At 40.3% G+C, this 144,179-nt stretch overlaps 1 protein-coding gene across 1 annotated transcript; it reads right to left on the reverse strand.

Annotated features, from left to right (window-relative positions):
* Window positions 1-17,670: 17,670 nt before the first annotated feature.
* RYBP (RING1 and YY1 binding protein) lies at window positions 17,671-81,366 on the reverse strand. The gene is made up of 5 exons (XM_014056050.2): window positions 80,763-81,366; window positions 79,484-79,609; window positions 29,884-30,060; window positions 29,132-29,227; window positions 17,671-21,736 (listed from the first exon to the last, which is right to left on the reverse strand). Exons 1-5 carry the CDS (start codon window positions 80,792-80,794, stop codon window positions 21,484-21,486), a joined length of 684 nt encoding a protein of 227 aa, XP_013911525.2. The 5' UTR covers window positions 80,795-81,366; the 3' UTR covers window positions 17,671-21,483.
* Window positions 81,367-144,179: the final 62,813 nt, after the last annotated feature.

The following is a 144,179-nucleotide window of genomic DNA, read 5'->3' on the forward strand; positions in this document are numbered from 1 at the left end:
CCAAGTTAGTACAAAGAAAACACTATTCTTTTTCACTTACTATAGTGATGGATTCCTGATCCATCTGGGGACTCTGAATGGATGGACATGGCCCTGTCTGTACTAAGCATCTTTTGGTTCTTAAGAATCACTTTTAACTCTAGTAAAAGACAAGGTAGGACAATACTTTTTCTTTAGACAGGGACAGGATTTTCATTTTCTTCTTTTCTGTGGGGTAGAAATTTTGAGGTTTACTTTGATTTTATAAAATATAGCAAATCTACTTTTGAGCTTATGCTTTATTTATTTTTTTACAATTGTAGGAGCTATAGGGGGCAGAAAAGCAATAGTTGGATCTTTCCTTCCTTCTTTCCTTCCTTCCTTATTTCCTTCCTTATTTCCTTCCTTATTTCCTTCCTTCCTTCCTTCCTTCCTTCCTTCCTTCCTTCCTTCCTTCCTTCCTTCCTTCCTTCCTTCCCAATTCCCTATCTTCTACCAAGTTTATACAACCCATCCTGCCTAATTGACTGTGGCTGGTTTACAATAAAACATAAAAAGTAGTATAGAAACACATACTACAATACCATGCTATCACTATTTCAAAATCATCATTTATAAACCTCTTAATTTGGTGCATTGCGCAAGCCAACATGAAACAAATTACATTATTGTTTAGCAAGATTTGTAAGCCTAAAGAATGTATTTTGGAGGAATTTCACCATAATCACATAGTTAAATAGTTGCCTCATTAAAAGATGACATCCCTACGTGTGGAAAAAAAACCTAGTATACATTACAAAAATAGTTCTGGATTTACCTTCTTCTAATGGACATTTTTGTTTTCTGAGTAATTTTTTTTTTAATCCAGTAGAGTACCTAATCCTAGATCCATAAATTGAATCAGGATAGCCCTTAGAAGCTCTACGCTTTTGTTATTCTGAATGTGTACGGGTGCCCTCGTGTTATGATCAAAGCCAATTGTCTTGGGTCTCATAGTCTGCCTTTGTCTGAAAAACATCCAGATGATTTGGTTTCTCAACCATCTATTCTAGTAATCTAGTTTATTCTTATTAAGTTATTCATCATATATTTTGGCAGAGCTCTCGGGCTCTTGCTGATGCCTGATTGCTTCACATTATATAATAGGTTTTGTTCATCTTCTTACATCCACATGCAATTTTCAAGCAATGAGAAATTCCATGGGCTACATGACTAGGTTTAATTTGCTTCCACTGACACACAGGAGACTTATGCTGCCTTATTTATACATAAGCAGAGCAGGGAGAAATAAATAATGATGCTTTCCCCCACCTTTATCTCTGTTTATAATCATTCCTCTCATAAAAAAATAAGCTCTTGCTCTTTTCGTTGTCAATTAGTTGACTTTCTTCTTTAGGCTAAAAAAAGAAAAGGAACTGCCCTCAGAAAACTCTGATGGATCATTCAATCAAAAAATGTAAGAAATATTCCCATTTCCATTTAAGTATCTCCTACAATAAAACATCTATCAAAAGCTGTGGACTAGTAGCCATACAACAGTTTACTTCTTCTTCTCCATCATCATCATCATCATCATCATCATCATCATCATCATCATCATGGAGCAGCAGAATAGTACTATATGTAAAATAGAATACATAGATCTGAACTGCGCACAAGTGGACAATGGATAATGTAGATGGACAGGATCAGAGAAGTTACTGGATAATGAGCAGCATATAAATTTAACATATAAACACATACCCATATAAAATAATATAATTGCTTGATGTCTATGTAGATTCTCAGCCATCCAGGTTATAGTTGTCCTAAAGGGATAAGACCTGCTTTGGGTTGAGAACTGCTTATTTAGAGGAGCCTACAGTTAGCCTACATAAAAGTGGCTAACAGCATTTTCTTAAATTCAATTTTTTAAAAAGAAAAATCCCATAGCAAGAACAACACAATGAATATGCTTCTTGCAGCCTAGCCTTTCTATACAAATAGCTAGAGAACGGAACTCCCACAAGCAATAACAACTGGATTCAATGGATATATAGGTGGATTTACCTCAATACACCCCATTAATAAAGTAACAACTCAGATATATTGTTCTGATTCTTGGATTAATTCTTCTTCTAATCCATGCACACAGTGCAAACTTTTGTGCCTGGCAAAGAGCCTAAAAAAATATACCAAACAATATACGTTGAACAGACAAGAACCACAACTCTATATAACAACTCTAACTTTCCCATGGGAAGGTTTTAAAAGCAGCAATAAATCTTTTTATTAGAAGGTGGCAATCTTTTTCTTACTCCAAAATTGTCCTCAACGAGAATGTGTTCAACTGACTTATCTTCTCTCCCATCCACTCTCCCCTTGTCTACTGCCAGTCTGCATTGGGATTAGAGTTTAAAGCAGTATGGATGCAATGTTGAATTTTATTTGGAGCTGAAAAAAATATGAAATCTTTATGTTGGCCTCAAAACATCAAGCTGGATGTTGCAGACTTGAAATATATATGCTCTAGCTTGATATCCAATCCTGATTAATTTAATTTCATTCATGTATTCCAGGGATGTCAAACTCAAGGCTCGCGGGCTGGCTTGCGAGGTGCTTAGATCTCGCCTTCAGGGCTGCCCTGGAAACAGCGGCCCATGGTGACTCTGCCAGCAAAAACAGAGCTCAGAGGGGCTACCCTCCTGAACTCCAGTTTTGCTGGCAGAGGGTTGCAGAAGACTGTTGCAGCTGAAAACAGAGCTTGGGAGCCCATTTTTGCTTTCAGAGTGCTCAGGCCAAAACAGATGCCCCTGATAAGAGTGACATCAAGATGGCCATGCCCACCCTGGCCATGCCCATGCCCATTCCGGCCCCCCAAGGTCAAACATAATCCTGATGCAGCCCCCAATGAAATCAAGTTTGACATCCCTGATGTATACCTAGAAGCAGAGGTGGTATTCAGCAGGTTCTGACCAGTTCTGGAGAACTGAAATTTTGAGTAGCTCAGAGAACCAGTAAATACCACCTCTGACTGGCCCTGCCCCCATCTATTCTCTGCCTCCCGAGTCCAAGATGATAGGGAGGAAATGGGGATTTTGCACTAACCTTCCCTTGGAGTGGGGAGGGAATGGAGATTTTACAGTATCCTTCCCCTCCACGCCCACCAAGCCATGCCACGCCCACCCCACAGAGCTGGTAATAAATTTTTTTGAATCCCACCATTGCCTAGAAGTATTAGCTAGAATTAAAGAGAGCAATATCAGACACATAAGTTCATGTTTAATTCTGCTCTGCTCTTTAAAATACAGGATTGTTTCAAATTTTAGTGAAAAAGTAAAAATCTACAGTCCAGTTTGAGATTAAGTGCAGTTATATCAGTGCATGTAGTCAAAATCAACAGGCTTAGTTAAGCTATATAATAAAGCAAATAGTAATTGAAATGTTGTCTTCTAAAATTGGAAGGTCTGAACCTGAAGCACCTGAAGAACAAAATGAATTTTCAGGGAACTTCCAAACATGCTTTTATTATTATTGTTGTTGTTGTTGCAGCAGAGTTTCAGGATGGACCCACCCAGTGAAAGGACAGGACCAGATACTTGAGGAAAGTGGGTTGATGAAAAATATTGCAACAAGGAGATGATACAGATACAGTTCTTAGGTTGTGTCAAGGAGCTGTAATATAATTCATTAAACTCTCCTGTCCATATAAAATATAAAGTTTCAAATATCTATAAATACTCTTAGCTTGACTAATAGTCATCAGTCGTGCTATTTGGGAATTTTGGAAGTTATAGACCAACACATCTACAGCAGGGGTAGGTTACGGCAGTCACTACTGATGGTTCGCTCATAGATGTGCCACGCATGTGTGCACTTGAGGTGTGCTGTGCGCCCATGCATAGTGCAATAAAAATCGCTCTGCGCATGCGCAGAAGCAGAAAACAAGATGGCAGTGCCACCAGGAGAACCAGTTCAGGGGCGTGGCAGGCCTGGGTCACTGCTAGTTCCAGCAATCCAGGCCACCAAACCACTACCGGTTCGGCCAAACCGGTGGGAACCGGTGGGAACCCACCTCTGATCTACAGGGAAGGATTTAATAAAAGTGGAACCACTCACGGCACTGCTTCTCTCATCAGCATATCCAAGCATATCATAGAATCATAGGGTAGGAAGAGATCTTGAAAGGCGAACTCCCTGCCAAAGGCAGGACTCCTCAAACCATCTAATACAAATGGTTGTCCAATCTTTTCTTGAGAACCTCCAGCAATGGAGCACCCACAACTCTAGGAAGCAATCTGTTCCACTGCTTAATAGTTCTCATTGTCAGGAAATGTCTCCATATTTCTAGGTATTGGATCTCCCTCAGACAAGCTTCCCCCTGTTGCTTCTTGACCTAGCCTCAAATGTTGGCAATTAAATACACCGCCTCTTTTTTTGTGGCAAACTTCAAGCATCTCCCCTCAATCTTAAGCTGAACACAACTTATTTCTTTAGCCTTCAGGTCCCATATCATTTTTGAATTGCACTCTTTTATTGTTGCAGTATATTTTTGGGATTGTGATAACCAGAACTGGATGCAGTGTTCCAAATATGGCTTCACTGGTATGATAGAACCTCTTATCACTTCTTTTGATATTGACACTATCCATCCATTGATGCAGGCCAGGAGTGTATTGTCTTTTTTTGGCAGCTGCAGCACATTGCTGATTCATACTTACAGTAAGTACTCAGCCAGGACACCTACTGTACATCCCTCTCATAGGCTGTACTGCCTATCCTGTACCTGTGCATTTGGTTTTTCCTGCCTACCTACAGGACTTTACTTTGTATTTCGCATCCCTCCTGTAGGTGATTGATGAAGCTATTGAAGAGCAGACAGAACCTTAAGAAACCCCACTACATATTTCCCTACACATAGACGTAGATATAGTTCATTAATTAAAGACCATACTCTGAGTGTGAAAATATATGTGATGGTGTCACTGTGTATCGCACATTGTTCTATTTTACCAAGAAGGTGGCCTGGTCTATCAAATGTCTTACTGAAATCTAAGTATACTATATACATAGCTTTTTCTTGATCCAGGGAATTAGTCATTTTATCAGAGAAATTTGTTTGGGATAACCTCATTTTGGTTTTTAGTAATAACTTGTTTATTTCTAGGTGGTCACAAGCCCACTGCTTGATTATTTCTTCCAGTATTTCCCAGTATTGATGTGTAGCTAATTGGTCTGTAGTTTCCTGGATCCACTCCCCCCGGCTCTTTTTTTTTTTTTTAAAGATCAGAATCACATGAATTCTTTTCTAGTCCAGTTCTTTGGCAGTTCCCCTTTGCTCCAAGACTTCTCAAAGATTTCATTCACTAATTGGTGGTTGTTTTCAGAACCACCTTTTAAAGGTAACAAACCATTTACTTGACATTTCTTTTTTAGTAGTTTTTTTAAAAATGCTGTATTTATTAAGTATTATCCACCTATTTTGCTAGGAGAGAAGGCTGTTCCTTGGTTCTCCTGAATCCCAGAAAGTTCAGAATCATTCACAGGCAAAAGGCTAAAAAAAATGTCGATGGTAGTGACGTTGCATAAAAAGTAATCATACAGAGTAGTGCAATCCTGCGTGTACCAGCTCACGGAAATAAATCCCCTTGAGTTCAGCAGGGCTTGTTCCCAAACAAGGAGATGGAAAATCACAGTCAAAATCGATTGCTCTGCTGAAAAGGTTGGAAGGAGCAGCTGGCTGTTGACTGTGAAATGTTGAGCTGTGGTCCACCCCTAGGGACAATATTTCCCACTATCGCACAACTGTGCATTTTCCTGTTCATACTAGTTGAAAAATTACATGATTTACAGGAGCTACGCAGGTAACATCAAAGTTACATGACTGCTGCATTCTTCTTCTTTGCCCTGGAGTTTTACAATCAAACAAAAATGTAGTGAATTTCTTAACAAGAAATAACATTCTAACTTCAGTGGCTGATAGCTTTTGACAATAATTCAGAAGTAATAGTTTCAGCCTTCCTTAAAAAAAAACCTAGAAGCATCACACTTCTCTGCTGTTTGTTTAAGAAGCTGCTTCCGTCATGAAACTGAAAAGTTACTCCAACTTTACTATCTTCCTAAATCCATGGCGTTTTTATTTAGACTTAAATGAAGAAAAGAGGACCGACAGGGTTAATAAATGATTGATATCCAAAGCATATTTAAGCATACATTTTCCTACTAGCCATTTTCAATGAAACTCTGGAACATCCATGAGACGATACAAAGAACTGAATGAATATAATGAATGATTATAGTGAAAAGTGCAAACCTAAAAAAGCAACTATTTTGAATAATTGCTCCTTTAAATGGCTATAAGCTGTTACACTTCTTTCATGTGGGTTCCTCTGAACTATTATGATGCTTACTTCTTCATATCTGAAGCATTTCTCTCATCTCTTGATATAGATTTTAATTCCACAAACTTTCCTGTTTCTAAAATTGAGTCAATCTTACTAATTAGGGCTGCTTAATACTTTCTTAACGCTATTGGCTCTGCAGCACAGAAATGTGTATTACGCAGGGAGTGTCTACGGAGGTTCTCATTCATTCACTCTTCTCATTGATGTGTATTACGCAGGGAATTTCACAGTACTTAAGTGAAATCTGTCAGCATTACATGCTTCAGATACTTCCAAGTCACCAGCTTACTCAAAGGCCAAGAAGCAGTGATGAGAATTTTCTGTTCTAAAGAGCAATGTTGAACAGACAGTTTTATTAAATCTCAGGAGAGCTTCATTTCAAACAGGCAACAGGAATGGCCTTCGAAATCCAAATGGGATGTAGCAATATTTGCCATTTCTAAATCAGTGCTTCCCAAATTTGGGTAAAATACCCCAAATTGGATAAAAGTGTCCCCCCCCCCTTTGGATAACAACACAGGAATCCATTAGTCGCTTTGCAGGATAAACGATTGAGCTTTTGTCAAGCAGTCAGAGCAAAATGCCACTAGAAGAAAAGTCAGACTATTTGAAGCCCTTCTGGTTAACAACTCACAATGATAATCCTGTGGTATCTGGGAAGCCAAGATGCGATTATTGCCGTTTCCAGCCATCTAAATGCATGAAATAGGATTTTTCTAACCTTCATAAAGAGCACAAAATAAAAAAACAAAACAAAACAAAAATGGTTTGGGGGTAACAAAGGAAAAAGTTTTGGAATCACTTTAAAGGAGTCAGGCCCAATGGCTCAATGGTTAAAAGCGCTGAACTTGTCAGCTGGAAAGCTGACAGCCTGGGTTCGATACCAGAACATCTTATGGCCAGGTGAGCTTCCATTTCTTGCCCCAGCTCTTGCCTATCTAGCAGTTCAAAAGCATGCAAGTGCAAGTAGATAAACAGGTACCACTTTGGTGGAAGGCAACGGTGTTCCATGCGCCTTGGTGTATACTCCTGCTGGCCACATGAACACAGAAGTGTCTTCAGACAATGCTGGTTATTTGGCTAAGAAATGGAGATGAGCACCTTCCCCTAGAGTTGGATACAACTGCACAGGGGAAAAACCTTTACCTTTATCTGCTTTAAAGAAAAAGATGGTCCAAGAGACTTGGGATGTTTTTAGGATATAAAATCAGTTAAGTTCAATTTTATTTCTGCCCCCAAAGTATTTAATTTTAATTTACTTTCAGCTCTAGGTGCCATTAGAAATGGAGGATATGATAATAATAATAATAATAATCACTTGAACTTCAGTATTTCCTTAAAATTTCAAATTTATACAGTACATATATTTTTCAATTCACTTAATGATAATAAGGTTGGGATTGTCTACTCCTGCTCTTCAGTTTCAGGTGTTTTTCAGCAACGAAATGTTTAGACTCCCTTTTCTTGATATCTTGGTAAAAATGACTCGTAATGTGGATAACATCACCAACCTACATTTCTTAAATATTTTTCTTTTGTCTCTGCTTAGAAATACAATATCTTTTTTTTTTTAAGAACAACAATCTGATGAGGTAGGTTGGGTCAAGGGATCATTATTGGCTCAGCGCCACTACCAGTTCACCCGATCTGGGCCAAATCGGCAGCAAACCACCTCTGATGTGGGTATATGCATAATTTTGTATTTATTTATTTATTTGTTTGTTTTGTCATGCTTATGTAGTGTAGGATGGTGACCCTTTGAGAACTGTATGCAATGGAATTTAATTTTAATGAATCCGATTAGTGTACATTCAAAGTGGCAATAAAGTCATTCTAAGTTCTAATTATCTGTCTATATCAGAGGGGAGTCCTCCATTTTCAAATCAACAGCTCTACCCTTATAAAAATGATGTCTTGCATATCTGAAGGAAACCACCAACTGGGACAGGTAAGGACCTTTTCTCCATAGACATCAGAAGAATATAAAATTGTGAACAATTCATGAATGAGCAATCCCACTAGGCACGAGAAATCCTTCAAGACAAGGAACCCAAGACAATCCAACACCAAGCCCGAGATTACCTGGCTTGCTCAAGAAGCAGAATGGTTATGTAGATAGTACATACATGTAGATAGTACATTTACAGTTTACACATAAGACCCTGGTTCCAAATGCAACAGCAAGAATTTAAAAATGGCAGATTTCCAAATGATCAATAAAATAAAATTCCTACAACTAATAATTCATCTCCTGCTCTCCAATCCTCGGCTACTGTAACATGAAGGAGCCAGGTGAAGCATGGGATAGTGGTGGTGGACAATATACAGTTCTTTTCTGTTAGTCAGGTCAGCATTTTCATCCAAGATTCAATCCTAGATAATAGATTTTTTGTCAACAACCAGACTAACAGTGAAAAATGGGACCTTACAGTTGAAGGACCACTATCGGTGTCTGGTAAGAACATAACCAGCACCCTGCTGGATCAGATCCTGATCCATCTAGTCCAGTAGTCTACTCTCACAATGGCCATCCCACTTCACAAGGAAGCCCACTAAATTCCCAGTAGATGATTTACAAGGTAGTCCCACTGCGTCAAGGCTAATAGTTTCTTTGGCTCTATAGATGCAATTTGAGAGGACAGTTATAGGCCCATTGTCCTTTCCGTGTAATGGCTGGATGTCACTGTTCCACCATATTTCCCCTGTCCATTATTTCTTCAATATACTGTCAACTCGGAAGTGGACCTGGCTGGGGCCATTTTGGAGGCTTCAGGCCACAATGCAGAGAGGATAGAGGGGAAACATACTTAGATGGGGGGGGGGAGGGTTGTAGTCAAAACAAAATAGTTTCTTGTGGGAACCAAGGAAATTCCAAAAGATAGATGGAGGAACGAGGGGTGAAGTAACGAGGCAATCAGCCAGCACCTTGACTGGACAATGTGACTGATTGTTTGGAGAAAGGGGGAAACTTTCACTTTTAATCAAGTGAAAACTGTGGGAACTTTCAGAATAGGCTTTCAACAACTTGTGCCAATATGATATCTTCAATAAAACTGTTATTTGAGGAACCTCGGACTTCTGCTTTCTATGGGGCTGATACTTGGAACGTTGACATATATTCTGCTAGTCTGACCAAGCATTTATTAAAAATGACAAACTAAAACAAATAAAAAAGAATAGAAAGTGCAGGAGAAAAATAGAAATAAAAAAGTCAAGAAAATAAAATTAAGAAATGATCCCCACCCATCATATATAAACAATTTTACCAACTTATCACTTGCTTGTAAAATACATCACATGGTCTCTTCTGCCCATATCTCATTTCTTATCTTATAAACAAATCCTTAAAGCTTCTGTGTTCAATCCTAATCAGCAAAAGTCCATTGAGGGTTATCAGAGACAATAACAGATCTATTTTAACCTTGATAAATAAACCAACTTTATATTCATAACTTTTAACAATCTTGATCCTTAGTCTCTTCAAATAGTGTCCCAGAAATTAATTTATTTTCATTTTTTTCTTTGTCCCATCTCACAAAGTTCTTCAAAACTTAACTAGCCTGTTTTGTAAATCTAATATAGGGATGTTATCCATGTGACTCTTTTGGTTTGCTATTTGTATATCCATTTTAATTATTAAGATATCAGCCGGTTTCATTTGTCTGCCCAGGACAGCATCTTTTCCCTCTTGTATCCTTCTTGTAGCCTGTTGTTTTAAAATCCACTTTCGGATCAGTCAGTCTTGTTCAGTAAAACCTGTTCCTCTTCCATAACATCTTTTAAACACAATTGATCTATAGTGACAGAGCCTCTTAAAAATAAATTCTGGCTCCATTGTTCAAAAATATTCAATATGTCCAATGTTAAAATATTTTGCTCCATTCTGCACTACTAAGTTAAATTTAAGTGTTCTTTTCTTTGAAATAAAATCTTTAGTTCCCTCTTGTTCTCTTTAGAGTTCAACCTTCAGTCCGACCCTATTATATTGTATATATTTTAAAAGAAAGTTTATAGTTTATAGTTTATAGTTTATAGTTTATTAACATTTATAGGCCGCCCTTTTCCCTGAGGGGACTCAGGGCGGCTCACATAAAATCAGGAAGGGGAATACAAACAATGACGTAGACACATATAAGTAAAAATAATAAGCAACATTCATTCATCATTCGGGAGGGGCGGCTATCTTTGTCCCCAGGCCTGACGGGCTAGCCAGATCTTAAGGGCTGTGCGGAAGGCCTGGACGGTGGTGAGAGTACGAATCTCCACGGGGAGCTCGTTCCAAAGGGTCGGAGCTACTACTGAAAAGGCCCTCCTCCTTGTAGTTGCCAGCCGGCACTGGCTGGCCGATGGAATTCTATAGAAGATAGAATTCTATGAGATCTAATTGGTCGCAGGGAGGTAATTGGCAGAAGGCGGTCTCTCAAGTACGCAGATCCACTACCATGCAGGGCTTTATGGGTGACTAGAAAGCATTTTTCCATGAGAATTCTTAGAATTAATTCCAAAATTTCAAATCAATCTACAACCTTAATCTGCTTGTAACTTTCCAAAATCAAAGTTCTAATAACCCTTTTCATTTTTATTCTAAAACAAAACAAAACAAAATTAAGTCTTAAGCTTGTATTTAAAATTTTCTCTAATGGTTGAAGGTGCTGTAAAGTTTTACACGTGGTGCTGTAAAAGGTATGCATCCAAAGGTTCTTAACAGCTGAAAAGCAGTTAACAAGCAATTTCCCAAACTGATTAGAAAAAGGAAGCATGCAAACCCTGTGTCTTTTTGAAGGTGCTGCTCAGAGTTTGAGAAAAAAGATGGTTATTTTGTCATCTCTCAGAGCTCTAAGCCCACCAGTTACTGCTTTTTGATGGTTTCTTTATGAGGATAAATTGCAGAGTGCACTTGTGGGCTCTCTCAAGCCTCCTCCTTACTCATAGAGGAAATATGAAGAGCCAGTCTGTTTGCCAGCTCTTCATTCCACCAGTCATTCACTCTACTTTCAGTGAATCTGTCTTCAGTTTGACATTTGTTTTCTCTATAAGAAGAAAGAGGAGGAGGAGGAGGAGGAGAAGGAGGTGGAGAAGAAGAAAATGATATTAGGGGCTTTTCAGAAATTCATTCATTTTGAATGGCAACCTAAGATGTTCTTCCAATCATATATTGAGATCCTCTGTCAGGAACTCATTATCAAAGTCCTTATTTTGGAAGGGAGAAGGTTTCCATGAGTTTTCCATGAAGATGACACAGCATACTTCCCCACTCTCTTTTTAGGCCAGCTGATGATCTTCATCTCACCTTCCATTCACAGAGTCCATGTTGAATTTATATAAGTATATGCTATCTGGCTGTTGGATTATGCTTATATAGCATAAGCCCAAATGGACTAATTTTATATCATGTAAGGGGGTAGTCTAAATGATTGTATCTTGAATTTTCCATACAAAATGCAAAGAAATTAGGGAAGAGAGGAAGAAACTGTAAAGTTTTTATTATTTGGTTTCGACTTGCAGAATTGCCATACAAGAATTGCCAATAATCTTGGTGGCCAAGAATTCTGGCAGTTGCAGTTTTCACACATCTAGATGGCCCAAATTGATGAAAAATGCTCCAAGAAGTGTAATTCTCTCTGTATAATTAAGTAATCTATTCTGCTGAAAATAAAATTAAATACCAAAGTTATTAGCAACAAATATTAACTTCCTAAAAGAATGTTAATGCATTCCAGCCTTGAGATATATAATCATATTTTACACTTTACGTAAGACAGAAATAATATTCTACTTTGATGCTGTATTAAATGCAACTGTACTAATATCAATTAAGAAAAAGAGGAAATTGCAAAATGAAAGAAAAGAAAAAAGCCAAAAAATATATATAAATGACTTCACCTTCCCTTCAGACAAGGGAAACTTCAGTAACTTAACACTATTAAAAGTAAAAATAAATCCCATCTCATCTCTTGCAATAAACATATTGCAAAAATTCATCATTCAGTTTTAATCAGCACAAATTCATTACTAGAAATAATAACATACATTGCAGGTCTAACCTGGGTTGTTCATTGGGGCTAGAGGTTTAGTTAAACCTCTGGTCCCAATGACTAACCCAGACTGAATCCTGCAACATTATCCTGGTACATGTATATTTGCCTTTATTTGTGAGTAACATATGTATTTTAATTTTAAATAATTTTGTATTAAAATTTACCACTTTCTTTGAAAAATAAATCAAAGGAAATCTTTCCCATGTGTAAACAAATCTTCAGTCCTGGTTTAAAAAAAATGTTAATACCTATAAGATCCCACAATAGTTGTATTTTAACCTTGGTTGAATAAATCGATTTCATATTCCTTCCCTTTACTTTTACAGAACTTAATCTTTAATCTAGTCAAAAATGTCCCACAAGTTGGTTTCTTAATATTTTCTTTTTACTTTCTCTAAAGACAGCTTCAGTTGTTTAACACATCCCTTTTGTAAATCCAAGATAAGAAAACTTTCCAAGTCACTCTTGTGATTTATTATTTGTATGTCCTCTTTAGTTATGAATGCATCATCCGGTGTTAGCTGTAAATCCATTGTGGCATTTTTTTCAATGTCACTTTGGTAGTCTAGCATTTTAAAATCCATTTTAAAATCCACACCACCTTTTTTTCTGTCACTCTTGTAGTCTGGCATGTTTCCAAAATCCATTTTTAAATCCACATGTGCTTCAGTCTCTATTTTATCCAGTAAAATCTGTTCCTCTTCTATAGTCACTTTTTAAATACATTCTTATGATATCAGAGATTCTTGAAAGTAATTTTTGAGTACATTGTTCCCAAACAGCCTTAAGTTCCACTGTAGCCAAATATTGCCCCATTATGTTCACAGGTGTCTTCTCCTTTAATTGTAATCCTTGGTTGTCTTTGGTTCCCCCCTCTAGTCAACCTTCAAAGCACCTTTTTATCCTATGTTTATTTTTCAATCAATAAAACTTTTCCAAGGGAAAATTTCTTTTAATTTCAAAATATTCATATATGCTTTTATAAAATTTTAAACAACCCACAGTAATTATTCTTTCAATTTCACTTCTTAGCTTTCCAAAATCAACATTCTATTCTCCTTTTTTAATTTCCAAAGATAAAGCTCTCTCTTTTTTATCATTAAAGCTTATGTGAAACTTTTTTCATCCAGGGTACAAGGAAACTGTCCAAGTGAGGTATCATTTGCTTTTCAGGAGGTTCTCAACATCCAAAGATTCAAAAACAAGCAATTCCTAAGTGAAGCGGATGAAGCAGTGCCCAAATAAAGGCCCTAAACCACCAATTGGGATGAAATTCCTCTGTATCCAGAGCTGTCAAACCAGTTGGGAAATTTATGATTCCTTCACGAGTAGCGTCTGTATTGAGCAAACCTTTGGGTAATCTTGGTCGTTTCCTTGATCTGGAGAGGAGTCCATCCATTCACTGGCTTTTTTTCCCACCACAATCATCAGCTCTGGAAAAGAGCCATCTTCAGTTTGTCATTCCTTCTCTGGAAGACCCATTTCATAATTTTTTATGATCAGCATTATGAGTTTGCTGCTCTTTTTAATCAAGGATTCTCTTGTTGCCCTATAAGGAACCACCACACAGGAATAGCAACTGGCACATAGACTTATATACCGCTTCATAGTGCTTTACAGCCCTCTCTAAACAGTTTACAGAGTTAACATATTGCCCCCAATAATCTGGCTCATCATTTTACCGACCTCATAAGGATGGAAGACTGTGTCAACTTGAACCGGGAAGATTCAAACTGCCGAAATGCTGGCAGTCAGCAATCAGCAGAATTAGCCTGCAATAATTCTAATTCTAATTCTAGTATGTAACATACTATTCATTCAGGGTTAAAACCTATAACACTTGTATGACTCTCATTAATTACTTTACCATTTTTTCTTTACTAGTGGTTGCTGAAGGGAAAATTTATATTCAGTAGTCTCTGATAAAATATATTTTGTATCATTTATTAAATGGCACTTTAGATATACACAACTTATGTTTTCCTCCCCCATACGTGCTTCACCTTGATTTTTTTTATGCACTTTTTCACACTAGCCTCAGTGAATAGTGAATATTTTAAAGTTTTAAAAATACATTTCCATTCCTTAGTCACTCTTTCCACTTACACCTGAGTTACTTACACTTCAGATTCATCTTTTTTTTCTACACTTATTTAATTTCAACTTAGCTTTGTTCACTAATTTATCTGAAAACACAGCTAGTCAATTTGACTTTGTCAGCTCTATTCATATTTTATAATTCATCTGCCAGACATCATTATAAACTTTTAAATTGGGCATTTATTTCTTTACTAGATTTGTGTGCTACCCATCTCATCTAAATTATTTGCAAGCTTCCTCTCTCTAAAATTTATATCTGAGAAAACTAGCAACAGGGCTAAAACAGCCTCCCATTATATATCAAGTTCCTATGCATTAAAAAGTATTCAGCAAATTTGAAGGTATTGAACTGTGAGCACCCCCCCCCCAAAAGCACAACTCTGCTTAATGTGATCATTGAAAATCTGTTTTCTTTAAAAAAAAAACACACAAATATGTCATCATTTGTCAATCATTAAGACATTGAAGTACAATAAAAAAAAAAGTTTTGTTTAAAAAAAAAAACATAATGAAAATCTGGTGGGTTTTGCTTCAGCTCACACTGTACCCAGATTTCTTGCTTCATCAAATAACACCCGTTTATAAATATAGTTGACACTGATATTAATGTAAACTATGGATTGTGAAAGAGCAATCAAGCATTGCATGGTGTAAAAATATTGATTTGGAAAATATTGTTCTTGGGAAGGGGAGGGAAGCTACATAGAAGAGCAAATCTGTAGCTCAGGATTGGACTGTGGAGTTCTTGGTGCTCTTGGAGCTTGGTTGTTTGCTGGCAGAATTATGACGACACCTTCAGTGCTCTCGCTAGAAAGGGGTGGATTTGTTTATATATGGTGGCTTGCCCCGTCAGTGTTGGTGGGCGTATTGTTTTTTTCCTTGGTAGTTCCTTGATTAGGCTGTTGTTTACTACTAGTCTGGTGTAAATTGTGGTATTAAACCATGCTTACCTGAGCGCTGAATGCTTGCAAGGAGATGTTCTGGCCTTTTTTCTTTCTAGCTTTTTTATTGTATATTTTGAATATAGATTCAAAAGATACAATAAAAAAGCTAGAAAGAAAAGGTGTTTCATGATGGTTGATATACCTGTGTGCCAAGCTTCCAGGATTTCCCTAGCATTTTTTGATTGAGCTTGGTCTAGGATGCTCACATTTCTCAGTTAAAATTATGATTAAATCTGTCCATGTGTTATGAAGTTACATAACACATGGACAGTGCATAAATGCACTGCAGTAACTCAAGAAACAAACCGCCTATACAATGTCAACAAAATGAATACCTGCACAACTTTATATATTTTTAAAAAAAGTATGACAAGTCAACCACTGTAGCATAATCAACAAATGTTATAAAAAACAACATTGGAACCCCAAGAGTGGTGCTCACTGTTGCAGGCGGCTAACTGGATAAGAGGATCTCATTCCCACACTATTTCCTTGGTTCTAGTTTTTATATAGGTTTTAAAATTTTAATTGGTTTTATATTTTATTCTTTTTACTCTTTGTAAGCCACCCAGAGTTACCTTATCAAAGAGATGGATGGCATATCAATTTGATAAATAAAAGTTCCATCCATCAAAAACATCTCAGAAACAACCAATAGACAATTACAACCACACAGCATCATGGTAGTACATAAACCATACATAGTATTGGCTCAATAGATAAACCAGCTAAAAACCTCTAGAATATCTTAAGTAAACCAAAGTGAGAAGACCCAATGGGAACACTTTAATTTTGGAACACATACGCAGACCTAACCATAATTTCAACTAGGAAACTATAAGCATCATAGACTAAGCAAAAAAAAAAACAACCTAGGAAATTCTTGAAAGCTTGGAACTGAGACAAATCAGCTATCAATAGGCAAATAGGGATAAACCTCCTTTACCCATCATTTAAGAGTCTTTCATACACACAAAAAGAGAAACTAAAACAAACCCCAAAACAACCAGATTGCCTCCTCTCCAGTCATCAACACCAAGATAAATAGGGATCAACACCAGATTTAACAAGCAGTAAACAATATTCTAATCGAGGAAAAACCAACTCAACCAAGCAGTAAACAACAGCAGCCTAATCAAGAAACCAGCGAGGAAGCAACACCGCCACCAACCTCAGGGCAAGATACTATATATAAGCCGAAAGCAAATCCCACTCCTTTCTGCCATTAAAGATGTCAGGTAACAAAATTTCAGCAAGCAAACAACCAAGCTCAAAATTACATAAATTTCCACAAATTACTTTAATAGCTGAAAACTGTCATGTACATTAGAACAATTCAGCAGAAACAAACTTCAGATCCCCAATGATGTTTCTGCATGACAAACTCATTGTTTAATGATTTATACTTTATACAATTCTGCCCCTGTAAAGAGAGTAATTCCCCCGAGAGTTCAAAGTCTGAATTGGCAGTTTTGACAGGATATACAGGAGAAACAATGGTCAAATCAATCTAGACCAAGGGTGTCAAACTTGTGGTGTCACATTGCCTTCATGTGACATATCATGATGTTTTCCCCCTTGGCGGAGCTGGGGTGGATGTGGCCTGTGTGTGGCGCATCTGGCCCGTAGGCCGCCAGCTTAACACCCCTGATCCAGATTGTCTGTAGCTTCATTCTTAGAGTCTCAACTGTTTGAACTAACTAGATACATTGTTTCAAAGAACAAAAATTTAAATTTATCAGTTTTTCCCACATATATTTAAACAATTGAACATGTAAGTGCCTCATGACTTTTTCATTCTAGGTACAGGGTTTCACAAATCTTTTACCATAATGATTTTTTTCTATACAACTTGAGGAGAATATCCACTTCAATAGAAACTTGTGGCTATTAATAATCTGCTAGAACATTAGATTCAACAAGGAACATGTTTGGTTAATACATGTCCCAATATATTAGTATTAGTAAAAGATATTATTTTGCTGGAAAGAATGAAAAAGTACACATTTCCAAGCTTGGCACTTCATGGATATGATCAAGTGCAAGAAAAAAAAAGTGTTAATATAAATGGCTTATCTGGATCATCAGTACCCTAAAACATGCATACTGTTCATATATAAATGTCATGTTAAACATGTAAAATAAAATTAAAAGTTTACCTAGAAATATACTAGCACAGCAAACTGACTTGGCCCTTTCCTCAACATCAAAGACTAGAAAATCAGATTTAATTAAATGTTACTATTTTATTTGTGAAAAAACTACAAGCAGAATTCATAAATAGACATTTCTATTTAAAGCAAGAAAATGATAAAGTGGCTTCTAATAACAGTCGTGCACATGCCGGTAACAGGAATATATTAACATCTTTTATTTGCTAGACAAAGAGCAGTGTCCAATATAAATTTCCCGAAAACATTTAAGACCTGTGAATTTTTCTGACCAGTTCACAAAATCACCATTGACACTTTTAGCATGAAGATTAAAAACAAACCTAACAGGACTGTCAGCTCTAAAGACTTTACAGAGCAGAAAACTTCCAAAGCGTTATACAAGCTGTCTTTCTGGGCAAATGAAAAATATAGCTCGTATAATACATTAACATAAAAATTCACAAGATAAAATTATGTTTTGACATACTTAAACAAGCATTCTCTATTTGTCTCCAAACAAACAAAGCTAAAGAAATAATGTAACCATCTTTACACAGTAAATTAAGGTTACAAGTCATACACAAGAACAGAACTGCTTGCGCATTAAAAACTGTTCAGCTCCATTGTCGTATTGTAAATGTTGGCTCTCAAATCATTTTTTTTCAGTTACATACAAGCAAAGGTTATATAGTCAGCAAGTAATAACTTCAATAATTTATGGTAACAGTTTTTAAAAAGTAGACTGGAAATGGTACTGGTAAGGCAGATGTATTTCTATGAATATAGCCACTGCCCAGTTTTAAAATAGAAACTGATTTTGAAGAAGCAAAATGCTTTCAATTAAAACTGCCCATCTTAAACATTTTTGCTTTTCATTGTTCTCTTTGCATGACATATTTAAAGTATTCAAACAGAGGAAGTCAAGCAACCTGTTGTGTGTATGGATGTGTATGGGTGTGCATGTGTGTATGTAAAAATTTAACTTTGAAAATGTAACACTGTGCTTTTTCCTTACCTGCTTTCTGTGCCACTGGCTACAAAGCGTTTCTGGCCCTTCTTATACACTAATATTTTAAAGCATGCTCTCCAACTACTGAATAGTTAAATGAAATGAAGGAAGTTAAGATAATCCAATTTTTAAATCTCATGCTTTTTTTTTTAAAAAAAAGGTGTTTTCTTGGTTACAACACAATGGTAAAAAATGTGGCCCAAGAAAATTTGAATGCTTAGCTGACAATTTCAGCCAAATGCAGTTTCAATCACTCCACTTGTGCCAAAGATGGATTTGCATACTTTATTCTAACAAGATAATATAGCACAGAGGCACACATAGGGGAAAAAAGGAAAAAGAAAACCCAAAGAGGATTTCACTGAATTGGTAAGCCAATGAGCAGCTCATTATGGTTAAAGCTTTTATTCCCTAACCTAAGGGACAGGTTTCATAAGGAAGAACCCATTAACCCCTGCTGCTTACCCACTGGAATGACAGCCTATGAGAAGCCACCTTGGAAATGAATGGAGCAGCAATGATTGGAGGGTGGTATCTGCTGTAACTGGTTTTCTTAAACACGCACACTGCTCTCCCCCCACTTCAACCAAGGCCGTATTCTAGCAAGCCACAGAGGGAAGCACACCATTTGTATATACTGGTGAACTTCCAGCAGACATGCTCAGAGATTGGGTCTTTGCTGGGAAGGAGCTAAATGCAATCAAGCCTAATTAATTTAGATGTAAGTTTCTTTTTAAAAAAATCTGTGCAAATCACACATATCTGGGACTAAGTTGAAAACATCTCTAAAAATTATTATTTTTCTCCAAAAATAAATTATGGCTGACCAATTTACCCTCCCTGAGATCCTTTAAAGGAATAGTCAAACTTGTAAAAGGAATGTTTACCAATGTTAAAATGTGGATTGATGTGGACTATTAAAAACTACGATAATATTGTATTATCAGAGCTTAAGAAACATCTGTTTTTCCTTTGGTTCTTTTTTATTTTTCAATAAATACTTTAAAAATAAGTTTTCAAAAAAAAAAGGATATAAGAACAACTGAATGAGAAACTCATCAAAATAGATGCAGCTGCAAAGGCACTGCTCTGCTACTCTACCTCTTTGAGCAGAATTACTTTATTCAGTTAAGCATAGGTTAAAATTTTCAGACTGATATAAAATAAGTTTGTGTTTGTGGCTTTAAACTGATAAAACATAACCATTTCATGCCTCTCTAGAACAGAAATAATTTATATTATTCAAACAAGAAATGAGTACAGTAATTGTCTAGCACCAAGTTCTGCTGAGTGGCCCTTGAGAAAACCTACATGGAAATCATTGTGACAAAACTAAAAAATGGTTACTGAAAGTATAGCAAAGCACTCTGGGTCACCTAAAAAGCACACAATAAGAGTTTGAAGATTTTTTTTTAAGTGTTCCATCTTCTTTCTAGTGTTTTAAGCAGAAAAACATACCAGCTAGATAAAACTGCAATAGAGTTTGGATCTGTAAGTAAACAATCTCAGAATAGTTTTCGAAACAAAAATTGAAGTTATTTGCCATTCTGATGCTCCCTTATTAGTACAAAAATGTCTTTACAACTTTTGCTCTCAGACCAAGTTATGGTAGAGAGACATGTCTAAGCACTGATAATCCTAAGGAAATGGAATTAAATGAATTAAATTACTAACAATAAAGCAGAGTCACATATAGAAGATTTGAACTGAAAACAATTCATGTGACAATAGATCTCGGTTCATGTTATTATAAGGGGAGCACTTATTTATTAAGGCCTTGGACTGCCTTCTATTATAAAAGCTGTCTGACATTTCCCCACTGATATTCAAAAATCTTTTCCCATCACCAATATAAATCTGGATAATAAGAGAATGAGATTTGTTATTCAAAATAGGCAGTGTTAATGTGCAGTCATCAGGGACATTAATACTAAGCATTTTGAAATTGGAGTTGTTCATTGTTTTTAAAATTGGTACACAGGTAGGAAAGGGCTAGAAATTTATTGTTTTCCGATACTTTAACTGGAAATGCAATGACTTGGAGCACCTTTTGGATTTCAAAAAGAACAGAAAATAAGAAAATAGATATCTATTTTTGTCCAGTACTCTTCAGCCAAAGCACAAGAGAAAAACCAGGTCCTGTTTCTGTTAGAACCTCTGGGAACACTTTGTTGATCTAAGACTGGTTCCGGTTGGGTTTCAGCACTTGCCAAACGGCACTCGCTGTCCCAGATCTTAAATTGCTTAGCTTCACAGTGTTTCAAGCACCAGCGTTTCCATGTATTGGTTTCAAATAACCCTATATATACTTTATTTATATATATATTTATATATTTATATATATATAATTTATATCAAAACTGATAGTACACAGTATAACTGGAAGAGGGAGATTTGAACTCAAAAAATATGCTGAACAAACAAGAGAGAATGAAGTTTGTGAATACAATAAATAAAAAGCCTTCTATAAGCCCGCCCTTACCCATACATCACATTCCCTCACCCAAAACAAAAATAAAATTGGTGGTAAGATTCATGGAAAAACTGTGCACAGCAGATTTATAAAAAAGTAGAGTCAGGAGCACATCCAACTATAAATGATTGTTAGGAAAATCATATAAAACAATGGAATACATAAACATCAGAAAGTAATTCTCAGGGTGCGAAATTCCTTGGTAGCCAGATGCCCACAGTGAGACCAAAGCGTCCAGGTGTCATCAATTAAGGGAAGGATATCCAAAAAGCATGTTGAAGCACAAGGAGAAAAGGAAGAGGAGGTGGCACTGGCAGCTTTCTCAGGTTGTCCTGGTGGACAGGTGGAATATTTGAATTTCATACCCTGATTTCATAAGTTTCCCACAATTCCATGTGCAATTCTTAGAAAGATTCATCGTTGACTGCCGATATGTCGCCCTTTGGCGTAGAAGAGCGGGATGAGCCCTTGTCTGTGCTCTCGGAGCCCGAACTACTCTGATTTTGCTGTTCAGATCCAGCACTGGAGGTCACTGTGGATGAAGATGTGGAGGAAGAACGAGTCTTTTCTTTAAAGTCTGTGATAATTACTGTGACATTCCCTACTGTGACTGCCAGCTGCTGAGCGGTACTTCTGTCCACATTTTTCAGTCTGGGTCTACAACAACAACAACAATAAAAGAGTAGTAATAGCAGCAGCAACAATGATAACAACAGAAGCAACTTGGAATATAAATAATAGATGAGCCTTCTGCTAAGATACTTTTATTCAGCTTACACATAAGAATTCTAAAAACTGCAGATGTTCTACATTAAAAAAGGAAAAGGAACAAACACTGTTTATCCCTCCCAGTCCCTGCAACATCTGATCTTTTGCTGTCTTTAAACGCTTAGTCTAAAAAGTCTATAATAGCAGCATTTTCAAATCCCAATGGGTAAATGTACTTTGGGAATCAATTTTTGAGCTCTGGAGTCGTAGGAAATTATTCTCTGTTGCATTCAGCCAGAAGTATAGTAATATGCTAAAGATACAAAGGTATCAAGGAAACTTTTGAGAGTCCCTTTTGGAATACAAAAATTCTGTGCTTGAAATCCTTCAGCCTCTTAAGCCCCTGAAAGTGCAATTTTGTAGAACAAAAAAAGCATCTGCACATGGCAATGTAAAGGGTCAGGTTCTAAATTGTTGCAAATGTATGAATGCCAGTAAAATTTGGCATCATTCCCAACTGCTGGAATGCATAGGAGAAAAACCCCACATGACCTTCTAAAAATGGCTTATAAGTCTCTTTTCTGAATGCACTGCTGAATACAAGCTACGAAATACAAATATTGCCCAACAGAACTGCACAATTTTTAAAAAAGGCATTAGAATAGTGCAATCTTAGATTTGTGCTGTGATGTAAAGCAATTAAACCGATTAATAAAGCATTGGCTCACATTCACATATGGAAAAACATTCAGTTCACAACTTTACAAAGTGATATTGTTCATTATTTGGGAAATTAAACAAACTCTCCATTATCATGTCAGAAAGGGGAAAAAAACAAGGAAGATTTTGAGCAAACATGAATGGCTCCTTTTAACAAACAAAATAAGAGACAGTAAAGGCTTATTTCAGAAACAAAGCTTTAAAAATTAAAATGCTCAAAGCAACTATTATTTATTCAGATAGTTGCAAAAGTATTTTACAGAGTTGACAGAGTGAGATACAACTCATGATCCACTTGAGCTAGCAAAAGGTCAAGCTCAATATTCTTTTGCCAGGAAGCAAGGAATGTGGACATTAGTTCTCATTATCCACATTAATGAAGTAACATCTGAAATAATTTGGTGGCAGTGATCAGATGAACTTTGATTTTTCTGTTAGTTTATAACATAACAAATGGGATGAATGGAAAACTTAGAAGAAAGGTTGTTTTTCTATACCGAGTCCACCGCATGTTAGTTGCATAGGCCAATCACAATTTTCTTATTTTTTTTCAGAGAAAATGTTACTGTACTTAGAAATGTTCAAAGGTTACAAGTTAAACAAGTAAACAAATGTTTAGAAGAAACTGGCAACCAGTTGAACAATTAATTTATATAATTATATAATAAATTGTTGAGTGTATTTTGATATACACTTTATATGCTGCTGTCATCATATATGCATGGTAAAATTTCAAATTACGGTTCAAAAAACTTTGTGCAGGGTCTATTGAGTATTAGTCCAATACAGCCAGAATTAATGAAGCAACAAAGGTAAATCTAGGGAGCACACAGAACCATGAGGCATTTATTTCAGGGCAAGCTTAACCCAACCCATGGCAAAACATTCACCAATGATTTAATGAAATCTGAGAATTCTCTATGCTGCTGAAAGAGCAAAGATAATCAAAGAAATCAAAGTCCTACAGTGCCTCTCTTGACAGGTTAAACAGGCTGTTTCATTGTTAAAAATCAGCCTTCAATCTATATTCTGTCATATAACCTGAATCTCACCAGAAAGAAAAATGCTTGAAAACAAAGTGTGATTCAGAGGCCAATGTGAACTAATGCAGTTCCATTCTTATAGCAAAATCAGAGACCCAAACACAAATTCATAATAGTCAATTGCAATATTAATGCACAAGGGGATATTATAATTTAGATATATTACTAAGACAATATAGGGAGGTATTCACCACTTAAGCAGAGGCTTATTAACATGATGTTTAATGAGTCTATGCCTTTCTGAAGCCACTGAATAAACCCCCTCCTGTTAAGTGCCTATTCCAACCTATTTGCAAAGATCAAGAGCACCTCCAAGGCACTGTGATAAACTGTCTAGGAGGATGAAGCAATAATCTAGTAGCATAATTCAGGGGAAAACAAGAATTATGAAACTGGGATAATACTCATAAGTATAAATAAAACTAACTCAACAGGAATGGGCCAAACAAAAGCAGACTAGAAGTGACATTACGTATGAAAGAAATGCACACATATACTGAGAGCCAGAAATTGGAGCATAAGGTTCCTGACAAAAGCATTTGGGTAAGAACCGTAGGAAGGGGAAACAAAAGATATTATTATGATGGTGTGCTACAGACTATCAAGGAAGAACATGGGCAAACCTGGGCAAGTTACAGAATCTCAAAAGGAGACATACAATAATAACGGGAAATTTCAACTACCAAATAATCTGTTAGAAAAACAACTGTGCCAACAAGAGGAAGATCTTGAAATTACTCTTTATCTTGCTGACTGTTTTCCTAGTCCTGTTTTTAATCCTAGATTCTCTACTCATATTTGTAATCAATAGGGAAGAGCTGGTTGAAGAGATAAAAGCAGTTTGAGAAGAAGTCATGGCAACATCTTAAGGTTTAAGATACTATAGAAAGAGAAATTGGGAGATAGCTGTTTGTGCACCATAGATTTCAGACAGTGGATCTTAACCACTACACTGAATTAGCTTTGATTTGAGTTGATCAAACTAATGTAAATTAAATCAGCCCAGATCTGCTAAAAGTCAAGTGGTACATAATTTATTAAATTAAATTATGTACAAAACCCACAGAATCACTGGATTAAGAGCCATGGTGGTACAGTGGCTGTGGCTTCCCAATCTGTTATCTTTGCTCTGCTATAGAATGGAGCTACGGAGCCACTGGCTGCAATTGCAGGGATCGCCAGGCAGCCATTAAATCTGAGCCGCAACTGACAGCGGCTTGAAAATGGTGGGCATAATTGAAGCGTGGAAAACCGCCGTGTCTGCTGCTGAGGCAGCAAAAAGACCTCCATAGCCTTCAAGGAGTGCCAACAAACTCTATTTTTCCAAGCTACTCCGTGTAGAAAGGAGCTTCGAAGTCACTTGCCTCAATTGCTGGAATCATTGGTAGCCTTTGAAGCCACGCCACAACTGACAGCGGCTTTAAATAGTAGTGCAATTGAAGCGTTCTGCTGAGGCAGTAAAAATAACACCTTAGCAGGCTCCAATGAGCACAAAAACACCTCCGCGGCTCCAACAATTTACTCCAATTTCTCTACACCTATCTAGTACTAATCCAGAGAAAAACCTAAATTACACTATCAAAACATTGATAACTCAAAGCCCTGAGCTCAAGTCTACGTCCTGCGAGCTGAGACTGAATTGAAAGACTGAGGACCGTTATCAGGGAGGTGTGTCTTCAGACTTTCAATTCAGTCAACGAGTTAACAGGCTAGAATAACCCATCCTGGACTCTCCCGTCAACACCATGGGGAATGCAGTATTTCAGGCTAATTCTGCCGACTGCCAGCAGTTCAATTCTCACTGGCTCAAGGTTGAGTCAGCTTTCCATTCTTCCAAGGTCAGTAAAATGAGGATCCAGACTGTTAAGAGTGCATATGCTGACTTTGTAAACCGCTTAGAGAGGGGTGTAAAGCACTGTGAAGAATTATATAAGTCTAAGTTCTATAAAGTGCTGCTATTAATTGGATGCAACTGATGATTTGATTCAAAGGGTTAAGTCTCCCAAATCCCATCTTGCTCTACTGAGCCTAAGTAAATATTATTAGATGGTTCTTCCCAAATTATTCACTTAGCTCTCAAACAAAACATTTCAAATTAACCAATTCCTTCATACTGTGGAATGAACAAAGTTTCATTTTTAATAATTCTAGCAGTAACACTAGAGCAGACTACAAATTGACAGGACAATCTAAAAATATCTCAAGCCTATCTATGTATTTGTGTTGTCATGATCTTTAACTGGGCAAAATTGTACATCATAGGGCAACAATTTTTGAACCAAAGCAGTTCAAATGGGCTAACTTACAAAATGATCCAAAACGTGGGACCAATGACTGCTAGGGAATTAAATTTGGAAAACTTATGGCTGCTTCAATGCTACTGGCTCATACTGCACCCAGTGGCAGGTGAAAGCTCACTGATGTCCTAAGCACTGACAAATCTTGGTGCCCCCATCCTTTGTACATACTGTACAAATCTTGTTTTTTTTTTCTTTCTCAACTTTGTGGTGCCCTAAGGACGTACTTAGTCTGCTTAATAGTTAATACACCACTGACTGCACTTGTGGTCACCTGATCTTCATTTGCAACATTCTGGGATAGTTTTCCAGCCACTCTTGCACTTTCTCATTCCCTTCCCTAAACAGCAGAAGCCATTTAGCTGCCTGCTGGAATGGAATGGAATCTACTCCCTATCAGATTCCCACAAGGAAATACAAGGGAAACCTGGCAGGAAGTCAGAGATCTTTCCTGCTGCCATTGCTTTTTTGGCCATTCTATTCCTCTGTTTAGGTAAGGAAGTCTCTCTGAAAGAATTCCCCAACAAGAGCCAGGTTGGCTAGTAACTTTTAAAGGTAACAAAATGGCAGCAAAGAAAACAATTCTGCTTGTATTGTCCTAAACCTTGCTTGCCTATTTCTCTTATTTCAACGACGATTTTTTGCCAAAACATTTATGGATTTTGTATTCTCAAATCTTCTATCATCCATCTTTGTTTTCAGAGTCGTTACAACAGACAGTTTCAATCTAGTTGTGATGCTTCAGAAAATCCAAATAGCTGTATCTTATTTGTTTTGATTTTGAGAAATTTAGACCTGATGGAAATGCTGGCTGAAGAAAGTCTGCTTTCATTTTATGGGAGAGATAGAATTTCAAGCCAGGGCTTGAATAGTTCAGTATCAGCCTCTAAACTGTCTAGGTAGTTTAGCAGCAATCCTTAAGGCAACAGGGAGAGCTAAAGAAGGGGTGCATTTACTGCAGGCTTAAGTAGATAGAATATCTAAAAATTGTGTCAAAAAGGCAGAAAAAATGACAGAGAAAGAATGCAAAGACTATTCCACCTCTCCTTAAATCGAATAAAGATTTGCAGTACTTGATGAGTTGCACAGAACTGAATTAAAAGATTATAAACAAAAGGAACATCCAGTCCTGCATAATGCTAAAATATTTTCATTCTATATAATGAAATTGTACAATTGTTAGCGCAGGGGTTTCCCTGAAAGGCAAACTGCAATGGCAGTTCCTCCTGAAGAAATTAGGTACTGGAAATTTAGTTTATCAACTGAAATAAGCCTTTAAATTACGTAAGATGTTACCATTTTGGTCGGCTACTATATACTTGTTTCATAATGAATTTAGATATTTAAATGACACTAATAGCTGTATTATACAAAATCTTTGTAACACGTATTTTGTAACTTCTCTTCCAAATTAAATTATGATACAATTGCCTTTATTTTCTTTCTCTATTTTCCAAATAAGAACAAATAAGAAAATGATTGCACTATTCTTTTTTGTAGTAAGCAAATGTTATATATATATATATATATATATATATATATATATATGTTATATTATATATTATATAATATAACATATATATATATATATTATATAAATATATTATATATATATTTATAAATATAAATATAAATATATAAATATATATATTATATATATTATATATAAAAATTATATAATATTATATTATATATATATGTTATATTTGTGCTGATAAATAAATTTATCAGCACAAATATAACAAATGTAACAAAAAGGCAACAGTAAAAAATATTGGGTTTCTGTCTGGATGGTCTCTTGTGACGAGCCGAAGGATAGAGAATGGAAGTGTGACCTTCCTCCCATATTTGGGCATAGCAGGGGTTGTGACTTTAAATATATATATATATATATATATATATATATACACACATATACATATACATATGTGTGTATGTGTGTATGTGTGTATGTATGTGTGTGTGTGTGTATATATATATATATATATATATATATATATATATATATATATATATATATATATATATATATATATATATATATATATATATATATATATATACACATACATACACATACACACATATACACATATACATACATATATATATTTACATACATACATCCATACACACATACACACACACACACACACACACACATATATATATATATATACACACACATATATACATATATATATCAACTTACAATTGAAAGAAAAATTTCTGTTGTTAAGCGAGAAATTTGTTAAGTAATTTTTCTTCACCTTTCTTGCCACAGTTGTTAAAGTGAATATTGCAATTGTTAATAACACGGTTGTTAAGTGAATTTGGCTTCCCTATTGACTTTGTTTGTCAGAAATTCACAAAAGGTGATCACATGACGCAGTGCAACCATCATAAATAAGTCAGTTGCCAAGTATTTGAATTTTGATCATGTGACTATGGGGATGCTGCAATGGTTGTAAGTGTGAAAAACAGTCGCAAGTCACTTTTTTCAGTGCTGTTGTAACTTTGAACAACACTACATGAACTGCTGTAAATTGCGGACTACCTGTATTACAGTGAATAATGGATTTTGTTTCCTTATCAAGGATGTAATACTAGAATAAGAGTCTTTAGCCACCTCAGCCTACAGTGGATTAGCTCCTACTCTAAGTTACTAAAGAAGGAATGGAATTAAACAAATATATGAACTTTATTTACATACCATGTTTATACATAGGCATTCAACCCAAACTTTAAAAAATGGGACTACCTTTTCTCATTATGCTAAGAAACCAATAATATCCAATGGGATATGTATCAAAGAACTCATCAAAATTTATAGGATGGCTGATCTTGTAATAACAAAGTCATTATTAATCTGGCTAGCAATCTCTAAATCCCAGGAACTACAAATTAGGTATTAATTAGACTTTGATGTGGATCAACAATGTAGACTTGGACAGGTTATCCACATAATGCTCTAAAAGATAATCTGGTTTATTGCAATTGAAAGGTCAGGTCATCCCTGATGATTATGCAATAGTTACAAAATGCTCACTTACGATTTAGCACAAGTTAATATTTCACATTTTAATTTATTATATATTCTAAGTGTGAAATGAAATAGAATGAAACAGAAACACTTCAAATAAGATTTGAAGCATTATCACAAATATTATCACAAGCCTCAAAATGGTAAATTAAAGGATGGTTTGCAGGGGAAAAAAACTAAATAAAAGTTCCTGTACTTCCATAACCTTATAATCGAGCAATTCTTTATATTAAAAAGTTACCTTGAGGTGTGATTTGAGTCACTGGTCTTTGTTGTATTTCCAGATTGTATACTGTTTACTTCACTAGGAGGATCTTTCACAATATCTGACTTTGGCCTGAAAAAGAAAAGTTAACAATACATTATAAATATACTGGTATTCTGGGAATATCATTCCTGAAACTGGGATAATTGGTAACCTAAAGGTAAACCTTCTTTTGTGTGTGTGTGTGTGTGTGTGTGTGTGTGTGTGTATCTACGTATATACATACATACACAGACAACTACATCTACATACATACATATGCATATATACATACATATATGTGTGTGTATACACACATACATAAAAAGATACATCTTTATATAATTAATGCAGGTTTTATGCATTATTCATCTATGAAATCAATGAGAGTAGATCAATAAAGTCATGTGGAGAAGAAAATAAAATAAATTCATTCTAATGTTTTTAACAAGAATTGTATTTCTTTCTATTATGGGGAAATTTAACATGCCATGTAACTGTAAAATGAGGGCAGCATCCAGGAAAAAATCATGTAACTTGAATTAAGTGGTAGAGTTGACAAAGGGAAGGAGATAATTACTGTGGGATCACAATTTAGAAACCATTGCAAATTAGGATTAAGAATTCTTCAAAAAATATCAAGCTGTCTGGAATTTCAAGACTGGGAAAACAGATATGCAAATGCATAAGAGTTACAGATACAAATTAGTTTGTCAGCACAACTTTTAATGGGTGATCCAGAAACATACTTAGTCTTCTTGTTGGTATTCTTCTTTATAACACTTTGACTAACTTCTTTTTCTTTGTCTGTTTTTTTCTCTTCTTGCTTTTCCACCTTTTCTTTCTTCTCCTTTTTAGGAGGTGGTGGTGTAGCATATTGCTGAGCAACTTGTTGTGCTACAAGCTGAGAATTTATCCTAGGTTTCCTATAAGATGGGAGGAAATAAAAAAGGAATATTCATTGTCGGTGGCTTTATTAAAACAAATGGGCAACTGGTGAAAAAAATATCAATAAAAGAAGTGTTTTATCAAAGTAAGCAATGCTTAATTTTAATTAGCAAAAATATAATGTCTAAAATTTTTAAACACTACATTCACCAAAATATTGAACATCTCTCATATTTAAAATAGAATTCTAGCCCATGCTTGTTTTGAAGAACACTCATACATTTCTCAAAAATATATGAATGTAATAATTTCATTTGAAATATGGAGATATGAAGATGTACTCTGTGGGCTAATGCATACTCTGTATACCATGATGTTTTCAAAGTTATTTCATTATTTCTTTACATGGAGACAGCTATTTTGTTGAACAACCAAGAATAGAGTTAGTAATGTCTCATTTAACTATAATCAATCAGAATAAATCCTTCTTCCTTAGTCTGTCAATCAGAGCAAAGTTAAGACAAACAATACATTCAGAGTGTCATAATTAGAAGTCATGTCTCTACCACTCTCCAACTGGTACTGATACTGAACGCCACTTTCTGTAATTTTCTATAATTGTTATAACAATAATGACACTTAAAGCTGAGAGCAACTAGAAAACTACAATTTGGAAAGGCTTTTTTAGAATTTCTGCAAACAAAAGACATAAAATTGGCCAGTCATCATCACTATAAGAAGTAAGCTGCTATGTGGCAGCTAGTAACCTATAATCCAAGAGTAAGAAAACGAAATTCATAAAGTCTTTGATTCAGGTCATGGTTTCTTTCTTGTCTACATTCTGATCACCAGATTTTTAAGGATATAACAGAACTGGAAATGTTATGAAGTGTTCTACTAAAATGACTGGGCTCAAAAATCTTTCTTTCATGAAAATACTGTTTGGAACTTTTTAGTTTGTGAAAATATTTGACAGCAGATATTACTGAGGTATATACAATCACACATGACTTCTTGGAGACTGGTAGTGAAGGAGAACTTGCCAAATCATGTAACAGCTTGTTCCCCTGGTTGGCAGTTTGTACAGACAGGACGGTCCTCCTGATATCAACCCAGAAGTTCCTTCCTTTAGTTTTAACCCAATCTATTACCCTCTGGAACAATAGGGAATAAGTTAATTTCTTCTCCTCTGTGACAGCTCTTCAGATATTTTAAGAGTATCAACTTTCTCTTCTGTGAGCTAAAAATACTAGAACTTTTCATCATTCCTCAAAGGGCTGGGTTTCAAACCTTTCACTATCTAATGTTTTCAGCTCCACTAGATATACCAGACCATGAAATCAACCCTACAGGATGTCTACAGCAACTTTTATTTGAGATTGGCTATAACAGAGTCTTGCAAGTTTAATTTTTCTATACTTTCAGCATTTTCTTTTTATAATTCAATGAATTAGATAAATATCTGTCTGAACTGCTTTCAAATATTACCTGGAAATTCTGGACTAAAAGTAGCCCCATTGCCTTGCCAACAGTCAGCTTATCTCTGCAACATTATCCTTCTTAGCGTCTACATTAGTACTGCTCTGAATTTGCTCCAATGTTATTGTCCTTTTTGAATGTGGTGACCACAATTGAACACACTACTTCAAACAGAATCTAACCAGAACAGGATAGAATGGAACAATTACTTCCTGTGATCTGGACCTTATACCTCTGTTGCCATTATCTTGTTGCATCCCAAAATAATATTTGCCCTTTAACAACTGCATTAGACTACTTACTTGTTTAATTTGTGGTTTACAAGGGCACCCATATACTTTTCATAAAGATTAAGGTTCCCCTGTCTAGTTGTATCTGACTTGGGGGAGAGGGGCATGGTGCTCATCTCCCGTTTCTTAGCCAAGGGAAACAGCATTGTCTAAAGACATTTCCATGGTCATGTGGCCAGCATGACTATACACTAAGGCACACAGAACTCATGTTTACTGTCAAACCAGAATATATCTTGTAGAAGAGCTAGCTGATTGCTAACAGAAATCCCGATTCATATTCAAAACAATTCCTTACCCAGGCAGGTTTTTGTAAAATGAAGCAAAGATTTGTTAACCAACTACAGATAGTCTTCAACTTACAACCAATCACTTACTGAACATTTGAAGTTATGACAGGACAACATGGAGGAGAACTTACAACCTGGAAGCAAACTTCTAATGATCATTGCCTAAGATATGATCACACTTTGAGCACTCAGCAACCAGGCCACATTTATGGCCATTTGTAGCACCTCGTAGCCATATGAACATGTTTTATGATGGTTTTCTTAAAAATCTGCATTTGCTTCCAGTTTTTGGCAAAACTGCATCATAGCAAACTATCAGTTCGTTTAATGAGTGCCACAAAAAGGTCATAAAACTGAGTTAGACATATGACCAATCCACTTTATGACCATGAGGGAGAGACTCCATTACAGTGGGAACTCAAAGGCTATTTATAACTGTACAGACAGATATTTGCAATTATTAACTGGGGGATAAAAATCAATCAATATTCAAAATATTTTCTTTACATTTTCTACCTGTCATATAAACTGTACTGCAATAGTCATTTCAAGGATAAAAGTTTTAAGAGTAAAAAGTTAGAAACAGCAGATGCCTGGAGGATCTGTTTCATGGAGAAGATGTCTTTCAAGCGAAAGTACTTTTCCTAAGGGATTGAAACCAATGTGGGGAACAGATACAATCTACTTCAGAAGCCTGATATAAATCACTGTAGTATAATCTTTGCTTTTACTTTCAAACTACTTCATAGCAGTGTCCACAGCAACCTCATTGTTGTGAGGTTAACTACAACAAATAATTAATTGCAATAAAGAACTATGTATGTGAGAGCAGTAATTCAAAAACTCAGGATTAATTGATGGGCTATATATTAACTTCCCAAGCACAGCCCAGGTGTTGTCCACTCCACATTGATGTTATGCTGATGGCACCTGACTAATCATAAATTTAAATAAATATAGTTATTGCTTTAAATTGAATTCCTAACTGAGCAGAGGAAGTGGCACTTTTCACTTTTTAAGGTACTTACTTTGTTTAAATTCTTACTTTGCCTTAAATTGATAAGAGTATTGTTGAGAAAACACCTAGTCCACATTTGTTCTCTTCTGATGCTTCCAAATACCTTCTTCAATCTATTGCCTATTCCACGTTTCATTTAATTTCCCTCAATTAAATGGGCTCTCTATCCCATTATTTTAGAACAATTAGGATCTTTGTCTTGAATGAAATCACATTGGTAGGACAAAGTAACAACTTTGTTTTCCTTCACAAAACCCTAACCCTAACCCTAACTGCAAACTGTTTCATATGCTGAGCAAATAAACATTTTGTGCTTTTATGCTACTCGTCAATTATTACCAAAGACTTCATACTTCAAATCAATAAAATACAGATGTCTTCAACAGAACTTCACAATTTGTGCAATTATAGGCTAAGAATTAGATATATATTTTGCAGTGTTGTATTTATATTCAAAATATCAGTCACAATTTTTACTGAATGAATGCAATTAAGAATGCTATCTGAATTAAAAGAAAGAAAATGTACGTTATAATATCATAAGCATAAACAGAAATTTGAAACAGAAAAAATGAAAACATCTTTATATTTCTGTGTTTTTAAAAATATAGAACACTTTTTAATACATAATTAAACCATGGGGACTTTGGTTGTTGCATAACTTCATTGCCCAATTAGGTAACATCAGTGCTAGAAGGAAGTTGGGGTTTGCTCAGACAAACAATCAAACAGCAAACAACTTAATGAAAGAACAGGTACAGGTGCATCTAAAGTAGTGGCATCAAAATGGATTGTGCAACTAGGCAATAAGCCCATCCCTTTTAACACATCACATACATTGCACACATATGAAACGAGTGGTTTGCTTGGTCATGCATGCTATTCTATAGCTTGTGTTTTTCACTGTAGGTGCCCTGATAAAGTGACAAGTGCGTGAGATGGTCTTTAGAAGTCTATATGTTACCCATTTTAAATTTCCAACAAAGAAAAAATGACTACAAACTCTTTTTAAATATTCTCTTACATGCCCAATAAATGTGGGGGGGACGGGACTTTTAGTTGAGTAAGTTTCATCTTCATAAAAAAATCATACAATGTAGGCATCTGCAGAATGTTATATGAATACCTAGAGGGATATGAATGCATGTTATACATAAAAGGGATAGGGGGCACGTATCATGATGCTGCTATTATGCTATTTAATGTGAGATATTGTAATTTTTTAATTCACAGGTTTTGCAAATAACTAATATATATCTTAACAAATATAAGCCACTTAAGAGTCAAATCACCTGTAGGTGACACGGGCAGCTTATAAGTTTAGTAAATAAATAATACTTTGCTTTATTAAAAATACACTATAGTTGGAAAAATTCAAATCTCATTTTAAAACTAAAATAATTTAGGCACCTGGACCAAATTGTAAAACCAAGATATATTTTAATGAATACACTGCCATGTTGCAATTTATGCAATCTAAATTCCTCTTATAATAACTAAATGCTTGGCAATTAGACTGATCTAATATTTTAATATGTCAATCTGCCTTTGACTACAATCAATCAGAAAGGTTTACTGAAATTTTCAAATACGAATTATCCCAAGGTGTAACTCATATGAATAATAAATGAAATTATACTTTCATCCTAATAGCTCCAAATATCATATGCAGCCTTTTATGAAGTAAATTCAAGAGAACTACTAGTAAAAATGAAACCAAGCCCCTACCATTATGTCTTAAGCAGTAATTCTTCTCCTAGTGATTTATTACTTGATTTCTTGTGTTCAATAGAGAATTGAAGTCAAAATACATGTTAGTGATAAAACTGAAAGTCAGAAAGTTACCCACCACATCTTATGATGAACAGAATTTGGAAGAAAGCCTAAAGTGTAGTTTTTCACATTTTTTAAAAAATAGCGAGCTGCTAAAGACTGGACTACTGTAATGCGCTCTACATGGGGCAGCCTTTGAAGAGCATTCGGAGACTGCAGCTTGTCCAGAATGCAGCCACGCGAGCGATTGTGGGTGCACCTCATTACACCCACGTCACACCTATCCTCTGCGAGCTGCACTGGCTGCCTATTGGACTCCGGATGCGCTTCAAGGTCCTAGTCATTACTTTTAAAGCCCTACATGGTATCGGACCTGGGTACTTGAGAGACCGCCTTCTGCCAATTAACTCCTCAGGACCGATTAGATCCCACAGATTAGGCCTCCTCCGGATTCCATCAACTAGCCAGTGTCATTTGTCGATCCCCCCGGGGGAGGGCCTTCTCTGTGGCTGCTCCGGCCCTCTGGAACGATCTCCCCGTGGAGATCCGGACCCTCGCCACCCTTCAGGCTTTCCGCAAAGCCGTTAAAACATGGCTGTTCCGGCAGGCCTGATGAGTTCCCAGCCCCACTCGAATTGTTGCGGCTGTTGATGAGTTTTTAATCTGTTTGTATTTGTCTGTCTTTTCGTTTTTTGTATTTCCCCTTTCCCCTATTTAGTTTGTTAGCCGCCCTGAGTCCCCTCGGGGAATAGGGCACCATACAAGTTCAATAAAAGCTAAAGCTAAAGCTAAAAATAACTTACAGATATTAGCATATGAATCCTTTAAGTCAATGCATCAAGCTGGAAATGATATTCATTTTAATATTTACTTTTCCCCGTAAAGCTAATAGGATTTTTAAATATCAGTTTATGTTAATTTTTATCTAAAAAAGTTGATATATTTCCACCCCAAAATAAAGAAAGTTTCCTTGGTGTCATTTTTCCAACTTATTTAAATTTTTACTACTACTATTACAGTCATGTTGGGAGCTTCTATTTAGCTCTTATAAAAGTTCTACATAATTCCGGTGTAAATCATCATATGTTTGTTTGTTTGTTTGTTTGTTTATTAGTATTTATAGGCTGCCCTTTTCCCTGAGGGGACTCAGGGCGGCTTACATAAAATAAGGAAGGGAGGGTACAGACAATAGACACAAACAATACATAGAAGTAAAATAGTAAGCAACATTCATTCATCATTCGGGTGCGGACAGATTATGCATGCTTGTAAGTTCCTTAACATTTTTGTTCCAAAATCATTTTTTCTGAAATTATTTCTGTACATGATATTAGAATACTTTCTGGAATTGCTCGGTTTCAAGCTTAAAAATTCAACTTAAAAGGTAAGAATTATAAGAGTTACAGGATTGTGTATTCATGATCTTACAGGTGCTGGAGTTTTGTTAAAAAAAATCTTTAGCCAAAGAATTCCCATTTATAAATTAGAATATGGTACCTACAGTTTCTTCAACATTGTGACCCTGTATTCTAAGAGGCTCTGAAGGACCTAGAGTGGCCAGGAAGAAAGTTTGAAGCAGGAAGGAGGGGTGGGTGGGTTCAGGGATAGTAGCATCTTGTCTTATTTATTATTTCTCTAAATTAACTCCCATGGCTATGGGTTAAGTGGTGAATAGCTGTTTCCAAGCCGTCTGGCTTCTCTCCATGAATTCACAGCTGCTTTAATACAGCCAATCTTGCATGTGCACAGCAGGCTCTGACAGCAGCCTGCCAAGCTTCTTCCCTCTGCTCCCTCAGCATTCATCACAGTCATCACAACACAGGCAACCCTACCCAAACTACCACCGACACAAACACTGCCAGTTCTCTGCAACAGTACAGGAAGTGACTGTTTGAGATCTAGGGCAGTATAAGCATAAGAAACAAGAAAGAAAAAAAAAACCCATAATATTGCCATCTAGAACAAGACGTAACAAGATGATATCTGTTAAAGAAGGCACTTCTCTTACTTAACTTTTTGTTCCTCAAATTCATTATTCTGAGGAACAGTACCTTGAATGTCTTTCTCATAGAAATGCTTACTGATGGAGGAGTTGTCAGAAGCTTCAAGTCAGTCTTGACAATTAGTATCTGCCTAGACTAGTGCTTGCAGTTTTCTTGGCAAGATTTTCAGTGTTTTGCCACTGCTTTTTTCCTGGAGTAACTGGCCCAAAGTCACCCAGCTCGATTTGAACCTAAGGCAGATGTTTTCCACTTTTTAAAGCTTGTGCCTTAAATCACTATACCAAACTCAATAAATAAATAATGCAAACATAAGAGAACCCTATACAAGTAACTTTTGAAGGTCTATATTAAGAAGGCAGTAAGGGATTATGGTTCAATTGGTACATACTCTTAAATTGAACTGCCATAAAAATATTTTATTTCATTGTTGCCAAAGGTCAGGTGAGGAGGGAAAAGAATGGCCCAGAATGCATATATATATATACATATACATATACATACACATACACATACACATACACATATATATATATATATATATATATATATATATATAGGCCAGTCTTAGCCTTTATTAGCCTAACTATTTAAGCAAAAACCATAACTTGGACAAAATCTTCATGAATCCATATCCTAAACTGCCTTCCTTTTATAATTTATCCCTTTTAAAACATATATCTGATCATGTCATCTAAACAACTAACTAGTCAGATTCATTCTTCATTTTTATAAGAAAGATTTAAGGTTCAAACTGATTGCTTTAAGCTTAATGTTATATTCAGAGTCAGTCTTGTCACATATACTTTAAAAGTGTGCTGGTTGCTACCCACCCCCAAACATTTCCATGTATACATTTGAACTTTTTCCACCAGGCTCATATTGCCATTTCTATTCTTACACACCTGGCACTAATGCCCATTTTCTCCAAGTGCTATCTCGAAGTATCCAGGAAATGGTTATTTTCCTGGTTAAGAGAATGTCCTATTTTAAATTGATGGTTCATCCACACCGGGCAAAATATGACATCTATTTTATCTTTTAGTAAAGTAGCTTGCTTAATGACCCTAATTTTAGTTTGCTTAACAATCCTAATTGACACTGGAATTTCTGTCATTAAGCAAAGTAATTGTCAGGCAATTACTCAACATGACCTCACTGTTTAGGGCAATTTTGGTAGTCCTGGGTGCCATTAGCTAGGATCAACCATCCTTAGTCAAGGACCCTATACTTCTTTAACGCCTCCAGCTATCTGCCCTAGTACATAAAGCCATTTAAATGCCCTTCCAACATCAGCCATGGAGGGCAACCATAAAAATTCTACCTGTTCCTCTTTATGGTCAACTCTTTATGACTACTTAATCTCTCCCTTATATTCCTGTTATTAAGAATGATTTCTGAATGCTCAAAGTTATTTTATTTAAAATGTTTACACTCTGCTAAAAGTCCATCTATCTCTCTAAATATAGCAAAGTTTTGTTCTACTGTTTGTAAATTATGGCAAGGCCTAACAAATTGATATCCAAATAAATGCTTGTGCTTCAGACATTGGATTTTTTTTTTACTTTTTTCTATTACATGTTTTTTTAAGCATTCTGGGCATGAATGTCCAGGTTCAAATTATCCTTCTTTGGACACATTATATGAAGACCTAGGTCTCTGATAAAGCCTCTAATGCTGGGAAAAGTGGAAGGAAAAAGAAGACAATGACCAGTAGCAATGTGGATGGATTCAGTTGAAAGTCTCACTGAAACTCCAGGTTAAGGGTAGATTGTAATAGATAAAATATTTATCTAAGTGATCACTAAGAGCTGAAAACAACTGGCTAGCATATAAATTAATCAATCATTTAAATATAGCTCTACTTCAAGTTTATGTTTTAACTACCTCATTATGCAGACAATAAAATCAAACAATAAAAATGAAGAAAGTATTAGACTGATAAAATTGTTTGGCTTAATGAAGTTCTCCTAACATTTTGTACATTTCTTCGTAAGTGCTTTACTCACAACAAATTGAATTTTTTTTCTTATGACGATGAGCCAGGAGACTTTCATGTTGAAAGATTTCTAGTGAAAACCCTCTATTAATATATGTAACTTGTCCCTACCTATCTGTGGTGGGTTTCAAATTTTTTTACAGTGACTGGCTGGGAGTGGCTTGGTGGTCGTGTGACTGGGTGGGCATGGCCAACTTATAAAATGTGGTGAAACTCACTTAACAACACTCTTTCTTAGCAACCAAAATTTTGGGCTCAATTGTGATCCTAAGTTTTCTTTCTTTTCTTTCTTTCTCTCCCTCTTTCTTTCTTCCTTCTTTCTCTTTCTTTCTCTCCCCCCCCCCGACACACACACTCCCCTTCCAGTTGGTGAAAAATTGTGTTTTGCCAGCTGGGAGACTGGCAAATAAGCCTCACTATCCATTTAAAACTAACTCTTATCACCCTACACACATTTAACTGGAGTGAGTGGGGTGGGGGGTGATTTTCATGGGGGCAGAAGGGGGAATTGGCACTGAAGGCTTCACTCCAAGATGCCCCCGTCTTCCTACCTATAGCCATAGGCATTGAAAGCCTGAAAATGCCCCCCCCCCCCGTTTTCATGAGGGCAAGTGGCTCCACAAATTGCATCGGGGATTCGAGCCAGTGGGCAGCGATGACTGGAAAGGAGAGACATTTCGGGGCTCCTGCTCTGCTCAGCTCCCAGGAGGGCTTAGGCGGTGGTGGCAGTCCTGGGGAGTGAAGTCATTGTGGTCATTGTCTCCCCTGAGCTGCCCGCTGAGCCTCTGAGGCACCTGTCGCTTGCAGCAGGAGGAGGAGGGGCGGCATAAAGCAGCACTGGGAACTGGGAAAGAAAGCCGCGCTTGGAACCTGCCAAAAACCGCCGCTCGAAAACCATAGCTTTCTTTCCCAGTTACTCAGAGGCTTTGGTTTAAGGTGGCGCTGATTTATGCTGCCCCTCCTCCTCCTGCTGCACTATATTTTTTTTCTTCCAGAACGGCAGGGGGGGAAAAAAAACCTCACCTCCGAACTCCAACACTGTAGCTCTGCCAGAAGAGGGGGGAGAGACGGTGGACTCCTGCTTGCCAGCAGGGATTACTGGGTCTTGACTGCCTCGTGCAAGTACTGTAGGTGTGTTGTTACACACACGCACACACACACCATTTCCCTCATGTCTCCCATTGACAGCGACCAAAGAAAAGAAAGCACGGGGGCTTCTTCCAACAGTCGAGGAAGGAAGAGGAGCAGACAGAGGCTTCAGCTGTTGGAAGAAGCCCCTGCGCTTCTCTTTGACAACCGCTTCGCTTGCAGTGGGGTGGGGAGAAATCAGGGGAAGAGAAGGAAGCAGTGAGGGAAGGCTTTTTCAGAGGAACCCATGCCAGAGCAGCGTTGAAGCCCGATCCAACATGGGCTCATCTGAATAAGTCCTCCCCCCCCCCGTTTCTTTCTTTTTGAGAAGCAGTTTGCAAAGTCCCAGTTTTGCAAGCCGCTTGTCAAAGAGAATAAAGCGGCGGGGGAGGGCTTCTTCAGATGAGCCCAGGCCAGAGCAGCATTGAAGTCCGATCCAGCCTGGGCTTGTCTGAAGAAGTAACCCCCCGCTTCCTTCTCTTTGAGAAGCACCCCATTTTGCAAACCACTTGTCAAAGAGAAGGAAGCACAGGCTTCTTCCAATCGCCAAGTCCTCCGCTCCGGCAAGTGGGTGGGCAGGGATGCATGGTACGGACAGGCAGGGAGAGAGAGGGGGGGAGAGAGACAAGTGGGGGGGGGAGCGAGCAGGGGCAGACCAGGGGAGAGACTGTTATTGGTACGGGGCCTCCAGCTCAGTCCACAAACATACGCTTGATTTCTGCTAACAGTAGGGGCGGACCAGTGTAGACCGGTAAAAACCCACCACTACCTATTCAGAAAACATGGGATATCCTAAGCTCTTTATATGCTAAAACCTTTAAACATTTCTAACAAAAGACTTAACAGTATTGTATCTTCTTAAAGAGAATGTTGAAAGTATAAGAAATCATTGTTCCTGGCTCCACCTGGAAATTTATTTTTTCAGGCCCAATCTACTATCTCCACTATTGTCCACTATCTCCACAATGTCCACTATTCTTCTGAAATATGTTAATTCTCCCAAACACTTTTCTTCTTTTTAGTGTCATTTTTTCAGAAACTCTGTAGAATGAACTTATGTTTCCTTGGCATAAATATCCATTATTTTACCTGCGTGTTGCTATATTGTAGTTGGAAAGAAAATAGGAGAAGACGCCGATATTCCTCTTTTTCTTCCATCATCCATTTCTTGGTCTGCTTTCAAATTTTTAAAAGTCATGGTTTCTTTCCTCATCTTTAAAAAGCCAAAGTAAAGCAGACTGAAGCTGAATCTTTGTTTACTTCTTTTTAAAAAAGGGATGTAATAATTAAATTCTTGTGTACCCTGTTTCCCTGAAAATAAGACCTCCCCAGATAATAAGCACAATCAGGCTTTTGAGCGCATGCAGTAAAATAAGCCTCCCCCAAAATATTGCAACACAGCAGCAACAATGAGGTGACCACATTCACCACCTCCTGCACCTCAAAAATAATAAGGCCTCCCTGAAAATAAGGCCAAGTGTTTATTTCAGGGGTCAAAAGAAAATAAGACCCTGTCTTAATTTTGAGGATATACAGTGGTTATTTTTCAGTAAAATATTTGAATAAACTGATAATTTGGTAAAATTAATAGTTTCTAGATAAAGAAAAAAGATATGTTTCCTACATAAACATAGCTGGATCAATCACAGTCATTCATCTTACATATGATTGAAAATAAAGAAGCAACCCCCAGTGTAGTTTTGAATTTCTCCCTTGCCATCTTCAACCACTGTACTGTAAACAAATTTAGAAATGTGCAATTTAAGCATCTGACATAATTTTATGGAACTAACAATGAAACATTTAAGGAAAAATGTTGATCACAAAATGTTATTGGCTGGTCAAAAAGAAACTTCTGTCCTATAACATCAAGTGAAGCTCTTCCTGCTGATATAAAGCCAAAACTAAGTCACTGGGGAAAAGGGGGAAATGGATGCATGTCAGGCCAGCTGAAAGGTGTGCCACAATATAATGCATTCAAAAATCTGATTTGTGTATACTTGTAATCACATGCATGTAACAGATGATACAATAGAATAAATGGGAGTATAGCTCTTGAATATTATAAGAATAGTGTCTGGATGCTGCTCTGGAGCTTTTCAAGTAAAGTAAGCAGGAAAGAGGAAAATGAGAAAAAATCAAGAAAAAGAAAAGTTAGAAAATCCCACACACATTCACTAAGAGTAAGGAGATGGGTTGAAATTATTTATTTATAATAATAATTATTTATTTATTCCATTGCCGCTTTATTTTAAAGTATATTACTAAGAAATAAATAAAATGGTGCAACATATACATGGAATAAATTTGATCAGTTTTTGTTCAAAAATGAATATAATGATATACAACATTCATCTCCCTTCAGCTTTAGAAACACATTGGATTAAATAAAACTTTGAAAGTCCTTTCAAAATTGAATTCATTAACTGTTGCTAGTTTTATAGAGCTATAATGATAAAATTGTGTTTTATTGTTTAAAGCCATTCAACTAAATTTGTATTTAGTTAAATGGCTTTACTCTCTATGTAAATCTATAGGTTGTGTGTATCAAACTGATTTAATCATTACATACTATATCGACTACATTCCACTACTGACCAGTAGCAATAGTGTTTTATTGATTAGTTATAAGCCCATGTCATAATACAAGAGGTTAACAAAACCACCCACAAGACAATAACTCAAAGCAAATATTCAGCTTACACAGTATATTCTTATCACATGAGTAAACACCCTCCCCCCTAAAATCTTGGAAATTTTAGTAATAAAATTGTTTTTTAAAATTTTAAATTACATTTATAATACTTCATCCATTTCAGAGTATCAGTCTTGCTGAGAGTAGTAGTATCTTTTTGAGCTTCTATCTCAAGGTTTATTTGAGCAACATTTTTGTAACCTGATCAGGTACTGTTAAAAAAGACACAGAAAGCTTACAACTCCTCTAATGTAATTTGTAGTCACTCTGAGCATATTTACACTTATAAATTGTATAGCTTGTAAGCTGTATTTTTAGAAGATACCTAACAGCTTGTAGTGCTTGTCTATCTTCAACAGAGGACAAGCACAGAAATTAGTACTGAGACTGCATTGAATGTGCCTGATGATCTACTCTATGGTAGAGCTGGGATGGATGTAATACAACTCTCTTAGTTTTTCTTGATTTCTCAACAGCTTTTGATTCAATATGATAATCTTCCTAGAGCAGTGATGGCGAACCCATGGCACACGTGCCAGAGGTGGCATGCAGAGCCCTCTCTCCTGGCACACACCGTCTCCCCAGGTCAGATCTCTGTGGCATTTCTTTTGTGAGCTTCTGTTTCCCTGCAAACAATGAAACCGAAGCTCATGAAAGCAAAAAATCTTACCTCTTGCTGTGCTGCCAATGTTGGGATGCCCCGCCTCCCTCTGGCCAGCTGCTCTTCAGGTATTTGCTGAGCATGCATGTCCACGCATGCACACATGCAAGTGCACATGCGCACATGTCCATGTTTGGCCATGTGTGCACACATGGTTTGGGCACTCAGTGTCTAAAAGGTTTGCCACCATTGTCCTAGAGAACTATAGGGAATAGGGCTTGGGAAATATGCTTCTTCTTTCTCTGCAGCTGCTTCTATTCAGTGTCCAGGATAGGGAGTTGATTCCAAAGTCCCAAAATTTTGGTCTCCAGTCTCTTGGAGACTGCTCTTCTTTACTCTGTTTCTATCTACCATTTTCTACCTATTTTTAATTGGAAAGGCATCTTGAGTCATCCTGAAAATGGACAGCTCAATAATTTGATGAATTAATGAAAAATTAATAATTGTACAAATTACTTATATATGACCCATAAAATAGGTTTTTCCCTTTTTACGCCATTTGACCTCTGCATTTTTCCTCTTTTCTTTCTTTCACTGAAAGGAAGAATTGCAATTTCTTTTTGTTAAGCTTGTCAAAAAAATTTCATCTAGAACACATTTCAATATTCAATCTCAAACAACTCTATGCCTGCCCATCTTACATAGATAACAGGCAGGTTTCTTACATTGCTGTTCAAAGGATTAAAGAAATTAAAAGATCTGATCAAACCGCTTGCTAGCAAAAGGGATGTTGGTCTTACACTCCTTCTCAGTGTGCTGACAGAGAATCCAAAGAATGGGTTAATTCTGCCTTTCTGCCCAGAGACTGACTCCTTTTAAACTTTGTAGCCATGCCTCTCTTGACTGTGCCCCAGATTTTGATGAAGGCTTAGTGTTGACTTGATGCATTACTGATCCTGTTATCCACTTCTGGACTCTGGACCAGACGCTCACCAGGGTGGGGTTAGATTCTCTCTCAGCATACTAAGGAGCGTAGCAGGTAAGACCAACCCCCTTCTCCAGTGTACTGAGCAGAGAATCCAAAGAATGGGACATACCAAAGCCGGTTTATCCTAAGGGTGGGCTGTGGTCTGGTCCTGAGTCTCCAGGTCTAGTGTACCTTTTGGAGGACCCGTCTGCCAAAGGCCACTTCAGCCAAAGCAAAGTGTCCATCTTGTAATGTCTGATGAATGGGGATGGTGAGGACCAAGTCGCTGACCTACAGACTTCCTCAAGGGAGGCCTGTGTTGCACATGCCGTCATAGTGGCCACGGTCCTGGTAGAGTGGGCTGCCAGGGCAATGGAAGAGCATGAAGCTCTTATCCACTGATCCACTGTCGATTCTGTGACTTTGTTTCCCAGTGTAGAAGGTTGGAATGATATGAATAGAGACACTATTTTCCTGAAAGGAGATGTTCTTTTGATGTAGATGCGGAAGGTCCTCCTGACATCCAAGGTATGCCACTTCTTTTCCAGGGCATGAGTTGGGCCTGAACAGAAGTCTGGCAAAATGATTTCCTGTGCCCTGTGGAACAAGGAATTAACCTTGGAGAGGAAGAAGGGATCCAACTGCAGAACCACCCTGTGTGAATGGAATACCCACAGGTCCTCCTTTATGGAGAGAGCTGTATACTGATAGTGCCATCCCACATAGTAGAATCAGAGGAACCAGTGCTGGGATGGTAGTATAGACATTAGATTTATGGATGTTAAGAGGTTGCCCTCCTGGATGCTCTTCAAGATGGAGAGACTGCATCTTGAATCTCTTGTAGATCAGATGATAGTTTAACCTTTTTAGGTCCAGAATCACTCTCCACCCCCCACCCCCGAGGACTTTGGGTGTATGAATAAGTTGGGAGTAGAAACCCTGCCCCTGTTGGTCCCGCTGGGTAGCCTGAATGTCCAATAAATGTTGGGCTGCCGCCTCCATGAAACCCCTTTTTGTTTTGTTTCTTGATATGGGACAAATTATGAAGAATCTCAGGGGTGTGTAGAGAAATTCGAGCATGAGACCTAGTCTCACTGTGTTTAGGACAGAGGTGTCTGTCATGGTTTCCTCCCATTGATTTGCAAATAGTCTTAGGTGGCCACGAATGGGAGGGTTGAACCTGGGGTCACTTTGTAGAGACCAGAAGGGTCTACCTCCAGAGCCACAAAATGGTCTCTCGTTCTGGAATTGTTGTCTGTTTCTATCTCAAAATCTGTTTCTCTCCGCTTGGCGATCAGCTATGTGTGTGTGTGGGGGGGAGTCCTCTGGTAGTAGCCCAATCCTGTGTCTGTTGTTCGAAAGAAAGGCCTGCAATAATAAGGTGAGGGGCATCATTCTGCTTGCCTGTAAAGGAGGGCAGGATCTTTTTCCTGTCTTTGGTTTCCACCAAAATGGGTTCCATGGCCTCTCCAAACAGCTTACCACCCTTGAAGGGTGCAGAGGCTAGCCTCTATTTGTATTTTATGTCCACATGCCAGTGGCAAAGCCACAACAGACAGCAGGGTGTTACTGACCATGCAATGGTCCTGGAAGCAAATTTGGCTGCATCCAAGGTGGCATCAGCTAAAAATTCCATTGCCACTATCAATTTATTGATGTCCTGTTGGAGGCATTGGTCTTCAGGTGAAGCTCTTGTTTGCATCTGGCGAAGCCAGAATAAAGAGACTCTATTAAAGAAGCAAGCAGCATTTGTTGCTTTTACTACGCAGGCTGCCGCCTGATGAGCCCTGCCGAGGGTGAGTTTGGCCCTTCTATCCTCTGTTTTCAGAACGTCTGCTGTGTCCTGAGACAGGAGAGCAGAGGATGTTAAGGCTGCCACCAGTCCATCTACCGTTGGTAATTGTAGCTCCTCAGCGAATTCTGAAGCAACATTATAAAAATTCTTGTCATTCCCACTTGGACTGACATAGGTTCCTGGGTGAACCCATTGCCTCCGGACCATGTCCCTGAACAGTTGGGTTGAAGGGATTTCTTCACTCTCCGTTGTTGGCTCTGTGAAAAAGAGCTCATTTAAGTCTGGTAATCCCAATGCAGGCTCTGATGTACTTGGCTCAGCTCTCATGTGGGCCGTGGTTTTGGCCTTAAACAGGAGGGATTTAAAGAGGGCTGGGTGAAAAAACCCTGTGAAAGCTGGGGAGATCCTTCATTCTCTGACAGTATAGCTCTCTCTGGTCTTCCTCTCCTGAAAGCCAATCCTTACTCTGTAGGGATGAAGTGGGGGAGTGAGGTTCCCTAAGGTTCTTCAAGTGTGCATGAACCTGAGATGTCAGGTGTTGTCTCTGCTCCAGGGATAAGTCTGATGCCACAGAATCAACTTAGTTTCCTTGCTGCAATACTGCAGCGATCCCCTGTGTTATGGAGATCAGGAGTTTCATTTGCTCAGAAATCTTTGGTCGCTGATTCTCCCCTGAGCGGAGCCCCACCACTGTGGGGCTAAATGTAGATGCCACATAGATTGCCTCTTTTTTAAGCTAGGCTCCCAATGGTTCTCTGCTGGCCATCTGTTTGACTGTGGCACAAAGGGATCCTCCTTGCTGCCTTTTATAAAAAGTAGCTGTGGAGATTATTTTCTGGTGCCTTCTGGTGACTGAGTTTTGGAGCTCAGAGTCTCCTATTTCCTGGTTGGATCAGGCAATGAATGGGGGGGTGATGGAATTTCCCCCAGGAAGATCTAGTTATCTCTTCTGCTTGCCTCTCTGCCTTGGAGATCTCTCTCTCCAGAGCTTTTTGACGTCTCTGGGCATCTCTTTCCTCCCACTCTTGATGCAGAGGGATCTTTCAGGTTAATATGGGGCTATACTGGCTCCCCTCTCTTCTCCACTAACATGAGCCCACCTCATGGTTCTCTGAGGCAGAAGTATCTTCCATCCTTTATTTCTCTTGCTGTATTGGAGGCATCCCAGTCCCCTGCTTGGCAAGTGCCAGGGCATCTGCCGCTGAAAAGCATGCCAAATGTCGGCTCTCTTTGAATGAGCCGGAAGATGGTGATAGCGATAGGCGGAACATGTTGCTCTATTGACTATGCTGATTTGAGCTTAGTTGTTGCGGTGACTGTGCCGATCAAACAGTCAAACAGGGAAGGTAGCCAGGAGGTTGCAGCGGCTATGCCAGTCAGGCCAGGGTAGCCGCTAGCTGAGTCGTTGGGGTGGTTTGTTTTGCGTATAAAGCAGTTCATCGCTGCAGAGGCAGTATCACTCGTTCGAAAACCAAGCCATTCGCTGAAAAACAGTTGACGAAAGTTGTTCCAATCTCCCACCGAACAGCTGATTGCTTAAGTGGCTGTAACCTTCGCCTGATAATCGTACTGTTCTCCTGATTGCTGAATCTGCTGTAGCTCGCCCAAAAACCATGCTGTTCCAAAAAACCTCGTCGTTGCTGAAACACTGCTGAGAATCCAAAGAAATTGACTCCTCATTTTGGCTCTGAGAAGCTCTTCTTAAGAAAGTCTCTCTAGGGCTAAGACTGAGTCAAAATCTGGAGCATAGTTAAGAGAGGCATAGCTACAAAGTTTAAAAGGACTCAGTCTCTGGGAAGAAATGCGGAATTAACCCATTTTTTTAATTCTCTGATCAGCACATTGGAGAAAAGCAGGGAACGTCTACCAAAGAATCTCACATGGCAGGCAATATGTGATTAGCTTGAAAAGGTTTTTTTTTTTTTTTGAGTGAAGGGGTGGTGGCAAATACATCAGATTTATTCAAAAATTCCATTGAGAGTTGTACTGAGATAAATGTGAACAGCGCCACAGACTTTTTGGACTTACTGGTAAGGCTGCAAAAATCCCAAAATCATCATTGTGCTTTCATAGCACAGTAAAGGTAGCCCTCCTTATCCTGGTACGCTTCTGACATGTAAGGTACATATAACTCAAATAATCTACCCAGGCTCATAACTGGGAATAGGGAAACCGTGGTTTGCTTTGAAAGCATTACAACTGGGAAAAGTTACTGCAGCTATTCAATACACCGAGTCAACTCCCAGAATCATTCAAGCTAAGAAGTATTTTGGAAGTCAAACTCATATAATATCTGAAAGGCAATGAGTGTTCACAGAATACAATACTTTTATCAAAAGTTTTAAAAATGCAGAATTCTGTCAGTTCTGATCTTTATGCTACCATAGTGATACCTATTTAACTTACCAACAGTAGTGATATCACACTATAAGAGAAGAAAAAGCTACATAAAGTCAAAGAGGTAGATAGAGTATTTTAGAAATGACTGAGAAATAGCCTAGACAGTATTCAATTGTGAGGGAAAATGTGGAAACAAAATAAGGTAGGAAAACAACAACAAAAAATGTCTTTCCTATCATAATACAATTCTCAGACAATTCCTTTCTTTAGTAATAAGCTTGCTACCTAGATAAAGAAGACTCTATTTCTTCTCCAAAGCAGGTTCAGGGAATCATAGGGTTGGATCTTTAGTCCAGCATGGCTGGGTCAGGAATTTTGGGAGCTGAAGTCCACAAGTCATAATAGGACCATAGTTCCCCAACCCTGTTCTAGTCCAACCACCTGATTAAAGCAGGAGTCCTTATACCGTCTCAAATGGTTCACCTATTATTTCCTGAAAACCTCAAATGAAGGTACCCACAACTCCGCAACCTATTCCACTGCCCAAGGTTCAGAAAAGACAACACTTACCCACTTCCATGTCATTCAATGACATTTGTTGTACTTCTAGTTTCCATCAGCCACAAAATAATGAACAGAATTAGAAAGGAAAGGCCAAGAATTACTCCTCTGAGATCATTATAAAAACATTAGGAAAGAATTATCTATTTCCAGATGTCACAATGTGCCCATCTTCATTTTCCTAAATGGCATCTAGTCTAAATTTGATAAGCTTAGTCAAGCTCAAACAATCCTTGGTATTAGAAGTTGCCATCCCACAAGCAAGGGCTTTGTTAAAAATCAGTATGTGTATAGCTAGAGTGCTTCAAAAGAACTAAGCTCTGCTATCCCTTTAAATAGACTGTGTGCTAGCAATCTTAAACATCAAAAAGCTGTAATAAATCTGCTATATGAGATCCTAAAGTATCATCCCAAACATAAAGATTTGGATACATATTATTTTTTGCCTAGATATATAAGGTTTGAACCCCCCCCCCCCCCCAAATAGGCCACATAAGCTTTAGGATGGCAAAAACTCTGATAAAAATATGGGACTTTTCCTTCTAGAATTTTTAAAGAATCCCGAACCAGCCTTTGATTCAGCCTCACTCTCTTCAATTGATTAAGGCTATTGCCTTCTGCCAAGAGCTCAAGCATTAAAGTGATATATTGCTCAAAGGCAAAAACTTGCTTCATCTCTGACATACTCTGATATAAAAACAAATTTGTTAAATAATAATGAAGTATTACCCTACCAACAGTATTTAGAGGAAATCTGCTAAATCACTCCATAGACCCATGATGGCGAACCTGAAGCACGCAGAGCCATTTGTCAGGGCACAAAAGGCGATGCTCTGTCAGCTGACCAGCGCGCATGCTGACTTCGGCCTTCTTTTGAGACTGTTTTTCGCCCTCTGGAAACTTCCCTGAAGCTTGCAAAGTGCGAAAAACTGGCCCTATGGGCAAACCAGAAGTTCAGGAACACATTTCTAGTTTGCTCATAGGACCATTTTTTGCCCTCCTGAGCCTTCAGGGAAGCCTCCTGAAGGCTCCGGAAGTTGAAAATTGGCCCTATGGACAAACTTCCAGTTTGCTTGTAGGGCCGGTTTTTGCCCTTCGGAGCCTTCGGGGAAGCTTTCTGAAAGCCCCTGAAGGCTCCAGAGGTCGAAAATTGGCTCTGTAAATCACTTCCGGTTTACTCATAGGGACAGTTTTGCCCTCCAGAAAGCCTCTGGAGCCTAGGGAAGGTGAAAAAACTGCAGCAAAAGTGGGGGAGGGGTGTTTGTTGTTCATCACATGCATGCGCGCGCATAGTATTATAGGTGTGGCACAACAGCGCACAACCCCCCCCCCCGCTTTTGGCACGGCAGCCAAAAAAGGTTTGCCATCACTGCCATAGACTATCCCAAATTTTATTTTGATGGAACAAGAACTGACAACAAACTAGCCTTTCCTACCAACCTACACACTGGAACCACAGAATTGACCAAATTTGCTGAAATCATGAGGAAGGGTCCTCAAGTATACAACTACATGACCCAGAAGAGAGGGAACCACAAGCACTGCATTATAAAAATGGAAGCAGTCCAGGGTATGTCAAACAGAGTATATGTCAGTCAATCTTAAGAGAGCTAGAATCCTCCTGATGCATCTCCTATATACAGGGTTCTGCTCAGAGGTATACCACTTAACAGAGAACTGACACAAGGCCCACCATAACAAAGGTACCTAAAATTGTTAGAATATAGTTGGTTGTCAGAATGCAGAGATAGGAATTTCACACTTAATGCTGCCAGGTTTGCTTCCAGAGCCATTGCATCATCAGTGGCAGCCCGTTGCCTGCTCTGGCTTCGGCACTGTTAGGCGAACAAAATATTATTCTTTCTAACTATATTTGATGTCATCTTGTTGTAAGAAGACTGTATTCAAACTGATTTGGCAATACAGAGATATTTAGCTTGCTTATATGCAGTAGCTGGGGTAGATTGAGGCAGACTCAAAGATGGCTTAGATATATTGATAATCACCAGCATGAATGACAACTAATGGACTACCATTTAAAATACTATCCCCCATGTCAATACAGATTCAATCAGTATCCTGTATCTTAACAGTCAATGTATACTTCCCATCAATCAGAAGAAAATATGAGATCAGGAGTTTAGGAAAAGCTACTGTAATGGAAGGTAGAAATAATGATTTTTTCCTCCTGTGCAACAGCATCCCATTTTATCATAAAACAGATAGCAACTTAGCAAACCACATCTTCTGTTCATGACACATATAAGCCTGATTTTAAAGCAGTCTGTTTTCTAGTTAGAAAAGAGTAATATTTTGTTCGCCTAACAGTGCCGAAGCCAGAGCAGGTAACGGGCTGCCACTGATGATGCGATGGCTCTGGAAGCAAACCTGGCAGCATTAAGTGTGGCATCAGCAGAGAATTCAGCTGTCACCACAAGCTTGTTGATATCCTAGTGAGTCTGGATAGCCCCAGCGGAATCCTCTCTTGCATCTGCTGAAGCCAGAGCAAGGAGGTCCTGGTAAAGGAGGCGGCGATTATAGATGCTTTTATAACCCAGGCCGCCGCCTGATGAGTCTTCCGAAGTGTCTGTTCTGCTCCCTTGTCTTCCGCCTTCAGGGCATCCTCTAGTTCATTAGCCATGACGAAGAAGGATACCAAGGCCGCCACCGGATCATCTACCTGGAGTACCTTAGCGATATATATAAGGGCCATGTTGTAGAATTCTTCAATGTGGTTGCAGGAGGGTCCAATAATTGGATTATCATGTCCTCATCTGCCCAGAGATTGTGCCTCAAATTGTAGCCATGTCTCCTTGACTCTCCTTGGCTCCAGTTTCGATTCAGTCTGGCCCAAGAGAGATCATTTTTTTCTTGGCTCAGGACTATTTCCATTATTGGATCCTCCAACAAACAGATTAGGAAGGCTATCTTTACTTCTACAAGAGGTGGACATTCATTGCTGGCCATCTGCTAGTCCATGAGTGCTGTGATGCCACTCTGACAAGCCTCAAATAGCACCAACAGCCACATGGAAACAGATAGTCGCTCACGCTGGAGGAGGGAATTTCCCTCAAAAATCCAAGTTGAGGCAGGATTGCCCATGCATCAGGGACAACCTCAGTAATAATTTAATCAGTCTCCTTTGGGCCATCCTCAGCGGCATCAGGCTGCGAGCAGAGGCTTGAGCTACTCGTTCATTGGTTCATTCTTTGAACTCCCGGGCAGCTGGCTACCTCAGAGAAGCCGCCCTCAGACTAGAATTTCTCACCACACCCCCGAACCACTTCAGGATCTTCCCTGCCAACAATACGAGACAAAACGTGGTCTCATGAGAACTGCAATCCAATATGTGTTGGAAACACAGGCCACTGAAGTCGTTCTGGAGGCTTGGAGGAGGCAGGGATTCTACTCTAACCTATTTGTGGTTCAAAGAGTTCTGGGAGTTGGACAGCAATTCTAGATCTAAAAAATCTAAATACACACTTGATTTACAAGAGGTTCATAATGTCTTCATGCGATCAATGCTGGAAGGCATCAGGCTTATCTACATTATGATTCTTCCAGAACACAGGAGGTTCCTTCGGTTCTCGTATGCAGGGATTCACTACCAATAGAGGAACCTGCCTTTCGGTTTTGCATTGGTCCCCAAAGCCTTTACCAAGGCTTTGGCAACTCTATGGAGAATGGGAATGGCCGCCGAGCTCTAACGCTCCGGCTATTGAAAAGAAACAGCGGAAAATTCCGGGCGACGAGGACCCCGAATATGACAACGGAGGGGTCCTCGCAAATGATCAGCTTTCAGGCTCCCAGGGAAGGTAACTTTTTGAGGAGGGGGCTGCCTTCGGGTGGTCCCGGGACGGCGTTACCTCCCTCGGTGACTTTCTTTTCGATCAGCTGGGCGGCGGCGGTGGCGGCGTTGCGCGAGCGGCGGCGGCTTCGGCCCCGCTGCTACAGGAGGCTGCCCCGCTCCCCTGGAAAGCTGGATCCGTGCCTTGAAGTGCCTGCTTGGTTTGGAGGATTGATTTCCTACCCTCATCGTAATCTTGGTGCCTGGTATTACGGCCCTATTGACTGCTCCCTTTTGAACAGCTGGGTGGCGGCGGTGGCGGTGTTGTGTGAGCGGCGGCGGCTTCGGCCCCGCTGTCCCAAGAGGCTGCCCCGCTACCCTGGGGGGCTTGACCCATGTCCCGATCAGAGGGTAAGGAGCTGCATGGAACTGCCTATTTGGTTTGGAGGACTAGCTTTCTATCCCCACCACAACTTTACTGTTTTGTACTGCGGCCCTGTTGATTGCTTTCTTTCCCCTTGGTACGACATCTCCTTTGGGGCCTGCCGCTGCTTTCACTGGGCTTTGCAACGTTTTATTTACCATCTATCTTCCTGGACTGTGATCCCAGGATTGCAACAACAAACTTTTTATTGTGTTGGGTACCATCTGCTGCTGTTGCTGCCTCAGGAGTGCCACGTCAGGCAAAACTGTCCACCAGATCATCTTGTATTGGACACCATTACTCCGGAAAGGCAGCATATGTGGACTTCTGACTCCCTCCAGTGGCCATTACTGGCGCTTCCTCTAGTTCTTGGCTGGTTTCATCATTTTTGCCATCCCTACCGCCTTCTTAATTACCACCTACACACTCCACCTACAACTACACCCATAATTACATCTGTCGGGCCTCTGCACGTACGAACTAACTGCATCCATCTGGTCAATATTATCTTTTATCGTCCAAGGGAAACCATCTTAACTGCCCAGACTCTGCCTTTGCTGACACTATTGATAAATCGGACTTTAACAGCTTTAACGATTCCGTCTAATTGCCTGGACTTTTTCAGGACCTTCCCAAATGCACAAGAAGGGACGAAGGCTACTCCCCCTTCCATATATACTCTTGTATAAGATCTACGCACGCTGCGCAAATTTTTAAATGGTATGGTGAGTGCATGTGATTGTATGTGTGAATTGGATGATCCCACTTTTATTACCCTATGATTCTTGTATTTTATGTGTTTTAATTACTACGTGGGGACTGTTTGAGTGTATAAATGAGTGTGCTTGATTCGGAGGACCTGCCGGGAATTGCGGGGGCTATGGGGGTGGCTGAGGGGGCTAAAGACACGGGAGAGGGTCGGGGTATCGCGGTCGTGACAGGGAGGGGCAGATACGGCGGGGACTCTAGGGCAGGCCATTACCGGGGAAGGAGGGTTCGCTACATCACAGAGATCCCTCCTTCCGGCCCTAGGAGTCCCACTCCAAGACCAGATGGTGTAAGTAATCAGGACCCTGGTCTCAGGCTGTTGTCGCTAAATGCCAGGTCTGTTGTACATAAAGCACCTCTCGTCCGGGACTTAATTTTAGACGAGAGGGCAGACCTGGCATGTATTACTGAGACCTGGCTGGGCCCAGAGGGAGGAGTCCCCCTTGTAGAACTGTGCCCAGAAGGATTTCAGGTGCTGCATCAGCCGAGAGCCCAGGAAAGGGGTGGGGGTGTGGCCGTTGTTATCCGGGAGTCGTTCGTTCCTCGTAGGGTCCCTGCCCCGGAGATTGTTGGGTGTGAGTCTTTGCTGTTAAAGTTGGACCTCAAGGGTCAAGTGGGTCTGCTGCTAACGTACCTGCCTCCCAACAGCGTTGCAGCAGCCCTCCCCTCGCTCCTCGAGTCAGTAGCCGAGCTGGCAGTTGAGTTCCCTAGGTTGATGGTCCTGGGGGACTTTAATCTGCCGACGCTCGGTGAAAACTCTGATGGGGCGCAGGAGTTCATGGCTTCCATGACAGCCATGGGCTTGACTCAAGTAATCCGAGGCCCAACCCATTCGGCGGGACACATGCTTGACCTTGTATTTCTCTCGGAGCAGTGGATGTGTGATCTTGGTCTGAGGGGGAGTGACATCATACCCCTGTCGTGGTCAGACCATTGCCTACTGAGGCTCGACTTCCGGAGGCCAAACCCCCACTGTAGGGAGGAGGAACCGACCAGGTGGTTCCGCCCCAGGCGTCTTATGGAGCCGGTAAGGTTCCAGTTAGAGCTTGGGGTTATTCCTGATACTTTCACCCACAGTCCGGCAGAGACTCTGGCTGCTGCGTGGCACTCGGCAGCGTCAGAGGCCCTCGACCGGATTGCGCCACTGCGGCCCCTCCGAGGCGGCGGATCCCGGAGACCACCTTGGTTCACCGAGGAGCTCCGGGAGATGAAGCGCCGGAGGAGATGCCTGGAGCACCGTTGGAGGTCCGATAAGTCCGCAGCGAACCGAGCAATGGTAACCACCTGCACCAGGGAATATACTAGGGCACTTAGGGCAGCCAAAAGATCACATATAGCCTCCCTGGTTGCGTCCGCTGAGTCCCGCCCAGCCGCCCTGTTTAGGATAACCCGCTCCCTGTTGAACAAAAGGGAGGCGGGGGAACCCTTGCAGGGCAGGGCTGATGAATATGCCCAATTCTTAGCGGACAAAATTGCTCGGTTTCGGACGGACTTGGACTCCACACCTGCAGTTCCAGCCGAGACTCAGGGGGACCAAGTACAACAGCTCTGGGTTGAGTTTCAGGAGGTTACCCCCGGGGATGTGGACAAGGCCATGAGAGCTGTGAGTTCCTCCACCTGTGCTTTGGATCCGTGTCCCTCATGGCTGGTTTCTAACTGCAGTGAGGTGACACGAGGCTGGATCCAGGCGGTTGTAACCGCCTCCCTTCGGGAGGGGAACTTCCCCGCCGCACTAAAGGCGGCGGTGGTGAGACCCCTCCTGAAGAAGCCATCCCTAGATCCAGCTGTCCTCAATAACTACCGCCCGGTCTCCAACCTCCCCTTTCTGGGGAAGGTTGTTGAGAAGGTGGTGGCCTTCCAGCTCCAACGGTCCTTGGAGGAAGCAGACTATCTAGACCCCTTCCAGTCAGGCTTCAGACCCGGTTACAGCACTGAAACCGCCTTGGTCGCATTGATGGATGATCTCTGGAGAGCCAGAGATGAAGGACATCCCTCCATCCTGGTCCTCCTTGACCTCTCAGCGGCTTTCGATACCATCGACCATGGTATCCTTCTGCGAAGACTGCGGGAGGTGGGAGTGGGAGGCACCGTGTTACGGTGGTTCTCCTCCTACCTCTCGGACAGGTCGCAGTCGGTGTTAGTAGGAGGGCAGAGATCGTCCCCAAGGCCCCTGAAATATGGGGTGCCGCAGGGTTCGGTCTTATCCCCCCTATTATTTAACATTTACATGAAACCGCTGGGAGAGATCATCCGTAGGCACGGGATTAGATACCATCAATATGCGGACGATACTCAATTGTATCTGTCCGCCCCGTGCCAAATCAATGAAGCGGTTGACGTAATGGGCCGGGGGCTCGAAGCCGTCATGGACTGGATGAGGATTAACAAGCTTGTGCTCAACCCAGAAAAGACCGAGTGGCTGTTGTGTTTTCCTCCCAAAAATTCGGCCATTAATCCAACACTCAGGCTGGGGGGTCAAATTTTACACCCCTCAGAGAGGGTTCGCAACTTGGGAGTCCTCCTGGATTCACAGCTGTCATTCGACCATCATATAGCGGCTGTGACCAGGGGGGCATTCGCCCAGGTACGCCTGGTGCGCCAGTTGCGACCCTACCTGAACCGGGAGGCCCTCACAACAGTCACTCGGGCCCTCGTGATTTCTAGGCTGGAATACTGCAATGTGCTCTACATGGGGCTGCCCTTGAAGAGCATCCGGCGACTTCAGCTAGTACAGAACGCAGCCGCGCGAGTGATTGCGGGTGCACCCCGATTCACCCGCATTACACCTATCCTCCGCGAGCTGCGCTGGCTACCTGTTGATCTCCGGATGCGCTTCAAGGTGCTATTGACCACCCATAAAGCCCTACATGGCAGTGGATCTGGATACTTGAGAGACCGCCTTCTGCCAATTACCTCCCTACGGCCTATAAGATCTCATAGGTTAGGCCTCCTCCGCATCCCATCGGCCAGCCAATGTCGGCTGGCAACCACAAGGAGGAGGGCCTTCTCAGTAGCGGCCCCGACCCTTTGGAACGAGCTCCCCGTAGAGATTCGTACCCTCTCCACCGTCCAGGCCTTCCGCACAGCCTTGAAGAACTGGCTCGCCCGTCAGGCCTGGGGATAAGGACCACTACCCCGCCCGAATGTTGTATGCATGTTGCGTATTATTTTATTATGTGTTGTTGTCGTAGTATTGTATTGTATTGTATTCCCCTCTCCCTGGTTTCTGTGAGCCGCCCTGAGTCCCCTCAGGGAAAAGGGCGGCCTACAAATAAAATCAATTCCAATTCCAATTCTAGCCACTTATCTCTGTTCCATTCTGGTAACACTCCAGTGCTATCTGGATGATATACTCATCCAGGCAGGCTCAGCCTCAAAAACACAACACGACCTGTTATTGGCAAGCCAAACCTTACAGGACCATGGCTTCTTGGTCAACTACAAGAAGAGCCACCAGGATAGGAGAGATTGATTCAGCAAATTAGCAAAGAACCCACAGTCCCATAGCTATATTCTCAAGACTACTGGGGAAGATAATATGCATAGGCATAGTGCCCTGGGCATGGCTACATGCCAAGACATTACAGTGGTTCTTCCTCCCTTACCAATAGAATGGCAACAGCGCTTGGTTTGCAGATCTAGCGAGCTTCTCCGTAGCCAAGCCCTGGAGGATTGCCCAGGAGAAAATCTCCCTGTGCCAGGAGGTCCTGGTACATCAGGAGCCACAGTGGCTCCAGTTGACCATCTAGCACTTAGGAGGGGGTCTGCCGAGGGAAGCTAACTTCTCCACCAGGGTGATTAGGACGACTGTCCACTACAAGGATTTACAATGCTACATGGACAACCGTTAAGTGGTGCCAAATAGCTCACCTAGATCCAAGGGGGGCCTTTGTCCCACAAATTCTGGAATTTCCCCAGGATGGTCTGGATAGGAGTCTCTCTTGCAACACTATCCGCAGATTGGTGGCAGCGCTGTCTACTGTGTTAGCGGGTGAGAGAAGCGAAAGTCTTGCCCAACACCGTGTTATTAAGAGGTTCATCAGAGGTGCGGCCAACTTTAGACCCCCGGTGGTTCATATTTCCCACCTGAGACTTAATCACAGTTCTACAGGTTCTCACAAAGGAGCCTTTCGAACCTTTGAGAACAGTTAGCCTTTCGTTCTTTATTCTAAATGTAGTATTTTTGGTAGCTATAAGATCAGCTAGATGCATTTCAGAGCTGGGAGCTCTTTCGGTCAGGGCAGACCTTTGTATATTTCACCCAAATATGTTGGTTCTTTGCCTGGACCCTTCCTTTATTTCAAATGTCAATTCTCTTTTCCATAGAGCTCAGGAGAACATTCTTTCTGAACTTTTGTCCAGAACCTTCCCATGACAGGGAGTGGATGTGTCAGATTAGATATTCGGAGGGTACTCTGTATCTATATCAAGCAGACTACCCCTCTCAAGAGAACTCTTTGTATCTTTCTCTTTGTATCCTTCCAATATTCAACCCTAGGATCTAGAGTTACCCCTTCAACCATAGGTCATTGGCTGAGGGCATCTATAGCACGAGCCTACGAGGCTCAGGGCTTACCAATGCCAAGTGGGCAATATGGATTATCATATGACTGCAAGAGACCTGAAATGCGTAACCCCTTCCAAGATGGAATGCAGTGAATGCATTTTAAACCTCTTGATAGCGTATGAATCAGTTCAGACGTTTCAAGTCAAGAATTGCTCTCTAGTCACCCGAGGCCTTGGGGATCACAAACAGAATGGAATAATATCCCTGGCCTATCTTCTCTAGAGGCACTTGTTGGATAGCCCTGATGCCCAAAAGATGTTGGATGGCCTCCTGCATTAGCAACCTGCGGGTAGGGTTGTTTGAGACAGGGCAGTTCTGTAAGAAGCTGGGAGGGATGGAGATGAACTCGAGTGAGAGGCCTTACTGAATGGTGTTCCAGACCCACGCGTCGGAGAAAGATAGGTCCCAGCGGTCGGCAAAATATGCCAAGTGCCCCCCAATAGGAGGTGAGCTAGGTCTAATTCTTGCAGGAACGCCCGCCACTGCCGCCTCCGCCCCCTCGAAAGAGCTGCTTCTGCTGCCTGCCCCTCTACTGTCTATTTGGGTATTTCTGCCTGGAAGGGAACCCTCCCTGGTATTGCCTGAAGCCTGAGTACCCAAACTCTGACCCCCTGAAGGAATCCTGACCCCAGAAGGAGGACCTGAAGTCTTGCCCCTGGCGGTTGGAACATCTGGGGTATGGAGCCGCCCTGCAGCTGCCTTTCCTTGGAGAGGTGGGAAGCACCTTCCGCTTGTCCTTGTTCTCTATCAAGAAAGGATCAAGAGCTGTTCCAAAGAGGGATCCCTCATGAAGGGAGCTGAAGCCAGGCGCCATTTGCGATGTACATCTGCCTGCCACTGCCTCAGCCAAAGCAACCTGCGAGATGCAATGGAAGAGGCGATTGCCCTAGAGGCAAACCTGGTTGCAGGTTGGAAAATTGGATGTCAGCCACCAGCTTATTGATGTCTTGGTGTGACCTGATATCCAAAATAGGGATTCGCTGCTGGAGATCCTGTAGCCACAGTAGAGAAGACCGGTTAAAGAAGGAGGCGGTGGTGGCTGCTTTCACTGCCCAGGCTGCCGCTTGGTGGCTCCTCTGTAAAGTGAGAGCCGCCTTTTTGTCTTCTGGTTTCAGAGCATCCTCTGGTTCCCTGGGCATGTTGGTAGGTGTATGCAGGGCTGTAACTGCTGCATCGATGGCGGGTTGTGACAGCATCTGGGCCATGTCCTTGTCCACGTTGAAGAAGGTCTTGTCCGTAGAGGTGGGCATGTGGCCTGCCATGGGGGATGTCCATTGTCTCTTGACCAGGTCAAGAAAGGACTTGAGTGTGGGCATTGTGTCGGTCTCGATGGCTTGTTCTTCAAAGATGTTCTCAGCTGAGAAACCCTGGAAATGCATCGGTGTTTCTGCTGGTTTGTTGCCATGTTTGGCAGCTGCTTTGGCCTTGAACAGCAAGGATTTATACAAGGAGGGCTGAAACAATCTGGAAAAAGTAGGTTTAGGAGGGGGCATGCCTTCATCTTCAGAGAGTCTGTCCTCTCCGATTTCGCCCTCTTTGGATTCTGAGTCACTGACTTCCTGGGACAGGGCCTGGGGACTTGCAGGGTCCTCCCCCTGGGGCTTCAGCCCCTCAGGGACCATTGCCAAGGGTGCCACCTGAGGCTGCATCTGAGGCTGTTGAAAGGCCGCTGCCATGCATTGCTGAAAAGCCTGCATCATCATATTCTGGAAATTTGGGAAACCTGTTGTGGCTGTCTGTCCAGCCCCCATGCCCGCAGGTGTGGGAGGGAAGACCTGAGGTGATGGCCCCGCTGCTGGGGCGCGTGGGGGTGATCACCATCCCTGCGGAGACCCCCAGATGCCCGAGATATCAAAGAGGATCCTCACCTGTAGGGGGGGCTCCCCTTCTGCAGTCCTGCTGGGAGAAGGGAGCCCATAATAATCTCCCCTCAGGTTCCTAGCCTTGTGGCAGATGTGCTCCAGGGCTTGGTGCCTCTGCCTCTCATACTTAGAGCCAGGTCTGGAGGTTTGGAGCTACAGCTTGCCTCTTTGGCCACCTTGGAGGAAATGTGCTTCCTTTTGGCCTTTGCCTTGCCTCCCCCGCCCTTAGCAGTACCTTCAGTTGTGGTCTCTGGCCTGATTAAGGGGTCTTCAGAGCCTCCGGTGGGGCTGCTGGCTGCAGGGGTGAGGACTTGGCTCCTGCCAGTGTCCTCTGTTACAGGTGGCTGTCATCTTGGACCACGTGATTCCAAGATGGCACTGGGCTCCAAATTTTTCTCCTGGCGCCTGTAGAAGGGGCTTGTGCTCTGTGATCTGGCGTGCAGCTTCCGCTGCTGCTGGAGGTATCTCTCTCCTCCGCCTGCTCTCAGGGGCTTGCTGTCTTCTCCGGTGATAGCAGGCAGGCATGGGTGCTCTGCAGCATTTAAAAACACCGTGGTTTGTCGCTCGACTCCTGAGGGCGTGGCAGAGAGCTCCGGCGCCTGTAAAGCCTCCTCTGGTCGCCTTCCCTGTGGCGTATTTTGCAAAGCATCAGGCTAGCTGGCCCGGTAAGGGTCTTCACCTAGTGTCCTAGGTCTCACTGCAATGTCCTAGGCTATGCGCTGCCCTGGAGAGCTGGAGCGCAGGCTTCCGTCCCCCAGAGGGGATTTAGCCAAGTCCCCAGTACTCACGCGGCCAGGGGATGGAGGCTAGAGTCCTGTATTAATGTTTTTCTCAGGAGTATGGGATGATCACAGCCATCTGCTGAGGGACTGAGACGATAACTGGGTAGTATCTGGTGGCCAGAGCATGGCCTAAAGAACTTATCTGTCTCAGTCCAATCAATGAAAGGACAAGATCAACCCATCCTGGGTACTCCTCCCCTCACTATGGAGAATGGATTGTCTGTACCCTTACCAAGACTAAAAAACGATATAGCCACATTGGAAAGATAAAGGTATGAATCCATTTATTCAATGGATTGAAAACCTTATAACACCTGCCACCAATGAACAGATTGCCTATAGATATAGGTTTTATATGGAGAAGTATAATGAAATATGCATTTATTTACATAAAATACAGTAGATAAAAAGAATTATAGTTTTAGAAATTAATATGTACTTGAATATTTACATTAGGTATTTAACTGGGTATGTGTACACACACACACATATATACATATGCTTTTAACTGTATGCATATGAATACAATTTAATTGTTATAACAATACATTACATCTTTTTTTTATTTTAAGTCCTTTTTAATTCATAATTTTTATGTAGTTGCATTGTAACAATCTTTGTGTTTGTGTCTAAAATAAAAATAAAAATGTTTCAGTGGATGTAAGTCATGCTTACATACAAATCAATTCTATTGATTTTAGTTTTAGTAACGAACAATAGCCTGTTCCAAGACTGTGGGAGAACGACTGCTGGTGGCAGATGGCTTTGTTGTATATGGCTAAAAGAACTTACATAGAAGAAAGCTTTCCTAACTAAAGAGAATTTTATTGAAGAGTATCATGGGTGGACTAGCTGGTGAAATCATTCTTAAAGAGGGCCTGAAGACCTGAATCTCTAATATCTGTAGATTTCCTGTCTCTCTTTAACATTTGTTTTGAAATTATTATCACTAATTCTCACATTTAGGATAGCAAAAACTTTATAGACCGTTGGCTTATTTATTCAGCATAAAATACAAAAAGGTTTTCATTCAAGGTGAGTTACAATTCCTTTTTCTTCTTCTTGGAACAGGAAGCATCTTTGCAACTTGAAAATAACACATACCAGTATGACAAAGGGGTCTAAGACTCTATAGATAAATGATAACTTTTCAAACAATGTCGCTCCCTTGTTAGAACTGCCTTGTTATAAATATATCCAGATAGATCGCATATGATAAAAACATTACTGTATATCACAAAAGCTTTTTTAAACACCTACTTTACAGGATATAGCATAATGTTTTTAAACATATTTTGAGTGTATCTGTACACCACATATTAATGGGATGTTAATATTTAATACAGAAGAAAGAGAATGATAGATACTCCTGCACGGGATCTTGGACAAAGTTGAATTTCAGTTGCACTGTACTCTGGAGTCATACTGGGTAAAAATAGTATTGTATTCCATACTGACTGTTAGCAGGGAATGAAGATCTGCTACTACTGTGACCAAGGAAGGCAATATATTCAACTCTTTTTCTTCTCTTACATTAGTAATTTTGAAATCCTTGGTTGACAAATCTATGAGAGTTGGCAAGACTAATATCCATAGGCCCATCTATTTATAATCGTATTATATGTCAGACTATAACTTGGATTGTAAGAGTAAATGGTAAGGATCATGAATCTGTTTCCTGAGTCACAAAGCTGGGTAGAGCTGCAGGATAAGGGGTGTCTTAAAGATATCAGACTCAGTCCTATTGGTTAGTATTACCCATGCATGTATGCTGTCTGCACCAACCTTGGAGAATATATGTGTTTCTGTGATCTGGTGGGATGGCAGATATAATCTGGAAGAGGTAGTCCCACAAATAACTTAGCTCTGTACCATGTAAGCTTTAAAAGTTTAATACTCTGGCTGAGTAGTATATTAACTCCATGAAAACACTGTTATGCTGTTGTTGTTTCCTAATAACAACAACAACAACAACAACAGTAATAATAGGTAAAAATGGCATCATACTGTAGTGCTGGGAAAAGAGATTCAAAACAATGTGAGAGAGCTATAACCCTCTCCTAAGACAAAAATGATGCTTAGGACACCTAAAGTGGAAAAGTTGATTATACAAGTGTAAAAATTAGGCAAAAATGTAGATAGTTTTTTGTTTCATAGTTTTAGATCCCATAATTATCAAATGAAATTAAATAGTAGCATATTCAAGAGAGTATGGAAGAAAACAATTATTCACATTACACAAACTTCAATTGTTTTTTTTAAATTATTATTACAAATTTTGACATATTTCATAAACAAAGAGTTGTCCAGGTCTTCAAATTAACATGGCACAAGATGTAGTGAGGTTTGCTACATAAGAGCTGAGGTGGTGCAGTGGTTAGAGTGCCGTACTGCAGGCTACTTCAGCTGACTGTAAGCTGTAGTTCAGCAGTTCAAATCTCACCAGCTCAAGACTGACTCATCCTTGAGTGGGTGGGTAAAATGAGGACCCAGATTGTTGGGGGCAATATGCTGACTCTGCAAATCGCTTAGAAGAATAGAGAAGGCTGTAAAGGCACTATGAAGTGCTATTGCTATAAGCACCTTTGAAAAGGAGTGAGACAAATTCATTAACGATAAGACTAGTAATGGCTACTACTATAATCACAATTATATATTACCTTAAATAAGTGGTTATCTTTTTATATCAATTGGTGGTAAATATTAATATCATCATGTCTCATTGGCATCTAATTGGGAATTGTGGACATTGTGATTCAGCATGGCTTATTAGAATTAAGTCTTTTTCATTTCATTCTGCTTTACAAGGATGAAGTAGCAATTTATTTTAGGGTTGTTAATGTACAACAAAGCAGTATTGTCAAAATAATATGTGCTACAAATTATTTACATATTTTTCTTTTTTTCTCCCAATGGGAGTTAAAATGGCTCAGTAATAATACAAGAACAAGAAAGCTAATATACCAGATTAACATTTCCAGAGGAAAGTGTTTCCCTTTTCTGCTAGTGATGTGCTCTAAGTATTCCATCAAGGCGAATGAATGTGTTGATGGACTCCCAACACAGGGTTTCTGCATGTCAAAGTATTGCCTATTCTATTGAAACCTCTGAAACCTCTGGAAGACAAAGTACTCACATAGAGATCAGTTTCTGAAAAATGTTACATTGCACTCTAGTCAAGTTAAGCAACCAAAATAACCACAGAGAAAGAGCATTGGTCTTACCTGAACGTGTCTTTTCAGAGTAGGGGAGAGAGTGGTCACACGTGGGTTTTCTCTTAGCCTGATTGGTCCAAAGACTGAGAGCAAAGCTTTAAATACTGGTGCCTTCCAATCCTGGCCCAGATTCTCGAAGCCAAACGGTACAACTGAAACAACAAAAACAACCACAACCAAACCCCGGGAAACACCCGGGCCCTCCCCTTGGCCCCAACGGAACACAACTCAGGGCGGGTCATGACCACTCCCTTCCCTACTCTGAAAAGACACGTTCAGGTAAGACCAACGTTCTTTTTCCAGAGGAGGGGTAGGGAGTGGTCACATGTGGGAAATACCCAAGCTAAAGTCCCAGGGAGGGAGAACAAGAACCACTAGGGCCCAAGGGGAGCCTCAGCTGCCACCCCCTGCAAGACTCTCCAACCAAAGGACGCGTCCGCAGACGCGAAGGCATCCAGATGATAATGCCGGATGAAAGACGTCGGAGAAGCCCAAGTGACCGCACGACAGATGTCCTCAAACAGGGCCCTCGTGGCCCACGCTGCTGTGGTTGCGGCACTCCTAGTAGAATGGGCCGTGATCCCCGACGGGGCCGGCCGACCCGAAGCCCCGTAAGCCTCCACAATGGCCTGATGCAGCCAACGGTCAATGGTAGCTGAAGACACTCTCGAACCCAGCGTCCCCGGCTGAAAGGAAACAAACAAGACCTCCGACCTACAGACCCCCTCGGAACACAGGCCTCCGAAGGCCCCACCGGGACCAGGGCCTAAAGGCCTGTGGGGGAACTAGGCCCAAAAGCCTCTTGTTAGGCCTCACCCACGAGGCAGGCCGAAGTCAGGGCCCCGCACACGTGGCGACCCTTAAAATGGCCGCTGGAACTCCGTGCGCGGGCAAAAAAGCCGGCAATTGAATCAAGCGGCTCAGCCAGGCTTCCATGAGCCAGAGCCGTGCTGAACTGAGTCGGGCACCCAGGCACGGTCTCCTCACCCCCGCTCGGCCCCACAGCAGCAAGATCAAATTCGGCAGCGCGAGAGCCGCCTGGAGCGATCAGCTGCTCCGCGCACGGCTCGAGCGCTCCACGAGGTGCCGAAGCCGTTGCCGCTTCCTACAAGGAAAGCTGCTCCTCAAGCAGCTGAAGACTGGAGCTGGCACCCCCGCACTCCCGGGGATAGGGCTGAGGCTCTGGGCCCACGGGGGGGGGAGACCAAACGCCCCACAGGGCCCTCCCCAACCGCCCAAGGCAGAGATCTGTCCCTTGGGGCCTGCACAATTTAGAATTTATAAAACCGTTTTAAATGCCCAATTAAACCAAATGGAAACCAGATTGCAACACAATAAATCCTACCTAATTATTTCTCAACAGTGCTTGGACAAAAAGATTGAGAGAATCTGGGCCAGGATTGGAAGGCACCAGTATTTAAAGCTTTGCTCTCAGTCTTTGGACCAATCAGGCTAAGAGAAAACCCACGTGTGACCACTCCCTCCCCCTCCTCTGGAAAATATACATGCCTTTGGTAGCTCTGTGCAGAAAGCACACACATTCAGTTAAGAACAAAATCTTTCCCCTTTGGAATGTACTTTTTTTTTTTTTTAGAAATACTAGAACACAACTTAATTTATACAGCAATATGTTTACATTTAACAATAAAACTTATATAATTAAGTCCCTGCCATTTTGGGAAGAATTGACAAAAAGGTAGTTGCTCTCTTGGCATTTCTAAAAAGCAACACATTCTGTATATGTTCCAATTGCTAATTAATCTGCAAACCTTACATATACTTCAGTTATACCTTACTTAAGGGAACTGATAGGATATTTTTTTTAAAAAAAAAGACAATTTCACTCTAACTGTACAATATGTGTTCTTGTATCCAATTAAACTTTGGAAACTATGAGATGCCCATTGCCAAAGAATCAATCTAAATGTTCATTCCAAATATTGGAATGAGATCAAACAAGGAAGAAGGATAACTCAGAAAGATGACAATCAAAAAACACATTTGAACTGGATATAATCATACAAGTAGCAACAACAACAGTAAGAAATCACAAAATAAATGATTGAAACATGGCATTTGTAATGCTGAAGTAGCCACTTAAATCTTTATATTCATACGAGACTGAAAGCTACTTTGGACATTTCTATCCAACAAGAGTCAAATCCCTATTCTAAAGACAAAGCCATGAAAATTAAATTCTCACTACATTCAAACATATTTCCAAATAAGGCCCGAGGACAATACTTCCATCAGTATTGGGCTCCCTATTTACACAACGTTCAAGAGACATTAATCAGTTTACATAATGCTACATGTTAAATTAAGCACTGTGACATATATATATATGCCGTTCAAAATAAGCAATAGATTATTTTAATAAAATCATCAAGCGTGATAGCCTCAGAACACAATTATGTTAAAAATTGCTTTGGGCACACCAATTCTTGTATTTACCTATTCAGAAAAGTGACTTTTAAGATATGGAACATGATCACATCTAGCCTGAAGCTTTCTTGCTGCGTCATTTATTCATTTAAAATTATACATGACATCTACCTTTATCATTCTGAAAGACTTACAAATATTGATACAAGTAACAAGCTATTAAAGCCCAATTAAGAGATTTCAAACACTTTTTAAAAAATTCTAAATAGCTTGAGTAAGAATAACTGTTTAACTTTCCTTAAACTATGATTTGAGACATACAGCTTCAACTTCAATGGAAAACTGTTCTAGGTCTAGCCCTTAACATAAAAATCAGAATTGGTTTTCTTGCCCACAAAATGCTAAGATTACAAATAAAATAGACAAAGTTCTTGTATACTATAGTAAAGTAGTGGCCCCCAACCTTTTGGCCATCAGAGATCAGTTCCATGGAAAGGTTTTTCCATGGACCAGAGGGGTCTCACATGATGCCTGCATCCCGCGGTTGCACTTGGGGACCCTGTAGTAAAGCATTGATTAATAGCAGAATCAATTAATAGCAGAAAAGTTCTAGTCTACCTTCAATACTACGTGACTTAATACAATGGTTTTCTCTCTCTTTCTCTCAACTCAAAACTATCTCATAAGTTTATGTGAGGGGAAAAAATAGGAGAAGAGAGAATGACTTTCCTGGGATTGCAGATCTCTCAAAGCAGTGCATGCAGCTCAGAAATAAAATGTCAGATTGTACCGAGTCGCACAGCAATGATAAACATGAACCAAATATAGAAAAGCAAGGACATCAGCCTGGCAACCTTAATGTAGGTTAGTCCAGTCTTAGTGTTCCCCATAGCTACCTATGATTGTAAACATTGGATCTTTAAAAAGCAAGGCAGGAAAAAAATCAATTCATTTGAGCTGTAGTGCTACAGAAGGCTCCTGCGTATTCCTTGGATGTGAAAGTGACTAACAAGCAAGTACTGGAGCACATAACACCAGACATGTCACTAAACGGCAAAATCATGAAACTGAGTCTCACTTACTTTGGCCATAACTTATAGGGGAATTCACTGGAGAAAGCAATTATGCTTGGAAGAGTTAGTGATAAAAGGAAACCAGGCTATCAAAGAACACAGTGGCTGGACACCATCAAAGCTGACACCAGCTAGAGCACAAAACAAACTAGCACCAACAAGTTGGGAATCTATTACTCAGAGAGAAGCACAGCTCAGTCCTGATAATGTATGCATCCTAAATTTTTTAAGTCTTAGCTTTGGAATATACAATAACTTTTTTTTTTTTACAAACCATCTTGTTGTCCTACATCCTGGCTTTCTCTGTTCATCGATCCCAGTTTAACCCTTGATTCACTGAGAACTTTGGGAGGTGGCAAAAGTGATGCCTGGATCACTACTAGAGGAAAACTTAAAGCAAGCATGTACTAGCACATATATAAACATATATTTCAGCCTACCTCGTGCCAGTAAAAAAAGTGAAGTGCTCTTACATTTTCTCCCTTATTGCACCAGAAAGCTATTGATTAGCTTGTTTAGAGTTATAACCTGCTTATGTGGGGCAGAGTTATTGATAGATTTTCTCTCTGGCAGCTCCAACCATTTTCAACAGAACTTTGATGAAAAAGTCACTGAGATTCATCAGTGTCCGACTCTTCATGGGTAGGATCTCTTGATGGAAATTGGGGCTATGTTTTGTTATGTCATATGCAGTTCCTTCTGACCAGCAGACTCATGAAGCAATAGGGTGCTTGCTACTCTGTCTTTCAGCACTTGTGAACAATATCTATGTTCCTCTCACGGGTGGAAAACTGTGTGTGGTATAGTCAGCAGGACTGAGGAAATAATCAATGTGTTATTGTGAGTGGGGGTGCTACTCTGAAAGAGGTTGTATTATGTCTGCTCCTTAAAAGACATTTCTGGACCCTGCTGTGTTAGACAAATATTACCCTGTCAACAACCTTCCCTTTTTAAGAAATACAAATTTTCCTTGACTTTCAATCACAGTTGGGACCCAAATTCTGGCCGTGAGTGGAACAGTCACTGGCAAGATATCATGTGATGGCAATCTTGGAACTCACAGTTGTGGTTGGTAAGTGATTTTACAGATTGTTAAGCAGATAAAATCCCAGGTAAATAGTATGGGGTGCCTTAGTGGGGTAGGGAAAATCCTGGGAGGCCTGGCACAAGCCGCACAATATCACCTTTCTCCTCAGGAGCTGAAAATCCTCCCTGCAGATTTTTAACCACTGAACAAACTGATACTCACATGTTGCCTGCAAAGGCATCCCATATCCTTTGCCTTACTATACTGCCTCTACTCTCAGGAGCTGAAAATCCTTCCTGACAAAAATCCAAGAGGGAATCCCTCTGGCCTCTGAAGGCTAGCTGAAAGAGCTCCCTGCCAAAGGATTCCAGTTCTGTGCAATTAGGCATGAAGGATTTCAGTTCCATGCAAACAGGAACAGAGCTAAGGAGGAGTCCCCTCAGCAAGTGGAAACACCCTGGAACCTTGAAGGACACTCGGCAATTGGTCAAACGTATGAACAAGCACCCCAATCACAATCACATGACAGTTAGGGATGTGTGTGTAACATTCGGTAATGGTCAGATAAACAAACTTTCATTCAGACCATTGTTAAATGAGTGATTGTAAGTCAAGGATACCTGTATTGAGGACGGAAGACAATTAAAAAGTATCCTAGAGAAGATGGTTATCTGGATACTTTTTAATCAGAGTTCAGGTTTGTGCATAAAACGCAAGATGCAGCATCATGATAATAGACACTGTTTGTTAAGAGGAGGGAAGAAATATACCCTTTTATTCTTTTCAGAACCCTTGGTTGCTTTTATTACCAAACATGGAATTCTTCTATGCTACTTATAGAAATTGGGGATTGGGGCACTGTGCTTCAGAGGTTTCACTCCTGTTTCAGTTGGTGGAAATAATTACAGGACACGACAGGAAAGATAGTACAATGGCCTCCAATATGTTTCTCCATAGCTCAGTTCTCTTCCCTCTATATTAAAACATCTGTATATTCAGGGTACAGCATCGTGAAAATGCTGCATTATGACCCCAGGACACAAGAAATACAGTCAAAACCTTGTACCAGGTGTGAAGACTTTTGGGGTCTGGTTGCAAAGAAACAGGCTGAAACTGAACCCAAGCAAGATCAAATTTGTACATTGGTTCTTGAAGGAGTAGCTAGCATTTTTCCTGAGGCATCAAATATCTTCCTGGACTCATGGTTATTGCTGGATAGGCAGGTGCGGGCCTTATTGGTAAAGAACGGTGGTGGGTTCCTACCAGTTCGGCCTAGTTGGCTGAACCGGTAGTGGTATGGCAGCCTGGGTCGCTGGAACTGGCAGAGACCCAGGCCTGCCATGCCCCCAAACTGGTTCCCTCGTCACCACTGTCATCTTGCTTTTTAGTTCTGCACATGCGCAGAACAATTTTAATTGCATTACACATGCGCATCCAGCACACATTCATAGTGCACATGTACGTAAAGTGTGTGAATAAACCAGCAGTAAAGCCAGACAGAACCCACCCCTGGTTTAAAATGTTGAACTTCAGACAACTCTCGGTGCTTTATATAAGAAAAATATTTGCACTAATGAACTGTTTTGTAATATTCAAAAGAATGTTTTCTGAACAACTTTCTTGGAGAGAGACTTTGTTGATTCATATCAGAATTTTTGATTTTATTCTAAGAAACTTGCTTTGAAATATCACAATTATATATGAATGTATTTGCTAAATAGGTTTGAGATGATATAGCAAGCACACAATCATATAATCAAGTTTCTATATTACAATCTTACAGCCACATCAATTTTTTTCTCAGTTATTCTGGTAAACATTCAATTGATATTTTTGTTTATTATTCAGAAAAATTCAGACCAATTGTTTCCTAAAATATACCTTCTTTTTAAAATGAAATGGTTTTTATTTGTTCTATATTGCAAAACTGTTGTCTAGTGTAGGTGAGTAGAACCTGCATACCTAACCTATGACTTTCTACCATAGGTCAAAAGTTTCTTGTTATGGAAAAAATATACACTTTACCAAATGACTTGTATTTTTCAAGAGATCCAATGATATATAGAGCCACTATATAAGCTCATGAAGTAGATTGTTGAGGTTCCTCATTTGTAAGCTGGAAAAAAAAGATCTACAACAACTAAGCCTAAATAAAAACAAATCGTTTTCCAATCAAATGACCCAGATTAAGACTACTGCTTTCAGGTCACTTGGCTAGTTTCTTCTTTCTATGAAGCAAAAGAGACCTACAACTAAGCCTAAATAAAAACAAATAGTTTGCCAATCAAATGACCCAGTTTAAGACAACTGCTTTCAGGTCACTTGGCTGGTTTCTTCTTCCTATAAAGAAATCACTTGAGATTCTATTTAGATTCTCCAAAGATACAGTAATGTATACATAAACAACATTTATGTACCAAAAAATGGGGGGAAAGTGAATTGAGAAAAAGAGGGGAAGATTGAAAAAGGTATAGTTGGATGAAATTAATTACATCCTCAGAGAGGGGGGGGAGAGAGAGAAGGGGGAGAGGGAGGGGGGAGGGAGAAAGAGAAAGAAAAAGAGAAAGAGAGAAGTTTCAAGAATAAAAGACAACAACTGGGTATGATGTGGTGGAAGCAAGAATGAAAATATATTGAGAAGTATAAACTAAATTTAATTTTATTCTCTTTTCTGTTATTTTCTGCCGTTAATTTGCTTTTTCTCATTAGTTATCACTCTTCTCCATCTTATATAATACTGCTTATTCCAAAAAGGAATGGCGTAATAGATATGTACCTATGCATAAATTCAGAATAAATATAAACATAGAAGAGAATAACTCCAGGGAACATTTTGAAATACTTTTAGTGTTATCTAAACAGGACATTTTCAAAACAACACTTTATACTATTAAGAGGTGTAGGTTTTAATTCAGCTAGCCTATTAATTTTTAGGGTACAGTGGTGCAGTACTTTTAGATGTTATAAAAAATTGAAAAAAATGTTTTCTTCCTCTTCCAAAATATTCCCATAACAAACCCTGATAAATAGTTGGGAAAAATATTTCTTATATAAAAAGCACTTTATGATTAAGACATAGAGATAGCATCCAGGAGATGAGAGATACATTCCTGTTTTATTTAGGGTGTGGAAACATGCTCTCATGTGAAAGAAACATGAAGAAAATATGCTTATGTTTAGTTGTTTTTAAAAATATTAAAAATTAAATCTACAAAGAATGCAACATAAATAGACTTAATTTGTAGAAGAGCAGGCAGAGCTGGGGGAGGAATTAAGCACACCATCAGTTTAGAATTGTTATGTTACCGCAAATGGTCCATGTTCAACCTCTTGAATTCTGTTGGCCCTTACCTGGAGCCAATTTACTACTGAACTTTACTTGACTAGATTCTTGTGTATAGGCTTAAGCAATAAATCTTTTGAACTGCAATTTGACTTGTATAATTGTGCCTGACAAATTCTTGACTAAAGTTTACTTCTTTAAAAATGCAAGGCTTTATATTTTAATTCACATGCTTCTCCATTATGCTAATCTTAATTCCACTGAACTTTTATTTTCATGATTGCTACACTAAATATAGATACTTAATTATCTATAACTAAATCCAAAAGTGATAAGTCCATTTAAATAAAGAACATGAAAGTTTCTTTGGGGTCAAGGACATACAGGTTTTTGTATAACAAACTGAAGACCCCAAATCAAAAAACTGAATGATGCCAATATGGAAAAACTCCTATTTATATACTACTAAATTATTTATTCCATCTTTCCCAAACTTTTATTTTTTACCTATAAACAAACACTACTTAATTTATCCTCCACCTGTAAAATAAACTTGCCTTAAAATAAATTGTTCTCCTCTATAATAAATTTTAGATAATTATGCAGCAATTCTGTGACACATACTGAGTTGATGTTTCAATTTTGAACAATGCCATCCGCTGCTGCTTTCTGAGTTATCAGTGGAGATTAGCTGAATGGCTTCATGTGGATAGTTTCTTAACTCCTGAAGTTAAAGCATCTGTTGGGAAGCACTCTGCCTTCAAGATTCAGAGAACAAGAAGGAAGTATATGACTAACAAATAGCCATTCAGTGTCTCCTTTTGTTTCTAGCCTGATCTCAATTAATGAATTTGTCCTCTAAGGTTCTGGAAAAGCATTGTTTCTTACACTACATAACGATGAAACTATCTAAATGAGCAGGATTATTAATTTTATCTTGTACTTTGAAACCAGCTTATGGGACTTGTCAAAATACTGTTCAACAGTCAATTAAAATATACACTTTACACACATATCTCTAGATATACTATAATCAGTGCTAATAATGATCTTAATTTCCTCACCATATTATACTGCTTATGCTCAAGGTTACCATTTTCAAAGCATAATACAAGTATAAAAATACTACTTTAGATCAATTTATTCAAAATAGCTATTCTGTTTTGTGTGTGTGCATATATAAACAAATACATAAGCACAAAGAAAAAATATTTCCTAGTTGTAGCAGCATAATAGAAAAATATTATTTATAAACAATACCTAAATCCAGTCAACATAAATGTAAGTATTGTTAATTCAATGTTAATTTTCAAGGAGAAATGTCTAGCGGTACAATATAGTTCACCAGATGGAAGAGGAATCAGAAAGTATGATATGAAGTCATAGGGGAAATGTTTCCAAATTTGTTTTCCCCCTCCCTCCCTATTTTTTCCAATTGACTGGTCAATTATTGTTAGTCAGCTCTCCCCATCCCCCAAGCACTCTTATCTCTCTAGACTAGTTGAAATTAGTTAAGAACACCGAAAGATATAAACTGTTGAAAGAGATAAACAAAAGACCAGTTTTCATAATAGAAATGTTACTATTATCCATTCACGTGCCAAACAATATTAACAGCAGAAGTACTATTTATCTAAAAGTCAAAACTAAAAGCTGTTCCTTGCACATACCATATTCTTTGCTCCTATCATTCAAACATATGAACCTAGATCATTCAGTATTACAAAGTATTTTTTTAAAAATAAAAAAGCTTTAACAATTGTTGCTGAAAGTTTCAAAATCCAATGTAGTTTCTAACTTATAAACATGGCTAACTTCAGAAATTTCAAGTATTTTTACAATATTATATTTTCAAGCTCCAAAAAAACAAGGTGAAAGTCTAAAATGATGAGCACCATGTCTCCAATGTTTTTCAACTCGTGTTTTCATTACCTCCTTCAATTTCTAACTTGCTCTGATTTTCTTTATATACTTGATTGTAATAAAGCAACTTCTACTGCAATATTACTTAAAATAGTTATGAAACAAGGCTGCTTTCCTTTTTCCTCTTGTTAACAGGTAATCCTCCACTTACGACCATTCATTCAATGATTATTTGAAGTTATGGCAGCTCTGAACAGAGGAATTTGCAATAGGTCTCTGAAGTTATAGCTATTGTAGTGCCCCCCAAGATCATGTGGTGAAAATTTGGGACAGGGGTACTTCAGCTCTTCCCACCTACCTATCTCTCCCCATATATATGCCCCATTGGCAGCCCTGTGCTTGTTGATCCTGGAAGCCTGCATGTTCTGCATTCATGGGCTCTGCCGCCCTTGCTGCTCCCAGCTGTCCTTTACCATTTTCTTCCTGTCACTGCTGACAAGGCATGCCTAGCCTGCCTTTGTGAACCAACTGCTGGCTTCCCAGGCCTTCTTCCCAAGATTGAGCCTGGCCCTTTTCTAAATTGCAAGTGGCCGTATTTAAATTGCATATACCTTTTTCTGAGGCTTTGGAAACCAGGTGCACAAAAGAAGGCCCCAGCTGCCCCAGTGTGCAAGAAGGGCCTGGCTAGAAGAATCTTTGTTTAGCATTGGCACAGGTAAGAGTCTTTCTTTCATGCACCTTCCCTAAAAAAAGCAGGTGCATAAAAGAAAGACCCATGTTGCTAGCATGAAAGGACCTGGCTAGAAGGTGCATGAAAAAAGGACCTCTTCATATGAGGCTTTCTTAAGGTTGAGCATGGTAGTTTCTTTGCAAGACCTGGAGAAGATGACCCTTGCGAAAGGTCAGGGAAAGCAGGCCTGGTCAAGTTAAAGGAGTAAGAAGATAGTGAAGGTCAGTTGGGGCAGTGAAGCCCAGGGCGGTAGAGACCTTGGTGTTCAGGGTGGCAAAGGTAACTGCAGTTAGTACCGGGCTAGGGCTTCTCAGGGTATTTGCACTATGCTATTGGGGCATCTCAGGGTATTGCAGGTTTGCACCGTGCTGTGGGAGCTTCCCAGGATGCAGCGGCTTTGTATTGTACTGCTGGAGCTTCCCAGGATATTGCTTTACACTGGACTGTTGGGGCAGTTGGTGCCACGTGGCTGGGGTGGGCTAGGGTAGCTGAGGCTTCCAGGAGTGTGTGTGGCTTTGCTACGGCACAAGGCAGAGTGCAGGATGGCCAAACAGACAGAAATGGGGAGCTGATAGATGGGTAAGGGGGAGATGAAGAGGAGGCAGCCCCTTACTTATGAAGACTTGGGACTAGGGGAGAACAAATCTCAAAATGGCTTATATTGAGGTGGATCCTCAACTAACAACTGACAGAATTTGCTTAATAACAACAACAGGGAGTCTGGGATTGCCACCACCAAGTGATGCAGTCATGTGACATGCTTTATGACTGCACCATTTAATGATAGAAATTCCATTGGCAATTTTTCTCATAAAGAATCACTATCATTTTAATATAATCACTGTTGTACTGTATATTTTAAAAATAATTTGAAAATGTAAAATTTATCTTTGATTTTAGATTAATATGTTTACATATTTGAATAACATGTTTATATATTTGAATGGAAATATTAAACATGCTTCTGATATTTAAAACGTGTAAGATGATCAGAAACTTGTATAGAGATGTAACGTACGATTATATTTCCTTCTCATATCAATACAACAAATCCTTATTTTAATCATTATTTTATCTTATTAGAACACTGCAGAATTTCCTAAGTTAAAAAAAAACAAGCAATGCTTTCACTTTTAGTCATAAATGCCAACACATCAGCATATCAAAAATATATTAGAGAAAGCTAAAGTTAGAGTATCAATATACAACATCTCTCATAACTCAGTTCAAAATTGATAAACAAACATACAAAACTATATAAAACTATAGTAAACCAATACTTAACTGATCTGGTCTACAATATGTGGTCTGCATTAATTCTCCCTTATTGTTAAAGGAGTATGAAAAACACAAAATATTACACTGGGTAAGAAGTAGATTGCTCTAATTCATACATCCTGTAGTTGTTGCCATTACCTAATACAAAAAGTAACTCTAACTTCAATTCAGATTTACACATCATTTGTCCACTCCTTATTCACAGCATATCCCTGTACCCCTCTTCTTCTAAATGCTACACATGGATTACACAACGCTATACAAGACATCTTCTCTAAATAGCTCAATTAATGCACAATATCACTACCCAATCTTCAGGGATTTTTAAAATTCCGGCATAATCAACAGGTGGGGGGGAGGCACAGGTGCAAGAATGCAATTCTATGCATACTATTTGAGGTGCCTGTAAGAAAGGCAGGTCACTAATCAAATACATAAAGTCACATTAACTTCTCTGTATAATTTTGGAGGAAAAGATAGAAAAGTCTATCTGCATCAATCCAATTTCACAGTTCTAAATCTCCTCTCTCAGTAATTTCACTCAATTTGTTAAAGATTTATATTAATACAAAGTGGCTGAATTAGATTTTAAATTATCTTAACAGGCAACTTTTCTGTATGAAAACAAGCAAACCAACTGTTGCATTAGATGTAAATATTCTGAGTAATAGTCAACTAGTGTGGCATTTTTGTACTTTTAAGTATCTATTTAAAAATAATTAAAAATTCCCCTAGAAAAAACTGGCGTCATATACAGTAATTCATAATTCCAAGCCACAACCAAAAACTCATATCTAAAGTTCAGATACATACTGTTATTTAAAATGTTTGCCATATTCAGTTTCACTCTATGATAGTTAAAATTATATAAAACGCCATGAGTATCATTGCAAATAATTGTTACCTCAAAATTGTTTTATTTCAAAAAAAAACTTGTTAAATGTATTATACCAATAAAGAAGAAGTCTTGGAATTTAGTTATACAGATATGGTGATCAGCTTCTGTATCTCACAAGGAAACATTTTGTCAGCTGTAATATGGGAAGGCTTGAAGTTTGTTTTACTTCATAAATGTAATTTTTCATGAGAATGAAATCTCCATAATAAAGTCTGTCAGTCCTATAGAAAGGGCTTACAATTATTGACCTCAAACACTATATATCTAATATACAGAGGAAACACAATTAACTACCAAAATAAAATAAATTAAATACAAGACAGTACTTATAATATTCCCCCCCAAAAAGAGAAAAAAACTATGGAGAAAGTTTAGACAGCAGTCCTGTATGCGAAGCATACTGAAATAGGTCATGGAATGAGGGGGTAAGTACTTCATATGAATTATCAAACCTGTACAAATGACTCATTTAACTAACCCAAAGGGTGTTAGATATTGCCCCTAACAGACACAATCTTATTATGGACTATATTTATCTGAGTTATATTTACCCAGGTTACCTGAGGAACTGACTCTCCACAATTATATCTGCATGTGCCGCTAGGTTTGGCAGAGAGGGCATACTTTGTATCCCATCTGCTAGGGAGTTACATTTGGTGGTCCCAGGAGGTGGGTCCTCTCTGTTGTAAGGTCTGCCTCTGAAATCTTCTCCCCCCCCCCTCCCAAAGTGAGGTTAGTTTCATCCTGTTAATGTTCCCTAAATCCCTCAAGACCAGCTTTTGTCATTATGCTGGAGGTCCCAGGGGACTGGGGATATTTTTAGATGGCTCTTTTCTTCATTAATAATATTTCCTGTATATGATCATTTGCATTTTCAAGAATGATTTTTAAGAATCATATTTTAATAATGATTGCTTTTATATAGTTTTATTTTATTGTTGTATGTCATCCAGAATCCTCTGTTGTGAAATGGGCAGTTATATACGGTAGATTTATTTTTTAAAAAATACATATTCATTCCCTGCTCAATTGTTTTGTGCATCAAAAAAAAACCCCTCTTGCTGGGCAATTAGTTGATCTTTCTTATTCCTGAGACAAACCCAAACAGACAGAACTTATGAAAACTCCTGTCCATTTCCTCAGTGGGCTCTTACACAACCCTGCAAGGAATGTATGAAAGAGACAGAAAAAGTGATGGTAGATAAGAATCTACCATGAGGCAGAACCAAGTAATATCATATCACAACTGAAACAATACTCCAAAGCAGGGTGGAAGTAAAGAATAAGAAAATAATTGGAGGTAATAGCCTTCCAGCCTCCTTTGTAGCAGCTAAAACTAAAGGATAGATCCACACAACCTGTGACATGTGGTACCAGGATACAAAGGTGATTTTCTTGATTGGAAGAGAGGTCTCAATTATGCACAGTGTAAACACAAACACATACTATATCTATCCAAAAGCTGGTTGTCTATCCCCAATAAATGCAAACTAAAATGCTAATCTTAAAAATATTTTACTAAAGGAACAAATGAATATCAACAAGTTTGAAAACAAGAGCTACAGGTGGATTCAGACAAGTATTGCTTTTTTACAATACTTACTTTCACAAGGTTAAATCAGTTCTGTTTACAAAAGTACAAGACTTGCAAAGATAAAGGCACTATCTACAGAGATTATTCAGAAGATGCCAAGACTTCATGTCACATAAAGTTTTCACTCTTGTAGAAGGATTTTGTATGATTAAATAAATATCCAAATATTGTGAACACATTCTGAGCTGTTCCAAGTCACAACTCCCCAAATAATCTGCTGCCTAAAAGTTTAAACTTCACACAAATAACTATTTCACTAGAAATAATTAACATAAAAAGTGTGTAGCAACACATGCCAATACTTTCATCATAAAAAACCCTGTGAGGATACAGAATAGGTAACCTCTAAACTTAATTATCTGAAAGAAATATCAGTAACAACTTTAGCCTTTTGAAAGAATTTCCAGCAATCTAGATAACAATCAGAATAAGAGAAAGGAAACCCCAAGTTCTCATAAACCTATCATTTCTACAGCACTGCTGTAAATATCATATACTTTTATATCTAGTATTTATACTTTATACTATTCTGAAATACTAAGCTGTAGTATTTCACATAGAACATCCAGTATACTTAAAATACACAACACAAATCTGAATGTTTATATTCTTCTTACTGTACCCATACAATTCCACATCCAAATATATTGATAAATTGAAGATGTTAATGCCCCTTTCTCTTATCACCTCTTATTTTATTCAGCAGTGTTCCTGAAACCAAAATGACACATAAAAAAGCCAAGCTTCTAATTATATCTAAATGTCCCAAGAAATACTCAGTAACTTTTGACTTAAAAATAGGCCATATTATTAACAATATCAAATATTATACCTTTACAAATATTCAATTTTATTAAAAGGTCACAACACAAAATACCAAATGTAAACACCTTTCTCTTCCAGTTATTTCATGCTGCTACCATTATGGTAAGCCAATAAGTCAACTTTATTACAATTAAGAATGGAGATATTTCAATATGACTATGTACCTTGTAGAGGTGCCTTTCCTGACATCACATATGCTGCATTTGAAGGCTTCAGCGCTGTTTCTAAAGGTGCAGACACTACAATCCCAAAAACCTTCATCAGCTACAGGTTTAGCTTGCCTTTTGGGTCTTGAGAAGTGCATATATGAAGAAGGGTAAAGAAGGAGAGAAGAAATAAAATGTGTTAGAAACAAGATAATAAAACAAGGCTATTTCATGTTACATTCTGCTGGCCTGCTTTTCTTTTCCTCTGGCTAAAAAAGTAATCACATTTTTTGGAAAGAGGTAAAAAGGGGGGGGGAGCAGGAAGAGGTGCAAAACATTTATAAACCTGAACTACACTCTGCTTCACTCTCACCAAATACATATTCTGCTTTCCCCCATTACTATATCCCTGAGTGAGAGAGGAAAGGATAACATTTCCTCTCAATCTTCAATCCCAAGACAATCGATTTTCACTCAACACGGAGTACCAGTGAATCTAGAAGGGAAGGGAAAAGGATGGTGAAAGGCATCTGAGAGGGCTTGAAACCCTCCCTCTTTTTTGGTGGGGAGGGGGAGCTTAATTGTACTTTAAAGGATTGTAGGCGTGTCCCTCCATGCGCCCCCTCTGTCTGTCTGTCTGTCTCTCTCTTTTACCTTGTTAAATCTCCCTTTGTCTGGAAGAAGTCAGTGTGAGGAGATGTATGTGTGTGAAAAGAGAGTGAGGAGCCGCCATAGCTGCTCTAACACCAGATTAGCCCTGGCACCGACACACATACACACACACATATACACACACACAGAGGGACACAAACATTTGCTCTCAGCTTTGCTTTTTACACACTCCCTCCATCTTAAGAGCCACCCTGGGCACCGAATGCAGCCTCCCCCCACCCCCTTACGTCTTACCACACAAGGAGCTTCCAGCTTCCCCTCCTCTCCACCCAACACCATTGGAAAAAAAAGGAGTTTTACCGTACCTGGCTGGGAAGGAGGCAAGCAAGCAAACAAATAAGGCTCTCTTCCTTACCCACTTCCTCCATCTTAAAACCCCCCTCCTCTACCACCACCACTACTACTACTACCACCACCACCACTACTACCACTCTGTGGCCTAGTCCCCACACGCAGCGCCTCCCCAGAGCATAAGGCGGAGGTGGGTGCTCTAGCTGGCACCCGCGCATACTCCTTTCTATTCCCTTTCCACACTCCCTCCATCTTAGGAGAAGCCCTCTCTCTCTTTCTCTTTTTTTAAAGCCCGCTTCTCCAAAGCGCCTCGACTTCTTTCCCCCTTCCTCACCTGGTCGGGCTCTTCTTGTCGCCCATGGTCATGGATCGGTGGAGACGGGGCCCCCTCTCCTCGCCTCCTCGCGCACCCGGAGCGGAAGGCAACGGGGCTGAGTCCTCCGACCAGCAGGCTCCGGCGGCTCCTCAGCAGCCGCCGCCGCCGCCGCTCCTGCCGCTGCCAGGCTCCCGCTCCAGACTAGGCAGCGCAGGGAGCGCAGCCCCGCTCTTCTTCCCCTCCCTCTCTCTCTCTCTCTCTCTCTCTCTCCAAGCTAGGCAAGCACGGCTACAGCGGGCGGAGCTCGCGGCCCTCCCCGGCCAATCCGGGCAGCTCGGCCTTCGGCTACCGCTGGCGCGAGGGAAGGGGAACGTGCAGCACCCCCTCCCTTCCACCTCACACACGCGCACCCCCTTCAAAGCCCGTCAGTCGCGGCGGCGGCGGGCCAACGGCTCCCTCGGCGACGAATGGAGGTCGCCCCGATTTCGTGCGAGAACCGAGAGGAGCGTGTCGTCGTCGTCGTCGTCGTCGTTTGGGCGGCGCCTGGCCACCCACAAGGCCAGCATGTGACCCCGCCTCGGTTCAGCCGCCTGCCGCTGGGAGCCGAGAGGGTGGCCGGTGTGCGGGTCGGATCCGTCCTCCTGATGAAAGTGGGGCGGGGAGGGAGAATGGGGGGGGGGAGGTGGAGTAGTGAGAGGGGAAGGGAGAGGCGTTCGCTTCGCCTTCCCCTCTGTTGGTGTGCCTGCGCCTCGAGAGTGGGGAGGGGGGGAAGCAAGTGTGAGGAGTCGGTCGTAAGAGGACGCGGAGGAGCCCGCCGCGTCTCTGAAGTTGCTGGCCCCTTCGCGCGAAGGTGCTTTCAAACTGTCGCCCGCCTGTCAACGCCCGCGTCGTCTAACCCCGGATTTATCCCGTTAAAGCGTGTCAACCTGGCTCGCGCCGTGGCGGCTGCCCTCTCTGACGCCCAAGAGGCCAAGCAAAGACTGGGGGGGGGGGGGCGGTCCGGCCGACGGGTTAACGTTAGAGAAGGAGGAAGCAAGCCCCCTCCCCCTCTCTTTAGCTCCGCTGGAACACGAATTGAAGGGAAGACGTGCCCACCACACCTTGATCCTCCGGACTGTGTGATTACTCTGCTTCCTCTGGAAACTACCTCCCCAAAAAGTAGGGGTGGGGGAGTGCGTGCCAACGCTCACATACACTTGGTTTAGCCACAAGTACCACAGCCTCTACAGCAGTGGTTCCCAACGTGGGGACCCACGCCCCACGGGCGGGCAATTTGATTTTTAATGGGGGGCAATTTGAACCTTGTTTAAACCAAGTTAATGGCCTTTTAGGCTTCTTCCCCGTGAGTACAGTTCACTTTTTGAGTAAAGTAAGAATTATGTGGGGGGGGGCATTTTAAAGATGCTTAGGTGGGGCATGGCCAAAAAAAAGTTGGGAACCACTGCTGTAGAGGTTTCTTTTCAGTTGCCTTTTCTGGGAATTGAGAAATGTGTGTCAACATTTGCTCTTCCTGTGTCATTCATTACCTGCCCCCCCCCCCTCCCCGCAGCATTCAAGGTTACTCTGCAAGCAGTCCTGGATACACTGGGTGCACCATGGAATTGCATCATTCACGTCGATGAATTTCAAATTGACAATCGTGGAAAGCTTTTAACCAATTCAGGTGGTTAAAATGCAGCAAATTTTTAAATTTATGCCGTCTCAGGATTAAATTGCCAGTGATCTATTAATAGGTCATAACAGGAGACCCATGTCAGCCTAGCTGAAAAAAGCCCAGTGGAGGAAAAAAAACGTATCACCTTTTCTGACTTACACATATTACTAAAATGCAAACCCTTCTGATTTATGGCAGATACATTTATCCCAAGTTTGCTTGTGAACGAAGTCTGAAAACTTTGTCATCAAGACCATGAAGACACTGAATCCACAAATCACAGAGGAGAAAGAATATGCCACCAAACTAGCATCTCAAAGAGCTGCTCAGTTTCCCTCAGAAATTGTATCTCTTGCATATATTTGTTTATTGCCAACTAAGCTATTTATTTATTTATTTATTTATTTATTGTTTATTTCCTATCAGTCTGATATCTAAAGGATGAGAGGCTTCATCCATGAGTATTTTTTCCTCTCAATGTAAGGTTTTGTAACATGTAATTTTGGAGTGTAACTTCCAGAAAATCCCCAAAATTTACCTGAAAATGAAATATCTCACTATCACATAACAGGACAATTATTAAAGCCAATTTAAAAATTGTCTTATTTTTTGTCATCCTAAAATGTATAATTATCAGGTAATTTAAATTTCTATTTATTCTTGCTTTTACTTTATGAAATAAAGTGGAGTATAAAACAGTATTTTTCACTGCTAGAGATTTTTTTATGTATAACATTCTAATTTTAGCAGAAATCAGTCATTGTTTTGTCTAGATTTCCATCTTCAAAAAACAGCATGATTTACCAGCGGAGGAAAAATGTAGTTTCCAGAAGTATCCTGTGATGCTCCTCCGAGTTCAACAGTGTCTTTGGACTGTTTTCATGCTCAAATATCAATCTGAGATTTATTAATCTTCTCTAGAAGAAGAAAAGTATTCTGGAGATAAAATATGTAATATACTCTCTGAATATTCACTGTCACAAACTCAAAGACCAAGTATGACAAAATCTATGATTTAAAAAAAACAAGGAAGAAAAAAATAATTAAAATATGGACATTTACAGAATCTAGTTACACCAGCAAGCTTACCAAAAATTGACAGATTCTAATGTGTTTCAGAGGTTTAAGAGATTTGCCAATATCATAACCACAGTTAAACATTCCTGTGCCAGTATAATTATGCTACCTCATGGTGCCAAATAGAGGTGACTTTTATGCATCCACTTGTGGCGTATATTATAAAAATAGACAACCAGAAGAGCCTTTTAATTTTAATGCTTAATACAGATTTCAGCCTGCTTTTTCTATGGTTAAAAGCACAACTAAACAAACTTCAAGTGGAATTTAGTTACAGTTCTGTGCAACTGATATGTAATTCTCCATCACATGTTTGTGTAAACCAAATGTTTATTCCTTACCAAAAAGAATATTGTTTTCATAAACTTATATGCCTAATGAAGCATGCAAAAATGAAATAAAATTATACATATACAAAGGTCTACATGTATCTCAGTTTTATACATAACTAAAATAGGGCTTAATCTCAAATAGGTGTTTATAGGTTAGAACCTAAGGATTTTGTGAAGATTCTTGATTAGCATGATGTCTCAATGATTTTTTTTGAAAAAGAATCTTTTCATGACCCACTGGAACCTCTGGTAATTAATATGATCCATCAAAAGGAAGACCCAAGAGCCTTAAGACTTGAATCCCAATGTAGACGTTTTTAGGCTGGAAGTGTTTGGTGTAGGTGCAGCACCCTCTTCCCACTTGAATGTGTTTTAGCCTATATTTAATACTTTATAATTTTAATTGTTCTCATTTATAATTAGTTTTTATATTGCTATTTTTACTACTTGTAAGCCATTCAGGGTTACTGGACAGTGAGCTGGGTAGCATATAAATTTAATAACATCAACAACAATAACAGCAACAATTGAATCATTGCTTGAACGCCGTTGACAAATTCAGCATCGGTCAATTGCAAAAGGCGGCTTTACTGAGAATTGCTGTGACAATATCTGTAATGCCATCAAAAATCCACATCTACTTACCCCGAGTCCTTGGTAAGCCTCAATAGATAGACAAAAATGCCAAATTCAGTCTGAGCATCTGGCTGACTGTGATAATAATAATAGTACCTGTTGGTTTCTGTGAAAATACAATTCAAGTATTAATTAAGTAAATATGGACAACAGCTGACAACTTCTAATTTTATTTTGAGAGCAAATTCTGGATGCTGTTTGTCCTGATTCAGTTCTTCTGTGTGATTACCTTCTCCATAACAAGCAGACAGGCAGCAAAGAAGAGGCGGACAGGTAGCTAAAAAGTGAAAATAAAGAGCACCAGTGTCTGCTGCCTTGGTTACATATGCATCTGTCCAAAGGAAAAAGAAACACTTTACAATCATATTGAGCCTATGTATAGAAGAGACATGTAAGTGGATTAAAGTCTTGCAAGTTGCATAACCAACTAGACTCTATACTACCTGCAAACCATGATGAATATAACAGAAAAAGGAAATTTGAGAAGGAGAAGAGATTGAAAAGCAGGTGAATGGAAGACAAGAACAGAACTAAAGCAGAAACTGCTTTATTTTTTTATTAACTAAAACTGTTTTGCTATCAGGTCTAGGGACCTCAGGGGACTGGTGAATTAGTGAGGCCGTTCCGTTTGTTTTTATACTTTTTAAAATATTTGTAACAACAATAATACTAATTACTTGAGATTTTTATTATCTGCCTAATTGTTTTGAGCTTTGTTATATGATGTCCAGAGTTACTTGTTTTGTGATATAGATGGCTATATGAATTTGACAAATAAATTAAAGCTCAAAACTTTTTTTAAAATGAAGAGACAGAGAAAAAAGAGAAGTAGCATAGATAAGCTGAACTTTGATAAATATATCACATTGGTACTTTCCATGAAAGATAAAACGAAAGGCTATATATAAGAACCAATAACTAGTTATCTGGAAGAGGAAAAAACAGGAACTCATGGAAATTTCGGCAATTGTCGGAAATAAATAGTGAAGATCCACATGTTCTAAAATCAGATAAATTCAAGAATAGCAGAGTTGTATGAAAGATTCAGTGTGCATTCAGAAGAGGAATGCTTTCATGTGCTTTTGGCAAATGGCAAGTTCCCCAGTTGTCCAGCTGGTGAATCTTTCAGAGTTGTTTGGGTAGTCAGTCACTATAAGAAACTGACCTTGAACTCTAAATTTAGACTTTGTTTTGCTCTTCTTTGCAGATGGCATATTATAAAACTGTAAATAAAAAGATTTCACAAAGAAACTAGAACTCTATGGATAAGATTATTTGTTTTACCCATGATGCAAACCTTCTGAAGAAGAAATACTATACTAATGAGAAATTGTGTCCAGGAAGAGATTTAGACAAGGCCATTCAAATAACAAATAATGCTAATTCATACCCTCCTTTATGTTAAACTTCATTCTATACAAATGCAGAATAACTGTGAGATGAACTAGAATGTCTGGGCAGACTACAAGAACAATAATTTATTATTTGAAAAGTTGTGGCGTTTTTCATTACAACATTGAGCTTTCATAGCAAAAGATTAATTATGTAGTTCTTCAGTCTTCTTTGTTTCTTAGCAAATATTATAACATTAGACACTGAAAGCCTGCCAGCCCTTCTTACAAGAGTGTAATTTCACATGATTTATAACATATGTGACACAAGGTAATTATTCTGTTCATAAAATACGCTCTTAATATGTAATTTTAGACCCAGTTTTGAGTGTTGTGTTTTTATCTAAGAACTTGATTGTGCAACTTTAAGTCCGTCAAGAGATTTCAGTTTTGATTCCAGAGATCAGAGAACAATTCTTAGATTAATATAAAGTAGGAATGACTGTGATCTCATGTGGCTATTATCAAAGGTCACACTTCTGCATCAATGACTTTCATAGGATAGTATAAAGTGCTGCCATTCCTGTTGATTTATGCTGACATTTTAAATCCATCTCTCAATTCTGCCAAAGTTCACACAAGTGCTTTTCCTTACCTGCTGAGGGGTAATCTTGTCTGCAAAAGGAGAGAAAGATGATTAGGCTCACCATAGTTATTTGGGTTTGGTTTAGCGCATCTGTATTCTCATTCAATTATGTTTTATTCAATAAACCTTTACACAATACATTGTGTGGGCTAATGTAATGTGTATAGTAACTCACTTTTTACATAGCACTATAGTGGAGTGACAGTGGGACTATGATAAGTTGCAAAATTCCAGATGTTCATTAGACTTTTTAAGTTGGTTTTTCTTTTCCTGCTGTCTAATGTTTGTCTGAATTTTTGCAATCCGTCTATGAGAGCTTTAAGTTAAGGGTCTATGGACTAGTACTTGTAAGTATTCTATACCTGTAAAGCCATTGTTCTCTTTCAGTGAGAGATGGGCGCTGGGATTCAGAGCATTTCATTGTCTTCAATCAACATCGAGTATAGATTCTTAAATCAGCAAAGGATTTTTGAAACAGATATTCTCTATTGGATATGGGATTCAAACCCTCTGCCCAAACCCCCGGAGAATCCGGCAAGGTAAAATTAGCAAATATGTGTGGATAGAAACATCTGAGTTTGTTTATCTTTTTTCAGTGGTGCTTTGCTTAGCAGGGTAGCTTTATCATTATTTCCCTTCTCTGTCCCTCTCCTTCTTTGTTTTGCTTGCTGGATTGTCAGTTAATGATTGCTTACTTTGGTATGCAGATCTAAGTCTAATGCCTGATAATCTATTTTTCAAATTCTTATTTCTTACCTTTATTTTTTAAAAAAACATAAAGTGGTGAGTTGTGTCAGCAGCCCTTGCTTGGGCTTGGTAACCCCTACTTAAAAAATAAAACTGGAACAATTTATTATGTCTAGTCCTGTGGATTTCCTATTCTGCCTCATCCAGATTCCTAGGAAGGTCACTTCTGTATTTAAGAAGATATGGTAGCAGCTTAGCCCAGAAGGGAAAAATTTACCTGGAGAGAACAGCAACACCTATGCCTTGGGAATTTTAAGTGTTTTATTTACGGTATTTCTTTTCTTTTAGAATGTGACTCTGGGTGGCATGCCAGTTAAGCCACCCAGAGTCACATTCATGTGTTTGGGCAGCTATATAAATTTGATAAACAAATTCAAAGGGATTGATAGGAAATAAGGCATGTTTAAGTGTGCATTGATGCTAACTGATGACCTTACAAGATTGGGGTGGTTTTTTTGTATGAGTATAATCTGCCATAGTCACATATAAACCGCGGGTTGGACTAGATGACCTACAAGGTCCTTTCCAACGCTGTTAATTTGTTAAAAAAAGTGTCCAAGGGCATACATTACCAATCCCTGCCGTACAAGATGACCCTCCAAATCTTTTGATGACAAAAGGAACAGGAATTGGTAAAAATGTCTCCCCACAGCTGTAAATTTTGAATCCTGAATGGACGTGGTTTCCATTTTCATTCATTTGTTAAGTGTAGCTAATGTATTTTCTTTTGCATTTGCTAAGTAGATGTGTAATGTCTAATTTATGCAAGTACAAATACAAATTCAGCTGGCAAGGGACTTTTCCTTGCTATCAAAGTATACCACCCTTAAAGCAACCTCTAATCGGATTGTTTCTGTTATGTCTGGATTCTCACCAGCATAGAGCTGATGAGATCCCAGGTTTATTAACCAGTACTGCCAGAACCAAGTTTCTTAAACTGCTATGAAATCTTATAAATCTATGCCAGCATTTTTCTATAAAATTAATGCTAACTATAAATGTTAACTCATTACTTCACTAACCAATATGGCCACACTAGGATGTACTTAGTCCAGTCTTGAAGTTTCCCTCTAATTGATTTGGGTTCTTAGAAATGCCATTTATCTGTTGAAATGTGATTTGATGAGTGAATATTCTCAAAAATAAGTGAAATTTGAGGACATAACAAAGAACAAGCTTTTCTTTATCACCGAAGAGCCACCATAGAGTAGTTCAATGATCAGCCTAGCAGACCTGATTCAAGGAAATCTAAGCTCAGTTCCACCCACAAACTATAGAGCTCCTTGGACTGGTCACTGAAAAGGCACTTGAGTAAAAAATGCAGCACAAACTAGCCTACCAAATGTTTGCAGATCCGTGGCAAATGTATCTACAAATATCAGAATTAGGCAAGCAATGATCTTCCCTGTGACATTCTATGGAAGGAAAAGTTGACTTTGAAGAAGTAATAGAGGCTTTTGGTGTAGAAGAAGAGTCCTGAGTATACCAGAGGGAGCCAAGAAAACAAACAAAATGGATCATCAAATAAACCAATTCAGTGTTCTCACTCACAGCACAAATGACCAGGCTCAAATTATCCTACTGTGGCCACATTATGCAAAGCCCAGCACTCTACTGAAAACTCTGAGGCTAGGAAAGAATATGACCACAAGTAAGCAGCTGTAGTAGCAATGGGTATAATACTGAACCTGAAAGGCCTGGTCAGGAACAGATTGTCATGGGGAGGGCGGGGGGGACTATGTGTGTATATGTTTTCTACAAGTAGGTACCAACTTGATGGCATATAATCAATCAATCAATCAATTATCCTCTGAAAATGTTAGTGTATGGGTCAGTGAGTTGTTCAAATGCAGGTAATGGCACTGAAGAAACCATGATTGTTAATCATGGATATGTATTAACACACTTGTCTCTCAATGTTGTCTGTCATATAGAGCTTTTGTAAGGATAAATTGAGAGAGGGAATATTTTGTGTTAACTGAGCTTCTCGAAGGAAAGATAATGAACTTGATTGATTTAAAAACCACCATAGGAAACACTCTGAAGATGCCTCTAGAGTCCCCCTTCCTTATTTCAAATACTTCTTTATCTGAAATATGGAGGACTAAACAGCTTTCAGGCTGTGCAATACATTACTTCTGGAACAAGATTACGTCCCTCCCCTTTTCTTTAATTTAAACAGATGGTAAGTAGCATCTGGCTGACCTTCTCTGAGCTTAGCAGATAGATCTAACTAGGGACTAACTAATACTTGAATTGCAATCAATCAAGAAAGCTCACACATTAGCCTATGGCTACCATACCCAGGCTGCAAAATCCAGGCAGCCACTAGTTAGCAGCTAATAGTAAGGGTTTTTTTTTTGCTGCACACTAGTGATTTCCTGGATTTTTGCAAGCTAAATGTAGCCCTTCTGGAGGCTAGACTGGGAAGAGTTGGGGGGGAAAAACCACCCTAAAAGAAGGCAATAGCAAACCCTCATCATTCTGTTGCCAAGAAAATGGCACAGCTTTGTCCATATAGTCTCTAGGAATCAAAAGTACTTTTACTTTCTTCCTTAAAAAGAGCATCCAAGATGTTCAGCCGTTTTGTTGTGAACATTCTTTATGCCTTGTCTGAATAGAAAAAGATAGACATCTGATTTATTAAATGCTATTAACTGTGGTCCCTTTGGAACTGTCTTAGTAGGACATCTGAATCTAGCCATTTTGGTTTGTAAATGATAATTAAGATCTGATGGATTATTTAACAATTTTGGTTTAAAACAAAACATGGTTGTGTATAAGATATCAGCCCACCCAACAGAAATTGATTGAAATTAATAATAAAATCCAGGCATGCATGTTTATCAATACATTCAAAGGGATTTACATCTGAGATAACATTAAGATTGGATCTATTAATAGAAATAGAATTTAAAGAATTTAAAGTTGAATCATATGCATATCTATCTGAGAATAAATGTAAATAGTATACAATAGGAATTACTTTTGTGTAAACAACATCACTTGGACCACATATTGTGCACCCTCTTATAAAGCAATAGGACCTAGTTTCTCCAAAAAAGTGAAATAAAGCACCCATGCTTGCTTTGTCCTGCTTTGATCTCTTCTGCTGCCTCTTCCAGTGTATCCTCTGGTACTTCAAACAGTTGGAAGAGGCAACACATTTCATCAAGGTGAGTCAAAGTGACCTCTCTCAGATCTAGGACATGATTACTGTACTATAGGTTGAACAAACCCAAGAGCTGTAATAATTCAATAAATTATGAGTAAACATCATGAAAACACAGTCTGTTGGTGATAACCCTTATGTTCAGAAATATCTGGTGTAAATTCTATGGCTCTTCAGGTTGCACCTCTTATTTCTGGAAATCACTGTCCCTCAAGAGAAGAGAGTTTTTCAGAATTAAACTAAAGTTTTCTAAAGAAAAGGGTATGTTTTTGTTTATTCATTCATCATTCATTCATTGTTTAAAGCACATCCCAAACAATGATACGATATGACTGGTACACCCTGGGTGTACTGGTGCCTGCTGGGAGCACCAGGTACTGTTCCAGTACGGTGTTCCAGAGGGCCCACCCCTCACCCCTCCTCCTTGCCGGTATTTGAGCCAATCGGGGCTTCTACACACATGCACGGAGCCTACAGTGCCTGTGTCACGCTCTGCTGAGCAGCTGGAGCGTTGCAGGCAATAAGTACGCATGCGCCCCCTGCGCGCGTGCTGCGCATGTGCATGTGGCGGATGGCCGACCCCGTTGCACTGTACCGGTTGCAACGGTATCCGGAACCCACCACGATTCCAATGCTAATGGCTTCTGGGCTGGTTACTATAAAACCTCCTGCCTCATACACTAAAAACTCGTAAATAATCTAAGGGCCAAAAGCCCACCGTCACCTATTGTAAAAATAGTTGTAAAGTTGAAGCCATCTTTTCTCTGGGAGGAGAGTGTTTCATTAAGTAGCATTACCACTGTGAAGGCCTGTTGCTTGCCCTTCAACTCACAAACCTCATGAGGAGAAAACTCACAACAGGTCCTCTCCAAATGGCCAGGGTGGATGGGAAGATCTGAGTTTGTCAAGATTTCATCTGATATATACTGGTGCTGTACTATAAAGGGCTTTAAAAGTGATAGTGAGCATTTTGAATTGGTTCCAATAGCCTAATGGCAAGCAATGCAGCAACTTTAAAAAAAAATGTTACCCTCTCAAACAAGATTAATGCATCAAGAGTAAATGTTAGCCCCCAGAGTTAGGCCAGTTAGGAAAACTGACAGAGCAAAAATTTCAGGAATGCTACTTTACTGATATATGCCAAATGGCAATAAGGCAGAATATTTCTGAACTTATTTATCATGCCTTCCTCTTTCTCAGGGCTAGGTTTTCCTTTATTTTCTCTTTATAGTTCCTATTGTGTATGCTGATTATTAATGTTATCTTCTTATTCTTCAACAAGTTTTACATTAGGGCGATGGTCATAATCTGTGTTACTGTTGCTAGAGCTCTTGGTCCACAGAGATTCATCAGTGGTATACTAGCTGAAGCTGAGCAAAGGATTCCCTGGCCACACTTCCATTTGCTGTTTAAGAAGGAGCTGTAAATCCAGGAGAACTCCCAAATTTTAAGTGAATTTGATGGGAATTTTACACCATCCAGAATAACTACTGAAGCAGATGTTACAAGATTGCCATGATATCTGTTGAAGACAAGTAGTTCTATCTCAGCAGGATTTAATCTGAATTTGTTTTGTCACATCCAGGTTATTACAGTCTCCAAAGACTAGTTCAGACTTTAATGGCATCAATGGCTCATCTTGGGGTGGCAAGGCATAATTAGATGTCATCGATATGTAATGAATCTTACCCTGTACCAGCAAATGACCGTTCCCAGCAGTTTAATGTAAATGTTAAATAATAAAGGGGAATGCCTAAAAATCCTGAGGAACCCACCCTGGATGGAGTTCCGAAGGGTTTGAACACTACTCATCATGACCACTGACTACAAGTGCTCATAGACGCAGTAGCAGAACTACCATAAAATGATATCCCCAACTGCACTCATTTCAGAGGAATACCATGGTTGCTGGTACAGAAGACTGCTGAGAGATCTAACAGGATACATTCCTATACCCACCCCCAGGAAGAGCCAATACAATCACTATACATCCCCAGGAATAACCAACACTCCAGAAGATAGGCTTAAAACACAGAAGGAACTTGACAGACCTGAACACTGGGCCCTATCTAACAAAATGAAATGCAATAATGAGAAAAGTAAAGTTCTATACTTAGGCAAGAAAAACCAAATGCACAAGTACAGTATAGGTGGTACCTAGCTCAATAGCAGTAACTGTGAGAGGGATCTTGGAGTCCTAGTGGACAATCATGTACATGTGAGCCAGCAGTGTGCTGCAGCTGCCAAAAAAGCCAACACAGTCCTAGGCTGCACTAATAGAAAGATAAAATCACGATCACATCAGTGGTGGGTTCCTACCAGTTCGGACCGGTTCAGCCAAATTGGTAGTGGTTTGGCGGCCTGGGTCTCGAACCGGCAGTGACCCAAGTCTGCAACGCCCCCGAACTGGTTCCCCAGGTGGCGCCGGCGGTGCTGCCACCTTGTTTTTCAGTTCTGCACATGCGCAGAACAGTTTTAATTGCACTGCACATGTGCATGCAGTGCGCATCAATGGTTCACGCGCGCGAAGCACACACACAAGCAAACCAGCAATAGTGCCTGCCAGAACCCACCCCTGGATCACGTGAAGTGTTAATATCACTTTAATAATGCCCTGGTAAGACCACATTTGGAATATTGCATCCAGTTTTGGTCACCACAATATAAAAAAGGTCTTGAGATTATAGACAGAGTGCAGAAAAAAAGCAACAGAGATCCTTAGGGGACTAGTGGCTAAAACATATAAACAGCAGTTGAAGGAATTGGGTATGTATGTCCAGTTTAATGAAAAGAAGGATTAGAGGTGACCTGAGAGCAGCCTTCCAACTTCTAAGGGGCTGCCACAAAAACAATGGGGCCAAGCTATTCTCCAAAGTACCTGAAGGCAGGACAAGAAGCAACAGATGGAAGCTCATCAAGGAGAGAACCAACTTAGAAATAAGGAGAAATTAACCACCATGTTTGCACAAATAGTAAGAAATATAGGGATCCTTGGTGATCTCTGAGCTTGCTTGTTTTCTTGCAAATGTTTCATTATCCTAAAACTAGGTAACATCATCAGTGCTAGTCATCATAGGACTAGGATTCATGATGTTACCTAGCTTGAGTAATAAAACATTTGCAAGAAAACAAGCAAGCTCAGAGAGTACAAGAACCCTTCATTTCAACCCTGAGCTACAAATATTCTCCTTTATTAGTAAGAAATATAAGCTATTATTTGTGGAATTGCAGAACAGTTCATGACTTCCTTATTGCTTGTGTGTTCCTCTTTTATACAGCCCAGTAGCCCAGTAATATGTACTCAGACATATATTTACATATCACTCAACCATCTATTTAGGGGGCCATTTTATTGAATGTAAAACATTTTCTAACTGCCTAGAATAATTTTTTTCTTGGCGGCCTTTAAAAAAAATAAAAAATCCCAGGCTTTGTTCCTATCTTCAAAAATGGAAACTATTATAAATAATAACAGCTGAGTTATAAAAGATTTTAAAACATGTCAATATCTCAGTATTTATGACACTCATATAAATTTTTAACGTTACTTGAAATAATTTTTTCCATAAACTACATTGTCTTTTTAATGTGTTATTGCTCTGGTTCGGTAGATTTAAATCATTAGAAGTGCATTTGTGAGTGTGTCGACATTCATCCATATTCATTAATTTAGTTTTACCAACCTATTATATCTTTTAAATATAAAACTTTACCAATGCTTCACCAATGTCACTTACAGTCTTGTTTAACCTAAAAACAATTATGGATACACATTGCAGTCTGTTTTTAAGTGAAATAAAATGTTGCTATTAAAAGTGTGTGACACTCAATATTAATATTTGTCAGACTTCTCCAATCAGAAATAATGGTACTACAGCTAGTAGCCTCCCAGGCAGGGGTGGGTTGCTGCCAGCATTACTGCTGGTTCGGCGCACAAAATTTATTGCACAGAACCGAAAATCAAATGGCGTCGCCGGAGGAGAACAGGTTCGGGGGTGTGGCAGGCCTGGGTTGTTGCCAATTCCAGCGACCCAGGCCGCCAAGTTACTACCGGTTCAGCCAAATCCCACCTCTGGTCCCAGGGAGCATATTGCAGAAAACACCAGGATGAGGAAAGCGCACTTAAGCATCTTCTCCATTGTTAAACCAGTTCAACACACTTGACCCACTCCAAATATCCATTTATGCAGTTGTTAAATATCATGGGAACAATAACCCATTCACACATAGAAGGTTAGATTACGTTAGAAGCTCATGGAGAAAGGATCTTTCAAGAGTTATTAGCCAGAAGAATGTTGTGTCCAGGCATAGGATGCCTTATTGTCAAACTATCTGGGTTGCCAAACTTTGGACAACTACTTGATAGCAGCAAGAATTATTTTCTATGTCTTTGCTTTTCTCTACAGAGTTTAACAACTTGGATCCTGTAGCCTTAAGACAGGATAAAAACCATCCCTGCCATTTCAGTTTTTACATGCGCAGAGGCTACCATTCTTCAGTACAGATTATTGGGCTAGATGGGTGTTGGCTTAATTCAGGGAGCTAATTGCTGTCTTTTAATACTATAAATAAGTAGATAATAATTAGACGTGATTCAACCAGTATTTCCATTGTAAGAATTCATAGCATTAAATTATGGAACGCACAAGCCAGAGCTGGATCCACTGTTTAGACTGAGTGAGAGTGCAGATGGTAAAGGCACTCTAATGCAAATTTGTGATCTCTTTCCTATTGAGTTTGCAATATTGCAGCCTGGATGTCGCCAGTGCTTGAATGAGCACCTTGAGACTGCTCTAGGGAGCAGAGGTCAAAGTTTAGTGATGTATGTAGTTGTCTCACTAATGGGCCTTATTGATTATAATCCATAGAAACAACAAAGAACTCTGACTCCTCCCCCAGCCATTGTGATGCTAGCAACCAAGGAAAACTACAGTGGCCTTTGAGCCCTGAACAATTTGTAGGACAGTCGGGCTCTCAGTGTGAATCGACACCAAGACAGCTTATAGATTGCTGCAACAGGATAATGGAAAATAATAAATGGATCTGAGAAGGACCTCTGAGGCAAGGATAACTAGAAGCAAAAAATGCAAAAGGAAAATAAACAATGTTTAAAATGTGATTTCAAGTGCAAAGGAACCCAGTGGAAGGGGAATCCAGAGCAAAAGTCCACTTAGCCAGCCGAGCCACTAGCCACTTAGCCTAGTGGCTGGGCTGGCTAAGTGGACTTTTAGTTGTGATGAGTTGCTTGTGATGAAAAGGAAACAAGCAGAGGGGCTTTTCTGTTCTAACAGTTCTAAACATTGGCTTTGTTGCAGTATAAAATATTACACACATCAAGTGAAAGTTTTGGAAATAGGATTGGCTGTTCAGCTTCAGCATTTTTGTGTGGACCATAACTCATCCAGGCAATTGGGCGAAACAAAAAATGCTAATATTTTGGAGTAGAGATGTTGGTAGTCAAAGACCTTTTTAATCCTGTAAGGTAAAGGTAAAGATTCCCCTTGCACATATGCGCTAGTCGTTCCCGACTCTAGGGGTCAGTGCTCACCTCCATTTCATAGAGGATAGGAGTATTTTTAAAAGTGAAGAGTTGGGATCAGCTTTAGATTAAACTGATATATTTGTAAATATATAAACATACATATAAATGTATGCATAGACACTTAAAGTAAAGGATCCCCTCGTACATATGTACTAGTTGTTCCTGACTCTAGGGGATGGTCATCTCTGCTTCAAAGCCGAACAGCCAATGCTGTCCGAAGACATCTCTGCGGTAATGTGGCCGGCATAACTAAATGCTGAAGGCACATGGAACGCTTACCTTCCCACCAAAGGTAGTTCCTATTTTTCTACTTGCATTTTTACATGCTTTTGAACCGCTTGGTTGGCAGAAGCTGGGACAAGTAATGGGAGCTCACTCCGTTACACGGCGCTAGGGATTGGAACTGCCAAACTGCCAACCTTTCTGATTGATAAATTCAGTGTCTTAGCCATTGAGCCACTGTGTCCCTTTAATCCTGTAGGTCCTGCTAAACCATAAATTGTTTTAAACATAGTTGGCTGAATAAGCAATAGTTGGCGGGAATCACACAACAAGTTTGTCAAGCAAGCCCTATCAAAATTTAATACAAGTGAAATTAATCAGTCTTCTTACCTTGTCCTACAATCTGTATCCACCACAGTTACTGTGTATATGTAAGCTGATTTGTTGCTCATATAGTGTTTACCCTTGTAAAACAAAGACCTTAATAAAACCTAATTTTAATATTGAAATAATTGCACACAGGAAAAAGAATTGCTTGTTTCCTTTTCTTCCCCCTTCACTATATACGTTGTTTTAATGATAAATAAATTGCTCTGTTCTTGTAGGTCTGGCATTTTTTTGCCTTTCTGTATGACATATAACTGTAAAATGGGAAAGAGATAGTATTTTGGATGAACATAAAAAGTAAATCAATGGACCCATCCGTCAAATTTAATTTAAGTAGCTGGGGTATGTTCAGAGTTAATGTCACCACCTCAGACAGTTGAAACAACATCCTAGAGGGGACAAAATAGAGGCATTCTCTAGGCATTCAGTGGCTGTCTATGATTCCATCCCTTCATAGTTTCTCAGGGAGATGTAAAGGGGTAGAAATGAGTAATTTGTAATTTGTAAGTTTATTTATAGGCCGCCCTTTTCCCTGAGGGGACTCAGGGCGGCTTACAACTTGTGGGGAAGGGAATACAGACAGTGACATATAAAAACAATACATAATTAAAAATAGAAACAACATTCATCATTCGGGTGGGGACGAATTACAATCTTTAACCCCAGGCCTGACAGGATAGCCAGATCTTGAGGGCTGTGCGGAAGGTCTGGAGGGTGGTGAGGGTACGAATCTCCACGGGGAGATCGTTCCAAAGGGTCGGAGCTACTACTGAAAAGGCTCTCCTCCGCGTGGTTGCCAGTCGACACTGACTGGCGAATGGAACTCGGAGGAGGCCTAATCTGTGTGATCTGATAGGTCGCGAGGAGGTAATTGGCAGGAGGCGGTCTCTCGAGTAGCACTTCCCAGAAGTAAACAAGGTGGCACTGATCACAATTGTGCCATCATATGTTTCTGTTCTTTTGCTCCAGTGGAAAAGAACGATAGTCAAGGAGAAGGAAAAGACTTAGATTCTTCATTTCCTTTTACAAGGCTGTAAAAACTGCTAGCATAGCTACTGGATGACTGAGTAGTTCCAGATCATGTATTACAAGTGCCTGGAATTAAAATAAATAACAAGGGGATGCCAGAAACAACCTTACAGTCTGAACATGCTCTTTTATAAAGTAAGATAGTTTTTAGAACTGACACATGTTATGGAGAAAAGCCCTAACATGAAGAACTGTGGAGGTACCCTGTTTAGCATGTGCTGAGTCCCTCGGGAATAAGGCGGCATACAAGTTGAATAAACCTAACCTAAAATAAGCCCTCCCCTGAAAATAAGCCCTCCCTGAAAATATTGCTACAAAGCAGCAGCCATGAGATGACCATGCTCACAGCCTCCTGCACCTCAAAAATAATAAAACCTCCCCCAAAATAAGGCCAAATGCTTATTTCAGGGGTCAAAAGAAAATAAGACCCTGTCTTACTTTCAGGAAAGCATGATAGTATGGTAGAAAACCAATGAGTATCACCATATGTTAAAATTAGAACTCTCACCATCACTCCTGCTTTTAATAATCAATAGTCAATTATACAAATAAATAAACAAATACTTGATTTTAGCTTGTGGCTATTAGCAAGATTTTTTGGAAGAATATAGCTGTCTGATTTTTCAGTTTTGTCTTTTCTCAACTTTTCTGACAGCCAGATTTGTTCCATCTGCATTTTATCCCTTCTTTGATAACTGCAGCTGCAGTGATCTCCAAGTATATCAAACAATATGTGGTCAGAATATAATAAAGATCAGAAATAGGTTTGTATTGGAAAGACATATGATTCTAAAGTTCTTTGAAAAGCAAAAAAAAATCACATTCCAAAGCATTTGGGATTAACAGTAAATGTAAGACAAAAGTTTTCAACTTTTGGAAATCAGTGGGTGTAGCTGAAATTTTGAAATCCTACTATACCATAGGCTTTTAATAGAAGAATTAACTCAGGGTTCAACTGTGGAGTTAGTATGCTTGTACTGATTTTGTTACCTAGTTGTTTAACAAAAGGTCTGCAAGGAAACAGCGAAATTAAGAAAACACCAAGGAACTCACCATACAGACTTTTGCATAACCTTTACAAAATGGCTGCCCTACTAGGCATAACCAATCTCATTTCTTACCAAGAAGACCTACTGATACATTTTTTTACCCACTCCTCTGCTTTGCATTCAATTTCTGAGCTGCCATCACTCACCATTTTATGTTCAAGGAATGATCATTAGCCATTCTTCAAAGCAGAGATTATGCTTAAAGGTAGAGATTTGCTTCATAGGAAGTTTGCTTTCCATTTATTTATTTATAAATTATATTTAAATTTAAATTTATTTGAATGATCAGAACATATATGTTGTGGGGAGTTGGACGGGACTTAACTCTGAAACACATTAATATATGTCACATATTTTCTTTAATTTTTAAGGATTACGGGACTTTTTTTTGGAGGGTTATTTAGTCTTTTGGTTTTTTTTTTAACTTTTGTATTATTTGGAAGATAAAACGTTTGGAATTCCATCTTCAGTTTACATTCTTTGTTGTCGACATACCATACTTCTTGCAGTAAAGTTAGCTTGTCACAGACAAACCACAGCTGTTCCTGACGCTGTGTGCTTCAATTAAAATCCAATTAAAAAGCTCCTATTCAATATTTATAAAATAAAAATTTAAAATTAGCAGATGGAGTTCATATACATGCAACCTTCTGCATCGCCATCTCAACCCAAGTCTAATGGAATATCTCATTTTACATTCTTCTGTAAGTAAATCTCTGAAAATTCTATTTGGGTGAAAGCTGTATCGTACTTTTATAAATCTGTATTCCAACAGAGCTCTATATTCCTATAGAACTACTTGGTGTAGTGATCAAGGCATCTGGCTAGAAATGTGGGAGATTGTGAATTCCAGTCCTGCCTTAAGTCTAAAGTCTGCTGGGTGATCTTGGGCCACTTTCTTTCAGCCCTGAGAAGGAAGTAAAGGCAAACCACTTCTGGAAATCTTCAGGGAGTTTTGTCCAAGCAGTCTCTAGGAGTCAAAAGCAAAAGCAAAAGGAGAGATAGATAGATAGATAGATAGATAGATGGATGGATGGATGGATGGATGGATGGATGGATGGATGGATGGAGAGAGATTGACTCTGCTCTTTGGTTAAAATATCCTGATCTAGATTTGTGTATTGCAGTAAAAGCCATGGTTTATAAAATAACCCAACACAGAGAGGATTTGCACAAACTCTTTACTTACAATCACAGTGACAATATTCACATTAAAACAAAACCAAATAAACAATTTTATGCCTTAATGTGTCACACGACACACAGTGTTTAGAACACAAAATTGTGTAGGACTTATTTCAAAATTTTAATTTATGAAATTATCATCTTTCCTTTTCGATGTGATTTTTTGCTATTCCTGATAGGATTATTACTCACTTATTTCTGTAGCTGATTCAAGAAACTATAGCACTGAAAAACTAGAGCAGAGGGGGGGGGGAGGGAGAGAGACACACAGTCAGAGAAAGAGAGGCAGACACACACACACACAGAGAGAGAGAGAGAGAGAGAGAGAGAGAGAGAGAGAGAGAGAGAGAAATTGTAGCACAATATATTTTGCTCTAGAACAACAAAATTACTACAGCTTTTATCTTGGAGATGGATGAGTCCAGTTATCTTCCATTTTCAAAGAATGACCTAGTAATCAAGAGAGCAATGAGGTTATATATACTATAAGCAAAGCTACATACTTAAAATTTGCAGAACATGCTGTGCTTGGAAAACAAAGAACAGCGTGTTAGAATAAGCAAAACAAAACTTTCTGGCACAGTTAAGTCACAGGGCTACTTTAGACATTCCTGTGAGGAAAAAGTACCGTAGGTTCTCATAACTATGCACGTAAAAGAGATACTTGATCAAACAGAAATTGTGTGCATCATGTAACCTCAACAAACCTTTCTCAGAAAAGTGTTTTAAAATATAAAAGGGCTATAATTCCACAGTAACCTGCCCAAATTGATGATTTTTAGAATTGCATTGGGATTGCAATTCCCATAATTTTCTAATATTTGGATTTTGTGTAGCAAATTGGGCTGAGACATGAAGTGTGAGGGGGTCCAGTTTTCTCCTTTAGGATTCTGACTTACTTATCAGGAGAAAGCATCAACTGCTCATCTACATTTTCAGTGGGGCAATCAAAACTGGTGTATGGAGGGAGGGTTCAATCTATTTCTTGGGGATCGTGGTGAGCAACCTGGCAATACCTTGAATGGCCAGTTTTTCATATTTCCCACCTCAGTTCTCAATGCTGCAGAAAAGAACCTGCTTGAATCCCCAATAAGGGGGAGATTAAGGGGGACGCGGTGGCTCAGTGCTAAGACACTGCGCTTGTTGATCAGAAAGGTTGGCAGTTCGGTGGTTTGCATCCCTAGCACCATGTAACAGAATGAGCTCCCATTACTTGTCCCAGCTTCTGCCTACTTAGCAGTTCGAAAGCAGGTAAAAATTGCAAATAGAAAAAATAGGAACCACCTTTGGTGGGAAGGTAACAGTGTTATGTGCGCCTTCAACGTTTAGTCATGCTGGCCACATGACCACAGAGACATCTTCGGACAGCATTGGCTGTTCGGCTTTGAAGCAGAGATGAACACCACCCCCTAGAGTCAGGAACAACTAGCACATATGTACGAGGGGATCCTTTACTTTAAGTGTCTATACATACATTTATATGTATGTTTATATATTTACAAATATATCAGTTTAATCTAAAGCTGATCCCAACTCTTCACTTTTAAAAATACTCCTATCCTCTATGATAAGAAAATCACTGATGAATCAGAATGCTCAGATTTCATAGTTTGGTCTAGTGGTTAGGACATTGAGCTAAAATCTGGAGTCTATGAGTTCTAGTATTGCCTTAGGCAAGAAAACCGGCTGGGTGACTTTGGGACTTTGCCTTTTTTCCTAGTTATTTGTCTATTAGTCCCAAAAGAAAACTTTCTGGTTTCAGTAGTACTTTAATCTTCAAAATCTTATGAATTAAAGTATGTATTTGTATCCAAACTGTTTTGAGTTTTTTTTTATGTCCACCAAGCATAATAAAATGTCCCTTCGTGTTCACATTTCTAGTAAAGGTACAAAATACTTTTATACAATTTACACAATTTCTCTGGTGACAAATAACAGCAACGCAGCATGTTATAAAACTTACCATCGAAGTTAGACCATAAAGTAAATTTAAGTTCTTTCAGTTATATATTTTCTCATTGTGCCATTTGCATATTGTAACTAAAATTTTAGCCCATTTTATCATACATTCTTTCAGAAGTTTTTATATTTTAGCAATAACATATTTATCTTTAGTACATAATTCTGTTTCAAATTCAGTCTTACATTGTTCAATACCAAAAATATTTTTATCCATTTTAAATCTTTCTGATAATTGAACATAAGAAAACCTTTGATGGGGATATCTTTCTATGTCAAATCTTCTCTTGATTTTATTTTACAATCTTCCTGAGAAAAATGTAATACACCATGGTAAGTTAGCCATTGATCATTTCTAGTTTATAAAATGCTTACTGTGTTGAAATACACAAATAGGTTTTAAGTCAAAACCTATGTTTATATTTATTCCATACACTAAGAACAGCCCATTGGACATGGTGATTTTTTAAACTTTACACATAGCTTTAGCCAGCCATAACTATCCATGCCACCCAAATCTCAGTTCATGCCCTTTTACTTCCAATAGCCATCTATTTCTCAACAATACCCATTCTTTCATCAAATTAAACAGCAGATAGCTAAATATAATTTCAAATCTGGTAGACCCAATCCTCCAATTTCCTTTTCATCTTATGGTACCTTATATTTAACTCATATTTTTTCCTCTGCCATATAAATTTAGATGTATCCTTCTGCCATTGTTTAAATGATACATCAGTTGTCAAAACAGGCATTGTCTGAAACAAAAATAACATTCCAGGTAAAACATTCATCTTAATCACAGAAATTCTACCCAATGGTGACAATTGTAATTTGTCCCATCTTGACATATCTTTTTTTTAAAAAAATCATTCCATATTTTAAAATAGTTATTTTGAAATAACCTATAATTTGTATTTGTCATAGTTATACCAAAGTATTTTATTTTATTTTCAATCTTAAATTTTACTTGTTCATAAATGCTATATAAGGTAAGACCCCTGTTTTACAGAATTATTAGAATCTCAGATATAGCATGATATATGTGATGAATTCTTGAATTCCTATGGAGGAAGAGCAGTTAGTAAAAACTAGCAATATGCTAAGACTGCCCAATGTATTTTGAGGATTGGCTTTATTGCTTCAGAAATGACAAATTTTCTCTAGTTTTACTGAGATATAATCTGTTCAGGGGTGGTCTCAGTTCAAAACCAAGATTCCCATAATGTAGAAAGGAAAAATATATACAGTATATCTTTAGAAAGTACCAACTTCTGTGTAATCTTCTGTACCACCCTTCCACTTATTATGGCCATTAAAGAGAAACCATTACATTAGTCAGAGGTCTATCTTGCAATAGCTCAGAGCAAACCATCTAGCTAGTCTGAAGCAGAAGTGGGTTCCAGGTGGTATGGCCCGGTATGGTCATACCAGTAGTAGGCGTGAGCAGCAGCCACCATACCAGTACAGTGGCTCATTTGGCCCACCTGCCTTACCTGTATTTGAAGTGCCTGCGCAACCTCCACTGAGCAGCTGGGTGTCGCAGGGTGGTGTCACGTTCATGTGGGCGCAGCACATGTGCCCGACGAGGCTGGCCATCCCCGTGTGCAGTGTACTGATTGCGACGGGAGCCAGAACCCACCACTGGTTTGGAGGTCTTTGGAACCTGTACTGTTGCCCTCTACAGAACTTTGTGTCATTTCAAAAATCTTAAAAACAAATATTTTTGAACCTAATTTTAATTGTTTTCATTTTATTTTTAATACTTTTTTCTTTTAATTTTAGTTGCAAGTTGTTATTATAAACAATTAGTAGAATTCACCATGGCTGTTGTATTTCCAAATTGTTAAGATTTGAAAAACATCGTTTTTGTACTGTGGTGTGATGATCAACCACACTCAATCTGTAGTCTGTAATAAAACCACATCTAAATGAAGGGAAGCATGCAGTGAGGTACCTCAAGGGTCTGTCTTAGGCCTGGTACTCTTCAACATCATCATAAATGATTTATACGAGGGCATAGAAGGGGATTTCATTAAATTTCCAGGCAACACTATGCTAGTGTGTGTCTGTGTGTCTGTGTCTGTGTGTAATAACTAACCCTGTAAAAGATTCAAAAGATCTTGACAGACTTGAACATTGGACCCCATCAAATAAAATGTAATTCAGTAGTAGGAAAAGTAAGGTCTTACCCTTTGACAAGAAAAATCAAATACACAGGTATAAAATAGTAATACTTGGTTCAATCACAATCACAGCCAATGCACCTGACTGTAAGAAGAAGAAGAAATGGATAGAAGTTTAACAAAAAGAGCTCCAACCTAGAATTAATGAAAAATTTCTTGACAGTGAGAACAATTAATCAATGGAACGGCTTGTCTCCAGAAATTGTGGGTGCTCCACTATTGGAGTCTTTAAAGAAGAGATTGGACAAGCATTTGCCCGGAATGGTATAGGGTCTCTTTTTCAAGCAGCAGGTTGGACTAGAAAACCTCCAAGGTCCCTTCCAAATCTGATATTCTATGATTCTATCCCAAGGGGAATTCATGTTAAATGTTTCACAGATTGATTGACATTTATTTATCACATTTATATAGGTGTCCATCTCGTGTAGTGTCTTATAGGTAACTCCATCCATTATATGATATACAAATCATATAACAATAAGTATTGAAAATGCTGTAATAAAGAGAGATTTCACCATATGTGGTGGTTGTGTAAAAAAAATCCTCTAAAGTACTAAAAAAAATACAGTACATCATATCCTAAACTAAAATGACAACCTTTAGCAGTGGTTTGTTCTCCAAACTTCCTGTTTAGTTCCTGACCATTTCATTACCAAACTAAATAACATATTCAGTGGGACTTTGGGTAAAGAGTCTTGTTCCGTTCCATAAAACTACAACTATTCTTATTAGGTATTATTCCAGAAAACACAAGTGGGGGGGAAAAAACCACTATTTACTGTAATACAGCATATCCACAACAGAACGCTAACCAAATTTAAGCAAGAATGGCTCCCGTATATACTATAGATTACACAGTAGGACATTTAAAACATTCGGAATATGGTTTTCAGGAAGAAATTTATGAGACCTATAAAAATAATAGATGAAATAATTAAATGGTTACTACCAATAATTTTTAATATTTAATGTAAAGTATAAACACCTTGGCTAAGGTCAGTGGCAGGGGAAATAAATGGAAGAGAAGGGGATAATGCGTTACTAGAAAATGTTTTCATGTTGTTTTAATTTGTTTTATTTATGCTTAGTTACTTTTTCTGTTATTTAACTGTTAGTATCCAATGTATCCAATTATCTCTGTTCTCCTTTGTATCTCATTTTCCTAACAATAAAAAAAATATTTTTTTAAAAAAAACAACACACAGCCATCATCCGACAGCATTTTGTGCAAAATGAAGGGATTGTTATACGGAAACTGCTTTAGCCTTAATTTGGAGCTGATTGTTTAGGGTTGACTCAGAAGTATAAAGATCAGGTTATTGGTCTTTTCTGTAAAATTAATGAGTTGTTAAGGCAGTCATTTAACTCACATAGGTCACAAAACATTGTCATAACATCTGCTCTGATTGAAAGACAGGTCTATAATTGTGAGTGCTCTTGGTTAGTGTTCCAAGTAGCTAGACAACTCTCTAAGAGAATGGGAATGTCATCCCATTCACTTGTTTTATTCCCTTCTCCCTTCCCATCCCCAATATCTGTTGTGGATCCTGAAAATAGACATCATTGGCTTGTTTTGGGAACTTCACTCTTTCTCCTTTTCCTGTGGTTGTGTACTATTCTAAAAAGTTGATACACTGCCTTCTAAGTTACATCATTTATGTATTGGAGGAATTGATTATAATAAAGTGTATCCATATTAACGAGCAAAACTTCTCTTGTTCTCTGCCATGCTATATACCACCAAGAAAACTAAGGGGCTTTACCCTCCCCCAAATGGCCAGTCACCTAGCAATTCAAAAACGTAAGAGTCCATACAAAGGAATGATACCCATGCATAGTAGGATAGACAAATGTAGGCACTGTTTTCCATAGATTTTAGTACATGGACAAATCCACCAGTTGTTTTCTAAGTACTGACCATCAGTAAGAGATGTTAGAAGAGATTTAGGAAATAAATCAATAAATTGGCAAGAAGGGTGTAGGAGTATTATGGGAGAAAGACATACCATAGCTAAAAAGGTAAAGGTTCTCCTCGCACGTATGTGCTAGTCATTCTCAACTCTAGGGAGCGGTGCTCATCTCTGTTTCTGAGCCAACGCTCTCCAAAGATGTCTCTGTGGTCATGTGCTGGCATGACTAAACACCAAAGGCACACAGAATGCTGTTACTTTTCACCAAAGGTGGTTCCTATTTTTCTACTTGCATTTTTACATGCTTTCGAACTGCTAGGTTGGCAGAAGCTGGGACAAGTAATGGGAGCTCACTCCGTTACGCGACACTAGGGATTCAAACCACCGAACTGCCAATCTTTCTGATCTATAAGTTCAGTGTCTTAGCCACTGAGCCACTGTGTCCCTCATACCAGAGGTGGGTTCCTTCCGTTTTGTACAGTTTGGGCTGAGTAGGTAGTAACTAGGCTTGCCACGCCCTTGAACTGGTTCTCTCGGCCGAGCTATTTTGCTTTTAGTACTGTGCATGCGCTCATAGTGCGCATTGAGCACATGCGAAGCGTGTCCCTGAGCGAACCGGCAGTAGCAGCAGATGAAACCCACCCCTGCCTCATACCATGACTACCTCAGATTAAAAACATAAACAAGGGAAGAATTTTCCAGGTTGTAAATACACACATTATATTTAAAGCAATGTACTTGTTTCTGAGTCAAGAAATACAAACTGCAGTGACATCACAAGGAATTGTAAAGGTATTTTATAAGCATTAGAACACATTAACAACACATTTTTGTGTTGTTAATATATTAGAAAACTTTACGAAAAATGGGAGCACCAAAACCTGCTGAATTAAAAGCTCATATTCCTATGATACCAAAAGCTAATAGCTTTACCGCTAAAGATTTTATTCTTTTCTATTTGCTTTTAAGATTCAGATATGCTAAGGTACAAACGCTCTTCCAGGTGTTTTTCAGTTAAAGATCCAAAAAGTAATGAGGAGGAAGGGGATTATATTGCTCTCTGGTTTCTCTTGTCATGGCCCAAAAGGGAAGGAAACCTCCCTGCTCTGATGCAGTGCTCAGTCTAATTGCTAATAGCAATTCGCCTTAATTAGATAATTAGATTAACTACCCAATTAACAGAAATTGTTGTTTGACAAAGACAGGTGGAAGCTCAGAGGTAATGAGAAAGATGGCCCGTTTCTCTTCTAGTCTTTAACAGCCCAAAAGTCTCAGTGCCTTTTCTAACTATTTGCCTAGCCTAAGGGATAGAATTACTATTATAAAGAGATCAATATTTTTTTTTTAAAAAAATAAAGTTAAATAAAACATATTTGTCTCAAAAGAGAAATTCCTCAACAATATGAATTCCTGGGGAGGGGATCATGATAGAGGTACCAGCTATTGCCAATTATTTCTGCCTGCCCAAGAAGAGAATAGACAGATCCAGTCTATTAAGCAATACCATGTGGCAGAATCCAGGAAGCACCTCTGTGGGCTAGTGTCCCCAACATCCTGAGAGAACTTCCAGCCTGATGACCTTTAAAAATCCCTGAAGACCTGGATCCTCTGTGGAGGATTGGGAATATATGTTAATATGTATGAGGGACGCCGTGGCTCAATGGCTAATACGCTGAGCTTGTCGATCAGAAAGGTTGGTAGTTTGACTGTTCGAATCCCTAGAGCCGTGAGCTCCCGTTACTTGTCCCAGCTTCTGCCAACCTAGCACTTCGAAAGCATGTAAAAATGCAAGTAAAAAAATAGGGACCACCTTTGGTGGGAAGGTAACAACATTCCATGCACCTTTAACATTTAGTCACGCCAGCCACATGACCACGGAGACATCTTTGGACAGTGCTGGCTCTTCAGCTTTGAAATGGAAATGAGCACCACCCCCTAGAGTCGGGAACAACTAGCACATATGTGCGAGAGGAACCTTTTTCTTTATGAGGTTAAGTTTTGACCCAACAGCTTTAAGAGTTTTGATATGGATTCTTTGTGTTATTTTTCTTTTGGAATTTTAATTATTTGTTTGTTTTCATTGTTTTTACTGTTGTCAACTGCCCAGATTCATGAGGGGATGGCCATTAAAATGACATCCACCCATCCACACAGAAGGCTACAGATTATGCTAAAATTCTTCTAATGGGATTCCTGGCAGCTTCGGGTGGTGAAGCTTTTCTTCCTAGAAAGCCACAAGGAAAGGAAAGCTGCCGGTGCCAACAGTTCTGCATGCAATGACACTGTTGTAAAAGCATAGAAGCAGTTCCAGCAAATGAAACAAAAGAAAAACAAGACAAAAAATTGTTAAGCCAATTAGTCCACTGTATAATTGCTGTAGCAATTCCACAATGATTCAGAAAATCTCCAGCTCGAATCATTGGCCAAAGAATATTTTCATGGTTTGCTGAAGATGAGAAAAAGCACTGGTAGTCAAATCCAAAGTAACTATAGTTGGAATGATTCTTTGCACATGGCGCATATGCTGTAAGAACTTAACTTTTCACTGTTTAGTGTCTATGAAATGTTTGGGATTTGAACTTCCAAGGAATTTGGAGGGTAGCTGAGGGAGCATGCTGGCAATATGATTTTGGAAGGCAATGATCACAATGTGGAAAATTCAAATCTGTGTAACCTTTGTGTTTCCACATGCTTATCCATGGTTAATTAAACCAAGATTCAGGGAATTAATCCAGTTTGGGAGTTATCGTAACTGTGAAGAATAAACTAACCACATAAGCTTGGTTTGGACAACACACTAACTGAAAATGGAGTTGGCTGGTTTATAGTTCATTGTATTGCACACAGTTGTTGCCAAATCCAACTGGCTCAGGAGGAGTCATATAATAGCCATAATTATAGAAATGCTCTCCTTGCCATGGCTGCCATCCGAGTATCCAGTGACAACTAAAGCAGCCTCAGCTGTGGGCATGATGTTTCAGAGAAGTGCAATTTATTCAGTGCAAGCTGAACTGAGTAATTGTTTTTTTTATTTTAAAAGAATTAGTTTTCTGTATCTCCGTTTTAGCCAAGTCATTGGTTCACCAATTACTGGATACACACAGAATCTTTAAAACTTATGAGACTTTTCTCCTGGGGTCTTTGATAGAGTTTTTATTTTTAATCATTCTTTGAATAAGTATGTCTTCTCTCTCCCTCCCTCTCATGTTAACACAAATCAAGTCCAATCAAATCTTTATTTGAATGGGTTGGGGGGGGCATTAATTTAGAAAGCATAAAGGACACTATTGACCCTATAAAAGTAAAAAGCTTGAAAATGCAAACGCATATAAGTCAAAATCTAAAATCTTTCATAAAACCATCTAAAAGAATCTAAAAGAAGAGGTAGGAGCATTAGATGGTATTATTTTATTTTTGTTGCAGTCAGTCAGATATTCAGAGTGGATCTGGCATTTTTGTCTGCATATTGAGTTCTTCTCAAGGAGGCAAATGTGAATGTTTAATATTACAGATATTGTCACAGGATGTAAGCTCTTCCAAGTAAATTTTGCAATTGAGTGATGGTGAATTGTTCAATGATGATATTATTTTTCTTCCATTCAGTTGTGTCGTATTCTCAAAGACTGGATGGACAAGTTCCAGCAGTTTTCTTGGCAAGGTTTTCCAGAACTATTTGTGTCTTTCCTAGGATTAAGAGAGGGTGACTGGTCCGAGGTCACCGAACTGGCTTTGTGGCTAAGGAAGACTAGAATGCCCAGTCTCTCAGTCTATAGCCTGATGCTTTAACCATTATATCAAACTGGTTCTCTATTATTGTGTTTCCCCAAAAATAAGACAGGGTCTTATTTTCTTTTGACCCCAAAATAAGTACTTGGCCTTATTTTCAGGGAGGTCTTATTATTTTTGAGGTGCAGGAGGCAGAGAGCGTGGTCACCACTTATTATCCGGGGAGGTCTTATTTTGGGGGAAACAGGATAGATGGGACAGCTTAAAAGGTTAACATTTTATTTGAGCCGAGGTGGCACCGTGGTTAGAGTGCAGTACTGCAAGCTACTTCAGCTAACTGCTAGCTCAGTTTGGCAGTTCAAATCTCACCAGCTCAAGGTTGACTCAGTGTTCCATCCTTCCGAGATGGGTAAAATGAGGACCCAGATTGTTGGGGAAAATAAGCTGACTCAGTAAACTGCTTAGAGAGGGCTGTAAAAACACTTTGAAGCGATAGATAAGTCTAAGTGCGATTGCTATTAAGAATAATTTCCAGTTAAAAGTACTTTAATATGGTGAACTAGGTGCTCATTAAATCTACTTTTTAAAGTTGAACCTCAGACACAGTTCATTTTCAAACAAATTTTGGGGAGTTGCTGAAAAAGTCTGCCAATACTGCATATTGTAGTATGGTTGGTATCTGAAAGCAGCAGGTTCGTGTGTAAAGTTGTCCTGTGGGCCCTGAGTTTTTATGTAGTAATTGTGTGATGAAGCCAGTACAAATGTCTCTGTGGTACTGATTTTAACACATATCAAGCAGAAGTAGACGGCCATCTGTCTGGGATGCTTTAATTTGAATGCCTGAGTTGAACAGAGGGCTGGCTTCATAGCCTAAATGGGCCTTTCCATCTCTGATTAAAAGAGACAAAAACAGTATCAAAGGAATGCCGAGTTAGTTTAGCAAGGTGCAGCTTTCCCATAATCATCACTAACATTTTTTCATTGAGGTTTGCAAAATAATTACTTCATTGTCTATGTGAACCACATGTTAAGTAAACGAGGGGTGGCTAAAGTGACTGCAGCACCAGTTTCCCTTCCTAATCTAACATTTACATAATAGTTCACATCTAATTCTTCATAGCTATTCTGGGACAGATAACGGAGAGAATTCCATCTTTTTTTCCTAATTCTTAGGGCAGACATCTATCTATCTATCTATCTATCTATCTATCTATCTATCTATCTATCTATCATCTATCTATCTATCTATCTATCTATCATCTATCATCTATCTCTGTCTGTCTCTGTCTCTGTCTCTGTCTCTGTCTCTGTCTCTCTCTCTCTCTCTCTCTCTCTCTCTCTCTCTCTCTCTCTCTCTCTCTCTCTATCTATCTATCTATCTATCTATCTATCTATCTATCTTTCCTGATATGGTTTTACATACGTCATTTAACATTGCAAATATCTGAAGTATATTGTCAACTTTTCCATCCCTGTATAGAAGCCTGCTCTCCAAGAAATAGAATAGAAACTTACCTTAGCCTCCTTCATTTTATGGCCATTTTATCTTTATTTAATTGCCTGGACAACTCCCTGCAGTTTTCTTGGCAAGAGTTCAGAAGTGGTTTGTTTTTGTCTGCTTCATGCTAGGGCTGAAAATATCTGGTCCAAGGTCACCCTGCTGGCTTTGTGTTTAAGCTAAGACTAGAATTCAAAGTCTCCCAGTTTCTAGCCTGATTCTAACCAGACCTATAGTAAGGAATGTGAATTTTTCTATTAATACCTTAGTGAATAAGTTGTCACACTCTATTGAAAACCAATGCCATTTCCCCCACAATGTTTTTCTCATTCCTTCTTCACTCTTCCCCCTATGTGCAAATAAATTATTTTCTATATTTAGCTGTTTAGATGCATATAGTCCTGTACTTTACAACTGATTAGTCAATCTTTCGAGATGATTCCCTTAAAAGGTACATTTCAATGTTCTGATGGTCACATGACTGCATTTGGGGCGCTCAGCAACCACCCCCATTTATGGCCATTTGTGGTGTCCTGCGATCACACTAGGGGTGGGCTCCGGCAATCATTGCTGCCGGTTTGCTCATGGGCGTATTGTGCATGCACGCACACTTTGCACATTCACACATGCTTTGCACATGCACACACGCTTGATGGGAGCACCGCCCACATAGACAGTCCAATAAAAAACCCAAGATGGCGCTGCCTATGGCGCCACCCAATTTTGATCAAAAAAGGGCATGGATAGCCTTTAGGAGGCTTATAGAGTGCTCCTGGGGTTGGGGACCCCAAAATGAGCAAAACAAGCCCATTTTTCACTCATTTCTGCCGTCCCCAGCCCCCAGGAGCATTCTGCAAGGCTCTTAAAGGCTATGCATGGCCATTTTGGTGAAGGGAGCATGGTTTCAGGAGGCAGAAAAATGCTATAATCAATGTATAAGACATACCCAGATTTTCAGCCTCTTTTTTGAGGGAAAAAGGTACGTATTATACTCTGAAAAATATGGTAAGTTTTAGCATTTGGGTTGCAACTCCAAAGTATTTTCATTTCTTTTTTGCTTAGAACTGGGCCAAAGGAAAAGTGTTAGTTTACTCCATGGTTGGAATGTGGACTAGTAATTGCACATCACAAGTCCTTCTTTAGGCATGAAAGTCAGCTTGGTGATTTTGGGCCTGTTCTTCTCTCTCAGGTCAACCCACCTCACAAGGCTGTTGTTGTGGAGCAAATAGGAGCATTATGCCCAGCATCTGGAGCTCTACAAAATATAAATAAAATAAAGATAAGGTTAAGAACAGAGGTGGTATTCAGTCGGTTCTGACCGGTTCTCGAGAACCAGTAATGGAAATTTTGATTAGTTCAGAGAACCAACAAATACCATCTCTGGCTGGCCCTATTCACTGCCTCCTGAGTCCCAGCTGATCGGCTGAGTCTTCTTTTGTTACCCTGCACAGGACAACAGAGCTAGAAAGCAGGTTAGTGGGGAGGGGAGGGACTAGGAATTTTGCAGAAACTTTTCCCAGGAGTGGGGAGATAATGGAGATTTTGCAATATCCTTCCCCTGCCACACCCACCAAGCCACATCACACCCATGGGACCGGTAGTAAAAATTGTTGAATCCCGCCACTGCTTAAGAACCTAACTTAAACCAAAGAAAGTGGCATCTGGAAGTACAACCTATGCTTATGACAAGATAACCCTTGGGATTTGGGCTCTGTCAAATGCCCTTCTAATCCAGAAGGAAAAAAGAGCTGGGTTGAATGCTGGACATATAAACAGAAAGGCATGTTACAGATTCACAAGTCACTCAACCCATCAGCAGATTATTGGAAGATCTTAGTAACTGGTCACTTATAAGTAGTGTGTGCTCTTGGGGCACATCATTCTTTCACACGCATGCAATAGGTGTTAATAGCCACCACCCTGCAGCCAGCTAAAAACCCACAGGTTTCAGTGGCTCTAATCATGCCAAGTTCTGCCTTGGACTGCCGCCAGTTTGTGGCAAATGATGATACAAACACCAGCACGCTAATTCTGCCTGTTGACAGAAACTGGGCACAGCTGACAAGTGCTGCGAAATGCAGAGTGTGGGAAGGAGAGCGGTTCCAGCTGGTGCAGGACCAAGCGGGAGATCTTCAGAGGGTGGCTTTCCTCAGCTTCTGGAGCTCCAGTTTCATCCGAGGCCTTTCCCAACTGCAGATCTGAATTGATTCCAGCTGGAAGGAAAGAAAGAAAGAGTTTCTATAAAACTGATCTAAACACACATTGCCCCCATTTGGGAGAGGGTGGGCCACCTTGGAGTCACGCTATCTGACTCTCCTATCCCTGAGAGTGCCATGGGATAAGATGAGGCATTCCCCTCCCCTCCCCCTCCCCGCTCCACCTTCCACAGGCTTCCTCAGCAGGAAAGGAGAGAGATAAGCCTTTTGTCATATGGAGTGCAGCTCCTTCTCCGTTCTAAAAGAATCTTTCCGGGAATGGCTTTTTATCATTTTCATTAAAACGGCTCTCTTGGTAGAACAAATCAGGTGATTTGTTGTCATATAAAAGCTTAGGAAAGATTGACTGGGAGCGGTGGGCCTGTTAAAAGATGGTAAATTCCATGCCTACAGATCGTCTTATTACCAACTCTGTCATGTGGTAAAAATAAAAAAAAAAGCACAAAGTGTGGGGAGGATATTGTGCAGTTCATTGACTAAGGTTTAATTTAGACTTTGTGGGGCAAAAATCTCCATCAAAGATTCCTGGTATCCAAAAATCTATCCTGTATTCAGGCATACCTACACAAGATTCGCACATATCCCCTATAATTGCCTGGGCACAAGGACTGGGGGGGTTGCTAGTCATGACTGTGTCTCCTTTACACACCTCTCACTCTCATTATAGACTGAGGTGGGGAAAATCTGGAAGCTTTCAGATTTGTGTTAATGTCAGGGTTCCAAATAGCATCCTCAATCCAATAAGAATCCGAGGCTAAGGATTCCTCAAAGTTCCAATTTAGTAGAAGAGCCATGTTGGCACATCTGGGAAAAGCCGAATCTGAAAGCTTCCAGGTTTTCCCCATCCAGTTTAAAGTTCAAGACCCTGCCCCAGCACCCACAGAGATGAGCACCTCCCCCTAGAGTTGGGAACGACTATCACATATGTGCGAGGAGAACCTTTACCTTTAAGTCTGGAGGAGCTCTAACGGTGCAGTGGTTAGATTGAAGTATTGCAGGCTAACTCTGCTCACAGTCTGAAATTTGATCCCGATGGGCTTGAGGTTGACTCAGCCTTCCATCCTTCCAAGATCAATAAAATCAGGAACCAGATTATTGGGAGCCATATGCTGACTCTGTAAGCCACTTAGAGAGGGCTGTTAAGCATTATGGAGAACTGTAGAACTCTGAGATTAAACAATCTACACCAAAGTTGCTTGACCCACACAGGTATGGGCAGCATCCAATCCTCTTTCTAGTGTCTGATTTATGGTGCTCCTCCATACAAATACAATAACAGTGAAAGGAACCAAAAAAGAGGGTCAGGCAAGCAATGAAGAATACCTCTAAACCCGAAGTGAGAGAGCAAACAGAACCCTTTGAAGGAATCTCTGCACATTTTATATGCTTCTTAGCTCATTCAAACTAGGCTTCTGCAGCACAGGGCCAGGGATGGAAATAGAGTGAAGCAGGGAAGAGAAGAGAAGAGAAAAAAAGAGAAGAGAAGAGAGGACAGAGGGCGGCTGAGGGAATTCACCAATTCCAAATAACCATTCACAAGGAGAAAATAGTTTTTACTATCTTCTTGTTGCACTGTCAAGTCCAGACACAAACATCCAAGCACAGGGCCTCAAAAGGAACTGTAGCAGAAAAGCAATGTGGAAGGAATCAAGTGCCCCTGCAGCTGTTGCTGTTATCATCTCTCCCACTGCCATTTCAATGCCAGATGTTGACAATACCAGATGTAGCAACAGCAGCAGCAACATGCAATGCAAACGGAGCCTTCAGAGCCTTGGGGAGATTGGCTTCTTTTTCTCACTTGGCTGCTCCTTCCTTCCTTGTGAAGGAACCAACTGTGCTGCAGAAATGTGGATGATTCTCATAGCTGCCATCTAGTGATCATCCAGAATTTTGCAATTCTGGTAAAGTAAGCTTAAAAAGGAGAGACTTTCAGGGGCCTGAAAGTCTGGTGGCTCTTCCAAAGGAAGGAAGGGAGTTGAACAGGAACAAGGACACTTTGGGTGATTGAGAAGCAAGAGGGCAACCTAGGGAGGGCAACCTGCTTGCTACAGCCTGTGGGTGGTGCCCAAGTTGCCAGCATTCGGGGTGCCTCATCTGATCTTGGATCCTGGAGAAGTCCTCATACATCCCTACCTAGGGCAGACTTCCTCATCGGATGTCCAGCCAGCACTGTCCCCTTATTATGATGCAAATCATAGTTAATTGGAAATAACAAGACCAAGATAGAAGGTGAGACAGGAACAAACTGAAGATGCTACCTTCAGATGAACCAAACATTCAGAAACCAACCCACAAGGCTCGGAGAACAAACCTTAATCCTCAAACTGAACAGTATTTGTTTCTTCCTTTTCAAAGGCAATTATTAATAATTGCATCTTAATAGATCAGATACTGATTCTGAAGCAAATGAGTTTGACCCAATAGGCAGCATGAATCAACCTGATTACCACCGAAATCTTCCACAACCCCCCGCCCACCCCCTAGTACATGGCGGAGAATTATGCTGCTTCCCTTACTGGCCTTCAAACCTAATTTTTTGCGTGCTGCAGGTTCTTTCTCTTCATCAGTCACATTTGCTTAATAACCTTGTTGCGTCTCTCCAGAGCAGAAAATTGACAGGGTCACATAAGGTATTGGTGAGGCGCTCAGCTGGCAAGAAAACGCACTAGATGGACTGTCGCTCACAGCCCCCGCCCTCCCTCCTTGGGCGAGCAAATTCTCACTAATTTGCTCGCCCAAGGAGCTACAGGAGTCAGCTGCCCCTTCTAAAGTGCTTCACCCTGCGTCATGTAATGGACTTGGCAGCCACGAATGTATAATACCCTGGGTGTGGGTTGACTGACAGTGTGTAGCTGTGCTGTAATGGCACACCAAAGATAATCATGGTTGACACCTAAGAAAAGATTACACATGCAGCCTATCCATTCATTAGCTCATTTTGCTAGGAGGCGCTCTCATTAAATGAAATCACAGCTGCTCTCTGTAAACTATATTTTAGATATCCTGGCTAGAAAAATGAGGAGCCAAATCCTATCACCTCTACTCCCAATGGGGGCTTTGTAAGCCTGATTCTCCTATTTGTCTGCGTGAGGTTGCTGGGCACAAATTTGGTGGTGGTTCTCCCCCCCCCAAAAAAAATCCTCCTTGCTCAGATTTCCTTCCCTTTATTATTTCATCTCTCCTCCTTCTTAGGCCGCTATTATCGCAACACAGTATTGTTATAGCTTATAAATCTTTTTAAAATTCATCTTGCCGCAGCATAATATTCTGCACGTAGGGGCTATAAAATATTTTGCCCAATAAAAGTGTCACAGAGAGAGCTGATAATGCCACTTTGTGATTTCTTTAACTGAAAAGGGAATAATAAAATGCAGCAACCTATCTGAATATTTATTTATTTATTTTAAATAAATAAACAAACAAATAGCTTCCTTTTACTATCCTAACTAAATGTATGGACACGGATTTTGCATTGAATGAATCTCAGGTTTCCCCCACCACCAGCCAATGATTTTTTTAAAAAAATTGAAAAATCCAGCATTTACAAACCTTCCTCTGCTGGGATCTCAATGAGCTACAGATTTCCAGCTCTACGCTGTTTCTGATATTTTGCTCAATCTGGGACAAATACAGCCCAAATGTAGATAATGGGTTTTTGTATGTAAACATATCTATTTTTCCCTACTGAACATAAAAGCTATCACCTAATCTAAATACAAACAGCTGCAATAAAGTAAGCTGGGGAGGAGTAGGAAGTGGGCTTTATGTGTATGTGTCTCTGTGTCTGTACTTGGTTATGATTTGGCTACACAATATAGCAGAAAATAACACTGAATTTCACACTTACAGCAAATCAGATATGATTATACTTGTGCTTCTGTATGCCTTTCTCCCACTGCCCATTTAATAGTCTTTTAAATTAAAATATGTATAAAATTTTTAAATCCAAAATTAAAGTATTTATTTATTTACTATTTTGAATTAGTGCCGTGACTTTGATCAAGGCTTGATCAAGAATAATCTTCAATGCCTAAGTACTATAGAGCTAGAAATAAATGTACGCCCAACCCATGGAAATCTTATTTTTAGATTTCTATAGCACTTATTTTTAGATTTCTAAAACAGTCCTAGGCTGCATTAACAGAAGGACATAATCAAGATCATGTGAAGTGTTAATATCACTTTATAATGCCTTGGTAAGGTCACATTTGGAATACTGCATCAAGTTTTGGTCACCACGATGTAGAAAAGATGTTGAGACTCTAGAAAGATGAATAAGGGACTGTAGGCTACAACATATGAAGAACAGTTGCTGGAATTGTCTAGTTTAATGAAAAGGACTAGGAGTGGCATGATAGCAGTGTTTCAATATCTAAGGACTGCCACATATAAAAGGAGGGTCAACCTATTCTCCAAAGCACCTGAGGGCAGGACAAGAAGCAATGGGTAGAAACTAATCAAGAAGAGAAGCAATCTAGATCTAAGGAGAAATTTCCTGACAGAAGAATTAATCATCGGAATGACTTGACTCCAGAAGTTGTGGGTGCTCCAACACTGGAAGTTTTTAAGAAGAGATTGGATAACCATTTGTCTGAAATGGTATAGGGTTTCGTGCCTGACCTGTGGGTTGGCCTAGAAGACTTCCAAGATCCCTTCCAACTCTGTACTTCTATTTTTTTGGAGGGAGGGCTGTTTGCATGAGGTCCTACTCATATTTATTACAACACATATTAACTTCCAATAGCAAAACTCCTGTTTTCTGCTTGCAATTTTCTGAATTTTAGTATTCAGGTTGCTACTCGTATTATATTACTTTATATAATTATAATATGCCATTCAGAGTCTTGAAATAGCATATAAAACTCAGTTAAGAAACACCGTACATGCTCACTGATAAATCCTCAACCCTCAAATTTTTAACTAAAATACCATGAAAAAAATGTCACCCAAGGATAAATCAACTCTCACATTTTAACTAAGTCATGTTTTAATTAGTCACCTTGTCTGTTTTAATTTTCCCAGCTGACTTATCTGCTTATTTTTCAAAGTACTTCAGTTCAAAATTGGAGGGTTGGCTTATCAGTGGATAAACTGATCTGGGATTATATGGAGGTGCTTTAAAAAGGGATTACCTTTTTATACTTACAGATAAATCTATCTGTGGATACGCCAGACCCAATTTTGCCAACGTGTCTTGGAATCTAAGCTTCTCAAAATACTGTATAGAATAGTGATGGAGAACCTTTTCAGCACTGAGTGCCCAAACCAGAATGTGCAGCTGGCTGGCGCGTGCATGTCTGTTTTTTGGTCATGGTTGGCTGGTTTTTTGGCCATTTTCAGGCTTTTTTTCTGGCCGTTTTCTGGATGTTCTCTGGCTGGTTTGGGGGCTATTTTTCGCCCCAGAATGGCCTGAAAACAGCCCAAAATATGGTCTGAAATGCCCCCCAAACTGGCCTGGTTTTTGGCAGTTTTTCGGGCCATTTACCGGTGCTCTGGCACCCATGAAGTCCATCTGGCCAGCATGCCAGAAAGAGCAGCTGGTGATGGCATGTGTGCCATAGGTTCGCTATCATGGGTATAGAACAAGAGTCCCCAGATCCGTGGACTGCACCAGGCCACAACATGCCAGAGACCAGGTCACACAAACAAGCAAAGCCACATCCACAGGATGCAGGCCACATGCAAAACTATGCCCCCTCCAGTCCACAGAAAAACCTCTCTCCACAGAACTGGTCCCCGGTGGCTCAAAGGTTGGGGGCCGCTGTTATAGAGTATAAGAGAAATGTCACTTGGACACTTCAGCAAAGCAGTTTTCATCCATTAATCTATTTTTGGATTCTAGCTGACCTGGCAGTCATTGTGGGAAGCTGGAATCCAAAGCCGAAAAGATGAGCTGGCTATAGTTTGGCTAGTGACTATCAGTGAATGCAAAAGTCTGCAGTGGATCACCAGTAGACAAGTGGTGGGATTCAATTTTTTTTTTACTACCGTTTCTATGAGGGTGGCTTTGTTTGTGTGGCGTGGCTTTGTGGGCGTGGTTTGTGGGCATGTTAGGGGAAGGTTGCTGCAAAATCCCCCTTCCCTCCCCACCCCACTAACCTGCTTTCCAGCTCCGTTCTCCTGTTTAGGGCAACAAAAGAAGATCAGCTGGGAAGGTGCAACGGTGGGGCCAATCTATTTGCCGGTTCTCCAAACTACTCAAAATTTCCTCTACCGCTTCTCCAGAACCTGCCAGAACTGGCTGAATACCACCTCTGCAGCAGACCACACTTTGAGAATAAGAGTAATAGAATTGCAAGGATGGAAGAGACCTTGGAGCTCTTCTAGTCAAACCCTCTGCCAGAGGAAGAAGTCTTTACCCCACCCTGGACAAATGGTTGTCCAATCTGTTCTTGGAAACCTCCAGTGAGCTTCCACCCTTTGCTTCTTGTTCTACATTCTAATGAAAATGAAATGGATTCCAGATGTCTGTGGTTTCCCACCCTTGGCCTAAAAAATCAACTCTGGGATTAGTTTGGCCAAGTTAATTACCGTAAGTTCTTCAGTAATTCTATTGCTGCAACTTCCAACACAGTGAATGCTGCATTATCCTGATTTCACAGAGTGGGAATGCTTCATTAGTACATTCATTCCGATTAGCATTCTTAGTTTCCCTTTTTCAGGGCATAAGTTTCTAAGGGAAAATGCAACCAAAGAAAAATCCGTCAACTTTGATGCACAAAAATGGGCAAATGAGAAACAGTAGCAATCTGATAATCTCATAGGATCTTGAACTTGCATTCAATACTGTGAATTGAAGCCAAATTCAAATTGGTTTGCCAGCCACGCCTACTGTATTATTAATTTTTATTTTATAAAAGGTAACTGAGTAACTTATATGAAAATTTCTTAAACTTGTTTTGCTAAATTACTTTCCTCCAGTCCTGGGTGAAAACTAGGAGGGTTAAAAGTGGTTTTGAACTGTTTTCATTCTTTTTCATACGTTTCTGAGGCCTCAAGTACAATAAGCTTGTTTTTTAAAACCAAAATCCAGAAGCTAGAGATTTTGAGCAGGGCACTCAAGGAAAGAAAAGTCATTCATCTTAAAAAAAAAAAACTATTATGATGGATTCAACTGCCACATTACAGCTAATGGGTAATGTGAAATAAAACATAATTATTTGAGTGTAACATTTTTTTCTAAAAAGCCTTGTGTCCATAGAAACCCCACCGAAGCCAGCAGATTTATTTCAAAGAGAAGGAGGGAGGGAGAAAGGGTGGAGGTATGGAGAGAGGGAGGGAGAGGGAGAGGGAGGGAGGAAAAGAGAGGGAGGGGGAGAGAGAGGCAGGGAGGGAAGAGGAGAGTGAGGAAGAGAGGGGGAGGGAAGGAGGGAGGAAGAGAGAGGGGGAGAGGGTGGGAGAGACAAAGAGGGGAAGGGAAGTGGGACTGAGGGAAAGGGAGAGGGAGGGAAGAAAAGAGGGGGAGAGGGAGGAAAGGAGGGAGGGAGGAAAAGAGGGAGGGGAGGAAGAGGGAGGGGGAGAAGAAGGCAGGGAGGAAGAGGGGGGAGAGGGACAGAGAGAGGGAAGGAGGAATACCATAGTCACTTGCTAAAGTACTGAATGCTAGGTAATTTAACCCAAAAGTCATTGCTATCCTCTGTTGATAACCCACAGCAGCACCTTTGTAGGGGATGCTGAGATCATCAAGTCCATCTTGAATATTGATGATCAGGCCAAATTGAATATTGTATGCAAGTGTGCATAATGGGCTCTAATCTCCATAGAAGTCTTAACTGGCCAAGGGGTGATTCTAGAGAATCATAAGAACAAATAAACCTGATCATCATCAGGATTAATGGGGTTCACATTGGAGCCGTAATTGTTTGGTGATTGACCAACTTTCCATAATTAGCTAACCCATCCCAAGCTTTAAGAGAGAGGTCATCTCTTCAGGCGGTCTCTCAGAGGATATGTCCCCTGTGAGAGCAGGGCGTACTGGGAAACTCTACTTCTTGGTTCATTGTCTTTTTAATCTCCCTATATGACCATATTTAGTCACTGCAGACTTTTTCAGGCCAAACAGACAAAAGATGTCAAAGGCAAAAAACACTCTTTGCTGTGACAGGAAATAATCCTTTCCCCATTTGTGGTGCATCGCTGTTTGTGTCTTGCTGGTAAGCAGGGGTAACTGCTCTCAAGGCCAGCCTCCACCGAGGAAAGAGAAATCTTGGCAGAAGAAGAGGATGGAAAAGAGAAAAGAGCACAGAAGGAAGCAACAGGATCTTCTCTCTTGTTTTTCCCCTCCTTGTTGTGTTCTAGAGGCATATTTCTGAGGCCAAGTGTAGGGTCAAAAAGCTTGTAGAAAAGAATGATTTCAATTATAAAATGGGTTTTCTTAATGTAGAAAAGTGAAATACAACCATGTATATAGACAGACTTGTGTCTAAACATATGAAGAACAGCTGCAGGAATTCGGTATGTCTCGTTTAATGAAAAGACATGATGAGATAGTTGATGTTATGTTGGCTTCAGATCCAGCATGATTACTAATCCAGATCAGGAGGTGACACAAGGTGTTCCCTTTAGCTTCCTTTGATGTCCACCTTATTCTGAAATGCTATTTCTGGTGTTTCTCTTCTCCTTCCCTCCAATCAAATGGAGATCCCCCAGACAGAACAAATTCCTCATTGTATACTTTCATGTACAAAAATTCTTGCAGCAATATTTTGGCAGAAGTATTGACTTAGAAAATGACCACAACCCTAACCTCCTGAGCTTTCCCACACATTATTCACATAACCCCACATTGATCTAGGCTTGGCCCAGTAAGAGCAGAATCTCTCTTCAAGGAAACCCTAAGGTGAAAATATTGGTGGATTTTGGCTGGAAAGAGGCATAAGCTATATAAACGTTTTAAATAAATAAATATGGGTTTATAGTTTTACTACAGCTTATATACTATTTTAACTGTTGATTGGGAGCCAGCAGCAGTTGGTTATAAGATGGGGGGAGGGCAGAGGTGAGTTCCTACTGGTTCAGACTGCTTCGGCCAAGTAGGTAGTAACTTGGCCGGCTACCCCCCCCCCCCGAACCATTTTTATCAGCGACGGTGCCATGGGCACCGCCATCTTGTTTTTTTGCTTCTGAGCATGTACATGTGCCAGAACTCACCCCTGGTGGGGGCAGGAGACTATATAAATGTTTTAGACAATAAATAAATACATAAATTTTGGGTGCCCTGGTCAATTTGAATAGGTTTTATTAAATTCCTAAATAATTGTTAAGAGATCTTTGTATTACAGGTTATTCTTTTTTAAAAAAAAATTGTCATCGATACAGTATCGCAGGCCTCCTCAAGGTGAAAACTCTAATTCACGGTAAAGGTTTTTGTTATGCTGTTATAGCAATCCTGGAGAACTAAGGAAGCAATTTAACGATCATGCAGTTGCAAAACAAAATATTTGGACAAAAAGGTCTTATGGTTTCTTTATTTTATTTTTTTTGCTTGGTAAATTGTTATGTTTTGTGGTTTAAAGTAATGTTGAAACAAAAGCTTGCAAGCTATTTTAACCCCAAATGTTGCACCTTAGGCTGAAGTTAAGGTTACATTTTATATTGCTCACATTTCACAAAGTTTTTTTTTAACTATTCAAACAATAAAACACCTGCCTAATTTTATAAGCTCTACAAGAAGAAATAAAGTGTAGGGAACACCTTCCCCGCTATCGGATCCCTTTGGTTACTTAAGGAAAGATGCTTTTGAATGCAAATGAGAACTGGGTCATTAACTGTGGAAATTAAAACCAGACAATAATTTCCAAGTACTCCGATTACAGAGTCAACCTGTGCTGAAATGTATAGCACTTATTTTATAGCTTACAAGGGGAGCATTTGAGTGAAATACAAAATTAATTCTTTTTTTTTAAAAGCGAAGTCAAGCCTGAATTCCAGTTTGCAACTTGTACGTGCCCATCGCTTGAATGAAATGCAAAGGTGTGTGAAAAGAAAACCCTCACGTGGGTCAGGAGGGTTTCACGAGAATGCTATGCCAACGTTAATGCCCTCCAACCTCTTCTCTTCCTGGTCCTCTCCCCTTTTTGGCTCACACCCAAAGAAGAAGAATTGCTTGCCAGAGCCCGCTTGTATTTATTTTCTTTCTTTGTCATCCCATTTATTGCATGACTAATGTCTGCTTTGCTTGATGAGAAAAGCGGGGGCGGGGGGGGATGGATGCAAGCAGTTGCCTTTATTTATTTAATTTTAGAGTTGGGAATCGTCTTTGTTTCCAGCAGTGCCAGAGTGACCCAGGTGGTAATACACCTGCCACTCAGGCTGGTGCCAAAAAGCAGATAGAAAGAATGCCAGAAGCAATAAGATTCAGTGTGACAACTAGAGGAAGGGCAGAAGGCGACTAGAATCCTCTTGTCTGAAAACACCAGCAAACAAAAATATGCCATGTGAATTTCAGTGGCTAAGACACTGAACTTGTCGATCAGAAAGGCCAGCAGTTCAGCAGTTCGAATCCCATATTGATATGTTTGATAGCTTACAAACAACTAATTTTACTGTTAGATACTGATACTACAGAGGAATGCAGTGGCTCAGTGGCTAGGAGGCTGAGCTTGTCGACCAGAAAGGTCAGCAGTTTGGCGGTTCGAATCCCTAGTGCCGCGTAACAAAGTGAGCTCCGGTTACTTGTTCCAGCTGTTGACAACCTAGCAGTTCAAAAGCATGTAAAATGCAAGTAGAAGAATAGAAACCACCTTTGGTGGGAAGGTAACAGTGTTCTATGTGCCTTTGGCATTTAGTCATGCCGGCCAAGGAGATGTCTTTGGACAGTGCTGGCTCTTTGGCTTTGAAATAGAGATGAGCACCATCCCCTAGAGTTGGGAATGACTAGCATATATGTGCGAGGAGAACCTTTACCTTTAGTTGAGAAAGAGTCAGCCACAAGCAGTCCTGGTCCAACCTTAAAAGAGAACACGCAAAAAGTATCCGAGAATGTGCATTGCCCTCTCAAATATTAATCACAGTAAATTCTCAGTAGCATCCTTTGTCTCCCTAAGTCAGGGGTGTCCAAACTTGGGAACTTTAAGACTTGTGGACTTCAACTCCCAGAATTCCCTAGCTGGGGAATTCTGGCAGTTGAAGTCAACAAATCTTAAAGTTCCCAAGTTTGGACACCCCTGCCCTAAGTCATCCGTAAGTGGAGTTTCTCTGTGTGAGGAGATGCAAACTTATTTTCTTTTCCATTCCATCTTGAAGACTAAAAAGTTGATCTGAACTTTTTCATTGTCTAAAGAATCTAAGAAGTTAGGAACATAATTGAATCTGTTCTATACTAACTATCTAAAAGATCTCAGGAAAAGTAATGACAAGTCAAAATCCAGAATCAAAATGAAGTGAATTGCTTTTTTGGAATCTGTGATGCCTTCAAAATACCTTGATTCTTTGTTATTTCTATTTCATTTCCTTTCTCATGTTTCTTGCTCCATTTTTTGGTTTTATATTAGCCATATGTAAGGTGTAGAATTAAAAAAAAACATGCCAAGTTTATTTACCATGGTGTTCAAGCACTGGGGTGTTTTAATCAAATTATTGGGTATACGTGAAGCCTATGAAACTCACCCAGAGCAGCAGACTTTGGGAGATATTACAGTGAATTTCATTCATCCTAACCCATTGTTTTTATCCAACTTTCAGCTTATCAGCAATTCTATTTCCTGCCCCACATTCTGGCAGATGTCTGTCCTTGAGAAGGACATAATAGCTTTGTAAAGATACCTCTATATGGAATCTGTGTAGTGGTTCAGGAATTGTTTCCTATGAAATCATTGGTGTTTTGTAGCTGAGTTGCTGCTTTTTTTAACTTTCTTTTTTGAAACTGACCAAATAGTCTTTCCTTTTGCATTCTGCAGGTTTGCAGCTCTGAGTAAATGTAATACGCAGGTATCATCACCATATGGATGATACCATATCCCAAACTGTTGAATGACTCCTGAGTCAGGGAGGGTCTCCTGCTTGAGCAGGTAGTTGGATTAGAAGTCCTCCAAGGCGCCTTCCAGATTTATTCTGATTGATTGATTGAGTAGCTTCATTATTTATTTGTTTCCTAAATAAATATTATATGACTGCCCAACTCACGGTGACTCCAGGTGGCCCTCCAGAAATAAAACCACAATACAAAACCCAATAAACCCCCATACCCACAACCTCCCAACAACAATCAAACCAACCATTTGACAGCTCTGTATCACTCTGGTATCCCCAAGCCCCCTGACAAAATCATGTCTTAAGGGCTTTTCAGAAGAGAGTTAAAGCTAATCTTATTTCCTCAGGGATGACATTCCATAGGAAGGAAGCCTCTGTCAGACCTGGAAGCCATCTTTTACATTTTGGACTTCAGGCCTGCCACATTTTCTACTGTGGGAAAATGGGAGAGGGGATTATACAGAATGTGGGTGATATATAGCCATAATAACATTCTTTCTCAGAAAGTCAAGGCCATCTTGCCCTGCAGTTGCAATGAGGTGACTGGGAGGCATCTCCTGTTTTGGATGGTGTCTGATTGGATCATGTGATGGATATGTGGGTGCTGGACAGGGACTTGAACTTCCTTTTGGGTGGGGAAAACCTGGAAACTTTCAGGTTCAGGTTTCCCCAGATGTGCCAATATGACATCTCTAATAAAATGGAACTTTGAGAAACCTCAAGCCTCAGAGTCTTCTTTCATTAGGGGTGTTACTTGGAACCCTGGGGAGGGCCCTTCTTTGTCCCACCAGATGTATCCCCTTAAAAAAAAGGCACCAGTAACATATCCTACCTCCCTGCTCTGGTGAGTCAGGTAGATATAACTTGGAAAAAACAGTCCTTCAAATAAGGACCCTCGTAAAGGTTTTAAATAAAAGAAGGAAGAGGCTTAAGCCTTGTGGTGCTCCATAATGGTGCATCCAAGGGCTTCTTTGTGTCTTGAGGATTGATTCAGGAAGGACTGGAACCATTGTGAAATAATATCCCCAATTTCCAACCCTTGCAGACAGCCTGTAGTCAATTGTATTAAAAGCTGTAGAGCGTTTTAGTGATTTAATATGGTGATCTTGGTGCAAAGATGTTGGCTGATATTGGTTCAGGAATGCTTTCTTCTGAAGATTCAGCATTAGTCAAAGAAAAAGTCATCTGAGCCAAGGTGGCGCGGTGGTTAAGTGCAGCACTGCAGGCTGACTGCTAGATCAGCAGTTCAGCGGTTCAAATCTCACCGGCTCAGGGTTGACTCAGCCTTCCATCCTTCCGAGGTGGGTAAAATGAGGACCCGGATTGTTGTTGGGGGCAATATGCTGACTCTGTAAACCGCTTAGAGAGGGCTGAAAGCCCTATGAAGCGGTATATAAGTCTACTGTTATTATTATATCTCATTATCTAAGCCTCACCACAGACCATCAATGCCGTACCAATTTCTTTCCCTATGCCTGGGTTTGATTTGCCATCTGCTCAACATCCTTCTCTGAAAAGGAGATGTTGGAGAATGTATGATCCAAATAGAGTGGGTCAAGCTCAGCCCCTTATGGAATGGTCATTCAAATGCCCTCTTCAAAGTTATTAGCAACTTCCTCCTGCAATAAAGTGTTCAGAATAGCCCAGCAGACTCTGGCAGCAGAGTCAGACAGTGAGGAGGTTGGGGAGGAACATGGGCCAGTCCTGGGGGTTGCGGAAAGTTGCCAGAAGACAAGAACAACTAAGAAAGCAAGGTTGACTTAGGAATAAAGCCACACCTTGGAGGTGATTGGCCCCTCCCATAGGAAACAAAAGAGGAGCGAATGAGGAGTGGACTTTTGCAGGAAACAATTCATTCATTTGGTCGTTTCAAGTGTGGAAAGTTCTGTTTGTGACTATAAGGGACTGTGCCAAGTTTTGCCTTGCCCTGTGTTTGGAAACTAGTTATCTGGCAGTTCTCCAACTGAGATAAGGTTTGTGTTGATAAATATTCCTCAGAAAGACTGTTTGCTAAGCCTTGCTGATTGTGAATGAAAGGAATTCGCAGAGATGTAAATAAAAGGGATTTTGCTGGTACCAAGACTCTGCTTCTTGCATTTAAAGGAAGCCTGGATCAAAATAGTCCCATCCTGGATCATATATACTAGCCAACTGGGGCAATGCGTCAAATATAGAAAAAGACAGAACTGTGATTATGTTCACTCCCTCAGAATCAATAGGTTCAAATTTTTCCCCAGATATATTCAGCTTCTGTCTGGTAAGCTTACAATTCTAAACAAGCATGAATGATTTTGCCCACAAAATGACCCATATCACAACAGCTTTCTGACTTGCCCTTGTCTAAAAGGACACTTTAGAAAGAGCTGTTGGAGAGCAGCATTCCACAGATACGCTAAGCGGATGAACTAATTCAGCTTTCCCATCCTTACCACCATGGTATAAGGCTGAATTTTGGTTCACACTTGTTGCTGTCAGACTCACTCCTAGTCTTTGAATAGTACAGGCCCAGTCAAGTCTTCTGGTGCTTTGACTCTTGGAACTCCTCAGATGAGCAAAGAACTGCTGTTGAAGGACAGGCTTGTTATCCAGTTATCTGGTTATAGAATAACAATTGATCTTAGGAGCAGGTTGTCCTTTAGGCTGCTTGTTCAATTACTTTTCAGAATGAAACCTGTTTGTATTTAATTCAATTCAATTCAATTCAATTTATTAAATTTATATGCCGCCCTTTCCCCCCGAAGGGGACTCAGGGCGGCTCACAACTCGAACCGGGGAGGGGAATACAGACAAAAGATTTAAAAGCAACAACATAACAATATATAATTTAAAAACTCACAACAGTCATACCATTCGAGACGGGGGCAACAGCTCTTTAGCCCCAGGCCTGTCGGAACAACCAAGTTTTGAGGGCTTTGCGGAAGCCCTGGAGGGTGGTGAGGGTTCGAATCTCCATGGGGAGTTCGTTCCAGAGGGTCGGAGCAGCCACAGAGAAGGCTCTCCTCCGGGTAGTCGCCAGTCGACACTGGCCGGCGGATGGGATTCGGAGGAGGCCTAATCTGTGGGATCTAATCGGTCTAGTGGAGGTAATTGGCAGCAGGCGGTCTCTCAAGTACCCAGGTCCAATACCATGAAGGTTTAAGATTTATTATCTTAAAGGATTATTGGTTTGTTGTTAACATGCGTTTATTGATTTCTTGTTAATATTATCAAGAGAAATCGATAAGTCTATTTCTTTATATACCTATTTTTGTATCTTGGAGCGAAGGGAAGGACGCGACAAGAGTTAAGAGGAAAGTGACTTTATTCAGCTCATAGTAAACTGCGATTCAACGTGGCGTGTTTCGCGCCCTACATTTATACCCCCGGGTTTGAACGAGGAGCCAATGGGGCGTCGAGTAGCTCGGCCAATCAGGGCGAGGATTGAACCGGCTCCGCCCGGGAACCAATCAGGAAGGAGTCCTTTGTTCGCGCGCTAGTTTTCCCGCGCTAGTATTCAACACCCCTCCCCCCCCAGTCAAAGAGTTCTTTTGGGAAGGGCAAACATAGTCTTGTAGGTAGGCGGGGCGGTGGCGTTCTCGCCCTGACCTTCGTGGCTCCCCGGCGGTCGTTGACGGGGGGGGAACCGCTGGCGGAGGTGTGTCCGTGGTAGGGCGGTGAACCCGTGGTTCGGGCCCGCGGGAGAGAGCTGGCCCCGGGTCCCCTGTCCCATGTCCAACTGTCTGGGGTGGCGTTTCCGTGGCAACCGGAGTGTCCGGTTGCGGTCCCGTGCAGTCTGGTTGGGGTGTAGGTTCAGAGTCTCGATAAGGGCTTCGAGGAAAAGAGTAGCCGGTTGAGGCGTGCCTGTCCGGAAAGTTCGCATCGGCTTGCCTCTCGTTCCCCGGGTGGAGACGGTCCGATGGGGAAAAAATCAACGATGTTGGCTCCTGGTGTGAGCGGGTGTGCGCAGGGCTCGGGCCGTCTGTTTCCGCGGGAAGGCGACGCCTTAATTGGTCCACGTGGCGCCTCCATTGTGCTCCGTCGGCCAGGCCGACCCTGAAGGAACAGGGGCCGGTCAGAGCTGTGATGGTTGCGGGAACCCACCGTGGATCCCCGGAAAAGGAGCGGGCCCATACCGGATCCCCTAACTTAAACGCGTGGGAAGGGAGGGCCCCCAGGTTGCTCGGCAGATCCCCTGCGTAGAGTGGATGGAGCCTGTCTAGGGAGGTTCGCAATCTCCTACCCATCAAGAGCTCTGCGGGACTTTTATTGGTCGTTGGGCAGGGTATGGAGTGCTGGCTCAAGAGGTAAGCCGCCACTCTTTCTTGCCAGTCGCCCTGGCCCATGCGGCCCAAGGCTTCTTTCGCTGAGCGAACTGCGCGCTCTGCCCGGCCATTGCTAGCTGGGTGATAGGGGGCTGTGGCCGCGTGTCTGATTCCTTGCTCAGCCAGGAATTCTTGGAACGTGGTGGAGGTAAACTGGGGCCCATTATCGGAAACTATCACATCCGGTAACCCATGGGTAGCGAACATCTTACGGAGGGCCCTCACTGTACTCTCCGCTGTGGTGGAGGTCATGATCACCAGCTCCACCCACTTAGAGTAAGCATCTACCACTATCATAAAGTTTCGGCCATGAAAGGGACCGGCGAAATCAATATGTAAACGGGACCATGGGCCTCTAGGGATTTCCCACTCGCGAGGAGCGGCTGTGGGGGAATTCGGCCTAGAATTTTGGCATATTCTACATCGGCCTACATAATCTGCGATTTCGGAATCTAACAAAGGCCACCACACATAGCTACGGGCTAACGCTTTCATTCGTGCTATGCCTGGGTGGTTCTTATGGAGTGCAGGCAGGATTCGTGCCCGCAGGGCTGTGGGGATCACTACCCTATCCCCCCAGACAAGGCACCCCCCGTGAAGGGCGAGTTCGGCTTGTCGCACTTTAAATGGACGGAATTCTTCCGCTACCTTTTCCGTGGGCCACCCCCTCAAAACCCATGAAGCAACCTGAGATAGGACGGGGTCAGCCTTTGTGCAGGCTGCAACGTCCGCGGCCGAGACAGGGAGGTCGGATTCGGCGATGGACAGAACAGAGAGCGCGGGCACGTGGGCTGTGTCCGTCTCTGGCAGAGGGCAACGGCTTAGAGCGTCTGCGTGCCCTAGCTGTTTGCCCGGACGGTATAACAGCGTATACGAATACGCTGTTAGAAACTCCGTCCATCTAGTCATGCGGGGGGACAAAATGGGGGGAGTTGGCTTGTCGCCCGCCAGTAGCCCCAAGAGGGGCTTGTGATCCGTGACCAGGGTGAAATTCCTACCGTAGAGGTAGTCATGGAACCGCTTAATGCCGGAGACTGCAGCCAGGGCCTCTTTATCGATTTGGCTGTAGTTCCGCTCCGTGGAGGAGAGTGTCCGGGAATAGAAAGCTATGGGGGCTTCTGAGCCGTTCGGAAGGACGTGGCTCAGGACCGCCCCAACGCCATAGGGGGAGGCGTCGCAAGTCAGAATTAGAGGCATCCTATCGCTGTACTGGATTAGGACTGCCGATGAAGTTAAAATATCTTTTATAGCCGCGAACGCGTGCGCTTCACGGCTACCCCATTTCCAGGCCGCTGACCGGTCAAGTAGTCGGTGTAGCGGCTCAGCTAGTGACGCCTTGTGGGGGATAAAAGGGGCGTAGAAGTTTAGAAGCCCCAGGAACGCCTGTAATTCCGCCCTAGAGGTGGGTGCGGGTGCATTTTTGATGGCGGCAACTTTGGAAGGAGTGGGGTGGATGCCTTGGGCATCAATGAGGAACCCCAAGAACTCAACTTTGGGAACAGCAATTTCGCATTTGCTGCGCTTTAATTTCAGTCCTGCCTCCCTAAAACGTGTGAGGACCTCCCGCAGTGTTTTCAGGAGTTCCGAGTGGCTGGGGGCTGCGACCAGGACGTCGTCGAAGTAAGGAACGACGCCTGGGAGCCCATGGAGCAACCGCTCCATGAGGCTCTGGAAAATCCCAGGGGCAACCGAGACGCCGAATTGTAGGCGGCGGCAACGGAAGGCCCCACGGTGGGTGACGATGGTCTGGGCTGTAGCCGCATCGTCGTCTACGGGAAGCTGCTGGTAGGCCTGTGCCATGTCTAGCTTGGCGAAAATGCGGCCCTGTCCTAAGGAGTGGAGTAAGTGCTGCACTACGGGAACCGGATACGGGTTTGCCTGCAGGGCCAAATTGATGGTCGACTTGTAGTCGGCACATATTCTCACCGATCCGTCGGGTTTGACCGGGAGGACTATGGGGGTTTCCCAACGGGCGTGATCTACGGGCTCGAGTACCCCTTGCTCAATAAGTTTGTCCAGTTCTGCGTCTACTTTTGCTCGCAATGCGAAGGGAACCCTGCGTGCCTTCAGCCTAACGGGAGCGACCTGGGGATCAAGGCAGAGGGAAATGGGGGTGCCCTTATAACAGCCCAATCTCCCATCAAATACGTCTGAGAACTCGTCTAGGACGCTATCTACGGCGAGGGGAACTACCCTGTGTACCCCTTCTATGGTGAGGCCCAAAGCGGAGAACCATTCCAACCCCAGGAGAGCGGGCAGGTTGTTTCTAACGACTAAAACTGGGAGTTTCCCTTTAAAATTCCCGTATTCCACCCGGATGTGGTATATCCCGGCTGTGGGAATCCCATTTCCCTGGTAGTCTAGGAGGGAGACCCGGGCGGGGCGCAGCTTTCTCTGGGGAACCCCGGGGCAAAGGCGGGAGAACAAAGCCCAAGATAGGAGAGAACGGGATGAACCGGAGTCCACCTCCATTTGGCAAAGCTGACCTTCGAGCCGGACGGCGGTGCTTATTTTCCGGTGGCCGGCAGGAACGTGGGATGCCTGGTAGACCACGCAGTCAGCGCTGGAGGGCTGGTAGGTTGAGTAGCAGTCCTCGGTGCGCTTCGCGGGACGTGGTTGCTGGCGGCGTTGCGGCGCCGGGCGCTGGTTGCTGGGTTGCATGAACGACGGGGCTGGCAGGGGAGCCCGGCATACTCTAGCGAGGTGCCCTTCTCCTCGGCAGCGGCGGCAAACGGCAGAGCGGTACGGGCAGGCTGCGCGGCTGTGGCGGCCGCCACATCCGCGGCAAGGTGCGTTTGATGCTGGCTGAACGGGCGCCGGCGGTTGCTGGGGTGGCCTCTGCTTCGGCTGCATCCTCATCTGGCCGACGATTTCCTCCTCCTCCTCCTCGTCTTCGGCAGGGGAGAGGTCGTCGACGAGGTTCGTTTGGGTGGACGGCCCCGCGGCGGGTTGTGCGGGGGGGTTTAGCTGGAGGCGTTCCATGTCGGCCGTGGATTGTTCGGAGAGTTCGGCTGCTCGCGCTATCTCCACGGCTTGCATCAGGGTAATCTTGTGATTCCGGAGTAATCGGCCGCGTAAATGTGCGTCGCGGACCCCGCACACAAACTGTTCCGCAAGATTCTCCTCCAGGTCTGCGAAATCACACTGGGCGGCCACGGTGCGCAAAGCCTCCAGGAAATGGCTAATGGACTCGTTGGCCCTTTGTACTCGGCGGCGGAAAACGAAACGGCGTGCAAACAGAGAGGGTGAGGGAGCGTAGTGGTTCCTCAGCCTGGACATCAGCTCGGCCCACCCAAGTTTGTAGGCTGGCCTCGGGGCGGCCAGGGCTCTCGCAGAGGCGAACATGGACGGCTCACAGCAGGACAGGAAGAAACTGCACTTCTCCTCGTCGGTCTGAGCCTGGTTTTTCGAGGCGATCAGGTAGCACTCGAACCGCTCCATGAACCCGTCCCATGATTCTCCGGTGGCTCCGCCGAATGGCGCGAAAGGAGGAAGCGATGACGCCATCGTGATGTGGAGCCGGAGAGGGGGAGAGAATGACGGAGAAAATTTCGCGTTCGCTGCCGGCGTTCTTGGTCCGAGGATAGCGTGCTAGCTGGTTCAGGCGCGGTGGCAGCTGGCTGTTCTTCTCCGTGGTCGCGGGAATCGGGATCCCACCTTCGTCGCCAGTTTTGTATCTTGGAGCGAAGGGAAGGACGCGACAAGAGTTAAGAGGAAAGTGACTTTATTCAGCTCATAGTAAACTGCGATTCAACGTGGCGTGTTTCGCGCCCTACATTTATACCCCCGGGTTTGAACGAGGAGCCAATGGGGCGTCGAGTAGCTCGGCCAATCAGGGCGAGGATTGAACCGGCTCCGCCCGGGAACCAATCAGGAAGGAGTCCTTTGTTCGCGCGCTAGTTTTCCCGCGCTAGTATTCAACACCTATATTGATATATTAGGATACAAGTGAAGTAAAGAAGACTTATCTCAATTTATCTTACAAATAGAATGCTTTCCAAAATATTGCACAATTTCTATAAAATTAGCCAAAGAAGTAGAGTATGGGTTGAAAACTGCCAATCACCATCATACAGAAATAATTCATACTCACACTCTGCCAATATAATAACCATAATATTCAAGGGTTGCCTTACCATGATTGTCCAAAGTTCAAGGATTAAATTATAGAGCAAGGGCAAAGCAGTACCACATTGAACTTAAACTGAAAAGAAGGACTAGGGGTGACACAATAGGAGAGTTCCAATATCTCAGGGGTTGCCACAAAGAAGAGGAAGTCAAGCTATTCTCTAAATATTGATGCTGAGAGCAGGACGAGAAGCAATGGATGGAAACTAATCAAGGAGAGAAGCTACCTAAAACCAAGAAAAAATTTAAGAAGACAGTTGGAATAATTAATCAATGGAACAATTTGCCTCCAGAGTATGACATCATTTGATTTATTATAACTCTGGCCCAGGGTTGCTATATGTCTAATAGAGTGGGATAATAAATCCCAATCTACTGGAGAAATTCCACAGAAAATCATATTTACTCATCACTTATTTTAAAAATGTAACCAGAACCAAAGCATACTATTTCTTAATTTAAAGATACTAATATAGCAGAGTTTATTTGATCCATTATACCAATTAATATCTGTAAAATGCCAATGTTTGATAAACTGGACTGGAAAAGATTAATTATATCTGGTAAGACCTTCTGCAAGCATCTAGCCATTATGATAGTTAAGATCCACGTAGATTAATGAAATAGGTCTATAACTAGCTCGAAAGTTAGGATCTTTTACCTCATTTTAAAATCAATGTTACAAAATAATGATGGCAATTTACTATCCTGGAAAAGATTCATTATACGATTCCAGAGGACACGCTAATGCCTATGTTTTGTTCATTTCAGATCAAACTGGACCAAACTTAGTAACCTCCTTTTCTCCTCCATCAGCGTTTGGAGCCTAAGTTTACATAACCATGTTATTAAAGGGTTGTCTGAGAAAAATGGGGAGGAGGTTGAGGGAAAGAAACAATAGAGTTTGAATAACAAAATTTAAAATCTGAACAATAGAAACAACTTTTGTGTTGTTGGTTTTTTTTAACCAGAATCTTGATGAAAGGAAGTGTTTGACAAAAATGAAAATGAATACTCAGCATCATTTTTCAAGTCTTAGCTTATTTCTTATTGATATTCCCTGGTCACTGACTGCATTATATCCAAATCCTGTCTTTGTTAAGCTATGAAAACAATTCTGTTCCTTATTTGTTTTTCCTTTCCTAAGTAGTTTGCAGCTGTAATGTTTTGACTGAAAAGGCCCAATTCCCGTCCATTTCAGTTACCGCTGCCTAAGATTTCAGTGTATACTTGATTCATTTCATTTTTTAGTATGTTGAACTTTTACATGTTCATACTTTTTTTTTAATGTTAACATTATAACATTATAATTATATGTACATTATAATTCAATTGTTATATTTTTGCATACGGTATTCTTTCTTCTGCAGAGTCAGCAATTAAATGTCCCAAAGGGTTTAATCTAGCCACATCATAAACTCCAACCCTTCCTCGGTAACATGTTGAGTGCTATCCAGCTCAAGGGACCTATCAACCAGCATTATATAATCCAGCACTATAATCCTCTCTTTTGTAAGCTTGACATGGCTGCTTTGAAGGCTGGTTGTCTATGTACATGCGCAGGGATATGCTTTAATACTTAAAAGGTTAGTGTTGTGTTTCTGCTAATCTTGTTCCAAGATTTTGCACAGGCCTAGTTAACAAGCTAGCAATATAAATTTCTTTACCACTTTAAGAATGTGATGTAAAGGCAAGCAATTTTTATAGTAAAAGTTTTTGCCACACTTTTCCTCCCTGAAACTAGTTTTTAAGTCACTTCCATAATTTTTGGAATCTTTAAATGATTATCTATTACTATGTTTTTGAAATGACTTCAATCAGTTAAAAGATGTCCTTTAGAATCTATGTTTTTTTTAAAAAAGAAACTTTATTTTTCTCAATATTTATTTCTCTCTCCATTTAAAGGAGCAATGCAATCAAATCTACCAAAATGGATAAAACACCTACATGTCCCAGTACTTTTGACAGCATTATCACACATAATTTTTTTCCCCAAGCAATGTTATGAAAGTAAAAGTCTTCTACGTGGTAGGTGTAGGCAAAGTAACATTGCACAATTCTAAATTTCTTTTATTTAAAAAATAATGTTGCATTTTTATATATGCCATGCTTGCTACTTTTTCAAGTACAAAACATGTGAGGTTTATAAGAATTAGCCACTTTCCATGAGGGAAATGTACATAGTCCTAATATATGCCTAAGGAAGCTAAATCCTTTTACAAAAGTTTAGCTTTGGGAACTACAGAACCATATCAAATATTTCGTCACAGATCCCTTCTAAATCAATATAATGTAACGGCTAGAGATGACAGCAATTGTTTTGTTGGACTGAGTGAGAGCTGCAAGTGTGGAGTGTGAAGACTTTAGAGTCTTGTGAAGACTTTCAAATTCCAAGAAACATCAGTGGGGCAAATATGATCAGTTCCTACCACTGAATTCTATCCTATGGTGCAGTGGTGGGTTTCAAAAATTGTTCGAACCTACTCTGTGGGTGTGGCCTCCTTTGTGGGAGTGGCTTGCTGCCCATGTGACCAGATGGGAGTGGCTTGCCGCCCATGTGACCGGATATGAAGATGCTGACGACACTTGTCAGAACCACCTTAAATTACCTCACACACAGCACTGGCATGCATAAGAATATGATGTAAACTTGTTTTTTAAAAGACATCTTTAGTTTGTGTTAAAACAACTTCAACACACGCAATGTTCTGATTGCACCACAAACGCAATAGTCGTCCTTATCTTTTACAGAGGCACTGAGTTTTATAAATATGAGTATGATAGTGTAGAATAATGATATCCAAGGACCAGTGGTGGGTTTCAAAAATTTTGGGAACCTCTTCTGTAGGTGTGGCCAGCTTTCCGGATCCACTGGTGGAACCTCTTCTAACCGGTTCGGTAGATTTGACAAACTGGTTCTATCGAATAGGTGCGAACTGGTAGGAACCCACCTCTGCTATGGTGTCATGCAGAAAGATAACTCTCATGTGGGGATGACTATTAACATCAAGATGGTCATGAGACTAAGCAGATCCAGAGAGTACAGCCAGTTTCAAGCATCCATCACATTTTTAAATGATGATATAAAGCTGAAATCTGAAGCCCCAGATCTTGTGATATGAAGATACAACCTGTAGTCCGGAAATCACCTATACCTCTCAATGGCTTTTCATGGAGACCCCAGACTTTACTTGAACTACGTTCTATAAATAATTCACTTTTATGATTTTATGATGGAGTAAAGCATGTGAGAGTGAAGAGGAAAAAAAACAATCTAGGTCTGAGGTTCAATAAATGTAATACTCTGTATTATATCCATTTTCTACTGTTACCTTTGCTGCAAACCACAGTCCAGGAGTCAAAAAATATTATGCATCTATAATGTAGGTCCTTGATGGGGTATGGAAAATCAAAGGGCTACTTAACAGCAGCATTTCTCTTCAAAATCCCTTAAAACCTAAGCCCATGTTGCTACATTATTGTGTGGATTGAATCCTCAAATACATTGTTGTTTTGATCACCACAATATAAAAAGATGCTGAGATTTTAGAAAGAGCACAGAGAAGATCAGCAAAGATGATTAGGGCACTGGAGCTTATAACATATGGAGAATGGCTGTGGGAATTGAGCATGTCTAGTTTAATGAAAAGAAGAACTAGGGATGACGTGATAGCAGGGTTCCAATATTGAAGGATTGCCATAAAGAAGAGGAAGTCAACCTTTTCCCCAAAGCACCTGAAGGCAATACAAGAAATAATGGATAGAAACTAATAAAGGGGAGAAGCAACCTAGAACTAAGGAGGAATTTCCTGACAGTTAGAACAATTAATCAGTGGAATGACTTGCCTCCAGAAGTTGTGGCTGCTTCAATACTGGAGGTTTTAAAAGAAGATATTAGACAAACTTTTGTCTGAAATGGTATTGGTTTTCATGCTTGAGCAGGAGTTGGACTAGAAGACCTCCAAGGTCCCTTTCAACTCTGTTCTGTTATTATTACCCTTTTTTACTATCAACAATGTTGATGAATGCCCATTTCACACTGAAAAGCAGTTGTTAGAACAACTTTTGATCATTTTAGTTTCTCACATTATTTTTTTAATAGGATGAAATACATCCCAATTTCACAAAGGCAGGGGCAGTCCCTCACCCCCAAATTCTCTCATGCTTGCCACCTCAGTTTGGCAGTGGCAATAAAGAGTTGTAGAATAAATGTCCCCGGTCAGTTGCTTTTACTTTAAATCAGACCCCCATAATCTGAGATAGCATAGCCAGAAAAGCCATGATGGGGTTACATCAGAGGTGGGTTTCTGCCAGTTTGGCCCGGATCGGATGAACCTGTAGTGGTGGTGGTGGAAAGCTCCACTCACCTACCTGGATGTTTCTGCACATGCACAGAAGCATTGCACGGGTGCGTGTGCAAGCAAAACTGTAGTAAAATAAATTCAACCCCCCCCCCCCCCCCGCTGGATTACATCTAGAAAACATCAAGTTTGAAAAGGGCTAGGATAGGATACATGATTCATAGTATCTAAACAGCTGGAACCTGAATATTTCTAGGAGTCTTTTTTAATGCAAACAAGGCTTCAACAGTTAGTATTTGCCTGTGAATGGATTTACCTGCTAAATTTAACTTGGTAGGCAAAGTTGCAGTTGGTGTGAGACACTGCTAAACAGTCGACAGCTGCCTCTTCAAGGCTGTGGCAAGCTTCTCTGGGAACATGCCACACAGGCAGCTTTATATGATTTCTTTCACCATTTGGTGTTCAGTCAACAAGCAAATTTTGCCATGGTAACGACTCTAGCAGAAGAGACATCTGCAGCAGTGTTCCACTCAGCTAGCATGTGTCTTCTTTGACTCTGCTGAGCAATTCCTTTGGCAGCAGGAGAAACAGAGCTGTATTTTCTCGGTTGGCTTCCCTCTTGTCCTTCCATTACCTTTTTTAAGAGGGCAATCTATCCCCACTGACTTGCAGGGGAGACAGCCTCTGAGAAAACACACACAGCAAGTTTATTCTGCCAATCTTTTTCCATAGAACGTGCACCAGGAGCTTAACTCCAATTCTGTGGCCATAGGTGTGACTCATTGAAAATGATCCCAGTCTTAGTGAAGAGAAGACGGAGGAAGACACTGAAGCTGGTGGGTTTCGTGGTGTAGCGAGGTTAACATTTAATGGGAGTGAAACAACCCTCAACTTCCCTCCATCTGAAAGATCTCTCCATCCAAGTACAGTACGTGAAATCTAAGAGTTTTTTTCGCTAAATCTCCAATGCAAATATCACAAATTTGCAAGTGAAAACACAAGCACGATTGTTGATAGCTCATCTTGAGGGTCAAAAGGTGCAAATTTGAGGAGTTTGGCAGAGTATATCATGTTGTTGCAATCTGCTAAAAGCTATTTGAGGATTCTACCAGGTTCAGGTGGAGTATAAATATTTAAGCGGAAGTCTTGGTGACAAGTTCTCTTTTTATTCTTTCCAAACCAAAAATATGTTCAGAAAGAAATTAGGAAAAGAAGTTTAGGATTCTGTTTGAACACCAGCAGGACAACAATTGAAAAACAGAACAAAATAGGACCCAGTTTGACTATGTGGGGAAAGCCAACAGAAAACCTTTAAGCTCATAAATGGGTCATGCATAGCCTAGAGGGCTAAGCAGGTGGTTGGACTAGAAGACCTCCAAGGTCCCTTCCAACTCTGTCATTCTATTCTATTCTATTCTATTCTATTCCATTCCAGTCCAGTCCAGTCCAGTCCAGTCCATCCCATCCCATCCCATCCCATCCCATCCCATCCCATCCCATCCCATCCCATCCCATCCCATTCCATATACAGCCATGAGCCAGTTTCCTTGAGGCCACTCCAACATATTAACCACTGCACCAATGCACCAAATCAGGTTTCATTTTGGGGAATTATTTTCTCTTTAGTTCAAATCTATTTTCAACTGTGACAGGCCCCTGAATGATTTGGGAGCAGTTTCTCACCCGAATTCAGTTCATGAGATTGTTGTGTGGGGAAAAAAGTAAGAATAGTGCTATACATATTATCTTGAGTTTCTGTATGAAAGGCATGATATGACTCTACTGGTGAAATACAAAAGAGGGGAGATGGGCAGAATAAAAATTTAATAAATAAAATAGATATATGCCAGCTGTCACTGGGCAACAGCTCAGAATTTTTGCTATATTTATTGTTTTATAGATTACATAATCGATAAAATTGTGGCATTGGACAACGAATTCCCGCTTGGTCAAAGGAATCTTCTTGTGCAGAGATAGGTAACCTTGACCAATATTTTTATGTTCTATGAAGCTTTCCAGCCCAGGTTCACTTTGCCGACACAATTTTGGAGCCTGATTTTGAAGAACTGTCTGTCCCTGGATCCAGACTGCCCATCAGGATGAGAAAGCTGGGAATGTTATGGGTCCCATTGATCAGGGATGTATATCTGGGTAGGACCATGAAAAAGGGCATTCTCGGTGATGGCCCCTGTTGTATGGAACATCTTTCACCCCAAAGTTTGGTTGTCCCAACTCTGTTGCTTTTCCAAAAGACATTAAAGGTGTAGTTTTGTCAACAGATCTTGGGACAACGAATGGAGATAGATGGTTTACGTGATTGTGTTGCTGCTCTCATGGAGGAATGGGGGAACTCAGTTTTCCTTCCGAGATCAGTAAAATGAGGACCCAGATTGTTGAGGCCAATATGCTGACTCTGTAAACTGTTTAGAGAGGGATGTAAAAGCACTGTGAAGCAGTATATAAGTTAGGGGTGCAATTCAGCAGGTTCTGACAGGTTTTAGAGAACCGGTAGCGGAAATTTTTTTGTAGTTCGGAGAACTGGCAAATACCACCTCTGGCTGGCCCCAGAGTGGGGTGGGAATGGCGATTTGCAGTATCCTTCCCCTGGAGTGGGATGGGAATGTAGATTTTGCAGTATCTTTCCCCTGCCACGCCCACCAAGCCACACCCACAGAACCAGTAGTAAAAAGATTGAATTTCACCACTGATATAAATGCTATTGCTACTGCTATTCTGTTGTGATTTTTAATGTTAGCTTCTTGAGACACCTATGTATGAATCAGACAGCCTTATAAATTTGTTTAACCAACAGTAATAAATTAATACTGCACTGCTTTTCAGCTGTGCATTTCCCTTCCCTTTTAATGGTTAATATTTTTATTAATTCATTAATTAATCAAATAAATAAATAAAAATAAGGCACACACACATACACACAATCTCTGTAGGCTCAACACATCTATTCTCTATTGAACCCTGCCCCGATTGCCAAACAACAGTAACAATAACAAACAAAACATTTAACTCTGCTCACCTTAGTGATACCAGGCACGTTCCTCAAACACCTGAGAGATTATTTTCATTTATTATAGTGGAGCTCTTAGCTGCAGAAATGGGACTTGCCCCTGCTTTATTTTCCTGCCAACAGTTGATAAAGAGATGCTGGAGCTGGAGTCCCATTGCAAACATTACTTGCAGAAAATTACCTTTACGGGACTATATGCACATTCTCAGATGAAAACGTGGTGGGTTGGATTGCATCCATCTATAATTTTTAGGACCCTCGTGGTTTATCCATTTAATTAATATCCTGGCATAGACAAGCGTTTGCAATTGCGCAGGCAAAGGCAACGAGCATAGTCTTTTTCACATTTTCACTCCTAAAACATGACCTTAGTACTTGAGAATGCTCTCGTGCGTTTCTATATGACAGTATAAATGCCTCTTCTATTGATAATATTGCTTCATTTGGGATTAGCACAGAATCCTTGGAGTGCTTTACACTCGATTGTACATTTCAGCATGGCCATAGTTCACAAAAAGAACACACTTGAAGCACATGCTTTCATGCTCTCACACACAAGCATAATTCGACTGCTGGTGCTGTAATCTTGTTCTGTGACCAGGGAGATTTACCTCCCGTCAGGCTTAGTCATAATGGATTCTCTGTGGTGAAAAACGTTTTCAGCATGTCTAGATTTTGCTTGTTGTTGGTAAGCCATAATTTATGTCTTGATCCACAAAATCAAAATAAGTGCCAGACCACTAAGAAATCCTATCTCCAAATGAAGTTCAGCTGATAGTACTATTTGAAGGGCTGGAAAACAGTATTTACTCAAGAGCCATTGTACATATAGTTGAGCAAAGATTATGTCAATATTAAGTTGTAGGCAGCTGAACGAAGTGTAATGGATTCTGTTTAATATATCTTCATTTGACATTTATACATTTATAATTTAGCTCAAATTTCAATTTGTTGTTAGTTGCGAAATCATGTTAAACCAATCGTGACCGCATGGACAATGTTCCTCCAGGCCTTTCTTTTTTTTTTTTTTGAATTGAATGCTTTATTTGGCCAAAACTGATTAGATACACAAGGAATTTGTCTCTGGTACAGAAGAATCCAGCGTACATGCAAAGCAAAATAATAACAATAATAATATCACCACCAATAAAAAGGAAAGGAAATAATAAGGAAAAATAATAATGCTATAGTCACACTACATGGGTTAATAGACCTATTTTTTTTATTTTTTTTTCTTTCCATACCCTTTTCTTCCCTTCCCCCTTACTTCCTTTTCCCCTGCCTTTCCTCCTTTCTTTTCTCCTTTCCTCCTTTCCTTCCCCCTCCTTTCCCTCCCTCGATCCCCCCCTCCTTCACACATACCTTCCCTCCTTCCCTTCCTCTTTCCCTCCTCCTTTCTTTTCTCTTAACCTCCCTCCTTTCCTCCCTCCTTCCTTCCTTCCTTTCAACACTCCTTCTCTCTTTCTTTCCCTCCCTCTTTCCCTCTTTACTACCCTCTCTTCTAAATACCCACAATGCTGCGTTCTGGAGCAGGTTTACTTTCCAAGTGGTATTCAGTGGAAGCCTCAACTTCATAAAGTGCAATTGCAACAATAAGAGGTCACCAAATCACATGGGTGATTGTGAACAAGGCCTCCCAATCCAATGACTACAAATGGCATGATGTATTTGAGCAAAGGAGTTCCTAGACTCCATTGCCATTACCTTCTCAAGTAAGATCCAGGAAGTTCAGGAAGAATGTCTGATCAGTTCTGATTGGGGAAGCATAGTCCCTCCAGAAGTAAAAATGAAAATCTTCAGGACCCGATTGGCCAAACCTACATCCATAAAATTTTGCTAGGCTTGAACTTGAGCCTGTTCCTTACCATCCAGATATTCCCAGTTTCCAACTATGGAAACAAACCTTGATGGCATCACTTGGCTGAGCAGGAGCTCAGACTTATCTCCCAAAGAAAGACAGCAGCTCTGATCACTCTTTGCTCGCACAAGCATGAAGCCGAAGGCACCAGCCTGAAGATGGCAAGTGGGACCTCGTTGAAACATCGCCAAGATACTCTCAATCTTACACGGGAAAAGACCCGAATACCCCAAGACCTGCACACACACACACACTTCAGCGAGGTCTCACTCGCCATCTTCAGGCTGGGTTTTGGGCTTAAAGCGTGGTCGGAGCTGCCGTCTTTCTATAACCCCCCCCACCAAGATTTATAATACAAGCTCCAACCACACTTTAAGCTCAAAACCCAGCCTGAAGATGGCGAGTGAGACCTCGCCAAATGTTTTCATAAATTTTCACGGGTGTAGGTATGCTGGTCTTGTTGTATTCAGGTCTTTTCCCATGTAAGATTGAGATTCGGCGAGGCTGAAACGTTGCCAAGACAATCTCAATCTTACATGAGAAAAGACCCGAATACAACAAGACCAGCATATATGTGTGGTGTGGTGTGGTGTGTGTGTGTGTATATATATATATAAAGTCACAACCCCTGGTATGTCCAAATATGGGAGGAAGATCACTACTTCCATTCTCTGTCCTTCGGCTCATCACAAGAGACCATCCAGACAGAAACCCAATATTTTTTACTGTTGCCTTTTTGTTACATTTGTTATATTTGTGCTGATAAATAAATAATTTATCAGCACAAATATAACATATTTATTTATTTATCAGCACAAATATAACATATGTTTCTTCCTTTTAACTGCCAGTGGAAGTTAAACAGCCGAGATCTCACATTGCTCCTGGAAGCACAAAGCTGAAGATGACGAATGAGACTTCATCGAAACGTCTCCAAGACACCTCCAATTTTACGCAGAAGAAAACCCGAATAACCAAAGACCTATATACTAACACCCGCGAAAACCTCAGAATATAGATAGATAGATAGATAGATAGATAGATAGATAGATAGATAGATAGATAGATAGATAGATAGATACATACATACATACACACACATACATACACATACATACACACACATATATATATATACATACACACACACATATTATTACTGTTATTGCAGTATTCTAGGCATTTCTTTGGTTCTTTGTCTTGAAACTGCTTTGAAATCTTTGGAATTTAGAAGCTGAGGCAGGCTGCACAGATACAATCCAGTCTAAGGCCAACATCAGCCTTTCAACTAAAGGCTCAGTCAAATTATGGACCAGGTATTCAGGATTCCCGCCCCGAGCTATCTTTG

The sequence above is a fragment of the Thamnophis sirtalis genome, unplaced genomic scaffold (genome assembly GCF_051295495.1).
Source record: "Thamnophis sirtalis isolate CommonGarterSnake01/CBP01778 unplaced genomic scaffold, rThaSir2_p1.2 scaffold_3, whole genome shotgun sequence".
Taxonomy (NCBI): domain Eukaryota; kingdom Metazoa; phylum Chordata; class Lepidosauria; order Squamata; family Natricidae; genus Thamnophis; species Thamnophis sirtalis.

Bases quoted from the DNA above. Each gene is read 5' to 3' on its own strand.
- RYBP (XM_014056050.2), bottom strand. From the start codon at position 80,794: ATGACCATGGGCGACAAGAAGAGCCCGACCAG. The intron at 79,610-80,762 runs GTGAGGAAGGGG...GCACTTCTCAAG, and splicing joins GACAAGAAGAGCCCGACCAG to ACCCAAAAGGCAAGCTAAAC. The intron at 30,061-79,483 runs GTACATAGTCAT...CCCATCTTATAG, and splicing joins AGGAAAGGCACCTCTACAAG to GAAACCTAGGATAAATTCTC.